This window comes from Balaenoptera acutorostrata, chromosome 5 (assembly GCF_949987535.1).
Source record: "Balaenoptera acutorostrata chromosome 5, mBalAcu1.1, whole genome shotgun sequence".
NCBI lineage: Eukaryota > Metazoa > Chordata > Mammalia > Artiodactyla > Balaenopteridae > Balaenoptera > Balaenoptera acutorostrata.
In genome coordinates this window covers 130,366,518-130,510,696 of record NC_080068.1, presented here as the reverse complement: position 1 = coordinate 130,510,696, position 144,179 = coordinate 130,366,518, and the positions used below count along the sequence as shown (strand labels likewise).

Below are 144,179 nucleotides of genomic sequence, written 5' to 3'. Positions count from 1 at the left end.
CCTCGCACAGAAACGAAGACCCAACACAGCCAAAAATAAATTAAATAAATAAATAAATAAAATACAACAAATTAAAAAAAAAAAAGAATATTAAATTTCTCAGCTTAAATTCTTTCATTAAGTGTCTGCAGTGTTGCTTGCAAAAAAAGCTGGCTGTAATTCCTAAAACCAAGCTGGAGTTCAAGCCTGGTAGGATTTTTGTTTACAGGGACACAAAGGAAGCCAAAGTGAAATAGAGAAATGAGATGAGAAACCAGATTAAAAACTCACTTTCCTAAAAAACAACCAGGGTGACCCCCAAACCACCACAACCCTTGTCTATCAACACCATGGCATTGAAGCCCTTAGACATATAGGCCAGGCCAGGACTCAGACTTTTTGGAAAACCAGACTCACACATGGATCTATAAATTCTTCTGTCCTTAACAAGCATAAAACAACAATCCTCCCAACAGCAGATAACATTAACACAGTATTTTGGTCCTAGTCATCTTCGTTGATGACTATATAATGTTATATGACTAAGGATAATCTCCTTGTAAGGAATAGGTTGATAATAAAAATCTACAAAATGAATTTCTATATATTAGCTTTGAAGTTATGAATGATATTTATTCTAAAATAAGAGGTGGAACTTTTCTGTCCTCTCCCCCATCCCAAAATACTCCCCAAGTTATAAAAAAAAATTATAAGTTGAAAGACCAAAAACGTTTTTAAAATCATAAAGAAATAGCATAATGTATAACTTATAACTACAATACTCAAAACGAGTCACAAGATCAAAAACAATGCTAAGTCCATTAACACCATGCCCCTCTATGTCAAGTATATGACGTTGTTGCTAGTATGTTGAGATTATTTTCCCTGTTAATAATAATGAATTTGCACTGACCCATCCACATACTTTTTAGGGGCCCTTGATGAGCCACAATACACACTTTAAAGGTGGTTGCTAGGGTGGGACCACGAGATGGATGACCTTAGCCAGGTGGAGCAGGAACTGAATCAGTGGCCGTGGCGCCACTAGCCTGAAGCGCTATCAGCTGAGCTCAGCTAGAGCGCTCACCTGTGCTGAGCGATGTGGTGAGCAGGGGTAGAGCAAGCCAGCCGTATCCTGTGCCTGTCAACTCCCTCCTTCAGGCTGCATCAGAGCCCTTGGCATCATTCTTACCTTAACTGGTGTTCCAACATTATTTGTTAGCAGATGATGTTATTTTTCTTTTTTTCTTGAAGCGTAAATGGCATATCCATTGATGGGGTGGGTGAATGGGCTAGTAAACAGAAATGTAAGGACTAAAAATCATTTGTTGTTACAGCTGGAAGGAATCGAGGCCAACATCAATACTCTGCAGATGAGAAAACTGCAGTGTAGAGAGGTTAAGTCCCTTGCCCAAGGTCATGGAGTTATTAAGTGTTGGAGCTGGGACTAGAATTACATCTTCCGTCCTTGAACTGGTCTCCACGGTGAAGGCTTCTGGACTTCACATCGGTATGTGGAGGAAAAGAGTTGCAAGGGTAGAAGAAAGACCCTTTGATCTCCCAAATGATTCAAAACTTCTTTTAAAAAGTGAATTTTGTAGTGGCAAGACGGGAATAAAGACACAGACCTACTAGAGAATGGACTTGAGGATATGGGGAGGGGAAAGGGTAAGCTGTGACAAAGTGAGAGAGTGGCATGGACATATATACACTACCAAACGTGAAATAGATAGCTAGTGGGAAGCAACCGCATAGCACAGGGAGATCAGCTTGGTGCTTTGTGACCACCTAGAGGGGTGGGATAGGGAGGGTGGGAGGGAGACACAAGAGGGAGGAGATATGGGGATATATGTATATGTATAGCTGATTCACTTTGTTATAAAGCAGAAACGGACACACCATTGTAAAGCAATTATACTCCAATAAAGATGTTAAAAAAAAAAAAGTGAATTGTGTTGGTGTGACTGGGAGCGCTGCCCTGGCAAGTCTCCTTTTGTCTGACCTCCTCTGCACAAACCCAGACTGGGGCCAAGGCAGCTCAGCACTGTGGCTGCCTATAGAGGGTCGAGGCAGGCACAGGAAATTTCCTCTGGGCCTCAGGCTACTGGCAGCTGCACATACACCCAGGGCCGCGAGGCTCCAGTGGCCCATCACAGTCGTGGAGGCTTCCACTTCGTGCCGGGCTGTGAATCTCAGGCGGTGATTTACCAACTGGTAGAGGTATCAATATTTAACAATATTTAACAACCAAACAACTGTATCAGCACATATAGCAGTCCTGAAATCAGCCTTGCATATGCCCATCTCAGACAAAATGCTCTTAATGAGATACTCAGCTTATAAGTTTCCCAAGAAGTAAACAATACAATATGCTACTGTATGGAATGTTACCCAAAGTACGGGATGTGCCCAAAGAACCTGAGGCCCAGGGTAAATCACGGTGTGTTGACCCCAAATCCAGCCCAACCTCTCACGTATAGGACCCCTGCCACCACACCACAGTCCCTTACACACACAGAAGGAAAACATCATAAGCAGTTTTGGAAAGGATGTCACAAAAGGACATGAGCCCAGGGGTGTATGTGTATATGAGTGGCTTGCAAGTCCCCTTGTCCTCTTCCCCCCAGCGACCTCCCTCACCCCCCAAATAGGTTTGGGCCCTGGGAATGGCTGTATCTATCAGATCCTCTTTTCATCGAGTCAGGACAAAGCAATGAAGTCAAAGGACATTGTCTGTAAAATGTGCTTTGGCCTGGATTTGTTAGAAGAGCCCTTTGGACTTGCCCAGAACTCACTCAGTTACTGAACCTTCTTTCATTTAGCTTTTGTGTTTGCTAGACAGAACCCAAGAGGAAGATATTATCAGAGTGGGGTTAAACAAGGCCACTCTGGTCTGAGTGAGGGACAGTAACAGCCAGCTCCAGAAAGGTACCTGTTTTTCAGGGGGCGTTTTTCAGGATCATCATGAGGCAAGAATCTTGTAAGCCATCTTTAACAAGGAGGCTAGCAAGACCACAGAAGGCGACACCCAGTTTGCTCAGAGACAAGCTGTTTCCTAATCAAGTTTTCTTATACTCAGAACTATGGAAACATTTTCAAAGGTATTATTCTCGGCAGGTTTCCAGTAATTCAACATTTCCAGACTTATCCAAATGGCTTCTGAAATATTTGCTGTTTGTTGAGAGCAGCTTTCAGGATGAGGTAATTAAAAGAAACCTATCAATTTGAGATTTTTTTTTTCCATGAGTAAATAATGTTGACATACTGTTCAAATAACCCACAATTTACTGCAATCTGTTTTTAGACAAACCCTCCACTTTAACCTCCAAATGGGAAAAACGAAGAGACTTTCCTCTTCTCATTTAATCAAGAACATATGTTCAAAGATAATACCGGAGGCTTATTCTGGGAAACGTTCTTCTCTTCCTCTGACAGCGATGCAGTGAGCTCACGAGGCAGCCTCGACACATAATGAAAGCTAACACCACCATAAATCTCCCATCCCGCAGAGGTCACTTCAGAAAAATCACCTGCTGCTCAAATAAGCACCCGCTATGCCGAGGCGCACCGGAGGGGCAGAAACACCAACTGTGATAGACACCAGCAGGTATGCACCAACCCAGGCAACCGGGAGAGAAAGGAACCGGGGACAAAGCAGGTGTGTGTGCGTGTGTTTACGCACGACCTCACTAGCCTGTGTGCTCTTCCTGAGCAAGAATGAGCAAGTTCACCAGAGTAGCTGCCTTCCCCCTCAGGAGGAGAGCTTGGGAGGCACCAATTTTCATTAAACCTAAAAGTACACAGTGGCAGGAGGCCAAAACAGCCCTCAAAGGTGAGGCTTTTAAAAACATCTGTTAGGGGTTTTGAGATCCTGAGAGAGAGAGAGAGGGAGGGAGAGAGAGAGAGAGAGAGAGAGAGAAGGAGGGAGAGAGGAGAGAGAGAGAGAGAGAGAGAGAGAGAGAGAGAGAGAGAGAGAGAGAGAGAGAGGATTCAGAGTCCAGTGCTTTTCATTTCCAGACTGTGAGTCATAAAAAATAGTGTGTAAATCTGGAGGGCCAGAATACGCTGATCCAAGTCTGGGTTTACTAACACCTGAAGTACATTTCATGGGAATTAAGTTTAAATATCAACCTGATCATGAAGCTTGAAAGGCTTTTCTCCCATCTCAGGATGCCAGGAATCCTCTGGAACCTAGAATGGAGTTTTCTGACAGTAAAGGTTTACTGTAGCTTAAAAGAAATTACAGAGATTTTGCTGCTAGGCATAAGGATGTGATCACTATAGCACCTGTGGGCCCAAGCAGGTTACCCACCAATATCCCTTTGCACACCAAATTATGGGCTATTAGGCCACTGCTTCAAGGCTTCCACAAATGTGAAACCTTGACAAATTTCCAAGTAAAAGCCATAAAACCAATCATTTTTTAAACCTGCATGAGTGACACCAGAAAAATTAGAGCAGTGTGGCAGGTCACTGTGAAATAAAGCTGCCATAAAGAAGCTTATGATGCTGTCATGGGAAAGGCAATTAGAAGGTTACTTTCTCTCAGGTCTAAGACTGGTTCTTGTTCTTTCTCCAGCTCCCTGCCTGCCACCTCCCTGCTGCAAAATGGATCAGTCTATAATAAGTAGTAGTTATATATCATGAGGAAGCAATTCCTTTTAGTTGTTCCACTATAAAAAAGCATCCAGATTTAGAACTTGACAGGAACCAGTATCGCCTGCCCCCAAGAGCCGGCAGAAAGTCTGTGTGTGTCATTCAGCCAGCACGGAGTCTGGGTGTTTTAAAAGCTTTAATTTGAAGGGGATAAAAACCTGGGCGTTAAGCAATTTGGCTGTGGATATTTAATGTATCAGCCACACTACAGAACTGGAGCCCCCTATTTAAAATAAGAAATTGAAAACTTACAGACTCTGTAGGCACGATGCAAGTAAACGTAGGATGGTAAGCAGAAATCAGCTGAGAACCTGCAGAAACACCATTAGAAGGACTAATGACGTGTTCAGAAGTGGCCTTAAATAAATGCTATGTTATCATTTGCAGGTGTGTAAAACAGGTCTGGTTTTTAATTAGCCAGAGCCACGCCTCGCAGCATTTACATAAAGGCACCTAGGAAGCAATGGCCCAGAGAGGTTGAGATTTGCTCCAAGGCACATAACTTCTCAATGGCAGCACCAAGATTGGAACCCAGTCTCCTGATCTCTGACTTCCACTCTAACACACTTGTGGTAGGCAGAATAATGTACCCCAAAGATGTCTCCATCCTAATCCCCAGAACCTATAAATATGGAACCCTACATGCAAAAGAGACTTGGCAGATATGATTAAGTTACAGATTTTGAACAGGGAGATCATCCAGTATTATCCAGGTGGCTCAATATCATCACAAGGGTCCTTACAAGCGAAAGAGGAAGCAGGAGAGTGAGGGCCAGAGTCCGTCAGAGAGATTGGAAGCCACGCTGCTGGCTTTGAGGCTGGAGGAAGAGACCACAGGCTAAGGAATGCAGGGGGCCTCTAAAACCTGGAAAAGGCAAGGAAATAGTTTCTTCCCTAGAGCCTCCAGAAGGAATGCAATTCTGCTGACACCTTTCAGACTTCTAATCTCCAGAATTATAAGAGAATAAATTTACGTTGTTTTAAGCCACTAAGTTTGTGGCAAATTATCACAAACAAATTGTTACAGCAGCAAGAGGAAACCAACATGATGCTCTAGATGGGCATGGCGTTTCCCCTTCATTTTGATCTACCTGAAGTAACACCATTATCTCAGTGGTAGTCAGAGCCTCTATGAAAACCAAAAGGACACCCCCTCCCTTTAGTCTTTAGCACCTTCTACTCTTTCAGATACTGTCCTTTCTCTCTGGCCCCTCACTGGCTCCTTTCTGTATTTTCTTTCCCATGTAAACTATTGCTAAAGGGAAAGCTTTTTTCTAATTGTCAACTGATCCATCTTGATAAATTAGTAGGCAGGAACTTAAAATATTACAGTTCACCAACTATTTCCAATATAGTAGAATACTCTATTTGGGTATGTTTCACCATCTTAACCCTGCTGCCCCTATAAAGCCAACAAGACTCAAAAAAGTTAATCTCTAAATTAATCTCTAAGGGTGGAATTTTGGGTTCCTGGTTTGGATGAACCTTTGCCAGAGTGTCTCAAGTCACACTATAGACGTGGGCTTTGGGGTCAGAGAGACCTTGATTTGACTCCCCGATTCACCATTTATTAGTGATGTGACCTTGGGAAAAGTATTAAGCCTCACTTTCTTTATCTCTAAAATGGAGAACATAACAATGAACTTGCTCCACAGTGAGAAATTGAGATTTTGTATTTAAAGTGTTGAGCACAGTGTAACCCATGCAAGCACTCCGTAAGTAGTGGTGGTAGTGGTAGTAATAAAGATACTTGGTACAGCGATACCTGTGACTCCCAAATTCCAAGGCAGTATAAAGCCCATTTAAATCCTATGGAACCAGAAGTTTCAGATTCCAGTATTGTAGAGACACCTACCCAATATGTAACAGCAGCAAGTACACATTGCCAGCTGTGTACTTTCTTCTTGGATACTGGGAATTATCAGGGGCAAACAAATCACAAGAGAAAATTTACAGCCCTGTCCAAAAGGAGCTCACGGATTAGTAGGGAGCAGATATAAAACCTAATTACTGGCATTTATCCCTCTGTTTTGAAGACTTATGTACAACAAAGGGTGGTAAGAGGACCCAAGAGAACAAAATCTTCCCAAGGGGATCAAAAACAGTCACAGAGATGACTTTTGAGCAGGGTCCTGAAGGATGAGTAGAAGTTTGCTATGTAGAAAATAGAGAAGGAATATACTGCGCAAAGAAAAATGTGCATGAAAAAATGAAGTAAAAGAATCTTCTAAGCATAACTATAACATTGAAACCATTGTAACAAATTAAATCCATGGCCACTTGCTCTGCGTCATCAACAACCTGACTTTCTCTGGATCTGCTGCTACAAAGTGATTTCAGGGTCACACTAAACAATCCGTTCTTCCTTGACTAAAAACGATGCCTTGAGAATTCACTGATGGCCAGAGTGCAATCAATATTAATCAGGTAATATGCACTGGCCCTGAGATAACAAAGCATCCAGAATCCCTATGTATGAATTCATACTTAATCAATACTGCCTTATATGAGGAGAGGATTTTTTTCACATTCCAAATCATTTTAGTAAGATGCTGAGAAAAATCAATAACTTATTAGATGCCAGTTGCCTCATTAAAACAAACTATTAATCACTGTTGTTGCTATCATATTGGGGCCACAGATCTGACTTTATTTCTTGGTGTTGCAAGGATGATAGAATATTTCAGGTGTTGGAAATATTTCAAGAAATTATTGTTATTTTATTAACAAGAAATTATTGTTATTTTATTAACAAAGTCTCTCCTCCTCCTAGCAATTATTTTTCACCAGTTTCAGCTGAAGTTAATAGCGTTCCTTTTTTTTTCCTCTACTGAGATTTTTTTTTTCTTCAGTAATGCATTGGGAGTCCATTTCCTACGGTCGCCCCATCTTTGGCTGCAGTGTGCAGTCGTTCTGTACATCATTTCTTCCAATGAATGGGGTAAACCTGTGAGCATGCACCCCACTACAAAATATATAAAGTTATATTCATCTCTAGTTTTAAGATGGCCCCTTTTTAGCAACTTGAACGTACACATTAATGTACATACGTATTTTGTGAAATGGAAAAGTGAGATCCAATCAACCGTAGTGTTAAGTACATTCCTCAGCAAATGAGGACTTCTGGTCCTATTTCACTGAATTGTTAAGGGGTTTATTTCCCCAGGGATGGTTAACTTTTTAATCTTGTTGAACACAGATTTCAAGTTGCCTCATCCATTGCCATTCTGCCATCATCTTCTCAGAAATAGAGATTTTGAACTACATGCTTATGGATTTATGAACAAGTTACTCCTATTACTAATGGAAATGTCCACTTCTTAAAAAATAAAGTCTTCTTTATATGAGCTAAACTTGAGAAACACTGAGTTAAACAAAATAATCTTACAAAATTACACAAGATACAGGTACTTTCCAGTAATCTTTGAGTAGCATTTCTTAAGAAATTGTGATCATTAAACCCAAATAATAGAAAAATAGCCATTTTATCTGGAGGTGGTTAGTTTTTGCATAAATACTTTTTCAAAGAGCATTCACATGTGTCTTCCCTACATGCTGCATAGTATGGTAGAAAGACACAGATGCTACATTTATTAGTCCTGAATTTGAATGCTGTCTAACCACTCTCAAACTGTCCTTAGACTTAGTCACTGCATGTCTCTAAGTCAGTACTGTCAGAGATTAAATGGGGATAAGTAATGTTTTACCTACCTACCTCACTGAATTATTGTTATGATAAATGGAAATCACATGCATAAAAGAATCTTATAATATCTGGGACCCCAATTAGTCAGTCTTGCTGTGGCATTGCAATAAAAGAAACACACCAAAAAGAAATCCAGCAACTGAAAGTTAAGTTATTCTGAGCAAAATTTTAGAATATTTTCTAAACATCTTTATAACCTCTGGGTAGAGAAATATTTCTTAAATTAGATGCCCAAAGCACAACTATAAAAAAAGATTGATGAATCCATCTGTATTAAAATGTAAAACTTCTCTTCATGAAAAGACATCACTAAGAAAGTGAAAACTTGGACTTCCCCAGTGGTCAAGACTCCGAGCTTCCACTGCAGGGGGCACAGGTTCGATCCCTGGATGGGGAACTAAGATCCCACATGCTGCACGGCACAAGAAACAACCAACAATGACCAAAAAAAAAAAAGTGAAAACTTGAATCACAAATTGAGAGAAGAAATTTACAAACATATAACTTAAGAATTCCAATGAAGAATGCAAAAAGAACTCCTACAAATCAATAAGGAAAAGACAACATAATTAGAAATTGGGCAGGAACATGGATGGCATTTACAGAAGATGAAACTGAAATGACCAATAAATATATGAAAAGATGATTAAACTCACAAATAATAAGAGAAATGAGAACCGTAATCCCAATGAGATAGGCAAAAAAATTTAGGTCTAGCATTACCAAGTGTTGATGAGGATACAGATCAACGAATTCTTTTTTTTTTTTTTTTTTTTTTTTTTATGTAATGTCTGAAACATTTATATTAACATATTTCCATACATATTTCCATACAAATACAAATATAAGATTTTTAGAAATTTCATGTAATGTCTGAAACATTTATATTAACATATTTCCATACAAATAACCCAATGAAAGTTTAGTATTAGTTGTTTTGTTTGTTTTTTTATACTGCAGGTTCTTATTAGGCATCAGTTTTATACACATCAGTGTATACATGTCAATCCCAATCGCCCAATTCAGCACACCACCATCCCCACCTCATCGCAGTTTTCCCCCCTTGGTGTCCATATGTCCATTCTCTACATCTGTGTCTCAACTTCTGCCCTGCAATCTGGCTCATCTGTACCATTTTTCTAGGTTCCACATACATGCATTAATATACGATATTTGTTTTTCTCTTTCTGACTTACTTCACTCTGTATGACAGTCTCTAGATCCATCCACTTCTCAACAAATGGCTCAATTTCGTTCCTTTTTATGGCTGAGTAATATTCCATTGTATATATGTACCACATCTTCTTTAGCCATTCGTCTGTTGATGGGCATTTAGGTTGCTTCCATGACCTGGCTATTGTAAATAGTGCTGCAATGAACATTCGGGTGCACGTGTCTTTTTGAATTACGGTTTTCTCTGGGTATATGCCCAGTAGTGGGATTGCTGGGTCATATGGTAATTCTATTTTTAGTTTTTTAAGGAACCTCCATATTGTTCTCCATAGTGGCTGTATCAATTTACATTCCCACCAACCGTGCAAGAGGGTTCCCTTTTCTCCACACCCTCTCCAGCATTTGTTGTTTGTAGATTTTCTGATGATGCCCATTCTAACAGGAGTGAGGTGATACCTCATTGTAGTTTTGATTTGCATTTCTCTAATAATTAGTGATGTTGAGCATCTTTTCATGTGCTTCGTGGCCGTCTGTATGTCTTCTTTGGAGAAATGTCTATTTAGGTCTTCTGCCCATTTTTGGATTGGGGTGTTTGTTTCTTTGATATTGAGCTGAATGAGCTGTTTATATATTTTGGAGATTAATCCTTTGTCCGTTGATTCATTTGCAAATATTTTCTCCCATTCTGAGGGTTGTCTTTTCGTCTTGTTTATGGTTTCCTTTGCTGTGCAAAAGCTTTGAAGTTTCATTAGGTCCCACTTGTTTATTTCTGTTTTTATTTCCATTACTCTAGGAGGTGGATCGAAAAAGATCTTGCTGTGATTTATGTCAAAGAGTGTTCTTCCTATGTTTTCCTCTAAGAGTTTTATAGTGTCCAGTCTTACATTTAGGTCTCTATTTTGAGTTTATTTTTGTGTATGGTGTTAGGGAGTATTCTAATTTCATTCTTTTACATGTGGCTGTCCAGTTTTCCCAGCACCACTTATTGAAGAGACTGTCTTTTCTCCATTGTATATCTTTGCCTCCTTTGTCATAGATTAGTTGACCATAGGTGCGTGGGTTAATCTCTGGGCTTTCTATCTTGTTCCATTGATCTATGTTTCTGTTTTTGTGCCAGTACCATATTGTCTTGATTACTGTAGCTTTGTAGTATAGTCTGAAGTCAGGGAGTCTGATTCCTCCAGCTCCATTTTTTTGCCTCAAGACTGCTTTGGCTATTCGGGGTCTTTTGTGTCTCCATACAAATTTTAAGATGATTTGTTCTAGCTCCGTAAAAAATGCCATTGGTAATTTGATAGGGATTGCATTGAATCTGTAGATTGCTTTGGGTAGTATACTCATTTTCACAATGTTGATTCTTCCAATCCAAGAACATGGTATATCTCTCCATCTGTTGGTATCATCTTTAATTTCTTTCATCAGTGTCTTATAGTTTTCTGCATACAGGTCTTTTGTCTCCCTAGGTAGGTTTATTCCTAGATATTTTATTCTTTTTGTTGCAATGGTAAATGGGAGTGTTTCCATAATTTCTCTTTCAGATTTTTCATCATTAGTGTATAGGAATGCAAGAGATTTCTGTGCATTAATTTTGTAACCTGCAACTTTACCATATTCATTAATTAGCCCTAGCAGTTTTCTGGTGGCAGTTTTAGGATTCTCTATGTATAGTATCATGTCATCCGCAAACAGTGACAGTTTTACTTCTTCTTTTCCAATTTGTATTCCTTTTATTTCTTTTTCTTCTCTGATTGCCGTGGCTAGGACTTCCAGAACTATGTTGAATAATAGTGGTGAGAGTGGACATCCTTGTCTCGTTCCTGATCTTAGAGGAAATGCTTTCAGTTTTTCACCATTGAGAATGATGTTTGCTGTGGGTTTGTCATATATGGCCTTTATTATGTTGAGGTAGGTTCCCTCTATGCCCACTTTCTGGAGAGTTTTTATCATAAATGGGTGTTGAATTTTGTCAAAAGCTTTTTCTGCATCTATTGAGACGATCATATGGTTTTTCTTCTTCAATTTGTTAATATGGTGTATCACATTGATTGATTTGCGTATATTGAAGAATCCTTGCATCCCTGGGATAAATCCCACTTGATCGTGGTGTATGATCCTTTTAATGTGTTGTTGGATTCTGTTTGCTAGTATTTTGTTGAGGATTTTTGCATCTATATTCATCAGTGATATTGGTCTGTAATTTTCTTTTTTTGTAGTGTCTTTGTCTGGTTTTGGTATCAGGGTGATGGTGGCCTCATAGAATGAGTTTGGGAGAGTTCCTTCCTCTGCAATTTTTTGGAAGAGTTTGAGAAGGATGGGTGTTAGCTCTTCTCTAAATGTTTGCTAGAATTCACCTGTGAAGCCATCTGGTCCTGGACTTTTGTTTGTTGGAAGATTTTTAATCACAGTTTCAATTTCATTACTTGTGATTGGTCTGTTGATATTTTCTGTTTCTTCCTGATTCAGTCTTGGAAGGTTATACCTTTCTAAGAATTTGTCCATTTCTTCCAGGTTGTCCATTTTATTGGCATAAAGTTGCTTGTAGTAGTCTCTTAGGATGTTTTGTATTTCTGCGGTGTCTGTTGTAACTTCTCCTTTTTCATTTCTGATTTTATTGATTTGAGTCCTCTCCCTCTTTTTCTTGATGAGTCTGGCTAATGGCTTATCAATTTTGTTTATCTTCTCAAAGAACCAACTTTTAGTTTTATTGATCTTTGCTATTGTTTTCTTTGTTTCTATTTCATTTATTTCTGCTCTGATCTTTATGATTTCTTTCCTTCTGCTAACTTTGGGTTTTGTTTGTTCTTCTTTCTCTAGTTTCTTTAGGTGTAAGGTTAGATTGTTTACTTGAGATTTTTCTTGTTTCTTTAGGTAGGCTTGTATAGCTATAAACTTCCCTCTTAGAACCGCTTTTGCTGCATCCCATAGGTTTTGGGTCGTCGTGTTTTCATTGTCATTTGTCTCTAGGTATTTTTTTATTTCCTGTTTGATTTCTTCAGTGATCTCTTGGTTATTTAGTAACGTATTGTTTAGCCTCCATGTGTTTGTCTTTTTTACGTTTTTTTCCCTGTAATTCATTTCTAATCTCATAGCGTTGTGGTCAGAAAAGATGCTTGATATGATTTCAATTTTCTTAAATTTACTGAGGCTTGATTTGTGACCCAAGATGTGATCTATCCTGGAGAATGTTCCGTGTGCACTTGAGAAGAACGTGTAATCTGCCGTTTTTGGATGGAATGTCCTATATATATCAATTAAATCTATCTGGTCTATTGTGTCATTTAAAGCTTCTGTTTCCTTATTTATTTTCATTTTGGATGATCTGTCCATTGGCGTAAGTGAGGTGTTAAAGTCCCCCACTATTATTGTGTTACTGTCAATTTCCTCTTTTATAGCTGTTAGCAGTTGCCTTATGTATTGAGGTGCTCCTATGTTGGGTGCATATATATTTATAATTGTTATATCTTCTTCTTGGATTGATCCCTGGATCATTATGTAGTGTCCTTCCTTGTCTCTTGTAACATTCTTTATTTTAAAGTCTATTTTATCTGATATGAGTATAGCTACTCCAGCTTTCTTTTGATTTCCATTTGCATGGAATATCTTTTTCCATCCCCTCACTTTCAGTCTGTATGTGTCCCTAGGTCTGAAGTGGGTCTCTTGTAGACAGCATATATATGGGTCTTGTTTTTGTATCCATTCAGCCAGTCTATGTCTTTTGGTTGGGGCATTTAATCCATTCACGTTTAAGGTAATTATCGATATGTATGTTCCTATGACCATTTTCTTAATTGTTTTGGGTTTGTTTTTGTAGGTCCTTTTCTTCTCTTGTGTTTCCCACTTAGAGAAGTTCCTTTAGCATTTGTTGTAGAGCTGGTTTGGTGGTGCTGAATTCTCTTAGCTTTTGCTTGTCTGTAAAGCTTTTGATTTCTCCATCAAATCTAAATGAGATCCTTGCTGGGTAGAGTAATCTTGGTTGTAGGTTCTTCCCTTTCATCACTTTAAGTATATCATGCCACTCCCTTCTGGCTTGCAGAGTTTCTGCTGAGAAATCAGCTGTTAACCTTATGGGGGTTCCCTTGTATGTTATTTGTCGTTTTTCCCTTGCTGCTTTCAGTAATTTTTCTTTGTCTTTAATTTTTGCCACTTTGATTACTATGTGTCTCGGCGTGTTTCTCCTTGGGTTTATTCTGTATGGGACTCTCTGCGCTTCCTGGACTTGGGTGGCTATTTCCTTTCCCATGTTAGGGAAGTTTTCGACTATAATCTCTTCAAATATTTTCTCTGGTCCTTTCTCTCTCTCTTCTCCTTCTGGGACCCCTATAATGCGAATGTTGTTGCGTTTAATGTTGTCCCAGAGGTCTCTTAGGCTGTCTTCATTTCTTTTCATTCTTTTTTCTTTAGTCTGTTCCGCAGCAGTGAATTCCACCATTCTGTCTTCCAGGTCACTTATCCGTTCTTCTGCCTCAGTTATTCTGCTATTGATTCCTTCTAGTGTAGTTTTCATTTCAGTTATTGTATTGGTCATCTCTGTTTGTTTGTTCTTTAATTCTTCTAGGTCTTTGTTAATCATTTCTTGCATCTTCTCAATCTTTGCCTCCATTCTTATTCCGAGGTCCTGGATCATCTTCACTATCATTATTCTGAATTCTTTTTCTGGAAGGTTGCCTATCTCCACTTCATTTAGTTGTTTTTCTGGGGTTTTTTCTTGTTCCTTCATCTGGTACATAGCCCTCTGCCTTTTCATCTTCTCTGTCTTTCTGTAACTGTGGTTTTTGGTCCACAGGCTGCAGGATTGTAGTTTTTCTTGCTTCTGTTGTCTGCCCTCTGGAGATCAACGAATTCTTAAAGCCTGTTGGAGTGAATGAAAATTGCAACCATCTCTTTGGAACACAACTTGGTTTATCCTACAAAGTTGAAGATGTGCTAACCCTCACATCCAGTAATTCTACTCTTAGGTATGTACCCTAGAGAAATTCTTGCACATGTGCCCCAGGAACCACATACAAGAAAGTTCATAACTCCATTGTTTGTAATAGAAAAACACTGTAAGCAACAGAACATCCTTTAAAAAAAAAGAGAGAATGGTAAACAAATTGTGGTATATTCATGGAATGGGTAATAACAGTGAAAGTGGACTACAGTTGTGCATATCAGTGTATATAAAGACCAGGAACATTGAGTTGAATGAAGAGCAAATCTCAGTAGAATATCTACAGTATGCTATTGATACAAAGATAATTCAAAAGAATATAAAAATTTAAACTACGTTATTTAAGGATATATACATACAGAGTTGAACCATTATGAAGAGCAAAACTCAAACACAAAATTCAGAAAACTGGTTACCTGGGGGAGAGAGAAGGACACAATCAGAAAGGGGCATCCAGGTGGATTGATGGGATTGGTAATGTTGTATTTATTAAAGATGGGTTTTTATTGCTATTTACACCTTATATATGTTTTTATATAGATTTTTTTGTTATGCATGAATGTTTCATGCATACATTCTAAATCTTAATTTAACTTGTTTAATTCAGTATCTCAAAAACATTGCCCATGTAATCCTCTTATCTCCTCACACATACTAAAACCCTGTTGAGTTCAGTTAGGGAAACACTGGTCCAGGTCTTATAACCTCTCTTTTTTGGCAAAGAGACCTCCTCCAGCTAAGTCTCATGGCCATTTATTCCAGCAGGGCCAGGATGCAGCTACAGATGCAGAGCTTTCCCTGGGTTGAAGTGTCCCAGGATATTTTTGCACGTGTCCTTATAAGCAGACATAAACTGTGCATATCGATCTTACCTTGGGTTTAAAAAGTGCTAGTCATAGAAGCAGCAGGTGGTCTGTTGATCTGTACTAAAGTAACTGACATTCAACTGTCCCATGTCCTTGGAGTCCACTTTCCCTCCCCATCCTGTCCAGATACACACGGCAGGAGAAACAACACTCCAAGCCGAGATGCACACTCTCATAAGAATGAAAATTACTCTGAAGAGCTCAGTGTTCTGGGGTTTACAGCAGAAGTACCTAGTTAGGGGCGCCATTTTCAGAGGCAATTCCTCTCCTCAGCGAATGCCTAATAATCTTCAGATATAAATAGCTCCTGCTGGGCTTTTAAGCTCACACCTTGGTGAACTCACTGAGAGATACTTTACAGCTGGTTGCATTGCTGAGAACTCAATGTTTTTCTCCCCCACCTTTGCTGATAAAGGGCTTTTGAAGTGGTGTGATTGTAGCAATATTAAACTCCCAGCCATGACCATTGGACTTTAGTCCCTCATTAGTATCAGGTGTAATGAGGTCGGGCAAAGAGGGGATTGTGTGCTGTTAAACTGAGTTGGCATTGATTGTTACCAACGGTGGAGCAGCCTACTATACTTTAAGCCCCTGGTTCCAAGGGAATATTTCATTTTTGCTGAATTTGCCTTCCATTGTGAAGATTGATTTCATCATAATGATCCATCACCTGAGGAGAGTCACTCTGCTGCTTCTAAACTCATATCTTGCAACCAGACATTTTATATTCTCTAAGTCCCCTAGTTCTCAGCAGCCCTGCTCACTGCGATTGGGCCCACACAGCTCCCCGCTATTTGCTTCAGCACTTGCTTTTTCATTACTCACACCTCCCCTTTTCAGACCTTGCCTTACTCTCTCCTTGCAAGGGATGCCACAGAGATGTTGGGCTCTCACTGCTTTTTCTCCATTTGCTTCTTCTAGAAATCTTCTCACTTACACACAGTTCCTAGCTGAAAAGCAAGTCATCTATCATCATATGAGGTGAAAATGGCACAGGGCATCATGTGCTAAAGCAGAACCAACATGATAATGGCAAATTTGTTTTCACAAAGTGTTAAATTGACTGAGATATCCTCACCACACTGACTTCACGTATGGGTTGGCATTTGAAGGGTTGGCAGCTGATATTTCCCTGATCCCAAGGGCAGGAGTTCAGCTGGGCAGCAGGAAGATACTGGAATCAGAACCTGGAAAGTCATCCAGACTCTCTCCCTGTGTCTCATGTCACAGTTTCTCTCTGCCCATCTTCTCAGTCTTCTCTCTCTTTGCTCACCAGCCTTCTCTGATCCCCAGAGCAGAACTCATGACTGCTCAGGTCTCCTGAGGATACACAGTACAGTCCAACCATATTACTCTCAGTCCTAATTCCAAATTGCAAAGGTTGCAATTTTGTTTCGCCCAGCTTGGGTCAGCTGTCCAATCCACTGCTGCAGGAGATCAGGGGCATGTTCAACCAAATGGTCCTGGGGGCCATTTTCTCCGAATTGGGGAACCCAATTAAGAGACTAATTATGAGCTGAGCAGACATTCCAAAATGTGTCCCCTATAAGCACCTAAGCTTAAAAACATAATAATACTTTAAAAAATCATTATGATGCATTTCTTTATCAGATATTTAATGAACCCATAATTTTTCAGACACTGAGGACTTAGACAGATGAGGTCTAGCCCTCCAATGGAAGAGATGAAAGAACAACCAGCTTGCAAATAAAATAATAATAGTTTGGAATGATTGCTGCATAAAAAATTGAGAGGGTGATGTTATAGAGTATTTGAGAGATGCATGTGAAGGTGTACTTACTTGAGGCCTCTTTGAAGAGATAACATTAAATATCTAAGGAAGGAGGTGATCCCAGCAGAGGGAACCCAGGTGCAAAGTTGGCCCCGAGATGGGAAAGGACTTATGATACAAAAGGAGTTTAGAGAAGTGGACAAGATCCAGTTCACCAAGGGCCTTGTGTGCCCTTTTAAGGGACTGGGATTTTATTCTAAATGCAGTAGGAAGATGTCAATGAAGATTAGGAGGAGAGAAGACATAATCTGATTTATGTTTTTAAAAGCTGACTTTAGGGTGGGATTTTAGGAAAGTGGGAGTGAAAGCAGGGTGGCTATTATGTTAGTTCAGGAGAGAGAGAGTAGATGAACCTTTGGACCAAGGAAGGTGGTGGCTATTGGGATGGACAGAAGAGTCCAGATTCTAGATGTATTTTAAAGTAGGACAATCAGAACTTGCTGATGAGTAGGATTTGAGGAGGGAAGAAAACAGAGGAAGTGCAGATGACTCCTAGCTTAGGTTTGAGTGGCTGGGAGAATGGTGAGCTATTTTCTGGAATGGGGCAGCCTGGAGTGACAGAGCAGGTCTTCATCACAGAAGATGCCAAAGCAAGAACTCTGAGCCCAGACATAGAGGTCCCTGGTTCCTGATCTGGTGAGAGACTCTCATTGGTTCTCTCTGCAGTTCAGGTCCTACCCTTTTAGGACACCATTATAATCCCACCTCAGCTCTGTTGGCCTTCCCACTTTAGTTACCCAACCACCTCCCCTCTTAAAACCCACCTACATTCCAAAGGCTCTCCTCCTCCTTGAGCAGCTGAGAGGAAGAAAGGCTTGGGGTTGAAGCAGTATTAGGAGGCAGTGAATGAATCCAAATATCAATTCTCCCCCTTCTAGCTTTATACATTATTAGGACACATTGCTCTAAGTGCCTTATCTTCTTCCACATCTATAATAAAGGCGAGGAGAAGATACATCATTTTTAAGACTGAAACCAAACTGTACATGTAAAGCTCTTAGCACGGTGTCTAAATTATGGCAGGTGTTTAATATACATTAGATATCATTATTCTTAACATTTCTTCCTTTTACCTGTTTTTCAAAGTTTCAAATGTATTACCAGACACCAATTTGCTGCTTATACAAAGAGCCTGGAAATAAGTTTTGTTTGTCTCTAGCTATACTGACTAGGAATGTTTTGTAGATATAATTATTTAGGCAAAAAATTCCACCACTAGCGGGCTTCCCTGGTGGCTCAGCAGTTAAGAATCCACCTGCCAATGCAGGGGACATGGGTTTGAGCCCTGGTCTGGGAAGATCCCACATGCCACGGAGCAACTAAGCCCATGTACCACAACTACTGAGCCTGCGCTCTAGAGCCCGTGAGCCACAACTACTAAGCCCACGTGCCACGACTACGGAAGCCCACACGCCTAGAGCCCGTGCTCTGCAACGAGAGAAGCCACAGCAATAAGAAGCCTATGCGCTGCAAGGAAGAGTAGCCCCCACTCGCTGCAACTAGAGAAAGCCTGTGTGCAGCAAGGAGGACACAACGCAGCCAAAAATAAATTAATTAAAAATAAATAATTAAAAAATAAAAATAAAAATACTTTAAAAAAAAATTCCACCACTAGGAAGACATATTTGACTACACTTGCTCAAACTGAAATTAAGATGGATTAAGACAGAGGATCTTATTCTGATTTGTGAAGTTATTTATATGAAAAGTCTTACAAGGTAAAAATTAAATTGCACTTAATTATGCATTTAATTAATTCTTTATTGAGGAGAATAAAATTATATGAAATGACAACTCTTCCATAAATTCAGGACATATGGTCATTTTCCAATGGAGATCAATATAATGGGAGTTTACTTGGATTTCCTGTCAAAGAATAGTTTCTTTAGCATATAGATATAACTTAGAGGTTGAAGACAGCAAAAGAAGGTCTCACTGAGGAACATTCTGGTATCTCTTCACCTATAAATCTCCAAGTGTGGGGGAAAGAGATGTGTCCACTAAATAAAGCTTAATAATAATTCTTCTGAGAGTTTAGAACTTGTGCTATCTAATATGATTCCCTCTATTTCCACAACCCCCCTTGCCCACAGTGCATTCTCACTTGGGTGTCATCTCATCAAACAGGAAGATCATAAACTCTCAGGGTTAAGAGGTACCTTAAAGGTCAATGATCTTTATTAACAGCAAAGTCTTCTATTCACATCATCCCACATTCAGTTGCCCTTGCAGGAAAAAGTAATAATCCTGCTCCATTGATGGGCATAGCTTCACCATGTTTATAGAACCAAAGCAATCAGATTCCCATGACAGGCCTTCTCCTAGTCTTAGTGGGTTTTCCATTTGTAGGAAGTCCCCATGAGCCACAGATTTCTAATAAATCCTAATACATAAAAGAAGCTTGGTGTGGTAGGCAAAATAATGACCCCCTCAAAGATGTCCATGTCCTAGTCGCTGATACTTGTCAATACATTATATGACACAATAAGGGAGAAGTAAGGTTATCAATGAGTTAACCTTGAGACGGGGAGATTATCCTATCCTGGATTATCCAGGTAGGCACAGTGTAATCACAGGGTCCTTAGAAGTGGAAGTAGAAGTAAGAAAGTGAAGGTCGGAGTCAGAGAGAGATTGGAAGAAGCTACCCTGATAGTTTTGAAGATGCAGGAAGAGGCCACAAGCTAAGAGATCTGGGGGACCTCTAGAAGCTGAAAAAAGAGAAGGGAATGGGTTCTCCCCAGAGCCTCCAGAAAGGAACACAGCCCTGCCAGCATATTGATTTAACCCCAGTAAGACCCATTTAGGACCTCTGACCCCCAGAACTATAAAAGGATAAATCTGTGTTGTTTTAAACCACTAGGTTTGTGGTAATTTGTTAAAGCAGCAATAGAAAACTAATACACAGGTGGTTAAACATTAGAGGCTATCAAGAGATGTTTCCTCCCAAGGCCTCTTGGAAATCTCACAGGGAGCAAACATCCCAGGGGCAGAGCTGCCTGTCTTTTTGGCCCCCAAAGGTCAGCCTGCTACTACTCAACTACTGAAGGCTTTTTACCATGGCAGAATGATGTGAAAATTTCAGGCTAATTAGACATTCATGCGTAAAACACTTTGGAGGAGAGAGTGAAAGTGGGGAGAAATTAAAGGGCATCATATAATGGGCCGTGTATGGGGTGATGGAGCACAGAAACCAAGCCGCAGAGGTTAAAGAAAAGTCACGACTGTCAGGATTACCCACTGCCTCTGCCACCAAGCCCTAGAGCCACACTAGCCTCCTTCTGTTGCTAGAACTCACCAAGCTCATCCAGGGCTTGGGCCCTTCTGCCTGGAAAGCTCATTCCCCTACTACGAGTGCATGGACGTTTCAGACCTCACCCTAAACAGCACCTCCTGATAATTCTATAGCAGCCACCCAGGCAGTATTATATCACTTGCTTTAATTCTTTTCTTAGCACTTACCAATAATTTTCTGATTTATATGTTTATATACTTGTTTATTATCTATCTTTCCCAGACAGAACATAAATAAGTTCCATGAGAGCAAGGACCTTGTCTGTTTTCTTCACACATATCCTCAGGGCTTAACTCAGTACCTAGCGCTTAGCAGGTGCTCAATAAATATATGTAGCATGAACAAATGACAGAGGGAAGGTCTTAGTTACACATTAGATACAGGTGAGAATGAAAGAATGTGTCACATATGGCTCCAAAGTTTTTAGTGTTAAGTGACTAGGAGATGGTGGTGCCGCCGACACAGACAGGAGAACAGAGGAAAAGGAAGTTTGGGGCATAAAGCCAAGGATGAGTTTGGTTTTTAATGTGTTGGGCATGAAGTAAGAGCAGGAAGTCCTGTAGGCATGTGAACTCAGCAAGTCTAAAGCTCCACTTGGTCTCTCATTATCTTCCTAAACTGGCCCCCATCCTCTCCTCCATCTACCTCATTTGGTGACATCACATTCAGGCAGCTGTCCTCGCTGGAAAGCTCAGAATTCATTCTGGACTCCGTTCTCTCACCCATTCCAACATCCAATCAGGCCAATTTTGGCAATTTTCAAATTGCCAAACTTAAATAAGAGGCATACCTTTTCTTTCACAAAAAGACAAATAGCCTACATTTGCTGCCCTTTTCTTGATGGTGTTAGTACACTACCTCCCAGTTGTTTCTGAAAACAAAAACAAAAGAAAATAAACAAAAAACCACATACTCAGTCCCTTCAAAGTAAAGATAACATTTTGACAAACGAGTGAGAAAGTAACTACTTTTCAAAAGAAACCCCTACTGAAGAGATATTTGAAAATAGAAGTTGGGAAATGTTTCCATCATTTTTGTGGTTTTACTGCCAAAAATGATATAAAGGCATCACGTATACAAACATTTGTATTAGAACAGTTTAAGGACTTGGGATAGATGTAGAATTTACTGACCTGTTTTTAAAATTTTTAAACCGAGGTTTAAAAATTGAAACATTTGTCAACACTATGAAAAACATGTACCCCTGCCAATTAGCTTACAAGAACAACTGATTGATACCAGGGATAAAGGAAACTTACTGACTTGAATTTCAACAAAACAATTACATAATTGCTAGATAGAACTTGAACTGAATCTCTTGACTCAGGAAGTGCATTTCCATTGGGGGGGATATCACTTTATGAGGCCTTATCCACTACATCAGCCATTAAAACCAAAACTGAAATAAACTTAGAGCAAGACCTGCAAATCATAGCATCACAAGAATAAACCAAGATTTTACAAAATAATTAGACAAAATCATGAGGTTTTTAAAATAAGTAAATAAAACTTATTTTAAATGTTTTAATCTCCTATTTATCTTATCCTTTTACAATTTCCATTTTGGAGGATGTTTTTAAACAGGCACAATATATTAGTGCAGCAATAAACATATGTAATTTATTTGAAAAATAACTACGTTGGGAGTATGTGGTTGAGATTTCCTTGCCCACGGGATGCCTAATCACTGCTCTACGAAGCCAGAGGAATCGCCGTAAAATGCACGTGAACCCACAGCATGGAAACCCTTCCCCGGCTTTGCATTCTTTGTGGCCACAGTCCTCTCAGGACCAACGAGACGGGTAATATACACACACGGAGGTGTACTGTCCTCTGGGTGTACTCACATTTGATGAAACCCCCAAATCTTGGTAAGAAGGTAAAGTGCAGAGGCAATCTGTTAATGCCATGCTGCTAGCTTGATGCTTGGACGAGGTGAGCAGGGAGTTATTCTCAAGCCCTGGCTCCTAGCCCGAGCTCTATCCCTTCCTCTCTCTCTGTCTCAAGAAAGCATATGGAATGCCAGTGGGGGAGAGTCACAATGTTATGGGGATAACCTTGAATTGGCTCTAATTTAAGTTTTTTAAGGAGTAAAGCCATCACAAACCCAACACTTTATTATTAGTAACATTATTTGGTTACACCTGGTGAGTCAAAACGCCTATGACCTACAGAATCAAATCTCAGCTCCTTAGCAGAGTTCTCGGCCCTACCTTCCTCTCAGGTCTCACTTCCTACCAACCTCAGTCTCACACTTTACACTCTGTTGCCTGCACATACCATCTACTTCTCACCTTGTTCATACAGTCCCTCTTTGCCCAAAATGTCCTCCATTCCGTATCCCCATCCAGCTAACTTCTATTCTTCCATTAAGACCAGGCTTAAACCCCCTCTTCCAGGAAGTCATCCTTGACCTACTCAGGCTACCTTTGTTGGTAGCTCCATCCTACCGTTTATGTTGCCGTCATACTGTTGCATAGCTCTATCACTGTACCAAAATTATCCATTTATGGGTTGGTCACCCCCACCAGACTGCGAGCTTTATTTTAAGCTGCGGATGGAGTCTTAGTGGTAAGCACAATGCCTGGCATGTAGCAGACATTCCATAGATGTTTGCTGAATGAGTGAGACACTGAGTGAGTGAGTGAATCAGATAGCAGCAGTAAGCCGTTGGATATTTAGGACTGACTGAGTCAAAGGTTAATCTAATGACAAAACATCTACATTTAATTACTGACCCTTCATTGCCTAAGAATATAACTTTAATGAGAAGTTGCCAAAGAATGAGAAATTACAAGGGAAGTAGCACTGGGGGAGGGGGGTCAGTGAAAAGATAGAGAGGAGGAGAGGACCATGGATAGGGACCCTCTCTGCCTACCCTCCCAAACAAGGCTACTTCTCCCCCCCTTCACAGGTATACCCACAGAGCAAAGACCTCTGAAGTAGCTTATGGCTAAAGAGGGTTGGCAGCCCCAGGACTGTCTGACATTAACTCTTTAGTTGCTGTATTGTCCAGAGGTCTAGAGGAACCGGGAAATGTGGACAGTGGAGAGGGGTTCTCAGGCAACCCTGGACTGTGGCTATTTTCCAACAGGTATGAACCTATTTCAATTTTTTTTAACAATCGGTCCAGGCACATCAGTGAATATCAGCTTAATAGCAGCCTGCCTATAGGTAAATCAGGTAATATTGCCTATACCCCTGTACCTCCATGGAGAATAATGACCCTTTTAAAGGCTGAGGATTTTTTCATTGGTTAAGAACCACTTCCCCCTTGACATTTGAGAACACTTTCTTTCTCAGGACTTGGTGGATAGGGCAAGCTCTAAACAAGCACTGAGTGATTTTTTTTTTTCCCACTCCTTTTGTTCCCCTTAAAAACTTGCCTGTAATTGTGTCTGGTAGCTCTGTTCTTCCCCCTTAGTGATGAAATGAAAACTGATTCAGGCCTTACCATGTGGGGGACTTTTAGTCACAAAAAGCAACAGCCTTATAGTTATTTGCATTCTAAGCTTCCTCCTTCATGTAATTGGAAGAGATTTTGATTCAGTTCTTAACCTAGTTTTTACAGAGCCTCCACCAAATGCCTCAGACACAGACACACTTTATCACTCTTGGCTAAATAAATGAAATGGGCTTTCATCAGAAATGATCAGTCTTCCTCCCAGAGAGAGTTTCTATGATTCCAGCAGTTGATGGGTTTTTTTTCCTTCCCACCTAATGGATTTATTTCTCAATTGATTGTCCTTTCCACATCAAGTATAAGCTGCAGCTCTTTCCCATGTGGAGCTCACTCGGTGTTTTCATTTTCCAGGAGTGATTCACTCTCAGAAGGTGAAAGGTGGGGGGCTCTGAAATTACCTAAAATAACTGCAATGTACAAAGCAGCTGATCAAATTATTTTGAAGGGCTGATGAATGCTTTAAAAATCTCTACCCTGAATGTAATTACCAATGTAGGTGAATAAGATTTTTTCCTCTACTCTTCTTGGTTCTTTGGTTGGTCTAATAATCAAATTAACATAGGATGTATTAACAGGAGAAAAACAAATTTAATTACTTATGTACAGGGGCCACATAAGAATATGAGACAAGTAGTTAGGCAATTGAGGCTTATATGCCATTCTGAGCTAAGGAGAAGGGGGTAGGGATCTGGCACTTCAAAGGGGAAAAAAACAATTCACTGGAAGATGGGAAGAGCAAATATTTGGTAACAAACATTTGCACCCTGTGCCATGTAAAGACAATGAGACACAAGGAGGAACTGGATCTCCAGGCCCAGCCACGCTCTCCCCCAACTTACCATACTTAGCCCATATTCTTTGTAGTTATCTATGGTGATCTCTTCCTGGACCAGGCCCTCTACCTAAATTCTTTGAGGCAGTTAAGGGAAAGGTAAAAGCTTTTTTTAATCTGCTGGGTCTGGATTGCCTTCAGCTCAAAACAGTCCACGTGACAAAGTGGCATGTCTGGGAGAGACTTGTTCTGAACCCCTTCACCAATGTTTCTCAAAGTGCACTTTGGGGCCACCTGCATCCCAATCACCCACATGCTTGTTAAACATGCAAAGCCCCAGGTCCCATCAAAGGACCAAACTTTTCATGGTAAGGGCCTGAAAATCTGTACTTTAAAAAAAAGTTTTAATCAGAAGTATAATATACATACAGAAGAGCACACACACCATAAATGGACACCTTGCTGAAGTTTCACAACTAAACTTGTCTGAAAGACCAGCACTCACATCAAGAACCAGAATATCACTGATATGCCAGAGGCTCCCTTCTGCTCCCTTTCATTCACAACCTATTTCCCCACCCCAGGGTTAACCATTATCTTAACTTCTAAGGCCATAGATTAGTTTCATCTGAGGTCTTGATTTTCTTTTTTTTGAAGTCTATAAATGGAATCATACAGTATGCATTCTTTTTTTTTTAATTTTTATTTATTTATTTATGGCTGTGTTGGGTTTTCGTTTCTGTGCGAGGGCTTTCTCTAGTTGCGGCAAGCGGGGGCCACTCTTCATCGCAGTGCACAGGTCTCTCACCATCGTGGCCTCTCTTGCTGCGGAGCACAGGCTCCAGACGCGCAGGCTCAGTAATTGTGGCTCACGGGCCCAGTTGCTCCGCGGCATGTGGGATCCTCCCAGACCAGGGCTCGAACCCGTGTCCCCTGCATTGGCAGGCAGATTCTCAACCACTGCGCCACCAGGGAAGCCCATACAGTATGCATTCCTTTGTCTGGCTTCTTTTATCGATTATATTTGTGAGATTCATCCATATTGTTGCATGTTGTTGTAGTTTGTTCATTCTCTTTGGTTGAATGGTATTCCACTGTGTGATTATACCAAAATTTACTTGTACATTCAATTTAAATTTAAATGATAATGAAATACTGCTATATAACCACCAGAATGGCTAAAATTAAAACAGAATATAGTAAGTGTTGATGAGGATGTGGAACAACAGAAACTCTTACATACTGAGCGAGGGACTATAAATTGGTACAACCACTTTGGAACACTTTTTGGCAGTATTCTACTAACACTGAATATGTGGCTAATTGATGATGCAGAAATTCCACTCCTAGCTATATGCCCCACAGAAATACATACATATGTTCACCACAATGACACAACCTAAAATGTTCACAGCTGTTCATAATAGTCAAAAACGTGATACTACCTAAGTCATCAGCAATTGAGCCAAATCTGCATTTTTAACAAGTACACCAGCTGATTCTTATGCACACAAAACTTTGAGAATCTTTGCATTCAATATTCTGAAGATTTACATTGAGACTAAGCCTGGGAATTTCAGCAACTATCAAACTCCATTAGGTCAATGTGTTTGAATTTGTCAAAGAAAAAAGATATTTTCTCATCATTAAACTTACAAAAGGACTTCAAGTAGGAGTTTATACTTAAGCACCATATACATTTCCCCATTACTTTGAAAGCTGAGTGCTAGAGAAAATTGTTTCACAAAATGTGTTAAAATTTTAATTGTGTTCTCACAGCCATGGACTTAGGGCAGCTGCTGCTATTCCTCAATCACACTATCACTGTTGTGAATGAATATTTCACATACTGCTATTTTCCCATGAAGTTCCTCTGATTAAATAAAAACTTGGATTTATAAGCTCAAGAAATAACTGGGAAAAAACTCAGCTCTTAGAAATTTAGACAAGAAGCAATTGAGCAGACCCCTACTCTGAAGTCAAGTGTGAGAGTTTATTGTATATTGGTGGCAGCTGACAGATTTTGAATAATCACCTGCAAAAAGGACTACCCTTAAGATGAGTGGCCTTAAATAACACACAGATAACTCAATTATCACTCCTAAGGAGGTGGAAAAACACCCATAAGCAAACCACCTTAAAGATGAACAAAGAGGGACTTCCCTGGTGGCGCAGTGGTTTAAGAATCCACCTGCCAATGCAAGGGATATGGGTTCGATGCCTGGTCCGGGAAGATCCCACATGCCGCAGAGCAACCAAGCCTGTGCGCCACAACTACTGAGCCTGCACTCTAGAGCCTAAGAGCCACAACTACTGAAGCCTGCGTGCCTAGAGCCCGTGCTCAGCAACAAGAGAAGCCACTGCAATGAGAAGCCCACGCACTGCGATGAAGAGTAGCCCCCGCTCGCTGCAACTAGAGAAAGCCCGCGGGCAGCAACGAAGACCCAACCCAGCCAAGAATAAATAAATTTATATATTAAAAAAAAGATGAACAAAGAAACAGCCATTCTTATGCCTCAGGATTTCCACAGACTAAAAACAATCCAAACAAACCCCAAATGCAAACTATTTGGAATCAAAATATTTAGAACTGAAAAAGACCTTAAAGAACATCTACAAAGACGAAAGGAGACTCTTAACGTGGATATAATGAAATAAGCAAAATTATACATGGCTATGATTTTAAAATAATGCCCTGTAGCCAGATTCTTAGGCACTCAATAAACCGACTTTAGACTCTGAGACATCTCAGCAGTTACTTAAAAAGCACAACAAACTTAAGGAAAATTTAGCATCTCCAGCTGTAAGCCATGAACCTGTCCTTCTTCTAAAACTAGTATTATCGCATATATTGCTCTTTTTGTTGTATTTATAATGGACTATTCAGAGGTAACCTACCAAATTACAAGGTGAAAGCTTACTTGCAGGCACCAATATCTCATACCTAAGGTTCAGAAGGGCACAATGGTATTAATACTTAGGACAACTCTGCACTTAAGGGGACATGTGTGTCAGCCTTAGCAGGTAAAATGAAAGAGTGTTGTCCCTGGGCCTTGGGAAACAAATGCCTTCTATGCGCAAGTGACTGTGATATAACAAATATGGAGGAAGAACTCTGTCGCAGCAGGAAGTTCAATGGCTGAGGAGAGAGGGAAAAAAATCACCCCACCTTTCATCATTAATCTGCTCAGTCTCAAGAGAGATGGCAAATACTTAGAATATCAAGAGGCTTGGTCACTTACAAAAAGCAGCCCATCTGGGAATACACATCTAATCCGCCCTAAATTCCAGAACATCACTTCACTTGGTCCTTAAGATCAAGTTTAACTTGCCAGGCAGTGAAGTTACAAGGAGAGGGAGGGAGGGAGGTGGAGGAGGTGATAATAGTTGGTCTGTGCACAAGAAAAGGGAGTGCTGGCAAGTCTAGGCTTTGGAATGTCCTGTCTTTGTGACCTCTGAGGACTCCACCACCCTGTCATTCATGCTCCCTAGAATGGTAGCCTCAAAGGGTATTGTCAAGTGAAGGACTCTCTTTGTGTTGGTAGTTTTTCGTAAAGAAAAGAGCTTGACTCTTTAGGACAATGAAATGATTCTAAATATGGTGATTTTTTTTTTTTTTTTAAGTTAGATGCTAGCCTGGTATTTAGCAGTTCTTTTAGACAAAAGCTTTATCCTCATAATTTAGTTTACTTGGACTGCACAGGCGTTTTCTAATCAAAAATGGTCTCTAACAGTGTTACTAGTGAACTCCCTGTAATTTCAGGTCTAACATACAGCTTTGTCCACAGACAGCAAAGACAAACCAAGGACAACTTTGGCCCGCTGAGGCCCTCCTCCTCCATGTGGGAAATAGTTGCTGGCACACTTGGGTTGTTCTGTGCTCCTGAGCTCTAATTAAGTTCACCTAGACTTCTTAAACAGGGCTGCTGCAGCTGCCAGCAGGGTGAGGCCATGCGTCTGTGCCAAGCAGACCTGTTGTTCTGCTGCTTGTACCCCATTCTTAAGGCTATCCTGGTACTACCCTGGCCCAGGCTCTATCTCACCTTCTCCTTTATGGGTCAACCAAGCAATCCCCGTTGGGAATCCCTTACATTTCTGACAAATAGGGGAAACTTGTGCAATGACTGGATAATACCCATTGAGGCCACCCTGGTACAGACCTGATTCCCTCATATTTGTGTCGTATAGGGGAGTGGACAAAGGTATACATGGGCCAGACACATAGGACATAAGCTCCATGATAGCAGGTGTTTGTGTGTGCTTTATTCAGGTCTACCTCCCCAGGGCCTAGAAGAGTGCCCGGCATATAAACAGGAGCTAGATAAATGTTTGGTGGCTGTAATGCTGACGAAGAGAAGATGAGAGCATGAGTTAGAAGGAACCAGGGCCCAGCAACGTGGACCTGGTTCTTTTTTTAAATTTATTTTATTTTAAAATTTATTTTATTTATTTGGTTGCGCCAGGCCTTAGTTGTGACAGGCGGGCTCTTAGTTGTGGAATGTGTGCTCCTTAGTTGCAGCAGGCAAGCTCCTTAGTTGCGACTCACTGGCTCCTTAGTTGAGGCATGTGAACTCTTAGTTGCGGCACGCATGTGGGATCTACTTCCCCAAGCAGGGATCGAACCCAGGCCCCCTGTACTGGGAGCGTGGAGTCTTAACCACTGTGCCACCAGGAAAGTCCCAGTGGACCTGGTACTTAAGAGCTAAAAATAAGAGAAAGGCATCTGCACCTGGTAGAACTCAACACCCATTGCAGACTTTAAAAAAACTAGATCATCAAGATAAATCCTCCATCATTAGTGTTTTATTCATTAATTTGGCAAATGTTTATTGCGTACCCACATTGTACTAAGCAACGTCTAGGTGTCAGGCATACCAAAATGAAAAGACAAAATCCATGTTCTCATGAAGTTTACATTCTATTAGGGAAGACAGACAATAAACACACAGGTATTTTGGAGAGTTTTAAGAGCTAAGAAGAAAATTAAATAATCATTAAAACAGGACAAAGTGACGGGGGAAGAGCAGTGCTATTGCTTCTGCTAGGATAGTCCAAGAAGGTCTCAGTGAGGACCACATATTTGATCTGAGACCTGAATGTTGAGAAGAAAGCAGCCAGGGGAACTTCTGGGAGAAGAACATTCCAGCCGGGAAGAGCAAAGGCCCATAGACATGGGTGCCTTGGGAATGTTGAGGGACAGAATGTGTAGATAGAGACAGAGGCTGAGAGGGAGAATGGGTAGAGGAAGGTTGAGGTGTGGGTCCTTGCAACCCTTGGTGAGGAGCTTACATTCTATTTCAAAGTGAAAAGAAACCATAAAATAAATTTCACTGTGAGAGTAGATTGATCTTTACCCATTAAGAAGACCTCTCCAGCTGCTGTTTAAAGAATGGCTATGGGGAGGAAGCAGAGAGACCAGTTAGGAGGCTAGTGGCTGCTAGTTGCAGTTGCTTGGTTGGGCTGTAGCAGTGGAGGTGTTGAGAAGTGGTCAGCTTTGGATACTGCGTGCAGCTGCAGGACCTGATGATGGATGACAGGTGAGGTATGAAATCAAGTGACAGATGGGTGTCTCCTAGCATTTTCACTAAGCAATTGAGTAGATAGTGGTACTACTTACTGATATGGGGAGGTTGAGAGAGGAGCAACCGAATGGGGTGGATATGGAATCAAGAGTATCTTTTAGCCATGTTGCATTTGAAGTTGACTGTCCAAGGGTCTCATGATGTTAAGCAATAGTTGGATATACAGATCTAAAGGTATGAGCAAAAATAGGGCTAGAGATAGTGACTCAGGGGTCATCAGCACATTCATGGTGTGTAAAGTTCTGGGCCTGGATGAGACCACCTCGGCAGAGCAGCCTCCCATCAGTAGCATCTTCTGCAGAGATAACTAGCTCTGGGGTTAATGGAGAGCGCCCCAGCATCCTGCTAGCTCATAGCAAGATTTATTTCAGACCCATGTGTGTTGCCTTTGTTAACGTAATGTGAAAAAATGAGGGGAAATTATAGGGACAAAATGTCTGATCAACATGAAACTGCAAGGATGATGAAAGTTCCTTTTAAACAAGATAATCAAGAGGGAAAAGCAGCAAAATGTAAAAGCAAAACACAAATAATCATTCTTCTCTAACTTGGTTTCAAGCCTGTTTTCCTGGTAATGCCATGTGAAAGACTGGGGGTGGAGGTAGGAAAGAGCCTCCAAACATTCCTTTTTAATGACATCATTGATTCTAACCAAAGAATCAAGGGCTCTGGGACAGCAGGACTTAGGAGATAAGGAAAAGGGCAAACCATTAGCTTTTAGGTAACATAAATACAGAACCTTTTTGGTTTTTACACTTTTAAAATATTTCATTCTGAAACCTAGGATGCTTCATTCCAAATATATTTGACTTTCATTTTAAATTGTAAGGTCTCATATTTACTGCAATAAGCTTCAAAGGTACATCTGTAATTACAAGAAGAAAACTAAAGCTTAAAGTTCTTTGACAAATAGACCTAGTTTTCTATTTTGCTACTGGGAACCTAGGCAGACTACACATTGTATTTTATAACCAAATCCCCCAGAGTCCTTACACAAAACCTAAGCCATATACACATCTCTACTTTGAAACAGTGGAATCTTGGGGTGCAGCCAACCTTCACAAAACAAGTCAAGGAATTTCCCATGATGCCAAGGACACTAGTCAGAGTTTGTAGTATATGGGGCACCACTTTCCCCTTTTACCCAGTTCAAATATTTTTTAAGAAAGGAAGGAAGAAAAGAAGGAAGAAGGGAAGGAAGGAAGGAAGGAAAGAATCTCTGATAGATAGATAGATAGATAGTTCTTTCATGCTTCTACACCTTTGTACACATTCTACCCTCTCTTATCACACTTATTTGTTTTGCATGCCTATGTCTCCCATTCATATCTTTCACATTCATATCCTGGTCTTTCATCACACCTAAAGGAAGAGGTCACAAGTAGAATATTTTTAAAATTCCTCCCAGTTTAGGTCCTTTGGTCGGCTGACTGTATTCATGGCCCCAGTTCCTCACTTGTGCCATGTATGTGGCAGTGCCCTCATGCACTGGGTTGAGTATTCTGCCCCACCCCTGACTCTGGGTTCAGAGAGGGGACTTGCTTCGGCCAAAGGGGTGTTAGCAAACAATTCAAGCAGAGGCTGTAAAAGTGCTTGCACATTTCCACTTGTACTCATGTGCCTCTACCACTTCTGTGAGAACATGTTCAGGCGAACCTGCTGGCTAGTTATGTAGCACAGTGGTCCCCAACCTTTGTTGCACCAGGGACCGGTTTCATGGAAGACAATTTTTCCATGGACGAGGAAGGGGGCGCAGATGGGATGGTTCAGGTGGCAATGCGAGGGATGGGGGACGATGGGGAGCGGCAGATGAAGCTTCACTTGCTCGCTCACCTGCCGCTCACCTTCTGCTGTGCGGCCCGGTTCCTAACAGACAGGGGGATTGGGGACTCCTGATGTAGCAGAACCAAGTTGCCATAGTTGCCACACAGCCAAGGCTATCCTAGAGCAGCTCACCAATCCTCAGACAAGTAAATGAACCCAACCTACATCAGCAGAGCTGCCAAGCCAACTCACAGCTCATTATAGATTCATAAACAAGTGCAGCCCAGAGAAACCAAGCCCAATGCAGAGCAGAGTCATGAGCTAAATCAGGGGTCAGCCTACTATGGCCCATGGGCCAAATCTGGCCCACCACCTGTTTTTACATAGCCCATGGAGAAAAGTAATCACAGGCCATTCAATTTCACGGTTGAAAAAAATAAAAATAACATTTCATAACACATGAAATAATATTTTATAACAAAAATTATATGAAATTCAAATTTCAGTTCCATTAAAGTTTTATTGGAACACAGACACATTCATTTGTTTATATATTGTCTATGGCTGCCTTTGCACTACAAAGGCAGAGCTGAGTGTTTGTGACATGGCCTGAGAAGCCTAAAATATTTACTTTCTGGCCCCTTAAGGATAAAGATTGCTACCCCCTGAACTAAGTGAATGTTTATTGCTGTATGCCCCTGGGGCTCAACGGTATTTTGTTACAATGCATCACTGAAGCAAAAGTTCACTGACACAACTTCTCATCTGAAAGCTAATTCCTTTCTCTACTCCCCCATTAGAGAGTGCTGGTGAAGCATTAGGGGCTCAGGGTCAGAACAAAACCAGCCCCTCCTCACCACCACAGGGCTGAACTTCACCACCAAGGCTCCAAGGATGAATGCCAGTACATCAAAGAATGTCACCTTCTTCAATGGTTCCCAGTCCGGGGAACAGATCATATCGACCTCTCTGCCACAGTGAGTGACAAGTGAGGATCCAAAAGGCCCCTTATCCTGATGACAGCGCCACAAAACCTATGAGCCAGGGATTCCATACATTGCCAGCTGTATACCCAGAGATCAACTTGCATAAGAGCAGAGGTAGGGAGAAGAAATATGGAAGAGGAAATGAAACTGAGTGTTTACCTAGATCATTATATTGGACTAAGCTTACCAAATTGGACTAAAATTTAATTCCCACCTTGGAACCCAGTGATGGAAACATGGAGGAACATTATTTCAGTTAATAAAGAAAAATTAACAAGTTACATGTTCTTTTCCTCTTTCACTATAATATGAGCTAATTTTACAAACCTGATAGGAATTTTTGTGGAATAAATAAATAGATTAATGAACAAATGAATGGTAAACTTTCCACCATACTGCTGTGTACTCTTACCAACACCTCCTGGCATTTCTATCCAGTCAAGTTATTAGTCCGGAAATAACCCATTCTTCCTCTTGAACTGCCTTCCAACTTCCAGAAGCAAGCAGTAACTTTTAGGTCCAGGACCCCTCATTCAGAAATGCCTAAACACCCTCCCTCTGATCCTTTGGTTCAGGAATCTAAATAGGTGGTCTCAAAGACTTAGATAAATTTACATGAAACAGGCATCTCCTGGGTTAGAGGAACTTGGATCTTTCAGTAGACTTTGGCCTTAAACCTGTACTGAATATCTTCTGAGATTGTAACGAGGCAATGTTTTCCCCAAGAGGAGAAAAAGTCAGATTCCCACATCTGGAGTTTGACCTTTGTGCATGTTGTCATTTCACCCACCATAGGAAACCTTTCTGGGATGGGCTGAAATGTGTAACTTCTCAACAGTGAGGCTGGTAGCAATCCTCCCCAGCTGTGTGGAACGGGAAGTGACAGGGTAATTAATATTCTGTTAAAATTTCAGGGGGCTACACTAAAGCTGGCCAGATTTCAGGGCTGACTCATCATGTTAAAACCAAACATGGTATTATCTGTCCACTCTGCTGACTCACTTGTCATCCCTAAGAAATATGTACCAGGCAGAGCTGCAAGGTCTTGGATCTGCCTTTCTAGGGTGTTACCCTCCAGCACCAGCCATGCCAGTTCACTCTGTGAAGAAGCTTCTATAATAAGCCACGGATGGTTTTCAAATGTGTGAGGGACTGTTTTGTGAAGGGAGATGACCAGCCTTTTTCCTGCATTGCTTTATATGAAAAAACCCAGCATGGATAGCCAACACAACTGACATTTGAGAAGAACCATAGCATTTCCAAGCTGGAAGCGAGGCTTAGAGATCAAGCTAAAAGTACTTTCCTAAGAGGGTGGGAGGATATAGAGCATAGTGGGTAAGAGCTTTGAGTCAGGCATCCTGAATTCATGTCCCATCTCTGCCACTCATAGTGGAATTATAAGTAGGAGGATAATATAGCTATTAAGTAACTTTAAGCAAATTGCTCAGACTCCCTGAGCTTCGATTTCCTTATCTGTAAAATGAGGAATAATTACAGTACCCATCTCATTGGGCTATTGTGAGGATTAAAGGGGATAAAGTATAAAAAGAGTACAGTGCTTTGCACAAAGTGCTCAAATAGCAGCTATTATTAAGGCTGATGGGGCAATCCATGGAAACCTCTTTCCTGGAAACAGGATAGATCCCCATGTGTTTGGTATTAGATGGGTAAAGGGTAGAAGAATATCATTGCAAGCTGGGTATTGATGGGGGTGGGGCAGGCAAAAGAGGAAAAGTTGCCCAGAGAAAGGATGGGTCCTCAGTGTCTTCAGGGGCTGTGCCTTGGGACCTCAAGTAGGGAAGGACCCATCTTTCGGTCTCAGTTTTAGGTCTGCTGAAGATAGTCATTCATTTTCAAAAAAAGACCTCTCTGATTATAAGTCTTTGAAGGCTCTGCTCAGATTTCCCTTTAAGGGCCTTAAATGCACACACAAGCGAGCACGGACCAGTTTAAAAAAAAAAAAAAAAAAAAAAAGCCTGGCCAGTAATGGCACACAGAAACTGATACTTACATGATACTGTTAAGTGCACTCTTTTTAAACCACTAATTCTTATTCCACAAAAAGTGGTCTTTATGGCAAAGTCCTTAAGAGATCCAACAGCTTGTATAACCAGCAAACCTCATGGTTGGTTAGCAGCTTCAGGACTTGGATTCCCAGTGATAAACAAAAGAATTCCAAAGGCCACAATCCATAAACTCTCCATAGAAACATATGGAACTACTTAAGTCGGTTGGCTCAGAGCTGTTGTTTTGAAAACAAGTATCCTCAGCCAGAATCTCCACCGAGTGCTATTTATTGAATGGTTAGAAGGGCAAGACCCCATGGGTCCTGTAGGGCAGCTCTTCAGCAGTCTCAAACATTCTGAAGATATCTCTCTGAGCCTCCTGATACCCAGGAAAGGATATAGGAAGTCTGTACATTTGTACCCATTCCACCAAAGGCATTGAGGACACTCATTGAGGAGTGTGCACTCCTCAAATATCCTTCTACAAATCTCTGATCGCAAGATCGTATGCCTCCAACTCTCTCCTTTCTTACTCTCATTTCTTTTTTGATTATCACCCCACCATCAAGATTCAACTCTCCACTCTGTCCTTTGTACCTTGACAATAGTCCATGAAAGCATATAATAACTGATTCCAAACCCATCTCCTACTACTGAACTGTAAGTTCCCTGAGAGCAGCAACTTTTATCTGCTTCTCTTCCATATCTCCAGGATTTGACTTAGTAGGTGCTTCACAATTCTTTTCTTGTTGTATTAATAAAATCTAATTAATTAAGATTATAAATTACTGAATAGATAATTAGGTCCTGACTATCCTGAACTTTTCAGTCAGTGGTAGAGCCAATGACTAGAACTCAAAATTCTGATACTCACTATTACAAGTTACTTCACAAGGACTTACTTAGTAAACCCATCATGTAATTGCTCACACTCTCTGATAGAAATTATGTGGCCACTAAGATGCAGATGTAGGATAGCTTTGGGATCTATTGGTCATCATACCTCAAAACACGGACATAGCCAACTTTTCTGGCTTGTGCTCTGTGAGTAATTTGTCCTGGTCCCCGATCAACACAGATTGTCATTCTCTTTTTAAAACAAATAATGGGAATTATTTTTCCCTCATTATTAAAGTATTACTCAAGACTTTCTGTTCTAGCAAAATGCAGACTAAGATAAATCTCACTATAAAAACCTAGAAATGCTGGATAAAATATGTTTTAAATGTTTTAAATTCATAGCCAAGCTCTCAAGAAAGAAAGAGAAATCCTCAGGCACCAGAAACAGAGAGGTAATTGAAAACAGAACAAAGTTTCAAAGTGTCTGCTCATGATATAGCTGCATTATAGTGATGGAGAGTTTATTATTGATCTATTCACCTAAGTGCTTGGAATTTCATGCTCATGTGGGGACATAAGGTGGGCATTGGCCCATATGTACAGAGATGGAACTGAGGACACTGCATAAAAGTTACAGCCCTTAAAGGACTGCACCCTATGTGAAGGGGCTAAGTAAAAATCCATCCATTAGTGTAGGCAGATATCAAGGAAATTAAAAATGTAAATGGATGGGTTACAGAGCAATTCGATACAGCAAGAAAAGTCATAAACTGGAAAACAGATTTGAGGAAATTATCCAGAAGTCACAAGCACATAAAAGTCTGGAAAATATGAAAGATTAAGAGACATGGAAGATGGAATGAGGAAGTATAACATATATTTAATTCCAAAAGTGGAAAATAGAGAAAATAGGACACTTTAAAATTTTTTTTAAGATAATGGCTGAATTTTTACATAAATGACTAAAAGACTTGAATCCTGAAGTTCAATAATAATAAAAAGTTCTGAAAAGAATAAATTAAACTAAACCCAGAGCTTGTCATAACATAATAAAACTTTAGCAATTCAAAGACAAAGAAGAGATCTCAAAGTGCCATGCAAAAATAATCATGAATGTAGAATTCAATGCCCAGCTAAACTCTCATTAAAAAGTGAAGGTAAAATAAACATATATTTTTGGGGGGCTTCCCTGGTGGCACAGTGGTTGAGAATCCTCCAGCCAATGCAGGGGACATGGGTTCGAGCCCTGGTCCGGGAAGATCCCACATACCGCAGAGCAACTAAGCCCGTGCACCGCAACTACTGAGCCTGTGCTCTAGAGCCTAAGAGCCACAACTACTGAAGCCACACGACTAGAGCCCATGCTCCACAGCAAAGAGAAGCCACTGCAATGAGAAGCCCAAGCACTGCGACAAAGAGTAGCCCCCGCTCAACACAACTAAAAAAAAAGAAAGCCCGCGCACAGCAACAAAGACCGAATGCAGCCAAAAAAAAAAAAAAAGAAATTAAAAAAAAAAAAAGTGATGAGATACCTCAGTTTGGTCAGGGGTGTCCTCATTTAAAAATAATAAATAAATAAATATATATATATATATATATATATATATATATATATATATATATATATTTTTTTTTTTTTTAAAGACCAAGAAAGTTTACTGCTCACAGATGATGAAATTAGCACCTCCATAACTGACCAAGCTTTATGCTATGATTTCTAAAAGTTAAAAATTGAACTGGAAAAAATACTCTAATGTTCTACTCCTTGAACAACAATCATGACCCCTTTATAGACCTTCAATGCTATATTCCTCTATTTTTTCAGAACAAAGAACCCCCTTCTTTTAAAAGGCATATTTGAATCTCTTTATGTATATATATTTGAAATCTTTCAGCCTTCTTGTTTTGAAAATGTATAGTTGATTCTCTTTTGAAATTTGTTTATTTGTGAGTACTAGCCCTCCCTTCCTTGTGGATCCTAAAGTAATTCTTGGAACGGGTACATGTTTGCAAGGGGGTGGAGAGGAACCTTGCATTCACATTTAAAAGAGAACTTACAAAATGTATGTACAAAGAAATGAGTTGTGATATGTAGTTCTGGCCTCTGGTTGCCAGTCTTTTCATTTCTTCCTGCATAAAGATCTTAAATAAATGACAAAAAGGCACATTTTAAAATTCTAAATCTGTAGGTTTTCCAAAACACAGACGATTATTGAAAGAAATACTAAAGATATACTCACAAAGAAGAAAATTTTAACCAAAACAGTAAAGTGGAATGCAAAGAGCAAGGGTGCTCAGAGTAATTAATAAATGTGGGTAAATTTAAACAAACATGTATTGGGAATTCCCTGGTGGTCCAGTGGTAAGGACTCAGTGCTTTCACTGTCAGGGCCTGGGTTCAATCCCTGGTCAGGGAACTAAGAAGATCCCAGAGGGCACGGCCCCCCCCCCAAAAAAACAAACACGTATTAGTCAGAGTTCTCCAGAGAAACAGAACCAATGGGATATATACAGAGAGAGAGACAGAAGAAGAAATTTATTACAGAAGTCTCATGATCTGCCATCTGCAAGCTGGAGAACCAGGAAAGCCAGTGGTATAATTCAAAGTTCGAAGACCTGAGAGTGGGAGATTGACAGTATAAAGTCCTGGTCAGAGTCCGAAGGCCCAAAAACCAGGACCACTGATGTCTGAGGGCAAAAGAAGATCCATGTCTCAGCTCAAGCATAAAGAGAGAATTTACGCTTCTTTCACCTTTTTATTCTAGTCAGGCCCTCAATGGATTGGATGATACCCACACACATTGTGAGAATGATCTCTTTTACTCAGTCTAACTGATTGAAATGATAATCTCTTCCAGAGACAACCCCACAGACACACCCAGAAATAATGTTTTATCAGCTATCTGGGCATCCTGTAGCCCAGTCAAGTTGGACACATAAAATTAACTATCACAATGGAGAAAAGGGAACCCTCCTACATTGTTGGTGGGAGCGTAAATTGGTGCAGCCACTATGGAAAACAATATGGTGGTTCCTTAAAAAACTAAAAATAGAGTTACCATATGATCCAGCAATCCTTTACTCCTTGGGCACCTAGAACACCAACTCTCCTGAAGCTCCACTGGCCCCTTATACCCAGTGGGCAGGGACTTGCCCTGCTGTACCTGCTTAAGTACACCTCTAGGTAGGACAGCATGTTGGCCATGCAAAGTGCATATGGCAGAGCAGTCACTGCTCCATGTTGCTTATTGTGCTCAGCGCCTCCAGAGACCATGGGGCTCCCTGTCAAACCTTGTCCTGCTCGAGCCTCCCTCCAAGGAATCTTGGCTGTGGCTTCTAGCAGCCTGGGTCTCCAGTCAGGCCCTGCCAGGCTGTCCTGAGGACCAAGGGGATCAATATCTGTAACTGATGCTTGGCATTCCAGCATACCTGGCACATTTGTTAGCAGCTTTGAATTAAGTCAAGCTTCTTGTGTTGCTTAAATTTTCTAAATTCTTACTAACTTTTTATTTGCTTGATCATCCCTTTCCCATCTTTTGTCCTTTATTACATATTTAATTCTATTCTTTTGAAACCTTAAGTTAGTCATTATTGTGCTAATCAGCTGCCTTTCCTCTCAGAATCCTTAAGATCTACTCTTTTAGCAAATTTCAAGTATACAATACAGGTATTATTAACTATAGTCAACACTATGTAAATTAGATCCTCAGAACTTATTCATCTTATAACTGAAGGCTTGTACACTTTGACCAGCATCTCCCTTTTTCGCCCATCCCTTAGCCTGTTACACGATAGCACAGATGTCAGGAGGCCAAAGCAGAACCTGCCAAGTCCTTTTAGAGAATAGGCCTGGAAATGGTATAGCATAACTCTTCCCTACTCAACTGGTTGAAGAAGTCACAGGCCAGCCCATATTCAATGAAAGGAGAAATAGACCCCACCTCTCAATGGGAAGAGTGTCAAAGAATTCATAGCAATCTTTAATCCACTACCAATGCCTTTGTCTGTTTGTGACTGAGGCGCACTTGAGTGAACACCAAGCTAGAGGTAAGTAACTGCTCTACCAATTCATTTGCATAATGAATTTTAAACCATTCACTATGTGAACGTTTGTTTGGATTTGTCTTTTGTCTAAGTCAGGGTTCAATCCTTGAAGCAGAACCACTAGGAGATCAGCTACCTAGCTAGCTGGATAGATAAATAGATAGCTGGATAAATTTATTGATAGACAGATACATACATACATATATACATAGATGATAGATTTGTTATAGGTTTGACCTTATACAAGGCTAGCTAAGCAGTCTCTATAAGGCTGTTATTTTTTTATCTAATGGTGGATATGAAGCCCACAAAGTAGACAAAATAGATATAAATGACGAACAGCAAAGTCAAGTTAGAACCCACCAGCATGAGCTAGAATAAGAAATTTCAACATTACATTGGTCCATGTAATAAAGAGCTTTAGATGCTTTCAAAGTAATTTCAACTGAATTGTTTCTTAAATGTCTTAAATATTTTTTGTCATTTATTTGGGCAAAGTTTTTCACTTTTTTTTTTTAAACCACCAATTTGGAGAGATTAGAAGGGATCATTATTAATAAGTCTTGATCAGAAAGGGTATATAGTCATTTCTAATATAAAACTTGATATAAGAAGGTTATGTTTATGAAAGAAAACAAGTTTCTCATATAAAATTTTGAAAATGCTTTAACTAGGCTTATAAAATGTAATAGTTAATGTCTTATCTAATGTTTCATATTTTTTATAATTATATAGAATAAAGGATGTTTAATAAACATTTTGCTAAACCCTATAAAAATTTTCAAATCAATTTCATCATATGCTACTGTGTTATACAATATTATAATTTTCTGTATGTGTCATGGCATTAAAAGGATTGAAATCACTGATATAAATTGATATATATAGATTTTTCTACCTAACAAAAAAAGTCACATTATGCTTAGGTGCACATTATACATTTGCAGAAACTGACCACATTTTAGGGAACAAAGCACATCTCAACATACCGCAAAGAATTAATATCATATATACCAAGCTCTTTAACCACAATTCAATTAAGTTATAAATCAATGATATAAATCAAATAAAGCAAAAAGAACTCCACATATTTGGCGATTTTAAAACATGCATTTCGCCCACTCTCACCTCTTCTATTCAACATAGTATTGAAAGTCTCAACCACAGCAATCAGACAAAAAAAAGAAATAAAAGGTATCCAAATTAGAAGGGAAGAGGTAAAATTGTCATTATATGCAGATAATATGATACTATATATAGAAAACCCTAAAGACTCCACACAAAAACTACTAGAACTGATAAATGAATTCACCAAGGTAGCAGGATACAAGATTAAAATACAGAAATCAGTTACATTTCTTTACACCAACAATGAAATATCAGAGAGGGAATGTAAAAAAAAATACCATTTAAAATCAGAAACCCCAAAATAAAATACTTAGGAATAAACCTCACCAAGGAGATGAAAGACTTATACACTGAGAACTATAAAACATTAATAAAGGAAACTGAAGATGATTCAAAGAAATGGAAAGATATCCCATGCTCTTGGATTGGAAGAATTAATATTGTTAAAATGGCCATACTACCCAAAGCAATCTATAGATTTAATGCAATCCCTATCAAATTACCCATGACATTTTTCACAGAACTAGAACAAATAATCCTAAAATTCAAATGGAACCATAAAAACCCAGAATTACCAAAGCAATCCTGAAGAAAAATAACAAAGCAGGAGGCATAACCTTCCCAGACTTCAGACAATACTACAAAGCTATGGTAATCAAAACAGCATGGTATTGGCACAAAAACAGACATATGGATCAATGGAACAGAATAGAGAGCCCAGAAATAAACCCACACACCTACAGTCAATTAATCTTCAACAAAAGAGGCAAGAATATACAATAGGAAAAAGACAGTCTCTTCAGCAAGTGGTGTTGGGGAAGTTGAACAGCTGCATATAAATCAATGAAGTTAGAACACACCCTCTCACCATACACAAAAATACACTCAAAGTGGCTTAAAGATTTAAACATATGGCATGACACCATAAAACTCCTAGAAGAGAACATAGGCAAAACATTCTCTGACATAAATTGTATCAATGTTTTCTTAGGTCAGTCTCCCAAGGCAATAGAAATAAAAACAAAAATAAATAAATGGGACCTAATTAAACTTACAAGCTTCTGCATAGCAAAGGAAACAATAAACAGAACAAAAAGACAACCTACAGAATGGGAGAAAATATTTCCAAATGATGTAACCAACAAGGGCTTTATTTCCAAAATATACAACTCAATATCAATCAATCAATCAATCAATCAATGGACAGAAGACCCAAATAGACATTTCTCCAAAGAAAACATACACATGGCCAATAGGCACATGAAAAGATGCTCAACATCACTAATTATTAGAGAAATGCAAATCAAAACTACAATGAGCTACCACCTCATAGCAGTCAGAATGGCCATAATTAAAAAGTCTACAAATAACAAATGCTGGAGGGGGTGTGGAGAAAATGGAACCCTCAAACACTGTTGGTGGCAATGTAAATTGGTGCAGCCACTATGGAGAACAGTATGGAGGTTCCTCATAAAACTAAAAACAGAATTACCATATGATCCAGCAATCCCACTCCTGGGCATATATCCACACAAACTATAATTCAAAAAGATACATGCACCCCTATGTTCATAGCTTCACTATTCACAATAGTGAAGACATGGAAACAACCTAAATGTCCATCGACAGATGAATGGATAAAGATGATGTGGTACATATATACAATGCAATACTAATCAGCCATAAAAAAGAACAAATAATGCCATTTGCAGCAACATGGATGCAACTAGGGATTATCATACTAAGTGAAGTAAGTCAGAAAGAGAAAGACAAATACCACATGATATCACTTGTATGTGGAATCTAAATTATGACAGAAATGAACCGATCTATGAAACAGAGAGTCACAGACATATAGAACAGACTGGTAGTTGCCAAGGGGGAGGGGGCTGGGGGAGGGATGGAGTGGGAGGTTGGGGTTAGCAGATGTAAGCTTTTATATGTAGAATGGATAAACAACAAAGTCCTATTGTATAGCACAGAGAACTATATTCTATACATATCCTGTGACAAACCATAATGGAAAAGAATATATTAAAAAAAAGAATGTGTATATGTGTATAACTGAACCACTTTGCTGTACAGCAGTAATTAACACAACATTGTAAATCAACTATACTTCAATAAAAAATAAATAAATAAAATAAATAAAACATGCTTTTCCTCTAGGCAAATTCTTAATCAACTTCTAGTTTCAGCCTATTATCCGGAAGAAACTGTCTGAATACCTTTATGACAGGATGTTTTTGAAATGCCTTTATGTACGTTATGGATCAAAGAAGAAATAAATAACACTGGGAATTAGAAAATACTTGGTACTGAGTTATAATTAAAACTATAAAAATATGTGAGGAGCAGCTAAAGCTACATTTAGAGGGAAATCTATTGCCTAAATACATGTGTTGACACAAAAGACTGAAAATTAATGAGCTAAATAAACAACTCACTAAATTTTTTAAAAAGACAAATTGACTAGTGTAAAGAAAATGATAAAGATAAGACTGAAAATTAATGAACTAAAAGCAATGAAACAATAGAGTTACAAAACCCAAAACTGATTGGAAAACAAACTTCTAACAAGACTGAATAAAAGAGAGAACAAGAATAAAAGATTTCATGAACAAAAGGAGACATAGTTTAAAATATGGTTGATACTTAATAATCATAAAAGAATGTTTTGAACAACTATATTACAAATTAATTAGAAAATATGTGAAAAAGACAGTTTTTTGAAACAAATGTAAAACCAAAACTGACTCCCCCCACCACCTCCCTTAAAAAAGGAAATCTGAATAAACCACTGAACAACTGAAGAAACTGAATCAGTAATTAAAATGTACCCAGAACAAAATTTAAAAACATAGGCCCAAATAATTTTCAAGGGCGGTTCTACCATACTTTCAAGGAATAGACAATTCCAGAATCATCCAGAAAATAGAAAAGAAATGAAAAGAAAGGAATCTACAAGCAACTATATTTATTTCATGAGGCAGATATAACTTGATCCCAAAACCAGACACAAAACTGAAAAGTCAATTGCATTTCTGAGCAAAGACCCAAATATTCTAAATAAAATATTACCAAATGGATTTCAGCAATGCATTTAAATATATATGAATATATATTAATATTTTATTACTTTTAAAATCTTCACAATTATATATTAAAAAAGAAATATATATATACATTTCAATACATGCAAAAAATATTTTACAGAATTCAATCATCTTTTCATGATTAAACTGATAGCTAACTTCCTTAACCTGATAAAAAGTACTTATCAAAAATATACAGAAAATATTATATTTAATGATGAAATTCAGAAACACTCTTGTTTAAATGCCAAGCAAAAGAAGAATACCCATTATAATCACTTCTAGTTAATTTTGTTCTGGAGGATATAAACAGCACAATAAGACAAGAAATAAAATGAGTAAAGGATTGGGAAGGAAGAAACAGAACTATAATTATTTGTAGATGATGTAAGGGACTTCAGCAAGGCTGATGGATTAAAATATCAACATATATATACATAAATAGCATTCTTATACATCAGCCACGACTAGAAAAATGTAATTTTAAGACAGATTCCATTTACAACAGGAACAACAAAAAGGAAAAAAAGAAAAGACCTGGGAATAAATTTAACAAAATGTGTAAGACTTTATGAAGAAAAAAATTATAAGTATGTACTGACAGACTAAAATAAAAACTAAATAAATGGAGATATATATTTATTCATGGGTTGGAAAATTCAAAATCATAAATATCTCAGTTATCCTCAAATTAAGCTATAAATTGAATGCAATTCCAGTCAACAGGGTTTTAAATAGAATTTGGTAAGTTAATTCTAATGCATATGGAAAAATAAAATGTCAAGAATACACAAAAATATTTCTGAAAGACGTAAGAGTTGACTTGAACAAATGGAAAGACATCTTCTGTTCTTGGAAAGGACAGCTCAACATCGTGAACACATCAGTTCCTCCTAAGTTCATTTATATATTTATGGCAATCTTGATGAAAATACCAACAAATGTCTTCATGAATTTAGACAAGTTGATATTAAAATTTATATTAAAAAACATGAAATGATAGTCACGAAAACACCAAAAAAATGGGGAATTCACTGGTGGTCCAGTGGTTAGGACTCAGTGCTTTCCCTGTTGTGGCCCAGGTTCAATATCTGGTTGGGGAACTAAGATCCCACAAGCCACCTGGAGTGGCCAAAAAACACCCAAGAAACAAAACACAAACAATGAATAGAGGGAAAAGGAGTGTAGTCCTACCACATTAAACATATTATGAAGCCTCTACGATTAAAACAGTGTGAAACTAGCACAAGAGTAGACAAATAGATCAATGGACTAGAATAGAAAGCTCAACAGTAGACACAAATTCATATGGAATTTTAATATGTTATAAACGTGGCATCTCATATCATTGTTACAGATGTGGATTTTATAATAAATGGTGCTCAAACAACTGGACATTCATTGAGAAAAAGGTAAATTAGATCTATAACTTACACCATACACACAAAAAAATTCAAATGGACCAGAAATCTAAATGGAGAAAAATGAAACCATACAAGTACTGGAAGAAAGCATGGGGAATTCCTCTTCAGCCCTTGGTATGGGAAAGACTCTATGACTCAAAATCCAGAAGCAATAAAAGACTGACAAATTTGACCACATAAAAAACATTTTATTTATTTATTTTTTATTTTAAAAAATATTTTATTTATTTATTTTTTATTTATTTTATTTTTGGCTGCATTGGGTCTTCATTGCTGCACGTGGGCTTTCTCTAGTTGTGGCAAGCAGGGGCTACTCTTCATTGCGGTGTGTAGGCTTCTCATTGCAGTGGCTTCTCTTGTTGTGGAACGTGGGCTCTATGTGCATGGGCATGTAGTTGTGGCACACGGACTCAGGAGTTGTGGCTCGCGGGCTCGAGAGCACAGGCTTGGCAGTTGTGGCACATGGGCTTAGTTGCTCCGCGGCATGTGGGATCTTCCCGGACGAGGGATCAAACTTCTGTCCCCTGCATTGGCAGGTGGATTCTTAACCACTGTGCCACCAGGGAAGTCCCATAAAAAACATTTTAAATTGCATTACAAAGTGGCACTATAAATAAAGTCAAAGGGCAACTGACAAACTGGGAGAAAATATTTGCAACATATACAACCAAATACTAATAACCCTAACATATGACAAACTCTTTTAAATAAATGAGGGACAAAGGAACAAAACCCCATAGAAAAATGGGAAACATACATGAACAAACAATTCACCAAAAGTAGATATAAAAAAAAATCTTCAAATTCACTCCTAATTAGAGAAATAATCTTAAGATAATACTATGATACCATGTTGTACCTCTTATATTAGAAAAAATTAAAAAGTATGAGAACACCATCTGTTGGTGAGCCTATCAGGAAAAGACACTTTCATGCAATGCTGGTGGTAATGCAAACTGGTGCAGTGTTCTGGAGGAAAGTTTGACAATAACTAACAAAACTACATATGCACTTACCTTTTAACCCAGTAATCTCACTTCTAGAAATCTACTCTGCAGATACACTTCCAATAACAGTCAGAAAAAAAATGTATGCCCAAGGTTAGTCATTTGCAGCATTGTTTGTAATTACAAAAAGTTGGAAACACAGAAAGAGAAATTAAGGAAACAACCCCTTTTACCATTGCATCAAAAAGAATAAAATACCTAGGAATAAACCTACCTAAGGAGGTACAAAAGACCTGTACTCCAAAAACTATAATATGTTGATGAAAGAAATCAAAGACCACAAAAACAGATGGAAAGATATACCATGATCTTGGATTGGAAGAATCAATATTGTTAAAATGACCATACTACCCAAGGCAATCTACAGACTCAATGCAATCCCTATCAAATTACCAACGGCATTTTTCACAGAACAAAAAATTTTTAAATTTGTATAGAAACACAAAAGACTCTGAATAGCCAACACAATCTTGAGAAAGAAAAATGGAACTGGAGGAATCATGCTTCCTCACTTCAGGCTGTACTACAAAGCTACAGCCATCAAAACAGTATGGGACTGGCACAAATACACACACATAGATCAATGGAACAAGATAGGCAACCCAGAAATAAACCCACACACTTATGGTCAATTAATCTACGAAAAGGGAGGCAAGAATATACAATAGAGAAAAGATAGTCTCTTCAATAAGTGGTGCTGGGAAAACTGGACAGCTACACGTAAAAGAATGAAATTAGAACATTCTCTAGCACCATATACAAAAATAAGCTCAAAATGGATTAAAGACCTAAATGTGAGACTGGATACTATGAAATTCGTAGAGGAAAACATAGGTGGAACACTCTTTGAAATAAACAGCAGCAATATCTTTTTGGATCCATCTCCTAGAGTAATGGAAACAAAAGCAAAAATAAACAAATGGGACCTAATTAAACTTAAAAGCTTTTTCACAGCAAAGGAAACCATAAACAAAATGAAAAGACAACCTATGGAGTAGGAGAGAATATTTTCAAACAATGAGACCGACAAGGGATTAATCTCCAAAATATACAAGCAGCTTATACAGCTCAATATCAAAAAACAAACAACCCAATCAAAAAATGGGCAAAAGACCTTAATAGACATTTCTCCAAAGAAGACATGCAGATGACCAACAAACACATGAAAAGACGCTCAACTTCTCTAATTATTAGAGAAATGCAAATCAAAACTACAATGACATGTCACCTCACACTGGTCAGATGGCCATCACCAAAAAGTCTACAAATAATAAATGCTGGAGAGGGTGTGGAGAAAAGGGAACCCTCTTGCACTGTTGGTGGGAATGTAAATTGATACAGCTACTGTGGAGAACAGTATGAATGTTCCTTAAAAACTAAAAATAGAATTACCATATGACCCAGCAATCCCACTCCTGGGCATATATCCAAAAAAGATGAAAACTCTAATTTGAAAAGATACATGCACCCCAATATTCATAGCAGCACTATTTACAATAGCCAAGACATGGAAGCAACCGAAATGTCCATCAACAGATGACTGGATAAAGAAGATGTGATATATATATATATATATGGAATACTACTCAGCCATAAAAAAAGAATGAAATAATGCCATTTGCAGCAACATGGATGGACCTAGAGATTATCATACTAAGTGAAGTAAGTCATACAGAGAAAGACAAATATCATATGATATTGTTTGTACGTGGAATCTAAAAAATGATACAAATGAACTTATTTACAAAACAGACATAGACTCACAGACATAGAAAACAAACTTATGGTTACCAAAGGGGAAAGGGGGTGGGGGGGATAAATTAGGAGTTTGGGATTAGCAGGTACAAACTGCTATATATAAAATAGATAAACAACAAGGACCTACTGTATAGCACAGAAAACTATATTCAATACTTTGTAATAACCTATAATGGAAAGAATATGAAAAAGAATATATATAGAATATATATACAGTAAGTCCCCTACATACGAACCTACAAGTTGTGAACTTTCAAAGATGTGAACGTGCATTTGCATGTCCCATCACATAAGTTAATTCACATGTCTGGTGTACGTCGTCATGTGCTTGCATCCTCTGCAAGTAGTTGTGTTTTGTGTACTTTACTGTACTGTGTTTGTTTGTTTATTTATGTATTATTTGTGTGAAAAGTAGTATAAACCTACACAGTACTATATAGGCGATTGTGTTAGTTGGGTACCTAAGCTAACTTTGTTGGAACTTACAAACAAGTTGGACTTACGAACACACTCTTGGAACGGAACTCGTTCGTATGTAGGGGACTTACTGTATATGTATAATTGAATCACTTTTCTGTACACCTGAAACATTGTAAAGCAATTATACTTCAATTTAAAAATATGTAAAACAAACAAAAAAGTTGGAAACAACAGAAGTTCTCATATATAGGGGAACAGTTGAATAAACTATGGTACATTCATATAATGGAGCACTATGCAGCAGTAAAAAAAAAAAGTGAGATCTCTAGGATTTCCAACATATGCTAGTAACAGATTTTTAAAAAGCAAAGTACAGGGCTTCCCTGGTGGGGCAGTGGTTAAGAATCCACCTGCCAATGCAGGGGACACGGGTTCGAGCCCTGGTCCGCGAAGATCCCACATGCCGCGGAGCAACTAAGCCTGTGCACCACAACTACTGAGCCTGCGCTCTAGAGCCCGTGAGCCACAACTACTGAAGCCTGCACGCCTGGAGCCCGTGCTCCACAACAATAGAAGCCACCGCAGTGAAGAGTAGCCCCCACTCGCCGCAACTAGAGAAAGCCCACGCACAGCAACAAAGACCCAACGCAGCCAAAAATAAATAAATAAATAAATTTATTTTTTGAAAAAAGCAAAGTACAAGAGTATCTATAGTACCACTTTACATGTAAAAAAGAAGAAATATGAGAAAATACACATGTATCTGCTCATTTGTGCACATGTAAACGATATATAGGAAGATTAACCAGAAGCTAATTGAGATTGGTTACCTAGCAGAGGTAGGTGAGAACAGAATGGATAGAATGGAAAATAAAAATGGGGATGAGTGAGGAAGCCAAACTTCTTTGCGTAAGCCATGCTTCTTTGCATTGTTCTGATTCTTAGAACCATAGTATGATGGTTAATTTTATGTGTCAACTTGACTGCCCACAGTGTCTCTAGATTAAACATTTCTGAGTGAAGATGTTTCCAGATGACATTAACGTTTGAAGCAGTGGACTCAGTAAAGTAGATTGCCCTCCCCAATGTGGGTGGGTATCATCCAATTCACTGAGAGCCTGAATAGAACAAAAGGCAGAGGAAGGAGAAACTCACCCCTGTTTTCCTTCTTTAACATTGAGCTGGGACATCACGTGTCATCTTTTTCTGCCCTCCAGCTGGGATTTAAACCATCAGCTCTCCTGATTCTCAGGCTTTGGACATGGACTGAATTATACCACTGGCTTCCCTGGGTCTCCAGCTTGCAGGTAGCAGATCATGGGACTTCTCAGCCTCCATAATAGTGTGAGCCAATTCCTCATTATACATACACACACACACACACACACACACAATCTCCTATTGGCTCTGTTTCTCCGGAGAACACTGATTAATACACATGGTAATATTTCACATCAAATAAATAAATACATACATACATACATACATACATATCAACCAGAATGTGATGGGGACCTCAAATGGAATACAAATAGTAACAAATGAACCTAACTGTATTACAAATGACTAAAAACCAAACTCAAGGGGGTGGCAAAGAATAAACTGAGTATTTTTGGAAAAGAGTATTTTGACTGGACATTGTAAGCCTAAAAAAAAAAACTGTACACAAAATTCTATACTCTGTGTTAGTATGGGTTGATAATTCTGAAACTACTTTATATGTATACTAAGATTTTTAAAATTAAGTAAATATATTGTGGATAATAAGAGCTAGGTTTCTTGCTGTAAACAACAAAAAAAGCTACAAATAAGGAGAGGAGAAAAGCTAGAATGAAACTTGTGGTACTGAGTAAGGTAAGAACACATGGTTTTTAATATGTATACATATGAACAGACACAGAAATAAATATGAATATATAAATTTCTTAGTTCTATTGACTGAGTTTCTATTGTTCTATAGAAACAATGACATCCTGGAGCAATAAGCATACCTGGTGCCCAGATCTTGGTTCAAAATACCATTTCTTAACAAAAGGAATCAGGGCTATTGAATTAACCCCAGAAAAATGGTTGAGTCCAGGGATAGGGTAAGGAAAATTGAAGATGGTCTGGAATCACCTATTCTTCCAAGTAAGAACATGCTCAAAAATAAAATTGGGGGCATGTTGAAAGGGCAGAGAAGCAACTTGAAAGAGCTCCCAAAGACCAAAGGTGGTTCAATTTAAGCAACAAAATAAATAATGATGGTATCAAATTATGATCCCTGTGTCCATACTAATATAAAGCAAAAATTAAATAAATAAACAGGAGAGAAGGGACAGCTCTTTCTTGCAATGGATGTCGATTAATAAATTTAAAAGAAATTATGGGAAATAGAAAGATCACCAGTAGACAAACACCCAGTGATAAATGTTGCAGGCAAGAACCATACATGGATGCTAAAATTAGTGGGCAAAAGTATGACATGAAATGGGATATATGCATAGTCTCCAAGTATCTCCCCAGAAGATACTTACTGACTGCAAAGGGAAAAATAATGTCTCACAGTTGAGAAATCTAACAGACATCATCTTAGCCAAGTGATAAAGGCTAACATCAACACTAATGAATCATATTGGCACATGTGGCCCCTGATATGATGTGTTAATATCACTTCAGTGGCATCCTTGACAAAAAGACAGAATCTCAATGAAAGAACGAAAAAACAAAGACCATTCCAAATTAGGGAGCATTCTATAAGTAACTGACCAGTTGTCTTCAAAAGTGTTGAGGCCATGAAAGACAAAAAAAAGACTGAAGATATGTCACAGATTAGAGAAGACTAAGGAGAAGTGACAACTTTTCTCATCTATAAAAAAAATATGTTGAGGCTTCCCTGGTGGTGCAGTGGTTGAGAGTCTGCCTGCCAATGCAGGGGACGCGGGTTCGCGCCCTGGTCTGGGAGGATCCCGTATGCCGCAGAGCAACTGGGCCCGTGAGCCACAACTACTGAGTCTGAGCGTCTGGAGCCTGTGCCCCGCAACAAGAGAGGCCGCGACGGTGAAAGGCCCGCGCACCGCGATGAAGAGTGGCCCCGCTTGCCTCAACTAGAGAAAGCCCTCGCACAGAAACGAAGACCCAACACAGCCAAAAATAAATAAATAAATAAAATGCTGGCTTAACTCCTAGAGAGTTTCATTTAAAAAAAAAAAAAAAAAATATATATATATATATATATATATATATACATTTTAGGTTTGTTGCAGAAATAACAATAATGTGTATAGCGCACATGGCCCCTGGCACCCAAAACTTGGTAGTTGTCACCTTCTTCAAAATAAAACCTAAGACTTGTTAAAAGATTTTCCACTCTCTTTATCTAATTTGATACACTCTACAGCCCTGATGAGGTAGGTAGGGCAAGTGTTAAGGCCTCCCTTTTACAGATGGCTTAGTGAAAATTCATAACTCCCCAGGACCAGAGAGCTGGCAAGTGAAAAAACAGAGACTTGAATACAGGGCTTATGAACACTGGTCAATTTGCATTTTTCACCAGATAGCCTCTCATTTCATCAAAGTCCAGAGAGTGCACTCATGGATTAGGAAAAAAACTGCAACCAAGAAGTTGAAAAATTATGGAGAGAAGGATCCTGATTAACGCTCAGTTCAAGAGAAAAAAACTGTTCCATTAAAATTCCTCAAATATTGTATATGAACACATATATGTGGAATCTAGAAAAATGGTACAGATGGACTGGCTTGCAAGACAGAAATAGAGACACAGATGTAGAGAACAAGGTTATGGACACCAAGAGGGGAAGGTGGGGGGGTGAGGGGTGATGAATTGGGAGACTGGGATTGACATGTATACACTAATATGTATAAAATAGATAACTAACAAAAAAAATAAAATTCCCTTTCCCTGATCATTCCTGATTTGAGATTTTTATAGTTCTTTGAAATACCACAAGATCAACAAAACGCACACACATATAGCTCCATGAGATAATGGAAATAGTGGTACTTTCCAGGGTAGAGGAAGAGAAATTCATTACATTAGACAATCCCAGAAGAATGACATGAGAGGCCAGGATGCAATGCAAATAAATGTAGAAAAGGAGGGAGGAAGAGGGGGAGAGAGGGAGGGAATTATTTCTGGCACACCTAATTACTACAGAAACTTACCTGCTAATCCCCAGGGTAATTCACACTTTTATAGATCAGTATGACAAATTACTTTTTCAGATTTTATTAAAACAATCCTGAAAGTTTCAGATTTAGATTGTGAACAAACTTTTGTTAGATGCAATGGCAGTTCTAAATAAAAGTTAGTTGCTAAATCTAAGTTTTCAAAGTTTCCCTTTTATATAAAATAAAGAAGTTTTTAATTATTGTACATATTTACCTTCTCATGATTTGAATAACCAAAACATTAAAACCACAGCCATATCCTAGTATAGAAAACCCCAGAGGGGCAAAACTTCCACTTCCTGAGAATTCTGTTTGGCACCTGGAACATTGTGAATACACAATACAAACTACGCAGTGCTCCCTGTTCATTCTTGTCGGCAGCCTTGACAGGAAGATCCAGGTCAGATGAGATGAAGTACACAGGTCTCTCATCGAACTGCTCCAGGGCCTCAGGTTCCCTGACAACATGACCTCTAAGGTCTCACCTAGAGCTAAATTTCTAAGCTCTCTAAACTTTCTCTCTGAACCACTGCTTCAAATCAAGTGTAATGAAGATATGAGATGACTGAACTGCCTCATAAGTGCAGTCAATGTTCATTAAGCCCTGCATATCTTGTATGACCCCAAAGCCTAGAGTGACCATAGTCTCAGGGTTAGGAGCTTGAGCTTTGGCATTTATGAGCTGTGTGACCCTAGGAAAGTAACCTAATCTCTCTGTGTTTTAATTTACTCAACCATAAAATGGGATAATACCTACCTCATAGTATTGTCGGGAGGATTAAATGAGTTAATGAGTTTAATATACATTAAATGAATGCTTATAAGAATGTCTACAACACTGTAAGCTCTCAATAATTGTTAGCTGCACTTATTATCTTATTTCAACTAAGCAACATTCTTTAATATGTGCAAGCACAAAGTCTATGGAAACACCTGCCACCAGGGAGAAAAGATGAAGTCAAATGTTCATAAAGATCAAGGACAGGAAAGTATGACACAATGCATTGCTTGCTGCAGGCTGCATCTGTTCAGCTGGGCTGAGATGAGCCTCATGTAGTTCCACGGTTGGCCTGCACCACCAGCCTCTGCTGGCAGACTGAATGGCAGAGTGTGGGTGGACCAGGAGAAATCCATCCCTACCACTGGTCAGAGAGCCTGGCCCTGCATTCTCTGCCGTCCCACATTAGAGTACAATGGATGCGAAACACTGCTAACAGGCTTTAAGAGTTGGGAGGCGGGCTTCCCTGGTGGCGCAGTGGTTGAGAATCTGCCTGCCAACGCAGGGGACACGGGTTCGAGCCCTGGTCTGGGAAGATCCCACATGCCACGGAGCAACTGGGCCCGTGAGCCACAATTACTGAGCCTGCGCGTCTGGAGCCTGTGCTCCGCAACAAGAGAGGCCGCGATGGTGAGAGGCCCGCGCACCGCGATGAAGAGTGGTCCCCACTTGCCGCAACTAGAGAAAGCCCTCGCACAGAAACGAAGACTCAACACAGTCATAAATAAATAAAAGAACGTGAATTTCTTTAAAAAAAAAAGAGTTGGGAGGCTGGGAAAAAGAACTAAGGGCATAATGGAAGAGCCGGCATTCAGGGTATCTCTGTGAAGTGTTCTCAAGCTGCTTTTTGAGGGCAGGTGAGAGGAGAGCTTGGGGAGAAGTGAGCAGAGCTTTCCAGATGGGAGGAGTAGGATGTGTGTGCCCCTGAGCATGAAGTTTGGGGAAGCCCACGTGGAAGAAGACCAATATTGTTGCCAGGAAGAGAGAGCATGAAATAAAGTGTAGCAGCAGGTACAGTCAGTAATAGCCAGGGAAGATTTTTGCCTATTTTGCCAATTTCCAGAGAAAATCTCTGCAACTGGGTGTGCTTTGTTATCAGGTGAACTGCCTTTTAGGATTATATTTAGACTTTCTTTTTCCTTTCTTAGAAAACCTCAAATGATTGCAACTTCCACAGAATGTTTAAATAGGTCACAATAACCAAGGAATGCCTTTTTTCCTTTCAAACAGACCCTCGAAACTCTAGATTCCAGAGAACTAGATTCCTCATTCTCCTGGGGGGACAGAGTGGCAAATTCAACCTGCCCCTCTCCCATCTCCCTTCATTCTATTTAAGGGCTCTCAGTTCACTGTTGAGTAAAAGGAAGGAGCATTTTCTCAGAATGAAAACCAGTTCTCCAGCAAAAGAAAGCTAGGTGAGGATTTCTAAAGGTTAGAGACTTCTCACGCAAGTCAGGGCATTTTATATCACTTGAGAGAGATAACCAAGGGGATTGCAGGGATATTACTATAGAGAAAAACAATAACGTTTAAAACTGCAAACCCCACTGGCTTCCTTATATGGCAACCAATAGTGATGTTCAATACCTGCTGTCATGGCACAATAGTTAGATGTGAACCTCAACTCAATCACAGAACTCTTTCATCCATGCTGCTCATACAGAAGAGAGAAAAATAATGGAAAATCTTCTAGGAAGAATTTTTCTTTTTTAAAGTTCATCGTGGGGTTCAGGGAGAACTTGGAAACATATTCTAATTAGGAAAAAAGTTATCCTCACTGGGACAGGCACTTCCTACCATCCCTTTTCACAAGCTATCAACACATGCTTTACACATTTTGAAGTCATGGCTTCCCAGAATCTTCATCTGATTCTCAATTCCTTTTCCAATCAGGGAAAATGTTGCCAGAGATTTTCACTGAATGTCACTTTCACCAAAAAGACCCTGATTAAGAATTTTGGAATCTTGCACTGGAAAACTTTCCAGGATAGTTATTGTAATCCAGAGCTTCAAAGGAGTAAAAATTGAGAGTAAGAGAGAGAATTACAGAAGATAATCTGTGAGGTGGCTGCTATTAGTTACCCGTCCGCCTGAATTCTGGCTTTGCTCCTTCCCAGTGAACTTACTGTTGAGATTCTGTTAGCATTCCAGCCAGGGTCAAGGGATTTATGACAGCATAATATAGAGAATGAAGGAGAAAAGAAGATGATTCCAAGGCTCCAAGCCCAAGAAAAAAGAGAATGGGGTAGATGATACAGGCAAGAGTTTGATTTTTGAAGGGAAGAGAATGACGATAGGCTGAAAGGCAGTTAGAAATATGAGACTGGAGGGCTTCCCTGGTGGCGCAGTGGTTGAGAGTCTGCCTGCTAATGCAGGGGACACGGGTTCGAGCCCTGGTCTGGGAAGATCCCACATGCCACGGAGCAGCTGGGCCCGTGAGCCACAATTGCTGAGCCTGCGCGTCTGGAGCCTGTGCCCCGCAACGGGAGGGGCCGCGATGGAGAGAGGCCCGTGCACCGCGATGAAGAGCGGTCCCCGCACCGCGATGAAGGGTGGCCCCCGCTTGCCGCAACTGGAGAAAGCCCTCGCACGAACCGAAGACCCAACACAGCAAAAATAAATAAATAAATAAAGGATAGTCTTCTAATTTAAAAAAAAAAAAAAAAAAAAAAGTCCGTAAGAAATATGAGACTGGAGAGAAGGTGTGAAATCTAGCTTCAAAGATAGGGTCACAGCTAAAGCCATGAGATAAACTCTCCTACAATAAAAGTAAGTAGCAGCACATACATGTTAGCATGTGCACCCAGGTACACAAACACACAAGGCCTGGGTTTCAGTGTAATCAGGAGGAGGAGGGGGAGAAAAAAGGAAAAAGAGAAAGACACAGTGAAGATAGGTTGGAAAAGCAGGAGAAAAAACTCTAAGATATTCCAAAAGCAAAGAGAATATTTTACTCTGGGGCAAACACTAACCAAAAAAAAAAAAAACAAAGAAAGAAAAAATTGGTGTTACAGTATTCGTATCATACAAAGTAGATTTAAATTCATCATTTAAAATTCATCATTTCAGGTAAGAGATCACTATATAATGATAAAAGTCAACTTACAAGAAAGAACAGTTCTCAAGTTGTATTGCAATGAATAACACAGTCTCAAAATGAATAAAGCAATAATTGAGAGAACTTCAAGGGAAATAAACACTCTACCATCATCGTGGGAGCTTTTTATACCCTTTTACTCAGTAAATGATTATCCTAAAAATCAGTAATATCATAAAAATATTGCTAATGATTTTTAGCTATCAAATTCCAAATTCTTTAATAATGGTCTTTAATATTCTTACCTCACTTATCTTCCTCCTACTTGAAACTCTCCAACTTGAAATGTGAACTCTGGTCAAGCCAGTTCACCAAACATACCTTCTTGGTTTCACTTCTATTCCTATCTTCAGGCTATGTCCCATAGCTGGGATGTTCTTTCCCCTCCATAGATTTTTTTTCCTTGCAATTGTGAAGGAGGTTGAAGCAGGGCTGGCAGAAGCAGACTTCTGGATCACAATGATGGAGGAGACAAAAAGGTAGGTGGGTCCCAAATACAATGCCATTCCTCAACTTCCACTGGAGAGTTGTATTTGTTTCTAAATCTCCCTTCTGGTTAGGGGCCATTCATTTCAAGCATTATCCAAGCACTCAGCTTGGATCAAGTTTGGGGGTGACAATATGTGGAATATGGAGAACAAGAAGGATCAGGGGTAACTTGTGTCCTCTCTTTCAGGAGAAAGACAGTGGTCCAGGAAGGTAACAGGTGGTCCTGAGGCTGGGTGGATGAAGCAGAGTAGGAACAGAGTACCTGTGATGTCAAGCTAAAATGTGACAGACAAGGGAGGAGCCAGAAAATAACCTGAAGGTACCAGTGATTGAATGAGGAACACGAGATTGATAAGCCAAGATACAAGTTGAGTCTGATGTGGACCAAGTATAATCAGTTATATTGTGAAGTTTGGGGACTGGTCTCTTGATCCCTTCAAGGAGCCATGGAATGACTCAATATTTTGGGATGGGCCCTTGACATTCTGCCTCTTCTGACAGGTAAGCCTTTATCAGAATTTAGGCACACTTTGATCCCAAGGCACAAGGAAAGAGGTGTATTGCTTCCCTTTCTCCCTCCCGTAGTTGTAATGCACCTGTAAGTAGTCAGTATATAGAAAGTGACAAGTCATAATAAAGGTAATGCTGTCTGCAACTTTCCCTAAGGGCAAGAAAAGCAGAAGAGTCAATCACCTTCCTGAACCAGACTGTGGTCCTGGTCCTGTTATAATTGTCAGCACTTTATGAAAAAATATAAATAATTCAAAGCTAAGTGTCAGATGATAGTTTTAATAAACTAACAATTTTACAGCATGAAAGCCATGTTGTTTGCTCATATTACTTGCTGTCTAAAATGAAAACAACAACAATAATATACCCAGATGTAAGATACACCCTTAAATAGAAATTACAAAACCCATATAACGTCAAAAAAGGCCCTCTTCCGAATAACCAGAAAGCCATGAAAATCAATAAGCCCCAGGCTATCTTTACCCTGGGGATACCATCTAAGAATCAGATGTTTAATAAATCACTAACATCTCTATGCTAATCATAGATGGTCCTGCCCCTTTCATAGCCTCAGAAAAGCCAGAAGAGGCAACGAAGACAAATTCACTCAGGTGTAGGTTGAGGCTGCTGTCAGCACAGGCAACTGGAAGAGGCCTATCGAAAGGGGTTTTAACTCCTTCACATGGGTCTCGGCAACGATTTTGTGGATTTGACACCAAAATTAAGGGCAACAAAAGCAAAAATAAACAAGAAGGACTACATCAAATTAGAAAGCTTCTGCACAGCAAAGGAAATCAATGAAACTAAAGGGCAACCTGCTGAAAGGGAGAAAATATTTGCAAATCACTTACCTGATAAGGGGTTAATATCCAAAATATATAAAGAACTCATACAACCCAATAGAAAAAAAAAAGTCCAATTTTAAAATGAGCAGAGGATCTGAATACACATTTTTCCATAGAAGACATAAAAATGGCAAACAAGTACATGAAGAGTATTCAACATCACTAATCGTCAGGGCAATGCAAGTCAAAACTACAATGAGGGGTATCACTTCAAATCTGTTAGAATGGCTATTAACAAAAAGACAAGAAATGACAAATATTGGCAAGGATGTGGAGAAAGGGAACAGTTGTGCACTCTTGGTGGGAAAGTAAATGGGTGCAGCCGCTATGGAAAACAGTACAAAGGTTTCTCTAAAAATTAAAAATAGAACTACCATACAATCCAGCAATCCTACTTCTGGGTATATAGCCAAAGAAAATAAAAACACTAATTTGAAAAGCTATATGCACCCCTATGTTGACGGCAGCATTATTCACAATAGCCAAGACATGGAAACAACCTATGTGGCCATCAATGGATAAATCCATAAAGAAGATGTGGTATATATATACAATGGAATATGATTCAGCCATGAGAAAGAAGAAAAACTGCCATTTGTGACAACATGGACGGACTTTGAGGTGAAAAGTGAAATATGCTTTCACTTATACTAAGTGAAATAAGTCAGACAGAAAAAGGCAAATACTGCCTGGTATCACTTATGCATAACATCTTAAGAAAAAAAAGTCAAACTCATAGAAACAGAGAGTATAAAAGTGGTTGCCGGAAAAGTGGCTGGGTGGGTGGGTGTGTTTGAAACAGGGAGAGGCTGGCAAAAGCGTATAAACTTTCAGCTATAAGATGAATAATGTCTGAGGATCTAATATAAAACGTGGTGATTAAAGTTGCTAATATACTGTATTCTATTTGCTAAGAAAGTAAACTTAAATGTTCTCACCAAAAACAAAAAAAAAAGATGAATATGTAAGGTGATGGATGTGCTAATTAACTCAATGGTAGGAATCCCTTCACGAGGTCTATGTATATCAAATCATCATGACGTGCACTTTACATAGCTTATCATTTTATTTGTCAGTTGTACACCTGTGAAGCTGAAAAAAAGAAAAAGAAAAAGAAAAGAGGTTTAAGCTCTCTAGGGAACCTTCTAAGGCTGAGTCTCTACTTTTTGGAGTACTATGAAAGCTCAGCTGAAAAGAAACAAACACAACAACGTCAAGTAGTGGTGATATCAATAACATTGGGGATAACAGCAGCTGCTGAAGGAGGGGTTTTCCCACACTGTGACTGACCAGGGGGGATCACAGTGCTATTGAGGAAACAGAGGATATGGCCCAACAGTTAGTACAATGATCTTCGCTTGGGTTCCACCTGAGAATAAGACTTAGCACCAAACTCCACATTATAAAGGATTTCCTAGTCTGTCAGTGTTCCCATGTAACTCAAAGAAACAATTCTGTTGCAACACTTAAATGGTTCCCAAGGTCTTAGACTGAGGTCCAGGTTTTTTCTTGGTTTAATGCCAGGTTTCCGCTTTCTTTATGCCAGGCTCTGTGTTGTTTTGTAAGTTACACAATAAAATGCTGTCTGTTCAAAGGGGAAGATCATTAGAGGGTTTGCAGGAGCCCCTCAAATACTCCATTCATTTTTAATGGGGCACTTGACATCCTGCAAAGTTCACACGCATGACGAAGAGATTGCACAGCATGAACTGGAAAAAAATCCACTATTCCTCCAGGAGAATGCTGATAACATGAGGTGACTAGTACACGACATGTTTTATAGGACAGCTCTGTAAATGGTCGTGCCCTTCAGCACAAAACGAATGAAACCATAATCATAAACCCAGTACCACTGTTACCACTGGGTGGCATTCTTTGTGATTAAATATATATCACATTGTTTCCAGGCCTGCTAGGGTGAAAACTGCTGAATTCAGATTGGCAATTTACTTTAAGTTTTGAAAATAAAAGTGATGTTCCAAAAAAATTGTTTTTGTTTTTGTTTTTTTTAATTAATTTATTTATTTTATTTTTGGCTGTGTTGGGTCTTCGTTTCTGTGAGAGGGCTTTCTCTAGTTGTGGCAAGCGGGGGCCACTCTTCATCGCGGTGCGCAGGCCTCTCACTATCGCGGCCTCTCTTGTTGCGGAGCACAGGCTCCAGATGCGCAGGCTCAGTAGTTGTGGCTCACGGGCCTAGTTGCTCCGCAGCATGTGGGATCTTCCCAGACCAGGGCTCAAACCCGTGTCCCCTGCATTGGCAGGCAGATTCTCAACCACTGCGCCACCAGGGAAGCCCACTGCGCCACCAGGGAAGCCCTGTTTTTTAATTAAGACTTTATTTTCAGTTACAAATCAAGTCATTATGACAAACGTTGAGGAGGTGTCCAAAGATCTTCCCAACACTATAGTTTCATGGTGTTGAATATTGTTCAAAATAAATAGGACATTTGGTAAATATTTTTAAATCTATTCTTTATGGTTTCAATTTACTGTCAAAAAATCTAAGATATGAAAAGTCAGATTTATAGAAAAGATAAATTGGAGAAAGGATGTTATTTACATTTTCTTCAAGATTCAGCACAGGATTCCTTTATAGTAAGCCCCTGTGATAAAATGACAACTCTCAGGTGGGTTCCTGCTACTGTGCACTTTGGGTGATTTTCTTCTGTCAACATTTGGAGGGATCAAAGAGAAGGGTTTTATTTCTCTTTCAAAGAGCGAACCATTCCCAGTCTCCTCTCTCTGCCAAGCTCCACATTTAAGATCACATCCAAGAGTCTGATGCAAGTCGGCTACCAATCTTTGCACCCTGTTTGAGGAAGGGTGCCCATTGTTATTTCTCCACAACTTTAATTCTTCCTTTCTCAGCCTTATGTAAAAACCATTCACCAGCATTCGGGTACCCTATGGCAAGGCTCTCTCATGGTCCTGGGCACCTAGACCTCATGGAAAGAAAATGGGTACTGGTGTCTGGATCCCAATTCTGACCCCACCACTTAACAGCCAAGTGACTGCAATATTCTGAAGCTTGTTTTCCCATCAATAATGGGGATTCAAATGCCCAATTCATTGGAGAGTGGGAGGTTAAGTTAAATGTTGATAAAGCATCCAGGCCTGGGCATGTCACATAACAGGTGCTTAAGAAATGGGAGCTTTCATGATGACAGCTATTATCCTGGGTGTTTTCTCTTTTCTTTCTCTTGTCTGTTTTTTTTTTCCCCCCTGTCTGTTTTTAATGTTCTTCCAGTAGGTTCTCAGTTGATCCAGAGCTTCTTCCCCTTGACCTCCTTATCTCTGTTACTAACCTCCTTATCTCTTACTCTCCCTCCTCACCAGCAAGCTCAGTGGATCAGCATTCCCATCCCTCCCAACAGGAACTATCACGCCTTTCTCCTTAACCCCATCCGGAGTCAGACACTATTTCCATAGAACAGTGATGCACCTGCATGTCATCGTAGTTCAGTTCCTCTGGCCCCAGTCACATTAAACAGGATGCCAAACCCACAGTAACTTTTAGGGAATAGAGACTCTGTCAAAAAGCTCCTCTGTATACTTAAAATAGAATTTGATTTATAACACTTCAGTGTACAGGCAACTTTCACGTTCAAGTCTGTGGTTCTTGAGAAGTGAGGTTCACAGGTTTAAAAAGGAGTTCTATGCAGTATTTGTCTCTATATTGAGCCTGGATAGGAAAGGAGACAGGAATAAAGGTACCTAAAATGTATTGGGCTTCCCTGGTGGCACAGTGGTTAAGAATCCGCCTGCCAAAGCAGGGGACACGGGTTCGAGCCCTGGTCCGGGAAGATCCCGCAAGCCGTGGAGCAACTAAGCCTGTGTGCCACAACTACTGAGGCTGTGCTCTAGAGTCCGCAAGCCACAACTACTGAAGCCCGTGCGCCTAGCGCCCGTGCTCCGCAACAAGAGAAGCCACCACAACAAGAAGCCCGCACACCGCAACGAAGAATAGTCTCCGCTCGCCACAACTAGAGAAAGCCTGCACGCAGCAACGAAGAAGACCCAATGCAGCCAAAAATAAATAAATATATTTTTAAAAATGTATTGAGTGTCTACTTGTGCAAGGCACTGTGCTAAGTGTTTCACAATCATTATGTTATTTAATCTTCATAACTACCTATATGCTGTGTTCTGTTTGTGGTGCTGGGGATAAACCAGTGAACAAAATGACAAACAAAAAGACCTCAGCCTTTCTGATAAATAAATACTAAAAATTACTTAAAGGCATCTCATGCCAGCATGTGGCCAACTAAGCTAATACAGAACCCCTTTATCTTACAGACTAAAAATGACTGACATAATTTAACAAGCAATGTTTTTAACATAGTTGAGATTCAAAGAAAGGATACTCCAGGCAACATAAATGAAAAAGAAACATAAAATTGAAGTAGTAACAGTGGCCCAGGGAGAGGACTGGACTAAAAACGAGAGACCTTAGTCCACTAAGTGCTATGGTATTAGTTGTGATGGGTGTCAAGAGATATGGCCTTGGGCTCATATGAGACAGGAAGCTAGGACTGAAATTGAAACAGGAGGGAAGGGGGCAGGGCACAACCTTTGAAAGAATGACATAGTCCAAGGACATGACATAAACTGATTAGAACCAAATGGGTCCAAGATGGCGGAGAAGTCAACTTCCACCAGACCTTGAGCCTCAGTATATGCTCACTGTAACACATCAGCAAGCTAAATGATACAACCACAGGCACCATGACAGTTCCAAGACCAACCATAAGGATCAGAAAGTGGGCAGTGGCCCAATTCCTGGAAATCCCCACCCCTTCCTGAAATAGCTGGAATACTCCTCCCACTCATTAGCCTATAGAATTACCCACCCCTATAAAAACTGACAACCCCATACCCTGGGGCCTTTCTCACCTTCTGAGATGGCCCACACTCTGTCTGTGGAGTATGTTTCTCTCAAGGCCGCTCTCGCCTTCTGGGATGGCCCACACTCTGCCTGTGGAGTGTTTTTCTCTCTAAATAAATCCACTTCTTACCTATCACTTTGTCTCACACTGAATTCTTTCTGCAATGACACATCAAGAACCTGAGCTTCATAAGTCCTGAAACCACGTGTGTGATCTCAGTTGGAAGACTGTGGGTTTTGGCTGGTTTTGAGTCCTGGGCACGTGGGTTCAAGTCCCAATCAGGGTTTTGGCCAGGTTTGAGTCCCGGACGCATGGGTTCAAGTCCCAATCTGGGTTTAGGCTGGGTTCGAGTCCTGGGACATGGGTTCAAGTCCCAATATGAGATGCACGGTTTCAAAATCCTTAAATAAAGCTGGTACTCACAAAGTTTAATGCCCAGAGTGAAAGGGAAGTGACAAAGACACAAGGGAGGGTGTCTCTTCCCAGAGTATTTGGATGAAAAATAAAAAACACAGTTCTGTGCCATGTCTAGTTTAGGAGTTCTCATTTACATTGAGAAAATGAACATAAAAACTGGTCCCAGACTGGCATGTGACAAAAGCAAATCTAAACCATCCTCTGTGACACATAAGACCTTATAGAAAAAACCATTCCAACTGAAGATGAGCTCACAAAGCATATACAAAGCATATACAGAAACAATCTACCTTGAGAGAGAGTGAACACACACAAAAGTTATGGAGGATTAGCACCCCCAAATAGTTGAGGTAGTAAAATCATCTGGAATAGCCTATTTTAAAAAGAATGTCTAAAAAGACTAAAAAGAAAAATGAGTTGAAACTGTAAGAAAAGAACTAGATACTATGGGAAAAAATTAAGAATATCTGTTGATGTACCACATTACTAACCCACTATGAATACCACAGTATTTACCAAAGTATTAAGCCACCTTGAGTGCCCTGGTTCTAACTAACTCTGCTTCCATTTTATGATTCTATAATTCTTTATCACATTCAGATAACAAGCATTCACCAACACGAGGAGCAGAATTGAGAGAATTATTTTACTAATGTTTCAAGGACTTCTCAATTCTACGTACCCATCTTTCCTTTGAATAATGGGGGACACTAAGGAACAAAGACGTCAACTGAGTTTACCTACTGTATTAGTCAGGATTAAGGCTAAGTTTTTGTAACAAAGAGCTCCCAAAATACAGAAGTTTAAAGAAGATAGACATTTATGTCTCTCCCAAGTAACTGGCAGAGCATCTCTGCTCCACCAGGTCATTTAAGGACTCAGCTTCCTTTTATCTTATTTCTCCACCATCTTATAGGGCTGAAGGAGAGCAGATTTTGCCACTCCAAAATATGACTCCTTGGCATATTGATTATTTTAAGCTGGTTATTTTTAAAAAGCCACAGAGAGAAGCTCTGAAAATTGAGTAGATGTTAGCCTTTTGTAAAAAAACATTTACATTTACAAGGGAAATCTCCATTTGTAAGGGTGTCTGCCTCTCTGCACCAGGAAGAGGATGATTCTAATCATAAGAAACTCTTATCAATAGAGAAGGCAAGGACTTAAATCTGCATAACAACCTTACCTTTGTTTTTTTACTGTGCTTGTCCTAGTAACCTCCCATAACTGATTTCCCACTCCCCAAATCTTCTTTTGTCTTTAACTGAAGAGATGGTATTTAAGGTGATGACTTCAACCACTTCAGAGGCTTACTCAGTTTTCCTGGTCACCTCCCGTGTTTACAGGAAGTATACATGTTCTCAAACCTTATTTTTTGTTCTTCTCCTATTAATCTGTCTTATATCTATTTAATTATTAGACCAGAACCTAGAACCAAAGAACCTAGAAGGGAAGAAGGGAAAATTTCTCCACCTGTATAGGGCATTTTACTTAATCTGCATGGTCAAATCTGAGTCATAAAATAGTCCTGTTTCACGTCAGGGGCCAGGGGCCAGACCAAATGGGAGCATTGGCGTATTATTTTAAGGCCAAGTTCTGGAAATGGCACACATCATTTCCACTCTCATCACTTGGCATGACTTCAGTGACTTGGTCTCAGCCAACTGCAAGGGTACCTAGGAAATATAGTTTCTAGCCAAGTGACCATGTATCCAGCTAAAACTCTATCACTCTGAAGAAGGGGGCCATCTAGCAGTGTGTCATAGTGGAACAGGGAAGAGCAAAATCTGACTCCATGTGGGATCTGTTTCTTTTACTTTAACCTTTGCTTTTCATTGCTTTTGTTATTATAATCACTAAAAGGATTATAATAGCTGTAAGCATACATAATAGCCTGCCTCAGGGAACCCTGCCCCTCTGCCTGAATGTTAAACTAAAGTGCCTTTGTTCAGCTCACATGAAGACAATCTGACCCTCCCCACCTGTGAATGGCTGCAGAAAAGAAGAAATTAACACACTCCCTCCCCGATGCTGGCCAGGCCAGGAGATATTTTGCAAGACTTACGGCCTTTTTACTTTACTTCCTCACCTCCTCCCCCTCTCTGTTCTATAAAGGAAACTGGCTTCCAGACCCTGATAAGATGGTACTCTGGGACATTAGTCCACCGGCTTCTCAAATGCCTGGCTTTCCGAATAAAGTTGCTATTCCTTGCCTCAACACTTCACCTCTGGATTATTGGCCTGTCCTGCAGCAAGTAGACTGAGCTTGGATTCGGTAACAATAGCTGTAATTCTCGCAAACACTGGGGGGTGAGGTGATCAGCTAAACTTTTTCATTTTCATTTTCATTTATTTATTTATTTTTGGCCTTGCAGCATGGCTTGTGGAATCTTAGTTCCCCAAGCAGGGATGGAACCCGGGCCTTGGCAGTGAAAGCACCAAGTCCTAACCATTGGACCACCAGGGAATTCTTACTTTCTTCATTTTTAAAATATGTTTCAGCCTGTCAGCCAATGGCAACTATTTGTCAAAGTCCTGCTATTAGTTCACAATTGCAGGTAGCAGAAAAAAAAGAATAAAAAATGATGTGGCAATTGAAGTGTAGCAGAATATGCCACCCCCAAATATTCCTCTTTGGCTTAAGGATTATTTTGAGCTGATTAGTTTTTAGAAAAAGTGTACACAGGAGAATTTCTGAACATGGAGTAAAATTTACTCTTTTGTAAGGGAAATTTACATTTGTAAGGGAAATCTCCACTTGTAAGCTTATCTCCCTCTCTGTACCAGGAAGAAAAGGATGACTCTAGGTCACAAGAAACACTTATCAATGGAGAAGGACAGTTGACTCCGTATAACAACCTTACCCTTGTTTATCTTACTTTTCCTGATAACCTCCCATAACTGACCTCCCCACCCCTTAACAGTTTTTTTTTGTCTTTAGCTGAAAATGGTATGTCAGGTGGTGACCTGGCCCATTTCAGAGAGCTTTACTCTGTTTTCCTGGGCATCTCCCATGTATTCATGAGGGATACATGTTATTAAACTTCTGTTTGGTTTTCTCTTGTTAATCTGTCTTTTATTACAGCGAGGTCTCAGTCAAAAATAATGAACGGTAAAGGGAAAATTATCTGAAAGTCACCACTCACCACTGTTGTTCTCTCTCTGCCCCCATAAAAGGCTGCCATCCATTTCTGTCGGTTCTACCAACAAATACTTACTCATCTCCCTTCTTGCCTCTTTTCTAGCTCAGTTTCTCATCAACATTTCTTGCAAGGATTATTGCATGGATCTTAAGAGTTTCCTTTCTTTCTTGCCTTGGAACTATCCTTTATATTGCTTCCTGAGTGTTCTTTCTAAAACACAGATCTGGGACTTCCCTGGTGGTCCAGTGGGTAAGACTCTGTGCTCCCAATTCAGGGGGCCCAAGTTCAATCCCTGGTTGGGGAACTAGATCCTGCATGCATGCCACAACTAAGAGTCTGCATGCTGCAACTAAGAAGTCCACATGTCACAACTAAGAAGCCCACATGCTGAAACTAAATGATCCCATCTGCCCCAACTAAGACCTGGCACAGCCAAAATAAGTAAATAAATATTTTTTACAAAAAAATCAAAAATAAAATAAAATAAAACACAGATCTATCTATCTACCTACCTATCTACCTATGTATCTTATCTATCTATCTGGTGTCTACTTTGTGGCAGGCACTGTCCTAAGTGTTTGGGATTCAACAGCGAACAAATAGAGAAGACCTCATGATGTGTACATTTTCACAGAGGGAGACAAAGCATAAATGATAAACACAATAATGAGTATGTTATAAAGTATTTTAGAAGGTGACAAATACCAAAGAAAAAAGAAAAAGTAGAGCAGAGTAAGAGCGACTGAGAGTGTTGAAGGTGGGAGTAGGATGGTTGGCCAGGACTCAAGACGATTGAGAAGGATGTTCATAAAATGAGAAGGTAACATTTAAACCAGTACTGAAGAAGGTGAGGGAGTTAGCTGTGAAGATCCAAGCAAAGAGAATTTCAAGAAGAGGGACAGCTGAATTGTAAAGACCTATGGTGGGAGCCCTCCTGGCATGCTCAAGGAACAGAAAAGAGGCCAGTGAGTCTGGAGAAAAATGAGTGAGCATAGACAGAGATGGGATCAGAGAGGGTAGTAAGGATTTTGGCTTTCAATTAGAATCATATCAGAAGGCACTGGAGACCTTTGAGCAGAAGAATGACATGATCTGACTTAAGTTTTTTTATAATGTTTATAGCAACTTTATTATTTTTATTTTTTAATTTTTTTTAATTTTATTTTTTATACAGCAGGTTCTTATTAGTTATCTATTTTATACATATTAGTGTATACATGTCAGTTCCCACCTCCCAATTCATCCCACCACCACCACCACCACCTCCAACTTTTCCCCCTTGGTGTCCATACATTTGTTCTCTACATCTGTGTCTCTATTTCTGCCCTGCAAACCAGTTCATCTGTACCATATTTCTAGGTTCCACATATATACATTAATATATGATATTTTTTTCTTTTTCTGACTTACTTCACTCTGTATGACAGTCTCTAGATCCATCCACGTATCTACAAATGACCCAATTTCGTTCCTTTTTATGGTTGAGTAATAGTCCATTGTATATATGTACCACAACTTCTTTATCCATTTGTCTGTCAGTGGGCATTTAGGTCGCTTCCATGACCTGGTTATTGTAAATAGTGCTGCAATGAACATTGGGGTGCATGTGTCTTTTTGAATTATGGTTTTCTCTGGGTATATGCCCAGTAGTGGGATTGCTGGGTCATATGGTAATTCTATTTTTAGGTTTTTGAGGAACCTCCACAGTGTTCTCCACAGTGGCTGTATCACTTTACATTCCCACTAACAGTGCAAGAGGGTTCCCTTTTCTCCACACCCTCTCCAGCATTTGTTGTTTGTAGTTTCTGATGATGCACATTCTAACTGGTGTGAGGTGATATCTCATTGTAGTTTTGATTTGCATTTCTCTAATAATTAGTGATGTTGAGCAGCTTTTCATGTGCCTCTTGGCCATCTGTATATCTTCTCTGGAGAAATATCTATTTAGGTCTTCTGCCATTTTTTGATTGGGTTGTTTGTTTTTGTAATATTGAGCTGCATGAGCTGTTTATATATTTTGGAGATTAATGCTTTGTCTGTTGATTTGTTTGCAAATATTTTCTCCCATACTGAGGGTTGTCTTTTCATCTTGTTTGTAGTTTCCTTTGCTTTGCAAAAGCTTTTAAGTTTCATTAGGTCCCATTTGTTTATTTTTCTTTTTATTTCCATTACTCTAGGAGGTGGACCAAAAAAGATCTTGCTGTGATTTATGTCAAAGAGTGTTCTTCCTATGTTTTCCTCTAAGACTTTTATAGTGTCCAGTCTTACATTTAGGTCTCTAATCCATTTTGAGTTTATTTTTGTGTATGGAGTTAGGGAGTGTTCTAATTTCATTCTTTTACATGTAGCTGTACAGTTTTCCCAGCACCACTTATTGAAGAGACTGTCTTTTCTCCATTGTATATCCTTGCCTCCTTTGTCATAGAGTAGTTGACTATAGGTGTGTGGGTTTACCTCTGGGTTTTCTATCCTGTTCCATTGATCTATATTTCTGTTTTTGTGCCAGTACCATGTTGTCTTGATTACTGTAGCTTTGTAGTATAGTATGAAGTCAGGGAGTCTGATTCCTTTGGCTCCATTTTTTTCCCTCAAGACTGCTTTGGCTATACAGGGTCCTTTGTGTCTCCATACAAATTTAAAGATTTTTTTGTTCTAGTTCTGTAAAAAATGCCACTGGTAATTTGAAAGGGATTGCGCTGAATCTGTAGATTGCTTTGGGTAGTATAGTCATCTTCACAATATTGATTCTTCCAATCAAAGAACATGGTATATCTCTCCATCTGTTTGTGTCATCTTTGATTTCTTTCATCAGTGTCTTATAGTTTTCTGAGTACAGGTCTTTTACCTCCTTATGTAGGTTTATTCCTGGGTATTGTATTCTTTTTGTTGCAATGGTGAATAGGATTGTTTCCTTAATTTCTCTTTCTGATCTTTTGTTGTTAGTGTATAGGAATGCAAGAGATTTCTGTGCATTAATTTTGTATCCTGCAACTTTACCGAATTCATTGATTAGCTCTAGTACTTTTCTGGTGGCATCTTTAGGATTCTCTATGTATAATATCATGTCATCTACAAACAGTGACATGTTTACTTCTTCTTTTCCAATTTGGATTCCTTTTATTTATTTTCCTTCTCTGACTGCCGTGGCTAGGACTTCCAAAACTATGTTGAATAATAGTGGTGAGAGTGGACATCCTTGTCTTGTTCCTGATCTTAGTGGAAATGCTTTCAGTTTTTCACCATTGAGAATGATGTTTGCTGTGGGTTTGTCATATATGGCCTTTATTATGTTGAGGTAGTTTCCCTCTATGCCCACTTTCTGGAGAGTTTTTATCATAAATGGGTGTTGAATTTTGTCAAAAGCTTTTTCTGCATCCATTGAGATGATCATATGGTTTTTCTCCTTCAGTTTGTTAATATGGTGAATCACATTGATTGATTTGTGTATATTGAAGAATCCTTGCATCCCTCAGATAAATCCCACCTGATCATGGTATTATGATCCTTTTAATGTGTTGTTGGATTCTGTTTGCTAGTATTTTGTTGAGGACTTTTACATCTATATTCATCAGTGATATTGGTCTGTAATTTTCTTTTTTTGTAGTATCTTTGTCTGGTTTTGGTATCAGGGTGATGGTGGCCTCAAAGAATGAGTTTGGGAGCGTTCTTTCCTCTGCAATTTTTTGGAAGAGGTTGAGAAGGATGGATGTTAGCTTTTCTCTAAATGTTTGATAGAATTCACCTGTGAAGCCATCTGATCCTGGACTTTTATTTGTTGGAAGATTTTTAATCACAGTTTCAATTTCATTATTTGTGGTTGGTCTGTTCATATTTTCTATTTCTTCCTGGTTCAGTCTTGGAAGCTCATACCTCTCTATGAATTTGTCCATTTCTTCCAGGTTGTCCATTTTATTGGCATAGAGTTGCTTGTAGTAGTCTCTTATGATGCTTTGTATTTCTGTGGTGTCCGTTGTAACTTCTCCTTTTTCATGTCTAATTTCACTGATTTGAATCCTCTGCCTCTTTTTCTTGATGAGTCTGGCTAAAGGTTTATCAATTTTGTTTATCTTCTCAAAGAACCAGCTTTTAGTTTTATTGATCTATACTATTGTTTTCTTTGTTTCTGTTTCATTTATTTCTGCTCTGATCTTTATGGTACTTTCCTTCTGCTAACTTTGGGTTTTGTTTGTTCTTCTTTCTCTAGTTCCTTTAGGTGTAAGGTTAGATTGTTTACTTGAGATTTTTCTTGTTTCTTGAGGTAGGATTGTATTGCTATAAACTTCCTTCTTAGAACTGATTTTGCTGCATCCCATAGGTTTTGGATCATCGTGTTTTCATTGTAATTTGTCTCTAGGTATTTTTTGATCTCCTCTTTGATTTCTTCAGTGATCTCTTGGTTATTTAGTAACTTACTGTTTAGCCTCCATGTGTTTTTGTTTTTTACGTTTTTTTCCCTGTAATTGATTTCTAATCTCATAGTGCTGTGGTCAGAAAAGATGCTTGATATGATTTCAATTTTACTTAAATTTACCAAGGCTTGATTTCTGACCCAAGATGTGATCTATCCTGGAGAATGTTCTGTGTGCACTTGAGAAGAAAGTGTAATCTGCTGTTATCGGATGGAATGTCCTATAAATATCAATTAAATCTATCTGGTCTATTGTGTCATTTAAAGCTTGTTTTCCATATTAGTTTTCTGTCTGGATGATCCGCCCATTGGTGTAAGTGAGGTGTTAAAGTCCCCCACTATTACTGTGTTATGTTTGATTTCTTCTTTTATAGCTGTTAGCATTTGCCTTATGTACTGAGGTGCTCCTATGCTGGGTTCATATATATTTATAATTGTTATATCTTCTTCTTGGATTGATCCCTTGATCATTATGTAGTGTCCTTCCTTGTCTCTTGTAACATTCTTTATTTTAAAGTCTATTTTGTCTGATATGAGAATTGCTACTCCAACTTTCTTTTGATTTCCATTTGCATGGAATATCTTTTTCCATCCCCTCACTTTCAGTCTGTATGTGTCCCTAGGTTTGAAGTGGGTCTCTTGTAGACAGCACATATATGGGTCTTGTTTTTATATCCATTCAGTGAGCCTATGTCTTTTGGTTGGAGCATTTAATCCATTCACGTTTAAGGTAATTAGCGATATGTATGTTCCTATGACCATTTTCTTAATTGTTTTGGGTTTGTTTTTGTAGGGCCTTTTCTTCTCTTCTGTTTCCCACTTACAGACGTTCCTTTAGCATTTGTTGTAGTGCTGGTGTGGTGGTGCTGAATTCTCGTAGCTTTTGCTTGTCTGTAAAGCTTTTGATTTCTCCATTGAATCTGAATGAGATCTTTGCCGTGTAGAGTAATCTTGGTTGTAGGTTCTTCCCTTTCATCACTTTAAATATATCGTGCCACTTCCTTCTGACTTGTAGAGTTTCTGCTGAGAAATCAGCTGTTAACCTTACGGGAGTTCCCTTGTATTTTTTTTTCGTTTTTTCCTTACTGCTTTCAATAAGTTTTCTTTGTCTTTAATTTTTGTCAGTTTGATTACTATGTGTCTCAGTGTGTTTCTCCTTGGGTTTATCCTGCCTGGGACTCTGCAGTTCCTGGACTTGGGTGGTTATTTCCTTTCCCATGTTAGGGAAGTTGTTGACTATAATCTCTTCAAATATTTTCTCTGGTCCTTTCTCTCTCTCTTCTCCTTCTGGGACCCCTATTATGCGAATGTTGTTGCGTTTAATGTTGTCCCAAAGGTGTCTTGGGCTGTCTTCATTTCTTTTCATTCTGCTTTCTTTATTCTGTTCCGCAGCAGTGAATCCCACCATTCTGTCTTCCAGATCACTTATCCATTCTTCTGCCTCAGTTATTCTGCTATTGATCCCTTCTAGTGTATTTTTCATTTCATTTATTGTATTGTTCATCTCTGTTTGTTTGTTCTTTAATTCTTCTAGGTGTTTGTTCTTTAATTCTTCAAAGTCTTTGTTAAACATTTCTTGCACCTTCTCGATCTTTGCCTCCATTCTTTTTCCGAGGTCCTGGATCATCTTCACTATCATTATTCTGAATTCTTTTTCTGGAAGGTTTCCTATCTTCACTTCATTTCATTGTTTTTCTGGGGTTTTATCTTGTTCCTTCATCTGGTACAAAGTCCTCTGACTTTTTATTTTGTCTATCTTTTTGTGAATGTGGTTTTCCTTCCACAGGCTGCAGAATTGTAGCTCCTGACTTAAGTTTTTTAAAAGATCACTCTGGTTGTTGTATTGAGAGTAGACTGTTGGGTGAGGGTTGGGGCGGGAAGAGTGGAAGCAGGAAGACCAGTTAGAAAGCTATTGTAATATGGCAGGTGAGAGAGGATCGAGGTTTCTACACGAGTAATAATGGTGAAAGGCACTGGATATATTTTGAAAGCAGAGCCAACAGGATATGATATAAGATATGGAAGCAAGAGAGTAGTCAAGGATGCGATCATGGCATTTGAGGCTAAGCAAATGGAAGGATGGAGATGCCATTAACTGAGATGAGGAAGACTGAGGGAGGGGTTGTGTGATGTTTGGGGGGGTAGTTCAGGAATTTGGTTTTAGAATAATAAACTTGTGATGTCTATTTGACATCTAAGTGAGGATGCCAAGTAAGCAACTGGAGGTATAAGCCTGGAGTTCAGGTAAGAGGTCTGGCCTGGAGATACAATAATAAAGCCAATAGGTGTATATGTACACACACTGTTATAAGCATTTTACACTTGGTAACTCATTTAATCCTCACAACAACCCCAAGAGGTAGCAGGAAATATTATCCTTGTTACTGAACTCAGGTCTGGCTGCTCACCACTCAAAAATCAATACCTGAGACACAGTTGTTGGTAGAAAGGAAAGTTACTTTTAATCAGAATGCCAGCAATCTGGGGAGATGGTGGACTCACTGTGCCCCCAAAACCACCTCCAAAGATTCTGCTCAGCCATGAAAGTTTTTAAAGGGAAGTAATCTCAGTTAATCACTGAGATAGGAGGTCAGAGTCATTGCCATCCCCCACTGCACGCAGGTTTGTCGACTCCTTGTGATCTTTCCTTAGATGCTATCTTGTTCACACAGTTTGTTCCAGAGATTATTGAAGGGAAGCTAGGGAAGAGATCTGGTCATCTGCTAATTATTTATTCTTCATTTCTACTTTGATCTATGGAAAGAACCAATAGGTTGGCAAGGTATTGTGTGATCAAAAGATTTGAAATGTGTGCAGGGCCAGAGATGAGTAGAGCATGGAGGTGTCTGGTTTAAGGTTAGTGACAAGACAAAAGGGGCCTCCTGCAGAGAGCTCTTTCCTACCGAAAGCTGCTTACAAATCCCCACTTCTCAGAACATCATTCCACTTCTATGGGATCATGGGTGAAGGACCGCCTTCTATAACTTCTTCATGCTGACATAGAGTGCCATATTCTTAGAGTGGAAGATGTTGACATGGGTCTGTGGCATCTCTTTGCTGACAGTTGCTCCCGTTTACATATATGGGCAGAACAAGCTACAATTATTCTGATGCCTGCAGATATAGATGATTATGAGCTACAGTGTTAATCCCATTCTCTTAAGGCCAGTTCTTGGAATTGTGCTAGCCATAGATTTAGTACTGCTCAAGATGTAGCAGCTTGTGTCATGGCTGCACTCCTGTCATCATGCGTTAGCTTTTTCCCTCTGGTGGCAGTTATAGTATCTGTAAAGCAACTCAGGAATGTGCATCAGACACATTCTGAATGTGATTCTATTGTTCTAATCCTTAGCTGCTTGAGCCTGCTCTTTCGTGACTCAGGGAAGCCTGGGAGACTTCAGCTTTTCTACAAACAAGAGGCAGGGGAAATGGAGGAGCCTGCAGGGTTCTGCTCGGTTCCATCATCTCTTATTTCACGGACTGGATAGCTGAGGTGCACAGCAATTAAGTAACTGAGGTCACAAAGGTAATTTGTGGAAGAGCCATGATTTTAATCCAGGCACATAAGTATCACAACCCATGCTTTGAGCCACAACGATGTAGTTCAGGTAATAAATTTGAGTCTTCAGCATATGAAGGAAATTTAAAGCTATGAGTCCAGGTGAGATCACCAAGAGAATATGATATCAAAAAGATGGTCTGAGAATTTGGTTAAAAATAAAATGGGGTGGGATGGAGGAAGGTGGGTAGGAACATAGATGGAAGAAAATTAGACCTGAGTAGAAAAATTATGAAGCTGCATAATGGGCACATGGAGGTTCATTATACATTGCTATATTTTATATGACTAAAATTTTCCATGATAAAACGTGAAAATAATGGTAGAGAGATGAGGAGGAATTATCAAAGGAGACCAAGAAAAAGTGACAGTGAGGCAGGAAGAAAACCAGGAGTATGGTATCCTGGAAATCAAATGTTCCAACTGCCTATTGCTGCATAAAAACCACCCCAAAACTTCATGGCTTAACCAAACAACAATCATTTAATTTGCTCAGAATCTGCAATTTGGGCAGGGCTCAGTGGGGACCTGTCATCTCTGCCCCAGTGGTGTCAGCTGTCAGCTGGGGCGACTCTCCTGGGCCCGAGGACCCATCTCTGAGTTGGCTCACTCACATGGCTGGCAAGTTGCTATGTCAGCTGGGAGCTCAGCCAGCACAGTCCTATCTTCATCTAGGGTCAATCCCAGATTTACTAAAGATAAGTAGTGCAAACAAGAATTACTTGAGACTTCTTTAAGCATGTGCCTTACTCTCAACTGACAAATGACCCTTCAGATGTCATTGAGGAAGATTCCACTGATGCTGGGATTGTTTTCTTGATAACCGTTACAGGAAACAAGGAGAACACATTTGTTATCTAGGTCTTTGTAAATGCCGGGAGAGCCCCTGGACTTTACAGTAAGAGATATCTGAATTTTGTGCATACCCTTTGGCACAGCTCCTCCTTGGAACTTCTCCTTTGTAAAATACTTCAAATAGGCATTTCCCTGGTAGTCCAGTGGTTAAGAATCCATCTTGCAATGCAGGGGACGCTGGTTCAATCCCTGGTCAGGGAACTAAGATCCACATGCCGTGGGGCAATTGAGCCCTTGCTCCACAACTAGAGAGAAGCCTGCACACTGCAACAAAAGATCCTGCGTGCCGCAACTAAGACCCGATGAAGCCAATAAATAAATAAAAACTTTAAAAAAATTAAATTAAATTAAAAATATAATAAAATACTTTAAATAGCTGCAAGAAGATAGGGAGAGGCTAAAAAGATAAGTACAAATCCTTGTGTCTCTAACAAATAATAGGCACATAGCAAAAACTAATTTTTCCCTAATCTTCTTATTTATAATTCAAAATAGTTCTGCTCGTGGGTTTAAAGAAGGTTTTTACCATGGGGGGGTCAAGTGGTTGTTCCTCATCAGCATTCTAAGGTACTGACTGCCATTAAAATCCATCAGAGTTCACTTGAGAGTTTTTAACACCGAGACCTGATTTCTAAAATGCTTTGACACTTCAAATCAGGCGAGAGGTTGGAGTGCCAGTGCTGCATCTCTCCCCATGTACACCTGGAAAATATAGAAGGGTAGGGGGCAGCCAATCCTGAGATAAGTGGGTCACCTCACCTGCCACTGAACATACACAACTGGACTGCTGGGCTGCTGTAGAGGAACCAAGGAGGATACAATTTTAAAAACGCATGGGGGGCTTCCCTGGTGGCGCAGTGGTTGAGAATCTGCCTGCTAATGCAGGGGACACGGGTTCGAGCCCTGGTCTGGGAAGATCCCACATGCCACGGAGCAGCTGGGCCCGTGAGCCACAATTGCTGAGCCTGCGCGTCTGGAGCCTGTGCCCCGCAACGGGAGGGGCCGCGATGGAGAAAGGCCCGCGCACCGCGATGAAGAGCGGTCCCCGCACCGCGATGAAGAGTGGCCCCCGCTTGCCGCAACTGGAGAAAGCCCTCGCACGAACCGAAGACCCAATACAGACAAAAATTAATTAATTAATTAATTAAAAAGAAAATCCTTAAAAAAAAAAAAAAAAAAAAAAACGCATGGGGAGAACTGAAAGGCAAGTTTTGTTTTTACTTCCTCATTTCTCCTAACTTGAAAATACAAGGGCTATCTGAGACTATCAGATGTGAATTAGTACACATTTTGATCATGATGTAGTATTTCTGCAAGTTGTATCTTTGCTTGTGTTTTATTATCTGAGAACAGATTTAAACAAGCCAGTTTTCCTCTGTGGTGAAGTCTCCAAGGGCATCATTCTCAACAACAGGCACCCGTCATTGACCCATGTCACTGGCCAAGAGTTGAAGTATTGGTACTTCTCAAACACTCAAAGAATTGAAATAAGTCTCAGGAGCAGGTATAATCCCTTTCAACCTCTGCCTTCTACTAGTGTAACTTAATTAAATCACAGTAAGGGAGTTCCCTGGTGGTGCAGTGGTTGGGAGTCCGCCTGCCAATGCAGGGGACACGAGTTCGAGCCCTGGTCTGGGAAGATCCCATCCCACATGCCGCAGAGCAACTAAGCCTGTGCACCACAACTACTAAGCCCGTGTGTTGCAACTACTGAAGCCTGTGCACCTAGACCCCATGCTCCACAACAAGAGAGGCCACCGCAGTGAGAAACCTGCGAACTGCAGCAAAGAGTAGCCCCCACTTGCTGCAACTAGAGAAAGCTGGCATGCAGCAATGAAGACCCAAAGCAGCCAAAAATAAATAAATTAATTAATTAATTAATTTTAAAAACTCACAGTAAGTTAATGAGGCATTTGGAAAGCAAACTACTTCATTCTCAATACAAACACATTTTGAGTTCTTTTCTTCCTTCACCTCTCCCCATCACCTGTTAGTTCTCACCATCCTCTCCTTGGTTTCTAGGAGGTCCTCATCTCCTGATTTTCCTCTACCTTCCTTACTCTGATTCTGCACCCAACCCCAATGTGTGGTTTTTTCCCCACACCATGCAACTCTGTGACACCAGCTGGGTGTCTTACAATTCAACTCAATTCTGAACTATCTACCTGGATGTAGCCTCAGATCCCACAAGTTAAGGACTCAGTCCTACAGTAAGACTGCCCCCTGCTCCAAACTTCAGAGGCCAATTGCAAGTCCAAGTTGTCACCTGTGCTTCTTACCCATCAGCTACAGATCAGATGTTCCAACATCCCCCTCCTTGGGTTCAATTAATTTGCTAGAAAGGCTCACCGAACTCAGAGAAACATTTTACTTACTAGATTATCAGTTTATTATAAAAGGGTATAACTCAAGAATGTCAGACAAAAGAGACCCATATGACAAGGTATGGGGAAAGGACAGGGAGCTTCCTGGTTCTCTGAGAGCACCACTCTCCCTGAACCTCCAGATGTTCATTAACCTGCAGCTCTTCCAACCCAATCCTTTTGGGGTTTCATGGAGCTTTCGTTACAGAGGCATGATTGATTAAATCATTGGTCATTGGTGACTGAACTCAATCTTCGACCCCCTCTCTCTTCCTTGGAGGCTGAGGGGTTGGAGGTGGGACTGAAAGTTCCAACCCTCTAATCACATGATTTGTTCTCCTAGCAAGCAGCACCCCCTCCTCAGGTTACCCAGGAACTTTCTAAAAGTCACTTATTAACATAACAAGACACTTTTATTGCTCTCATCACTTAGGAAATTCCAAGGGTTTTAGGAGCTCTGAGTCAGAAACAGGACAAAAACAGAATATATATCTCTTATTATACATCACAGCATCACACTTACACTTCTCAGACTCTTCTTCAGCTTCTCACACCTTCTCCCCATCATCCTTACTATTCCTGTGGGAGTAGCGGCAGTGGTAATAGCAGTAGGTAGAGAAACAGCACCAATGGCAGTGGTAGTAATAAGAGCAGTAAGTGACGGCATGGCAGTGTTGTTAACTTCAATTATTGTAGTAGCTTTCTAAAACTTTTCCCTAGCCTCAATCTTGCCCCTTATTACATCCTTCACATTACCACTAATAGAATTTTTCCAAAATAAAAAGTCAATCATATCATGCCCTTTCAATCTTCTAATGTCTCCCATGACCTTGGGGATAAAATATAAATTCTTAGTATGGTATAAAAGTTCTGTCACCACCCAGCCCTGTCTATCTCAGCCCCTACATGTGCCCTTTGCCACTGCCATCCCAAACAACTTGCATTTTGCCACATACGGCATGCTATTTCTCACCTCTCTTCCTAGAATGCCCTTTGCCTTATCTCCTGCTGGACTACCAACCCAACTGATTCCCATGTATCCTTCCAAAAACAGCTGCAGTAAAGTTTCCTCTCTAGGAAGATAATCCCAAGTCTCCAGGCCACATCAAACACCACATGAAAAAGATTATTATTTTGCTCTTTGTTAATTTATTTGAATCCCTCTTTCCTGCGTGCCCAGTAGTCAACTGCAAGCATGTTAGAGATACTCCAGAAAAGGGTGAATGAATGAATGAGTGAATTATAGCTCAATTATAGATTAATACATACACTGCTTTTCTCTCTCCAGTTACAACTTGCCCTGTCTCCTCAGGTTGCTCATAGTCTAGCAAGGGAGACAGAAATGTAAGTATTATAATAATTTTAGAGGATTCATGGACCCTCTTAGGCTCACTCAGGAATCCCACGTTAACAACCAATTAAATAATGATGAAATGGACAGGATAAAAGAGATCACACATCATTTAGTGACATATAGTGTCAGAGACTTGTCAGAGCATTTGCTTTATAAAATAAAGAACAGGGTCACGCCTGTCCTCCAGGCTGACAGTAATCCACTAGGCAGCACCTCTGGAAAAAGGTCACTCAACCAGTTTTGAATCCACCTAGTTGAGGGCACAGTGAAGTACCTGATAAAATGCTTTGTCATAATTCTTTGTTTTTCTCAGGTCTACTAACCTCATAAACTTTATTTTTAACAAATACTTACTAGCTTTTTGTTCCTCTGGACTTTATCCACATGAAGCCTCAAGAGTGTCTTCCTGGGTCCTCTGAGCTCTGGCCATTTTCCATGGAAAGTTTCCATTCTGGTTCTCTGATCTTGCCTCACTCAATGGTTTCTTTTCTACTTTCCTCAGCCCTACTTTCAGCAATCTAATTCACAGGGTGTGACTGCTCATCTCAGCACCTGCCCTAAGCTCTGTTCACCACTTTCCTTAATCACAAGCCTTTTCTTCCACACCAAGCTTTCTTTTCTCATCACTCCTTCCTCTACCCTAGACCAGGATGGTATTTTCTGCCTTCCTCTTTTTTTTTTTTTTTAATCAATTAATTTATTTATTTATTTTTGGCTGTGTTGGGTCTTCGTTTCTGTGCGAGGGCTTTCTCTAGTTGCGGCGAGCGGGGGCCACTCTTCATCGCGGTGCGCGGGCCTCTCACTGTCGCGGCCTCTCTTGTTGCGGAGCACAGGCTCCAGACGCGCAGGCTCAGTAGTTGTGGCTCACGGGCCTAGTTGCTCCGCGGCATGTGGGATCTTCACAGACCAGGGCTCGAACCCGTGTCCCCTGCATTGGCAGGCAGATTCTCAACCACTGCGCCACCAGGGAAGCCCCCGCCTTCCTCTTTATCAGCGTTTCATCTAGTCTTGGCCAGGCAGCAGCCTCTAGTTCACCCTGAAATGTAATCTCCAAAGTCCACATGTATTTGCATCTAAATATATCCTTTGTCAATACAGTGGTCCCTTGGTATCCACCAGGGTCAGTTCCAGGGCCCTCACAGATACTAAAATCCTGGAGGCTCAAGTTCCTCATATAAAAATGGCATAGTATTTGCATATAACCTACGCACATCATCCCGTGTACTTTAAATAATCTCTAGGTTACTTATAATACCTAATACAATGTCAATGCTGTGTAAATTGTTGTAAATACAATGTAAAAGCTATGTAAATAGTTGCTGGTACACAGCAAATTCAAGTTTTGCTTTTTGGAACTTTCTAGGATTTTTTTTTTTTTCGAATATTTACGATCCATGGTTGATTGAATCCATGGATGCAGTACCTGCAGATACGGAGGGCCAACTGTAGTCAGAAAGAGTATTACACAGCATCATACAGCACTGGGATCCAGGTTTCTACATCCCAGTTCTTTTTGCCATTGGCATCACCCTGTGTGAGCTAACTGGCTCAACTGTTTAGAGCTGTCTTTCAAGTTTTTATGAGCTACAGCACCCCTTATTCAAATAAAATCTTAGTGCTAGAAAGTAACATTTAAAACTGACTTGCTCTGGCTGATGTGGGTGTGAAATCCTGAGCCCCCTTTGCCTCTCAGTCCCATCACCCCTGCGGGCTCTGCAGAGCCTCAAGGTTGAAAAAACACTGGGTTAGGGCACATTCTAATGAAGCTCAAGTGGTAAACTCCACACCTTTGTTCCAGGTTTTGCCACGGGCCCTGCAGTATCCATGAAAGCAGCATAACAGTGGTCATGTGGGCCAACTCTGGAGAAGGACTGCCAGGGTCCAGAGCCCCAGTCCCTTCGCCACTAGCTGAGGCTCTTTGGGCAATTGACTTAACCTCTCTGTACCTCCACTTTCTCGTCATAAGACAAAGATCATAATGGTTCCTGACTCTTTGCTTGTGAAAAGGATTAAATGAGTTCATAGGTGGAGAGAGCTTAGAAGAATGCCTGGCTGACCCAGAGAGGTGGTAAATAAATATTTGGTATTATTATCTTCCAAAGTCATACTGTATTTGTAAAGAAGACCTGGGGGCAAAGTGTAAGTGACTCAGCACAGCCCTCCTGTCACAGAACACAGCCTGTGTCAGCAGTCAGGACTGTCCCCCTACATAAAGAACCACAGGCTGTCCCTTTGCAAACTACGCCTTGCAATGCAGGAAGTGGTAACTCAGGGCCTTAAAAGGGGACACTGGCTTCATCCAACAGAGTGACCAGCTCCACAAAGGAGTTTGCTTCCCAGGGTTTACTAGAGATTTAGGTCAGGTGAAAGGTTACACACAGTGCACAGCTTTTGAACGGAAACAGACTGGGCCATTTGATTAGACTTGTAAATCTAAGGTTAATTGGGTGTTGAGCATTGCAGATATAGGAAATAGGGTACTTGGCACATTTGTATATTTCTGAATCTGTCCCCTGTTTATAGCTACAAACATATGCCATTAATTTATGATTTTCCTTATATTGGCTTCACCAGAGCAACACAAATAGAGATTAGTCATTAAACCCAGGAGGAATTTGAGAACAGGACATAAAACTTAAAGAAGGTTATACACTGAGAGAAAAAAAAAATGATGTAAGAAGTAAAGGCAACAGAAAATTAGCTGCTAAATCTTCAGGATAATGCATTTTTACAGGTTGTTTTTAATAATACTCACTACATTGTACTTTAATCTGTGGTCCTCCAAGCTAAGCTAAGTGACTCCCAAGAGAAGGGGAGAGGTTTTTCTAAGTAGTGTAAATAAGTCTTTCAAATGAAAAAAAATTTAAAAAAAGAACTGAATCTTGTCTTTCCTGAGTTTGTATTTTCTTTATTACTTTTTGTCCACCAGACCCGCAGGGAATGTGGAGTGTGTAGGGATCGACTCTATTTCCTGACTGCCTGCTTTCCCAACTAAAACCTGGAACGAGACTGAGGTTCTTCAGGCTCAGCCCACGTCAGACCCCTTCCTGGCCAGGGGAGAAAATGTAGGAATAGCTTTGTCAGCCCCTTCACACACATCCCTCTGATTAGAGTGGAAGGAGTTGGTGATGATACAGTTCACATTCCCCATCCTCAATTCCAAAATCCAAAAAGCCCTGCAACCAAAAGTTTTTCCCATAAATTTGGCACAAAAATTCGTTTGGTGGCAAAATCTGACCTTCTTAACGTGTAGCTGAGGACAGTCATTCTTTGTCTCACTTAGCGTGATGATACATACATTTCTGTGGTGGAAATATGATAATATTTGTTTATGGGGTGCTGATCCAGACCCCACTGGAAATATTATACAACGTATGAGATATATACCATTTTACCTTTCTAAAATCTATAAAATTTTGAATTTCTAAACATACCTGGTCCCTTGTGTTTAGATAAAAGATGGTGGGCCTGTCCTAAATGTTCTGAGGTGGTAAGAGATCTGAAAGAAAAGCGGACACATTCTGGCTCTGCAGAAGGTAACGTGAACTGCACATCTAGAAGTGCTTCAGATGGATGGGAACTCAAAGTGAGCTGTCGGTATCATCTGTCTCAGCTTGAGGAGCAGGAAAGCAGTGCAGTGAGTGACAAAAATCAGCCAGCAGCCACATTCCTTGACCCACTATGCATCACTGCCCACCAGTCTAGGCTGAGGCCCAGCTGAGCACACAACAGAAGGTATTGCCACGCCTACCTCCTAGAATCCTTATCTCGGAACCCACTGCAGGTGCTTTTGCCAGCATCTTCATTTTTTCACTCTCTTTCACCATCTCTCTACACTAAACAATTCCTCTTCTATTCTTACAAGTTCAATATTAATCAGCACGCAGACTTCACTGGTGGTGATAGTAAGTTTAGGGAATCTAAAAAGAACAATATTAGTTTCATTCTGGTTATATTTGTTTTACTTTTTTATTCTGGATTCACACTGGCTGGGTTCAAATTATGGCTCCGGTCACCTATGTGACTGTAGATGAATAATTTAATCTCCTTGTGCCTCAGTTTTCTCATTTATAAAATAGGGATAATAGTACCGATCTCACCCAGTTGTTGAGAGGGTTAAATGAGCTAATACCACATGAAGCACTTACAAGAGTGCTTGGCAAATTGTGAGTGCTCCGTAAATGTAAGCTACTATTATTTCTGTGGCTGTCTGCAACTGTCTTCTAAATGAGCTCCACATACTGGTAATTTTTTTTCCTTATAGAATTCCTTATATCAAATTTCCTAAGGTGGTACCATAAGCACATTTGCTGGTCAATAATTATTTGCTAGGTATGAAGATAAAGGAGAAGAAAACAGCAACAACAAAAAATTGATGCACAATCAAAACCTCAGTATGAAATTACAAGCTTTCATCACACTGCCGACTATAACATTCTTGTGTTTTGCAGTTTCTCCCCCTCCTCTTTCCTCCTCTTGCTAATTTGTTTTAAAAGCAAGAAATAAAATAAAAAGAGGATAACAAAAGACTTGATGTACAAATTTCAAAATAAAACCATCAGGCAGGAACAAATCTTTGAGGAAGTCCTTCATAGTATATACACATTTTTGTTTTCAGATTACCCATCCCTTAAATTAATGTAAATAATATTAATCAAATTGTCCAGCTAAGAATGTACTAAGGACAATTAATTCTGCATTAAATTGAACCCCAATTACTTAAACATTGTAACTAGGAAAGAAATCTTTCCAACGATATATCCTTCCCTGATATCTTACAAAGCTCTTCCATTCAGAGTTAGACCTTGGAGAAGATACTCCTTGACCTTCCCCAAGACATCAAAAGCAACACCTGTTCAAACTGGCATGTGGGCCATCTCCACCAATGGGTTCATAATTTTCAGGTTCATTTTCAGTGCTCTCTACCCTGTGTCCGTCATTGTAGAAGAGAAACTGGGAACCCCATATACTCACTATTCCTCTCTCACCTCCTGCTCTGACTATGGAATTAAGGTTGGGGCACCTGTGACTTTTTTCTAGGGTCAGCCCTAATTGGACCAACTCATATTTGTTTTAGTTGAATTCACCTCCACCCTATTTTATTTATCAAAAAAGTACACACCAAAAAGAATGCCCAACTTAAGGTGGAAAAAGAAAAAAAAAAATCACAGCTAAATGTAGGTTTAAAGCTGAAGAGACTTGAGATTGAAAAACTGCCAGTTCTCACTGCTCACTTACTCACATGAGGGTTTACAGCTCCTGAAATCATGCCAGGACTTTGAAAATGAAAGCTTGCAGTTAGAAAACGATGGCTCATGACAGCAAAGATCAGTCATGTGATAGGCCAAGCATTTTCCGTCATTGCCTTCTTCAATCAGACAGAGCTCAGAAACAGAGGTTAATCGGTCAGATAGCATCCACAGAGGCTGAGGGCAGCAGAATCCGGCTGCAGCAATTAATCATTTAATTGCTTTCTGATTCACTTTAAATGTCTTTTAAAAAGATATTAAAGAAAAACATTATTGAAAGAACATTTTAGACTATTTAATAAAGATCCAACATACCCTTTGTGAACCAGAAAATAAATGGATCTCTGGCCCAACTCTGTTCAATGTTTTCTTGGGCAACATTTACTTATACAGAGGAAGGAATGACAGAGTCTCTGCAGCAGGCAGAAGAAAAAGCATGTATAAAAGCACTTAGGAAAGAAAGTATGGGTGTAAATAAAAATAGGCTTTTTGTTTCTTTGGCTGTTCGGTTTTTTTGGCTAAATTGTAGAGTGTGTGACAGGAGTTGACGGGACAGCCGAGAAACATAGTAAACTAGATTTTAGAGAGCCTTGAATGCTGAGATAAAAGAGCCTGGACTTTGAAAGATAAAAAAAAAAAGAGAGAGAGAGAGCCTGGACTTGATTTACTAATTAGTCAATGGGAGCCACTGAAGATTTCTGAGCAGAGAAAGCAGCACGAGTTGGGTATAGCATGAACCGTGGGGTCCATCAGCCCTAGGTTATAATTCTAGCTATCCCTCAGAGCTGGTGTGAGCACATTAGGACCTTTCTGGAGCCTCTCAAGCTGAACAACGGAAGTAATAATACCATTGCCAGGGTTACTGAAACATTAGAAATAACATACATAACATCCACACCCCAGGGCTTGGCACAGAAAAAGCACCTAGCAAATGGTGTTAGCTGTCCTCCTGCTGTGCTCTGGGTAGGAAGATCAAAGGGGAAGAGATGGGAGGAGGGAGGCCAGAGAGGTCCAGGCAGGAGGTAGAGAGCCCAGACAAGACAAAGTACAGGCAAGGAGAGTTGCAAAGAGAAAACGGGACAGACTATGAGGGACACAACAAAGGTAGAACCCAAGGAAATGGAGACTAAGAAAGATTTAACTTGCTCAGAGCCATTTGACAATGACTGGACATGACTGAGGGAAGAGGAGAAGCCAGAGAGACTCCAAGAATCTGGCTGAGATAAGCATCACACAGGTCGGAGAGACGCAAACGTCTATGAGGTCCAAAATAAATAATAAACGTAAATAAATGCCAAACACTGAGCTTGCATTTCTAGAATGACTACAGAAATAACCAGAAACATATTTCTTTCTGCAATGATCCCATCTGAATTCCTGAGCTGCCCTGAGAACAATTTTTAAATCCACAGGGCCAGATGATTTTGGTCATGACATTACTCCGCGTCATACACCAGGCAGGGTCCTCCTTCACCACACTCCCCTCTTCACGTCACCTCCACCACAGACATCCCACCGTTTCCTCAGGCACTTCCTCCTGGCTTCATTGTCGTCACTCACTTTATGATCCTCTCAGCTCAAATAACTGCTGATGCTCTCCTCAGGCTGGAACTGCCTTCCCCACAAGACCCAGCTGCTTGGATAACAGGTAGAGAGATACCTGGCACTTCAGAACAGCGGGGCAGCACCTAATAACTCATTGCACCTGACATTTTCATTACACACTGCATTAGAAGTTTCTTCAGGAAGCAGCCTTAATAATTTTGCACCACTCTGCTCAGTGGGGATTAATCTTAATTACTTACACATAGGGGCGGAAGCCACTCTTTCAGGACCAGCTTCTCTCCTCATCTGGGTCACTGTGGGTTTCAGCTGCGTCAGCTCCATATAATTCACAAAGGAATCAACCCATAGACACTTCCCAGCCACGCATGTGCCTGCAGGACACACAGGGGAAACTTTATAGTGTATATAGATGGGCTTTAATATCACAGTATACATTTTGGGATGTATGTCTAATTTGTTAGACATACTGAAAAGCTGACGAGCCACTTTGAGCCTTTTTGGAGACCTCTGCTTCACACCGGCAGCCCTAGAGAAGCACAGGATTGCACTGCTTCTCACTCACCGCCCTCTCGCTCTCCCTGCAGGAGCATCTCCACCTAAGCTTGCTCTGGAGCATTTAGAAGTTCTAGTGAGACTATGGGGTTTTTGTGTGTGTGTGTCCCTGAATAGTTTTTCTCTTCTTCCACTGAAGTTGTTTTTCTTGAGTATCTCTGAGAAAACACTGCATATGGTTTAACTTTATTTTATCCTTAACTTCAGGACAAATGCTATGCTGATTTATTTCCAGTTAACGATGTTGTACTTCCCATGCAACCTGACCGCCTCCAGAATGACAAAACTCCATACACATACAGGGTTTTACAGGTAAAAATGTTTTATGCTTTACAAAGAGAAGTGGGACTTGGGAAGGGGGTTGGTGACAATGTGAGGCCGAGGGTTGTTTAGAAGTCATCTCATCACAGATAGGAAAGTGTTCCTTCTGGATTCTTCACAATATTCTTAATCCAGGAGCACTTGGCATCGGCACTAAATGGGCTATTTGCACAGCTGATCCTCTGATGGTGTGCAAGTGCTTTTCTTTTCAAGTTACTCCTGGTTCTGAGGAGTGGAGACCGATATGTATGGTTAAGAGTTCTACGTTTTTTGTTTTTCTTTTTTTTAATCTCTGTGTATCAGAGTAATATTAGTGCTGAACATCTACTACCCATTTAGTGCTACTATTCCTATTTTAATCCTGTGCCACCACTCTGTGAAATAAGGTATTATTATTACTCCTATTTTTCAGATGAAGAAACTGAGCCTTACAGAGTTTAGATAACTTCCTCAAGGCCAGACAGCAGTAACTGGGAAAACCAGAACTCAAATCCAGGTCTCTTTTATACCAGAGTCAGAGTGAAAAGTCATAATAACTCACTGGAACAATAGCATCCACAAATGGGCATTTACTAGAAAATTCTGGCTTGCCATCCACAATAAAGGGAAAAAAGCCTCAGTACTCACCACTATCAGTTTGATTCCACGTACACCTCTGAGCACATAATGACCTTAACTGTTTCAGGAAAAGGTACATCAACTCTGGGACATTTATTGACTTCTTACTCTATACAAGGCACGCAGCTAATTAATCACTAAATGGAGGAGGTTGGGTCTCAAGAAGAGTAAGATGTCCGTTTCTCAAGGTACCTACAATCCAGCTGGGTAGACAAGCCCTAAATATGTGCAATGTATTGACTGCATGTAATGATACATGTAATGATATCAGGAAAGGCATTGCAAATCTTGATGAGATTCATTACCAACTTAACAATACAGAGCAAAAGTGCTAAGGTGAGTCAGGTGAGGGAGACTTCTCTCCAAGCAGGAGTCAGAGAAGACTAGATTGGAGGCATGGGACTTGAGGTGGGAACTGAGAGAGGGGTAGCACTTGGTGAGGTTGGAGATTGCTGGAAAGTGGAAGCGGCATCCAGGAGAAGTGAGAAGGTACCCCTGGAGTGGGTACGAGGTCTCCACAGTCCTGTGCCATTTACACGGTGCTTGACTGGAATGCAGCATGAGCCCACAGTCAACAGTGACACACTATTATAGACTGAAGTGTGTCCCCTGAAATTCATGAACTGAACCTCTAACCTCCAGTGTCAGTATATTTAGAGGTAGGGCCTTAAAAGAAGTAACTCAGGTTAAATGAGGTCATATGGGTGGGACCTTAATCCAATGTCCTTACAAGAAAGAGACACCAGAGATGCTCAAGCACAGAGGAAAGACCATGTGAGGACATGACAAAAAGGCAGCAATCTGCAAGCCAAGGAGAGAGGCCTCAGGAGAAACCAAACCTGCCAACACTTTTATCTTGGACTTCCAGCCTCCAGAACTGTGAGAGAATACATTTCTGTTGTTTAAGCCACCCAGGCTGTGGTATTTTGTTCTGGCGGCCCTAGTAGACTAATTACACACACCTTCATCTATTTCACGTATAACTTCTCTGCCCTGGCAGGATCTGCCACCCCTCCCCTACGCTACTTTGGATCCTAACTATCTTAGAGGGCTTGAAACCTGGAGTAGCAGGTTTCCAAACCTGTGGGCTCTTCCATTTGGTTAAGACCTGTGTTGGAATGCTTGAACAAGCTAAGGATGATCTAAGGCAGTGCATTTCAAATTCCCTATGGTGAAGAACCACCATCCCCCCATTCCTTGGCTGACAGATACACCATCTTACTGTGCTTGCTGAGTAGGCAGTAGCAGCCACAAGCAACTCACTGTGTAAATTTAACAATATTCTATTCAACAGTGTCCCCTGATCAGGTGTGTGGATATGGCAGCTAGGCAGTGGTGTGCTGGCAATAAGCAGCACCCAAGGTGGTGGGGTGGGATGTAGGAGGAGTCCTGATTTGTACCATTTGCCCATTTGCAAGATAAAAATACCTCCTGCCATGACTGATTTCAAGCTACCGACTTGAAGTCACTGAGCCACAGAGATGGGAAGAAACGCCCACAATCGTCTCTCCCCAGCCGGTGTCACCCACCTCCAGCCCATCACGGTGGCAACGCACAATGACTAAAAAGTTTCTAAGTACTTACTTGGCATTTTTGTACTTAACTCCTTGCAGAAGGCAGGTCACACTTTGCATAACACTGACCTAAATTTTTTAAGTGTAGGTGTCCCCAAAGAGGTTCCCTAAAGTCCATTAGCTCACTATTTTATCAGGATAAATTCTGGACCCACAAGGTTCTAAAAAAGCATCTTCAGAAAGGGCCTGTTTCCCCAAAATTAGCTATGAAAAAAATGGCAGAAGCTCAGCTCTTGTCTTCTCTCCCTCTTTTTTCTTCCCTTCATCTAGAAATATTATCTCAAAGACCTTCTCCCCATCTCTTACTTTTCCCCTTCCCTTGTCCTCCCTTTCCTAAAGGATCGTTCTTCCATTTCCTTTGCTCTCTTCCACATCACAGTTAAGCACAACCTTGCGAATGGTCTACTCTCTTTCTCCTACAACTTGGTTCTATCGTGGGGATGGGATCCCAGGCTTTGTTATAAGAAACAATGAAGGGATAAACCCACTCAGGCAACTCAAGGGTAAAACCCAAAGCAGCAAGCAGATTTAAAGGGCCTACAGGATTAAAGGCAGAAAATGGAGAGTTATATTAGCCCTCTTTATCCTTGCTTTTCCAGAACCAATTTGTCTTTGTTCTTTTTTCTTTTTTTTCAAACACGAAGCCAGCCATTAGTAGCATAGTGGAAGCTTATGGCATACAGAGCAGTGATTGGAGTGGGAGTGACACCGGCACTGATGCCCAGACAAGAGGTAATTAGGGCTGACCTTGGGAGGTGGCCATGAGAATAGAAACAAAAACACAGATACAAGCCATAAAGCCATATTCTGAAGTAAAATCAACAAGATTGGACCACTGATTAGAGATAGAATAGGGAAGGGAATAGGCAAGGCAAGAAGATGGTGCAAGGTTTTGAACACTGACGGCAGCCAGATGAGTCATCCTGGAGCTCGGCTCCGAATGAGTTACTCAAATGAGAAAAACCCTTGGATGGCTCCAAGCCCACTGCACACAGAATAAAGTCTAAATTCCTGTATAAGAACTGCCACAGTTCTGCACTGAGTTATCAGCAAGCTTGGACTCATTCATTCATTCAACAGACATTTATTGAACAGCTATTATGTATTATGCTGGATCAGGGAATCAAAAATGGGGAAAAGGCACAGTTCCTGACTTTGATGAATTCATAGCCTAAAGGGGGTAACCTTCAAATAAATCAATACACATATGCTCAAGCCCTGTTCACAATGTTCTCTTCATCTGAAATCCATTTGTTTATTGAGTGCTCACTCTATGCCAGAGACTGCTCTTGGCCCTAGAGACCCAGTCAAGTTAATTCTATTCGTTTCCCAACCAGACCTGTGCCTTATTGATTTGGGATTGTCTGCATAGAGAGCTGAGGCCAAAGGGAACCTCAAAGGGGAAAGACTGAAGAAGAAGAGGAAGAGAACCAGCACCAGACTCTTGGAGTAATGCCTACAGTTCAAGGATTAGAAAAAAGGGAGAAGAGCCAAAAGTGGCCAGAGGAGTAACCAGAGAGGGACAAACAAGTCAGAGAAGCTGCATGTGGAGAGTTTCAAGAATAAAGAAGAATCTGAACTGTGGTCAGTGCTGCTGAAAGGCTAAGGGAGAGAAGACTGAGAAAGGAATCCATACAGCCACTCACTTCAGGTGATAGATGGAAAGAAGTTTGTGGTGAGGGGCAGATCAAAGATGCATCACAGAGCAAGGGGGTGCTTTATAAAGACTCTGGAGCAGGAACTGGGAGGGTACAGAATTCGTGGACACAAGTGAAAAGGCTGACCTTAGAGAGAGGAGAGGCAATTCTTTCCCCAAGACCAGAAAGAAGGAAAGGACAGAAGAATATGCAGAGACACAGGGTAAAAGGAGGTCATAGAGGCCCCAGGAGTGTTTGAAGTCAGACAATCCCATGTTTGGATCTCAGCTCTTCCACTTACTTTCTGCATCATATCAGGCAAGTTGCTCAAGCTCTCTGATCCTTAGTTTCTTCATCTATAAGATGCATATAATAATGCCTTTCTCATACGGTTGTTGTGAGAACACATGGAGAAAATATATGTGCCACCAGTTTCCCCCTTGCCTTATCAGCTAAGGTACATATGGGGGTCACATAAATAAATTCTACTGGTGCTTGTCCCTCCCTATCTGCTCATACAGCACCATGGCACTCTGCAAAGTCCTCTTGAAAAAGTGCTCACAAGTGAGCCCACCTCACTAAGTTCCAGGGGGTCAGCTAAGCCTCTGCTGTCTCCACACTGCTGCAGGTGAGGTCCTGGAACAAACAAGATGGCAAATCCAAACATGCTGCCTGCTACTACAGAGTATTGCTGAAGCAGCCTTTTCAGAAATTACTTCAAGCTTTTCCCTGACCCAGCCTCCACCAGTCTCAGCCTGGACCTGGATAGAAACCCGAGTGAAAAGCACAATGCTATACCTCACATTGTCCCTCCTCTCTCACGACCAGGTTTGAGTCAGGCTCTGGAAGTCTCTCTATTCTTCATCTGAACACACTTTTGGCAGGTCCACCTCTTTAATGTGCTAAACGCCTCCTGATATGTATCCATCCCAATCTAGGTTACAGTAGACCCTGGCACACAGCATGGGCTCAATGAAAGTTAGCTCCATTTCTCCCTTACCTCAGCACCACGGTTTCATTCATACTTCGGATTTGCCATGTCCCTTTTCCCATCCTTGGTTACATCTGGGTTTGACCCAGGTGCACAAAGACTTGGTTATACTGTATACTGAGCTTGTAAATGTTTAGCGACCAGCTCTCTGGGAGAAAAAGCCTGATTTTGTAAGTGTTTGCCAATTTTCGTGGTGTAAACACTCCCACCACGGCTGCTTTCAATTTACCAACATGACATCAACCACCTTGCAAAATCCCTGAAAATTTAACAATCAGTTCTCCCAAGCTGGTAGAAGCTTACCACTCAACTGGTTACCTGGAAGTCTTGGCTAGTAGTATACTGAAGCAGCTTTGAAGTTTCTGCCCATTTAATAAAGTCCCATGCATATCCGGCTACTGCTTTGTGAAGACAACATCCCACCCCAAGTGCATCGCAATGGGGATGAATTGCAAAGGCACCAAGTCTCATTTAGGGATCTTCGCTATTTTCATGTGGTTTGGGAAATGATTGTGTTTAAATGGCATTTTGAGGGAAACAGACACACCCTGATGGGTGAAATCTCAGGGATGATCAGTGAACAAAAACACTGTCACCAAGTAAGTAAACAGTGACAAGTTTATAAGATGCTTTTGGCAGTAGCTGGATTTCTCAGTGCTGAACACTTGAGTTGGGCATGGTGGGAGCGGCTGGTTAGCCATTTGTCAGGCAAAGTCAAAACAGCCCTGCAGCTACAGCACAGACGGCAGCCTGCAGCTCGTCAGCATTTTATTTATGACTCTTAATTAGCAAGCAGAAAAGGAGGGAAGAAGTTTCCAGCTCGGGATATACATACTTATACATATATATTTCCCAGAAATTATCTTTGTCAAAATAATTTAAATCCCCACAACTCTGAGAGGTAGATATAATTTACGTTTTATAGAGAGGAAACTCCATCCTGGAAGGTAAATATAACTACCCTAATCTCACCAATGAAGGTTCAGAGAGGCAAAGTGACTTTTCCAAGGTAACACAGCTAGAACGTGACAGAACCGGGACTGACAATCTTCAGACTCTAATACAAAGACTCTTTCAATCACACCATGGTTGGCTTTTATCTTGCACGTCATAGTAATAGTCCATTGACTTGGATTAAAAGAGAGCTGAATACCAAACTCATTACATTGGTGAATAAACTTATCGTACTTACAGTTAGAATTAATTCTTTGGAGGGAGGGGAGTTATTGAGTGAGTGGGGAACATCGGACAACTAAGTGAGTAGGTCAGCTCCCTGCCTGCTTTTGAAAAACCTGGGGTCTTGCTTTGCAACCAGCAGAGTCGAATCAGGCACAGGGCAGAACTAAAGAGTGGATCTTCACAGCCCATGAGTTCAAAGTGACTGTGCTCTGTGGAGGAGTCTTTGAGCTGTTGGGCCTTCAAGTGATTGTGAGGTATAGAAGCATCAGAAACAAAAATAGGCCTGGCAACTATAAACACATAGGATTGCATACCTCAAACCTCTATTTACAGATGGCATTCGAAAGGGATTGCACTGATTACTTCTGATCACTGATTTGACCCCCCAAAAAATCCTGATACTTACATAATAAATTTTTAAAAATCATTGATATAAATCACCTTTCTTATGGGTTTATTTTGATTTTTAATTCCTGTGAAACCCAAAAAACAAAGCGTTTCTACTTATTCTCAAGGGTTCCATGCCTCGCTAAAGAATGAACCGGAAGGCGGTAACTTGCAAGCTCTCTGAAGAGGTGTGGAGGTCATTGTGGAGGTCGCCAGTATTTCTGGCTCTCTTCTCTTGCGGGGACAAGGAAGGACTGCACTTCTCCATCCCCTTGAAGATAAGCATGGCCACGCGACATACTTTGGCCAAGGAAATATGATCAGGTGTAAAGTGTGTCACCTTTGGGTGGGAGACTTAGTTAAGAGCTAGTGCACAGTTACCCATACTCGCTCCCCCTGCTGCAGTGATTCTCCAGCAGACAGTCTGGGATGACGGACTATCTGCCATTAGGTCCCAGAGTCACTCTGACAGGCAGAATCTTTCCTGAGTTTTGGAAGCTATCCTTACCACAGCATAACTTCACCTATCCTACTAGGAGAGGAGAATTGTTCGGTGAAAGAGGAAGTTAACTAAGAGGAAAATGAAAAAGGAATAAGTCAAAAGCTGAAGACTCCTGGACATTTTTAACCCCATTGGAGGCCGAGGACTCTGAGTGCTGGAAAACTCAGTATCTAGGGTGCTCTTCTTCCTGAGGTGATCAAGAGAAGGTGGAAGTTGGAACGTTGGTCAGAATGAATCTGTACCTCCAGGTTTCCAAACGACTAACTGGAAAGGATTTAGACTCCTTGGAACCTAATAAGAAATCTCCTGAGCTGAACATGGAATTGAGATTGAGTCAAAACAACTTAACGAGTATCTATTAAGTGCCCACTCCTTGTATAAGACTATGTTTGACATTGCAGGAGATGCTTTTACAAGTATGGAGATCCCTTCTTTCTTTCAAGGAACTTAACCTAGTTAGTGATATAGTTAATATACTCCCATCAGTACTTATAGCTGAGACTGACTGCAACTGAAAGAGACGGAGGGGATGTCGAGGCTCTCAAGGCACACAGCAGAAGAAGAAAGAGCTCCTCAAGTTCTCGGTGGCTCAAACGGAAGTAACCAAAAGCAGACAAGCTGCCTCATGGGGCCTGCCTCGCTTTGGCTCATGCCCTCAGTGTAACAGTGAAGGACTAGAGGCCAGTAAACTGCAGCAGCTATCGGCCATCATATCCTGTGTGCCCACCCCTCACCCCTGCTCCAGATGGCTTGGCTGTAACAACCAGGGGTGCTGCCAACTCACTGGGCAACAGGTAAGTTGCTCATTGCTGCATACGTTATGGCACCTAGAGGTGGCACTTGAGGTCTTTGGATTAAAATATGTCAGACCTTATTAAGGAAAACTTGATTATAACAAGGAGGCTGGTACCTCATCCAACCACTCCCCTCCCCCCAGCCTGGCCCAAACAAACCTGTGCTGTACATAATTGCATGACATCATGGTTCAAATATAGGTCCTGTTCCCCTTTCTCCAAGTCTCTGAAATCATTGAAGGTTGAGTGTAAAAGTACCACCCTTAAGATCATTCTTCAAGCTGCATGACTGAATTCCTGCAAAGAAGAAAAGAGGTGAAGAGTTCATCTTTTACCAGAGTTTGAGCAATCCACCAGGGCAGCGGTACCCTGACCCCAGGACATCCAGTGTTACTGAGCCTGAGTGAACAATGTTGCCCCTTCCTTCGTGTGGAGAAAGGGGCAAAATATCAGTCAGCGCCTTTCACATGCACAGCCCTCCTGAAAGGAACACCTGTGCCCACGGTCCAGGCTGGGAAGCACCCTGAGCACGTCTTTAAGTCTCTAATAAAGGTGACTCAAGGACTGCCAGTCACAGTCTGGCTCATTTGCTGGGAGGTGGCTAGGCCTCCAAAGCTCAATCCAGACAGGGACTATGGAATTATGGAATTAAGCCAATGAGACTCTCTTTCTCCCTCCTTCTCTCTCTCCCTCCTTCTCTCTCCCTCCCTCCCTCCCTCTCTCCCTCCCTACCTTTCTCCTTTTGGAAATGATTGGGAAATACAGGGAAGATGGTCATTGAGTTGTCGGTGGGAACAGAAGCTGAAAAGATGTATACGGAGAACACATGTCATGTAGGAAAGCTATGGGACAGAGGGTATGAGAGTGCCAAAATTGAGACTAAACTAAGGAATGAGCTACTGAAAAGATGTGCAGAGCTGAAAGCTAGGCCAAGTCGGTGGTTCCAGTTGTGGTGAATACAGAAGCCAAGTCCCTATGATAGAAAGAGTAGGGATGGGCTTCCTTGGTGGAGCAGTGGTTGGGAATCCTCCTGCCAATGCAGGGGACACGGGTTCAAGCCCTGGTCCGGGAAGATCCCACATGCCGCGGAGCAACTAGGCCCGTGAGCCACAACTACTGAGCCTGCGCTCTAGAGCCCGCGAGCCACAACTACTGAGCCCACGTGCCACAACTACTGAAGCCCGCGTGCCTAGAGCCCATGCTCCGCAACAAGAGAAGCCACTACAAGAGAAGCCCATGCACTGCAACGGAGAGTAGCCCCTGCTCGCCGCAACTAGAGAAAGCCTGTGCCCATCAACGAAGACCCAACACAGCCAAAAAATAAATAAATAAAATAAATAAATTTATAAATAAGTAATAAATTAAAAAAAAAAAAAAAAAAGAAAGAGTAGGGATAGGAACTCCCATGGCTGAGCTGGGCTGGACTCCCCAGTTTCATCTTCCCTGTGGACTCCTGAAGACTAGTTTCCCATGAGAGCCCTGTCTCCTGTATCCTGCCAACAAATCCCATCAGCAAAGTGCCCCCAGTGCGTCCCAGCTCTTGCCCTCAAACTAACACACATGCAGAGGGCCAGGTTCTACAGATACCTGGACATTGGTCAGTCTAGACCAGCCCTGATGCTCTCTTACCCATGTCACCTGATGCTTTTCATCCCAGGCATTTGACACTTAGCATGTCAGGCTATATTGTTACTCATTTGTGCAGGTTTTCACGCTATCTCAATAGCTATTTGTTCCATGGAGTATTTTTAGCATGAGATGAGGGAGCTGGCTGGGAGAACGGGTGGGGAAGAAGAGAAGTGTTCTAGCCGGGGACAGTGTCACATTCTCAATGCTGTGTTAAGTGCCGTGCACAAACACATGCTCCAAAAAATGATTGTTGATGATCCGTCTTAATCCCACCTTCCTGTGTTTATGAAGACAAGTACAGGCAATTGAAAATGAGGTCTCAGGGGATCCCTGACAATTGAAACTCTTCCTCCTTCAGGGAGCAAACCAGGAAACCCCTAAGTGCACCCATGTGGTCTTCATAGAAAGATATCACATAGGGCCGAAGATTTCAGGAAAAAAAAAAAAAAAAAGAAAAGGAAAACGTTTTCAAATCCATTTAAAACAATCCGTGCAGCTGTTTCCTCAACTCTCCGGAAGAACTGAGACGCAAAATGCTATATATCCCCTCCATCCTCCCCTCACCCCAACCCTGCAAACTGGCTTTCAGGTGACGCAATCATGAGACCTCTGCGGTGAGCTCTGTCTGGAGGGATGCAACGGCCAACAGCGCATGGGGTGCTGCCACCTCTTGGATGTTCATAGCCAAAGCAAGTCTCTGTCCCAGAAAGGATGTATTTCAGTGATATTATGAAATGTTAACGGGCAATCTGTTCTGAAATAATTGCTCAGTGTGTTGGCCTCCTTTTCCATTTTAGAATTTCAAAGGCATTGCAGGCCAAAAGCAGTGCCAGCCTATTAGTGGTACCTACACTGATTAAATCTAGCCCATACAACCATGGCTACACAAAAGCTCTTTTTCTCAATTAATAAAATGTGATTAATGGTATCATTGAAAAACTCCTGCCACTTCAATTTAGAGCCAGTTAGAGCTTCAATTTAGAGCTGTGTGCAAATTTTAGGATATGCTTTTTTTTTTTTTACCTGACACAATTAACAGTACCTAATTTATGGGATACGCCCAAATTTCTGTAGGGAAAAAAGAATGTTTACCAGAAACATACACAGTAATGACAGCTTCCTTCCCCTTCCTTCCCTACACACACACACACACACACACACACACACACACACACAGGCTCACACACTTGCACCCTAGTTCAATTCCAGTTATTCAGTGACCACACTGTCTCTCTTGCCAGTGGGAAACGTCATATGTCCACCTTGGAATTATCAGTCCAGTTCCTGAGAAGAAATACGTTGTTTCTCTTACTCTCCCATGTATAGGTCATTTGAGCAGTTGGGTTGTCATTTTTTTAACCTCCACATTTCCCTAAGGATAGTGAGAGGATGATTTAAACAGCAACATTAGCTGCTTTAGGCTAGATTTTCAAAGCCACACCAGGGGAGTTAAGAGCGTAAATCCTGTTATTGTTACAGGATTAATGCACAGAAGTCCCAGAATACCACTTTGGAAATATAGTCAAAGAATAATATTTTAATGTACTGTATGTTATTTTTAGACTCAGCTGTAGCCCGATTATCAACTAGCATATCAAAAATGAGACAAGACAGATAGCTTTCTTTAATCCAAAACTCTAATGAAGTTTTTGGTGTTTGTGGTTTTTTGACACTTAGAAATCTGGATATTTGGAGGAAAAAAGTAAAAGAAACTATAGCAGCTACCTCCTACCTGCTCTGTTGCTATAGAGGCTGCTACTCAGAATACTGGTTCTACAGAATATTTTAGCATTGTTTTTTTCTAAGAGAGGCAGGTGGTAGGAAAAAGAGGTACTGAATCATGGCGACCTCTTGACCGCACCATAAAAAGCTGCAAATCAACCACAGCATACTAATGATTTCAAGGCACAAGTCAGGGTTCCTGCCATCAGTCATTTCTATTTCTGCTTTTACACATCTTAGATTGTTGTTCAAAAATAGCTATCTACAAAAGGTCTTCCAGTTGGCATAACTTTGCTTTCAAGTTGCCCTGTGGGCATCAACCAACGTTTATTGATTCTGTAGATGCCTGCTGTTGAGTTTTATTAAACTGGGCTTGTCTTTCCTTTTAGCCTCAGAGTAACTACATAGATTGGAGATGACCATATCACTGTCTCTAGGCTACATCTAGTCTGCCAAATGATAGCTCCCCGAAGAACTCCTACCTTTTTGTTAGTCAAGGAATACTCTACACCAGTAGTTCCTCTCACTGACTTTCAAATCCCAGAGTATCTTCCGTTGTCTCAGAAGGCATTGTATCTTTCTAAAAAGGAAAAGCATGCTTGCACTGATCTGTTTCTGTGTGGGGCAAGGTGATGGGGCTCAACCCCACTTCCATAAACTCTAGGATTTCACTATGTCAATACGGATGGTTTCACTTGTAGCTCTTCCTCTCGGGTCACCAAAGACTCACACACTCCAGAGCCGAACCCCTTTTGGACCACCGGTGACCCCCAGCTCTGAATTTGCTTTTCACAGTAGTGGTGACGAGGATTAAATGAGTAACATTCTAAGAAGCAATTCACACAGTGCTTGGCACATTGTAGGCTCCCTGAGTTAAGGTAGCAGCAGCACTAACAATTTTAAAGATTCATCTCTTATGTTTATAGGCATTTTTCAATTTATAAAATTATTTCTGTACTTTATCTCACCAGCGATACAGTGATGAGCCTTGGGGTGGATATTCACGCATTTAATGTGGAGCTAACTCAAGTTACATGCCGGTTTTTCCCATGTAGTTTGTACCTTGAGGTTGGCTATAAATAAGCCCTGGAATGAAATTCTCCATTTCAGTTTCTGGGGCGTTGTTCGTATCATAACCACTACTCATCTGTGTTTCAACTCTGAAATGGGAATGATTGGGTCCTAGACACTCAAAAACCAGAAAAGTGCTCCCAGTTATATATTTGAAAAAAACTTTTAATAGATTAATAATTCTTTAGAATATCTACTACTGCTATAACTCAATATATTAGGCACTATGATATACACTACGAACAGTTCCTCTCCTTAAGGAACAGTTGTTTAAGAACTATTAGAATGCTCGTACACACCTATATTCTACCAAGAATACAAACGTACCAGCACCTAGCACAGTAGCACACCTAATATCTTTTAATTCTACATATTCATGAAATAAATACATAAATGAGTAAACACTATGAGTCACTAAAGATGAATTTCAATGTCAGTAGGTGCAAGCAGGAGAGACTGAGAACTTGATGCCTCTTCTATAAAACGGGGGGACCAGCAATGCACTGGAGAATTATTATGAGGATAAAGTGAGACAAGGTATGTGAAGGACTGCGGTACTCAGCCTTCTCAAACAGCTTGCAATGACCCTCACCCCCCAGGTTTTAATGCCCTGTGTAATCCCCCATCCTTAAGCATGAATTGGTGGTTTAACAGAACTACTAGAATAAGAGGTGATGGGACATCACTTCTGTGATTAGGTTACAAAGGGCTGACTTCCATCTTCCTAGCACTCTCTCTCTTGCTGGCACCTTCCTCACCCCCTCGCCTGTGAGACGCTCATGTGTAGAGGGACTGAGGTAAACCTTCGACCAAGAGCTTGTGGGGAACTAAGGCCTTAGTCCAACAGCCCACGAGGAACTGAATCCTGCCAAAAACCACACAAATGAAAGTAATTCTCCCCTCGTCAAGCCTTGATTTGACCACAGCCCTGGGTAACACCTTGACTTCAGCTTTGTGAGAGACCCTAAAGCTGAGGACCCAGTCAAGCCACGCCAGGACTCCTGATCCACAGAAACTGGGAGATAACAAATGTTTTAAGGCACTCCATTTTGGGTAATTTGTCAGGCTGCAGCAATAGGTAACGGATACAAGGACCTATTGCACCATGGCCATTTTAAAGTATGCAATATATAGAAGCCATTTTTTTTTTAATATAGTGGGGTTGTAAATTAAAGGGGCCTTATTTACAGGACTAGTTTTTAAAACGAGCAAAGAAAATCAGAGAGTTGCCCTTGCTAAGGAGAAGAACTAACTAGTCGGTAGAAAGGAATGACTAGCATCCATTCTGCTCGTAATCTCCTCAGCAAATACCAGGAGCTAGTCCTGTATGGCAACCAGCACCAAACAGCAGTGATGAAGAAATGTCTTCAGTTACACAACTGGTGGGCAAAGATGCAATTAAATTCATCACTGCCGAGCAGGGGTTGAAATGGCAGTGGTCTCCTAGAACCACTTCCATAAAACATTGGGAAACATGCTTGTTTAGCATGAACCCTGGCCTTGCAGAAATTAAATGATTCCCTCAGCAGTCCTATTTTGAACTGTTCTCATCGCCTGCTGAAGACAGTTGGCTCTTAATGCATTTTATCGAAGCATTTTCTGTTCCTTGGATAAAAGGAAGTACATAAATTTCAAGTGCCATATTACCATACATGCATGGTTCTGTTTGGGCACAAGCACGTTGTACTTGTCATAAATTCTGACTCAGAATGGGAACTCAGGATTTACCATCTCACTCTTTATAGTTACAAGATCGACTAAAGTGATTACAAGAAGAAATATGTAAGCTTTGAAACTGTTCACACCAGTGATGTGGTTCAGTAGCTTGTAAAAGTTGCAAATAACAGCAAGCCGAAAGAAGGAAATTTCAGGAAAGATATATTCTTAAAAACAGGGTTGGTTTCAGAATCCAGGAGCAGCTGGTTCTCTTTGGAGCCAGAATATCCTCTCCACTGCCTATTGTTGGACTGTGGTCCTTGGAAACTTGGGTTTACTGCCCTGTAGCACACCCTCCATCACACCAGAGTTTCTGGGACCCCTCTCCAAAGGGTGGCACCCCCAGGAAGTGAGGGGCAGTCATTCTGAGGAATAAAATTTTCTCCAATCCTTTAAATCTTCAGCTACAAATTGTGTGTGTGTGTGTGTGTGTGTGTGTGCGCGCGCGCGTGCGCACATGTGTGTGTGTGTGTGTGTGTATTGGTTTGGCTGTTTTAGCCTGTCAAGAGGAATCTAGAGCACCATTATAGGCTTTTTTGCCCTTGTCCTGGACTTTAGGCAGGATAGCACAGCCACTAAAATGAAAGGCGATGCAGATAGAGCACTAGGGTGTGAACCTCAGCCTCACTCTTTACTAGCTGTGAGGTCTTGAACAAATTATCTAAATCCTCTAAGACTCAGTTTCCTCATATGAAAAAAATAGAATGATATTACCTCCCTTATATGGTTAAGGTGAAGATTAAATGTGATAATCCATATAAAGCACTTAGCATTGTGCCTGATACACAGTAAATACAGTGTAAACTTAATGCTTATAGTATTAACTGTTTTTTATGTTATTCATCCTATTTTCATGTGTCAAACTGTTAGCTCTTTGAGGACAAAGAATGTTGGGATTTGGGGCATGGATTTTTACATACAGTTGTCCCTTAGTAAACCAATCCCCCAGATACCAAAATCCACAGATGCTCAAGTCCCTTATATAAAATGGCACACATATAACCTATGCACATCCTCCTGTATACTTTCTCTAGAATACTTATAATACCTAATACAATGTAAATGCTATGTAAATAGTTGTAAATACAATGTAAATGCCATGTAAATAGTTGCCGGTGTGCAGCAAATTCAAGTTTTGCTTTTTGGAACTTTCTAGAATTTTTTTTCAAATATGTGAATCTATGAATGTGGAACTCTCAAATACTGAAGGCAGATTGTAGTTGGAAATTTTTGAGCCATTTTTCAGTGAGATTACCTAGGCTGAAAAATCCCTGCCAAGCAGTCCTGAGAATGTCCTCTTTCTACTCAATCTACATTCCCTCCCTTGATGATTTCATCCCCTACTGATTTTAAATGCTATATGCTTGCCACCAACTCCCAAATTTATATCTCCAGCCTAGATCTCTTCTTGAACTCCAGATTCTGTGTCTAACTGCCTTTTTGACATCTTCATTAGGAAGTCTTACAAGTATCTCAAACTCAATATATCCAAAGTGGGATCCTCTCAAGAATACACGTTGGGACATCCTTGGTGGTGCGGTGGTTAAGAACCCGCCCGCCAATGTAGGGGACACGGGTTTGAGCCCTGGTTGGGGAAGATGCCACATGCATGGCGCAACTAAGCCCACGTGCCACAACCTCTGAGCCTCCTCTCTAGAGCCCGCGAGCCACAACGACTGAAGCCCATGTGCTTAGAGCCCGTGTTCCACAGCAAGAGAAGCCACCGGAATGAGAAGCCTGTGCACTGCAACGAAGAATAGCGCCCACTCACCGCAACGAAGAATAGCCCCTGCTCGCCGCAACTAGAGATAGCTCAGGCGCAGCAACAAAGACCCAAGGCAGCCAAAAATAAATAAATAAATAAATAAACAAACAAATATTTTTAAAAAAAGAATATATGTTGTACTTAGCCGTTATGACTCTTTAGATTCTTTGATCTGGAAAAATTCCTCAGTCTTTCCCCATTTTTCATGTACTAGACACTCTGTAAGATGTGTTGCATTTTGGAGGATGACCTCTGTCTTAGTCCATTCAGGCTGCTATAACAAAATACCACCGACTGGGTACCTTAAAAACAGCAAACATTTATTTCTCACAGTTCTGGAGGCTGGGAAGTCCAAGGTCAAGGCACCAGGATGGTCATGTTTTGGTGAGGGCCCTCTACTTGTTCATAGTTCACACCTTCTCACTGTGTCCTCATGGAGGAAGGGTGCTAGGGAATCTCTCTGGAGCCTCTCTTTTAAGGCACTAATCCCATTCAGGAGGATTTCACCTTTATGACATGAGCACCTCCCAAAGGTCCCACCTCCTAACAATATCACATTGGGCGTTGAGATTCCAGCATGTGAATTTTGGAGGAACACAAACATTCAGCCCATAGCAACCTCCAACATGGAACATCTGATGTTTCCTCATGATCTGGCTCCGGAGGTTCATTCTTAGAAAGAATTCCACAGAAACAATGCCACGCTCTTCTCAGTGTATCACATTAAAAAATACATAACATCAATCCATACAACATTGGTGATGTTAACCTTGGTCACATAGTCATGTTGATATCTGCCAGGTTTCTCCACTTAAATTCACCATTTTTTTCCTTTGTAATTGATTAATATTTTATGGAGAGCTATTCCTACATTATATCAAAATACCCTGTTCCTTGTGAATCTTCACCCTTCAGCCTTAGCTGATTGCCCATTTCAGCCAAAATCAACCACATCTGTGCAGGCTGCCAAATGGCAAGTCTCTGTTTACATTATTCATGCTACATTTATTAGTTGGCATTCTACAGGAAAGACAAGCTTTCCCTTTTATTTATTTAGATATATGGATTCATGGATTCACGATTTATTCAATGAGTTGTAATCCATTCTTCTTCTTTTTTTAATGCTAAGATTGTCTCTGATTTGGCCAGTGGGAGCCCCTGTGTCCTTTTGAAATGTCCCCATCATTCACTGAGTATTTCCTTATTTTCTAACATAAGAAGATGTTCCAGGCCATGCCCCCACCTTGGAATCAGCCATTGGCCATTTCTCCAACGACCCCTAGCTTCTTTTAGTGCAGAATGGTATTTAGAAACCAATATCTGGATGCTCGTCATATTCATTGTTTCCAGGATGCCATTGCTTCTAAGCCCTCTCAGTTGACAGAGCTAGGAGATATGTATACGTGTATTCATGGACACACACACTTACATATCAATACTGAGAGAGAGACCAACCTTTCAGAGTTCTTTCTAGCCTTTCCCCTTTCTGTTTTCGTTAATTCCTTCTCCAGCAGTGAGAAACTCAGCTTCCATTATCCTCATTATATTCACTTACATGCACAATTAATTTACTAATTTGCTCAATATAATCGACCCACCCCCACCGTGCCGGCCATCTCTTCTGCCTACCACCTACACACCACTCCCTCTCTGCAATATTCTCAGCTGCTGGCCCACCAGCCTGTACCTCCCCAACCCCAGCCCTTGCCTCTGCATGGTTCTCCAAGCCCCCTCTCTGCCCCACGTTTTCAACTGTCATGCTGTCTCCTCCATGTGGAAGGGAAAAGGATGGAGACAGGGTTGCAATAGCACCCTTGACCCCCAAAGTTTATTCTCACTCAAAAGCCAGAGTGATTCTGAGAAAATATAAGTCTAATCATGTCCATTCTGTACACAATACCCTCTGTGACTCTCCATTTCATTCAGAGTGAAAACCAAAGCTCTGACAATGGCCTAGAAGGTCCAACATGATCTGGGACTTTACTTCTTTGACTTTACCTCCTACCATTTTCCCTCTCACTCACTCTGCTTCAGCAACAGTGTCCTTGCTGTTCCTCAAACATGCCCGACATGCTCATACCTAACAGCCTTTGTTCTTGCTCTCCTCTCTATCTAGAATAATTTCCCCCATATAGCTGCATGGCTAACTGCTTATCTCCTTCAAGTCTTTGTTCTAATGTTACCTCAATGAGGTCCACCCTAACTATCCTTTAAAAAAGCCATTTCTTCCAAACACATGTGATCCTCCTTTTCCTTTATTTTCCAACTCTATATTTTCCGTTGCATTAACCATCTTTCAACATGCTGTAGAATTTACTTAAGCATTATGTTTATCGTTTATTATCTGTCCCCCTCCTTCTCACCATCCCCACTATATCATAACGTCCTTTCGGGCAGGGATTTATTTTTTACTGATGCACCCCAAGGACGTAGTAGAGTATCTGGCACATAGAAAAAACTCAATAGATAATTGTTGAATAACTGAATTAATTAACGGATTAATATGAGATTATCTCCGTTTTACTTCTGAGGAAACTGTATCTCAGAAAAGGCAAAAAAGTTTTTCTAGGACTCATAAAGGTTAAAATAAATTGCCCAGGGTCACATAATATTAAGTCATTCCTGAAATTCTATCCCCAAATTGTTTAATTTTTAAACCATTTGGCATTTTAATAAATATTCATTAATTTGATTGACTGAGAATGGGCACCTCCAAGGCACCTAACTTAGAACCAAAAAACATTTTAAGAACTATGATAAGGTGACTTATTGTGTATTAGATATTGGTATTTCCTCAAAAAGAAAATCTTAGTTTTGTCACATGTTAAGGAGCAGAATCAGAAAGAGGTTCTTGAGAAGTTGCTGATATCTCAGAGTCACTGAGATCCTCAACATGATTATTTCTATACTTTCTAATTCTACTTCCTTTATTGGTCCAGGCCCCTCATAAAGAAAGAAAATCCCAGGGTAAATGGGTTTTATACACAAAGATGTTCATGATGGCATCGTTTATTATAGTAAAATAGTAAAAACAACCAAATGTCTACCATATGGGAATGGTTGAGCAAACTGTGGTATATGCTTTTGTCAGTAATTGAGTTTGTACTTGTTGCCCTCCAGTCAAACTCAATGACAGATTTACCCAGATTAAACTATAATGACAAATCACATATATTGAGCGGTTACTACATGCCAGGCAATGTTTCGAATAATTTATATGTATTATCTCTTTTAACCCTCATGAAATCCCTATGAGACAGGTACTATTATTAACACTATTTTACAGATGAGGAATCTGGGGCTCAGGAAGGCTAACAGTCAAGGAGTAGACTAATGAGGGAAATGGCCTTTCCATCATTCTAGAAAGGTAGAGACGGAGACACCTGGGCTCTCACTCTGCTTCCTCCCCTTTATCAGTCTGGGTCTAATAAGGAGAAAGAAGACACATAGTGATTTGAACAGGAATGTTTAATATAAAGAACTACTAACTATATCAGGAGATTGGAGTAAAAAGGAATTGGCTACTAAGAACTAAAGGGAACTCTAAAGGATATGGAATTAAGGAGCAGCTACTACCCCCAGGGATGAGATACGGTACCCAAGGAATGACCCCAGCCTCTCCTCAAACGGGACTGAAATCCAGACTTCACTGGAGAGAACACAGACACACAATGAATGGCAGAGAAATAGTTATGGTGCCATGCTGACCAAACACGCTGGAAATCTGCTTTCTGGAACTTTCTGGTAATCCATTCTCTAGGGTACTGGGAAAGCTGTTCATAGGGAGATGTCTCACTAGAGGCATTCCACTACAAAACCACCCAAGAAGAGATGAAAGAGTAACCTGCTGGTCACTGGGTATGGCTGGCTACCATGCGTGGTAGGTGCTGGTCAGAGCCAGGTGCTGGAAAAGCCACGTGCACTCCAGGAGCCTGCCTAGGGGGCAGAGGCCAGACTAGAAAGCAAAATTCTTTCCCCCTGCAATGTCTCTCGAGCACTGTCTACTGACAAAGCTTAACATGGTACCATCTGGCAAAGAAAAAATACTTAAAGGGCCCATATCCATTCTCTCAGAGCAGGCAATGAAAGGCAAATTTGTAACTGTGAGGCAATAAACTGATAACTGACACATCTTCCAAGGCAGGAACATCACTTATGCTTGCTGAGTTTGGTTCCAGGAAAGTTCAGTGTTATAATAATTATCTTCAACAAAAGTGTATAGTTTGTTGGTGTCAATGCTTCCAAGAATACAAAAGAGTGGTGAAAGGGTTGTGAAGCCTTCCAGATCCAGAGACCTACTATGGACAGTATCTGCTGAAGTCATGTGCCTCGTCTGGTTCGGTGTAGAGCAAGAAAAGCTATGCTGAGATATGCTACAACTGCTCCCACCCTCTGAGGACAACTTGATATCCCTAAGATTTTACATCCCTGCCTTACCAATTTGGGAACGTAATCAAAGCTGACTCTCTGTGTATGTTGCAGTCTCCTCCACCAAGTTATGTCCTTTCTGAAATGCCATTGCACTCCATGGAATGTTATGCAACCATCAAAAATGTTATTAAAAAGAGTTCATGGTAAAAATGGAAAAATGCTTATGTTATAATTCACATGAAAAAAGTAGGGTGCAATATTGTAATATGTGAAACAAGCAAAGCTTCGTAAGAAAGAAAGAATAGAAGGAAATACCCTCCAAATCAGTCATTGTCTCTGGGTAGAATCAGGGTAATTTTTCTCTTTTTCCTATTATTTTTCTATATTTTACAAATTTTACTATACTGAACACGTACTGGTTATAACTTTGGGACAAAATAATTTATATACCAATAACAACAAGTATATTATATATATATATATATATATATATATATATATATATATATATATATGAGTCGTAAACTGAGCCAAAGTTTGGGATCTAGAATTTGACAAATAGAGTTCTCTATAGAGTATCTGAAACAGTTCTCTAAAGTTTACCCAAGCTGACTGGAACTTGATAGCGGTTTGAACAACTGAGATTAGACAGGTTGTCTACTCTGGATGAGATAGAAGAGGGCAGTATATTTACAAAATAAAATGGACTCCACTTCCTGAAACTTGAGTTATTGAGACTTATACATATATCTGATAAGATATAAGAGAAAACCCAGTATAAAGAATTAACCAGACAAAGACTGAAATTCAGCCACATCTAAGTAAAACCAGCAGGATTTGAAATGTCAGCAACTTTCTCGTTGAAGACTAGGCAAGCCAGTCTCCTTTTAGTTCTAACAGCAATTTGGAGGAATCCCCTAAACCCTGAACTCTCAGTTTAGGCCTCTCTTCCTGGAAATTTTTATTTAAATGTCCCAATACAAAGCAGTAATTTCCCCCAAATCATGGTTGATGCTAAATAATAAAGAGTTCTGCAATTCTAAACTCTAGGACACCCTCACAATTCCCCTGCATAAACCTGGGCAGCCACACCTCTCTTCCAATCCCATAATAACTTCTAAGAGGAAAAAAAAAACAAAACTGGATAAGATGTAAGAAATTCACATAGCAAATAGTAAGGATTATAAAGTGATAGGAATAGCATTGTTCATTATCTGTGGATGTCCCTGCACAGCCTGTCACTGGGAAAAGACAAACTCAACGGACCATCTGAATGAAATCTGCTGGGAGGCAAAGGATCACTTCATGACATCTGAGGACCCCTTCCAGTTCTGGGACTCCATTATTTGGGAGAGATCTGGTATACAAGGAACATGTTAGAAAGACGCATTCATCCTACAACAGAATGAAGAGAGGAAGAAAAGTTGAGGCTATGAAGGAAGAGGAATACTAACTAGGGTGATCACAGTTTGCCAAGGAATGTCCTGATTTTCGCACTGGAAGTTCCACATCCCCACATTCATGGGCAAACCAGAATGGCTGGTTACCCTACTACTTGGATATGGCAAAGATTAGCTTCTTTGGGTTTCCATGCAAATTAAAAGCTCTAATTAACTAAGCCTCATGAACCCCTTGCCAGGGAGATAACTAATTGCCTCACTTTCAACCAATGACACTGATTTCTGCCCCTTCTGACCAGCTCCATTTAAGCCTATTCTCACCATCACCCATGCAAGAGCGGGCCTCTATGAGTCCTTCCAATTGGAGATAAAGGAGCAGCTGGTGTGTGGCTAAATCCTGGGACCTGCTGGAAATGTTTAGGAAAAAAAAGCTTATTCTTTCCTTTACTAACTATAAAATGGCAAGCCCTCCCAGAGAAAGAGGACTCGTCTTTGGTGGTCAGTTCTCTGACTATGTAAGAAATGTGTTACTGAAATCCTAAAAAACTCAGAGGCCCACATGGTTAAGTTTTTGATGAGCACTCCCTTCAGAAAGCACAATACAACAACCCAAATTATTTAATAATCCATTATATTATTTACTTGCTTCATTTTTAAAGGCAACAAAGAGTATCCACATATGTGATCTGCACAGTACTTCCCTTTTTTCCATGCTTTCTCTCACCTACTTCCTTCTGATGTTTAATTCTCTCCACCACCCTCTGTGATCCCCAGAAAAACCTCCTCCTCCGTCCCCAGCCTGTGTGGTTTTCTTTCCATTTTCTCCTCCCTCTACTCTTAGCATATTAGCTTATCTCCCCTAAAGACAGAGCTTTTTCATAAAGAGGTGGGAGGAGGGGAGAAATTAGGTGGGTTATTACAGGATTCTCTTTGGCAGCCTAGGAAAGACAGGAAGTTTGAGAATATTCCCATGTTAATTATTTTTGTTCCATGGCACTCCTAATGCTGGTAAGTATCTGACATAGATCCCATAGCATGCTGGTGCTGAAAAGGACTGTAGAATTCATGAGCCCAATCCCCAAATTTTAACAAATGAGAAAACTAACAGCGCTATTAAATAACTTGTACAAGGTCTCTAAGTGTCCTTTTCATTGCTTTATGCTGTACGTGCTTAAATCCTGTGACTTGTGGTTATCAAAAGGAATAATGTCAATGCCCTTCAGCCAGAGACCACCAGAAATGCAGTTATAGTTGATTATGTTGGGATTATGGCATGCTGCAGCAAGGAAAAACACACACGGTGAGGAACCACAGGGCGTCTCATAAAAAAGTGTTAAAAAGGACTTATTATAGAATTTGGGCTCTGTTAGATGATCTGGGGGAGGGATTAAGGAAGCAGGCTTTGCTCTGGATTGGATGCTATCAGAAAGTGGGGGTACTTCTATGACTATCATAATAAATCTTATCTAGAAAGAGGGAAGACTAGAGCCAGGCTAAGGCTGTAATTGCTAAAGAATCCACAGTCACTCGTATCAGCCAGAATAAAGAAATGTTTTGTCATGCTTGTGAATTGGACAATGTCCATATTTCATCTGTGTTCAAACATGGTTACACAGTGGTCTCGTTTGTTTGTTTGTTTGTTTGTCTCCTTAATCTTCCATGGTCACAGAGTGGCCTTGTCTGCTGTTGATGTTTTGTGAAATTGTTTACGTTCAACAGGAAAGCACCAAGACTCAGTGTCTGTCCCCTGGAAGTTGAGGACTGCTTTTCTCTTTCACATCATAATAAAACTACCTTCCAGTGAGTGCTTTTAATGTGCCAGGAAAGTTTTCATCTTCATCACCAATCCAGGAGGTAGGTATAATTCTAATTTTCAGACGAAGAAAGAAAGGCTTGGTGAGGTTTTTCATTTGCCAATGTCACAGAGCTAGTAAATGGTAGGGCTGGGCCTCAAAACTAGGCAGTCTTTCTCCAGGGCCTGTACACTGATCTGCTCTGTGGTACTGCCAAGTGTACACCAGAATATTGTTGGGGGGTGGGGGGCACTTAATCTGTGGCGATGTGGGACATTGTTGCAGTAAATACAATGGGGGGAATAAAGTGTCAGGAATTGCAGGCTGCACTGAACGATTGGATCATGAGACACTCAGGCTGGAAGAAGAGAAAATGTGGAAAAAACCAGCTGTGACATTTTGACCATAAAACGTTCTTTGGGAATAGTCTAATAAAAGGAAAGCTGACTTATTGTTCCATAACTGAAGAATGAGTTTCATGATCTAGAATATTATTTTAAACTTTACTCTGTTTTCAGTATGAATTTAAATCGACCGACAGAAGAAGGAAAAAAAATCAGCAGCAACTCCTCTGGCATAGTCAGTCAGAGGATCTCAGTGAAGTCAAATGGTAAAGCAAAATTGTTCAGGGCTTTGTGATGGAAGCTGCAGGCACCTGGCAGTACCAGCGACTTAATCATAATGATTAGGGGAGAAATATGGTTACTAATAGCCTTATAAATGCATTCATTTTTCAGAATCACCTTACAGATTGAAATGACAGAATGAAGCTCAAATTAACAGACAAAAGCCCCCATTCCATGGTTCCCCCACACATCTCCAGCTCCTCCTGACTTCAGTGGGTGTTCTGGGCACACAGAAAGAACAGGAGCAGGATATCGATCTATTTCTAGTATTCAAAAAAATTCTTCTCTCTGTAAATTTCAAGGCAGCCAAGATCCTAACGTTACAGCAGCACTACATTCTGTGCTCACCTTAACAGATCCAAGTAACAGCACTGAGATACAATATGCACTCCTTTCCCAAACTAAATGAAAACAGAGTTCTTTCAGGTGTGGGGTGGGAGGTGCTAGGGAGGTGGTTTGATAAAAAGAAAGAAAACTAGGAATGGAAAAGCTTACTCTTCAGCTATCACAGCCTTTTCACCAGTCTGTTCTCATTACACATTCACTCTTCCAGGTAGCATTCAACAACCTGCCATGCCTCTACTTGTGACAGGCATTGTGCTAGGCTCTAGGGATGAAAAGTCAGTTAAGGCTCGATCCCTGCTCCCCCAAAATTCTGCTTAGATTGTGCATTAGATTTCCTTTCCAACATACCTTGCATAGTATTTGATAGATATTTCTTACTGATTACGATTACAAGGATGATATTGGCAATGATGACAAATGAAAAGCATAGCTGACAAGTGTAAGTGGCAAATATGAAAAGATCCTGTCTCAAAGAAACTTTTATTCCAAAAAGTATTTATCGAGCAATAATTTTGTGGTTAAGATGTTGCCCGGGGCTCTGTGAGAGGCGCAGAAAAGGTTTCCACTCCCAGGAAGGTCTGGTGATCCTATAAGCTCAGTCCAGAGCTTTGGTCTCTCCAGGTCTCCAAATGACTGGTGGTCAGTGGAGATTTGGCCTTGGTGCTTCAGTTTCCATCACACCTCTAGGATGCATTGAAAATTGGCCCAGGGAAGTAGTATATGGGACAAATAACAACAAGGTAGAGTAAATTTACTCATTCTATGGGCAACAATACCAGAGAAAGCACTGTACATCCCACATTTTCAAGGCTGTGCATTCAAGGCACGGCTACTCCTGTGCCTGCATCAGGATAGCAGCACATGAAAACCACATGAGCTCGTGTCTGCAGCTTATCTTCTCCAGCACAAGGCCTTAAGAAAGATGTGTCCGTATGGGAAGTCACTTGACTATGCCATTCACTGAAGCAACCAGTTTCATTTCAAAGTGTCAGTGAGCATTGTGTGGACACAGAGCTACAAGGTTAAGCGACAAGAACACGGATAATTTCCCAGATATTTTCTAGGAGCAAGTAACAGTCACTGGCTGCGGGATGGATTCTTTGCAGGTGCACGTATCTGCCTCTGCCCCAATAAGAAGGACCACACCTCTGCTTGCCTCCCTGCCTCTGTCCCCTCCATCCCCAACTGGCACATTCTTGCAAAGACATCTGCTTTTCTGGATTCCCAGATGGTCCACCTCATCCAAACTTCCCAGGACCCTTAGCCAAGCCCCTGGATTCTACATTTGCTCCACTTTTCCCCATTCCAGATGACCACTATATCTTCACATTTGCTACTGTGATCATTGTTGAACCACAATGATGAGGATGGGTGAGGATAAAGATACACTTCTCTGCACAGCCTACAGAAGGGAAGGGATGGTCCTGGGTTAAATCAGAGGTTCTTAGCCCCAATAATTTTAAAAAGGCAGATGAATCTCTGCTGATTGGGATCAGAACCTCAAGACTCTCCTTAGCAAGCCTCTTCTATCAATCAAAAACAGCCCACAGGGAAAGCAATTTACTTGTATTGAGTATTTACTATTTGCCTGGCCCTCGGTTAGGTGCCTAATACTATCTATTTATCTGCATATTAGTCTGGCAAGCTTGGTATTATTATATTCAGTAATTTCTACAAAACATTCCAGAGCCTGAAAAAAGTTAAAGGACTTGCCCAAGGTCATCCAATTATTAAGTAAAAGAACTGAGCTTGGAGCCCAAGTCTATCTGATGCCACAGCTTTCACTACACTCCTTAGGTGTTCATTCTGAAAACGTACAACAGAGGGTCACGGGGGTGAGAGACCTTCCTTCAGGGTCGTAGACCATAAAGTCAACAAATCATACTTACCTGTCCTATAAACTTGACACGGGAGCAAATGGATTCTAACCCCTTAGATTATCTAAATACATTTGTGATTTTTGTTAAAGCAAAATAGCAATTACGTACTTGAAATATTTATAAAATAAGTCAAATACATTTGAGGAAAAATGTAAAAGCATTGCAATTAAACAGATCTGCACACACTGCAGGGTGTTTTTCTAACAAAAGGAATAAGGAATAATGCTGCTAATAAAAACAATGATGATCTTGTTTAAATGTCCTAATAACTCATTTAGCACTGTTCTGAGTGGAACTATATATTAGTAATTTCAAAAGAAGTCTTTGATGAAAGATTAAATATATCTTCTGCTCATTCCCCTCTGCAAAGCTGGTGATTGAAGTAGGCTTATTTGTTCCCTTTCTTCTAGTAAAATGTTTTAAGTGATCTATAAATGTTTCTTCCTTCTATTCATACTGTAAGAGGAACCAAGTGAGTAATAATGAATAAGAATGAGTTACACTGATGTATTGCAAAGTAATGGGTGCCCTCACCATCACCATCTCACACACACACACACACACACACACACACACTTTAAATTCTCACTTGGGTTTCTATTAATAATAAGAACCAGGCAGATCTCACATTGCAAAATAAATATTCATTCAGAAAACTACATTAAATAGGAACTAATCTAAAACAATTTCCTGTTCACCTTTGGAAAGATTATCATGCTAATTAATAAAAAGCAGGGTTTAGTTTAGTTTTGTTTTCAGAAAGGGGGGATCTAAAAGTATACAGTATAATATATACTTAGCTCTTCCAGCAGAAATAAAGACCGGTTGATTAAATTCCAAACTGAAAAATTTCTCTTTGACACTTCAAATTTAACAATGTACAATATCTGTAGTACTTCTAAGCTACCAGTGTGGGAAACACAGGCCAACCCGTTGTAGTCTCTTTTGAGATGTAGGACACTTAGTGATAGATCAAAATAATCACATGCTGTGAAATGGTCCACCTAAATGAACAAACGTACACTTAGCAAACATATCAGATTGGTCATTCTTTTAGACTCCTATTTAGAGGACAATATTGGATATAAAGACCTTTGGCTGCAGAGCTATGCTGAAACTCTCTAATGCAAAGCAAAATGGCTATAGTACTAATCACACTTTCTATAGGTAATTCACTGCCTCTACAGCTGCTACGGGCTTGCTCTTTGAGAAAGACAATATCTTATTCTTTCTTATTGTCTCAGTGCCTAGTATTAGGCATTCAGTAAATATTAGTTGAATGGAATGAATGAATCCATCAATTAACATTTGGTCTGAAGTAATTTCTACATGAGTATGCATATTTTGAATGTTTTCTTCATCAGACGTTATCTGAAAAACATTCTAATTTTCAATAAAACAGGTCAAGTCTTATTTCTGCAACCCACAAAGCCAGTTACAACCTAAAACATGTTGATTCAGGCCCCCCAAAAAATGAGCATCAAGGGAGGTCACATTTTCCTCTGTGGAGAAGATTCAAGCTTGTTAAAGACAAGCCTTGGGGCTCTGCCCAATTCCATTCCAGCCCAGGGACGCAAAATCCCTGAGGAAACTACAATGAAAAGAAGCACGAGGATACTGAGTAATCTATTTGCTCCAAGTTAAGGTAGAATGTAAAACCGAACTCGAAAAGGAGGCACAATAGCTGAGATGTCAAAGAAGTCTGCATAAAAGAGCCATCTCTCTTCCTGCATAAACAAATCAACTAAAAACCCCAGCCCTTCAAGAGCAAAAATGGTCTTCTTTAGGGATGACATTATAGGTGTAAATTTAGGCTGATTCCTGATAAAAAGGGACTGATTTATTTCAGTCAGTTTTTGAAACTATTAGATCAGGACTTTTCTTCTACCCTCAGGCTGAGGATCTCCTTGCTTCCCAAGCCTACCTGTTCTAGGACATGGCTTAGCCTCTTTCTACCTGCCAGCCTTTCCTCTGTAGCCACTTAGCCTGAGTCCTGACCGCAACCCCAGTACTGAATCCCGCACCTTCATCTAAGTCAGACCAGAGTCCCAGTCCATTTTAGAGCCACAGACCTGACCCTCATTCCTCAGCCCAGGAAAGACACGTCGCCGAAGACAGGCTTGAGAGAAGGTGCCGTGTGGTTGATACATGAGCAGAACAGAAATAGAAAGTATTTTGATATTTCCTCCAGGAGCTTATGAAACCCGTGAACACCTGGATTTGCAATTTTACATCCATCACTGTAGTTTTATATTTTAGGTTGAAAACGTTTCAGCATATTGGATAGAAGTAGAAGAAAGAACAAGCAAGGGGCTATCATGTCAGACACACACACACACACACACACACACACACTGCTTTAAAATGAGACCTGTGATCACGTGATTTAAGCCTTGTCTGAAACCTGTCAGTCTCTTTCAATGTTTCCCTCAGGTCTCTGTGACTTTAATACTGTATGAAGCTGTCATGCAGTATAATAATCAGGTACCATGGAATATTATCTTTTAATTTAAGGGTGATTGAGTATCACTTTTTATAAGTTCGTTGAGGTTAGAATAAAAAGAAATCAGTTCATCAGAGAAACAGAGAATAGAGAGGTGGTTTCCTCGTGCTGGGTGGTGGGGGAAATGGGGAGATAATGGTCAAAGGGTACAAACTTCCAGTTATAAGAGTAACAAGTTCTGGGGATCTAATGTACAGCATGGTGATTACAGCTAATAATATTGTATTATGTATCTGAAAGATGCTAAGACAGTAGATCTTAAATATTATCACTACATAAAAGAAGTGGTAATTATGTGATGAGGTGGAGGTGTTAGCTAATAGCTAATGCTATGGCGGTAATCAGTTTGCAGTATATAAGTGTATCAAACCAACATGTTGTACACCTTAAACTTAATATTATTTGTCCATTATATCTCAATAAAGCTAGGGTTTGGGGGGGAAGAAATTGGTTTATATTATAGCAAGAGGGATTTAGGTTACTTATAAAAATTTCCCAATGGTGAGAACTTGCACCAGCAGCATGTGGTGCATGTGGAAGGGAGAGGGTCCTGGATCTGAGAAACTGGGTTGTCTTTATCATATATTAGCTGTGACTTTAATCAAGCTATTGGACCTCTCTGAATTCAAGTTGGCATGAGGTTTATTTATTTATTTATTTATTTATTTATTTAGGCTGCGCCAGGTCTTAGTTGCAGCAGGCAGGATCTTTAGTTGTGGCATGAGGACTTCTTAGTTGTGGGATGCAGACTCTTAGTTGCATCATGAGGACTGCTTAGTTGCGGCGTGCAGACTTCTTAATTGTGGCATGCGAACTCTTAGTTGCAGCATGCATGAGGAATATAGTTCCCTGACCAGGGATCAAACCCAGGTCCCCTGCATTGGGAACGTGGAGTCTTACCCACTGGACCACCAGGGAAGTCCCTGGTGTGAGGTTTAAATGAGATAATATAGGAAAAATACTTTGTATATCAAAAAGTGTTTTTTAAAATAGTGTTATTATTGTCATAGTATGAATCCAGTAAGGTAACCCAAGTTTCTCATTACTGGCACACAATTGGCCTGAGCCTTCACTTTCACCAGGAACGAACTGCAGCGTGGGATGAGGGACGGCTACAGTTCTGTTTAGACAAGAAGAATAAGGAAAGGAAGGCCTAGCCCCAGGAATATGCCGCAGTGTCAACAGATGATAGAAGATGGTAACAGCAGGTGGCTGTAGTCTCGTCCCCATTAAAGATGGCTTCAAGTGTGAAAGGCCAGACAAAAACTTCAGGAGGAAATAGGAAGACTGGGTGAGGAGATATTGAAAAATCATAGAGTTAACTTTAACTCAAAACTCTAAGCTAGACATATTGTAATAAAAGGTAGTAAAAGGACTTCTAGGTTTGAGCTCAGAACCTTTAAGGAACCATATTTTGTAGGAGGGAGGCCAGAATACTGTCCCAATTTTCAAAGAGGGGCCTTTTTCAGAAATAATGATCAACTGAGCTTAACATAAATCCTCAGAAAATCTTAAGTGGATCACTTTAAATGACTTTTGAGAATAATTATGTTATAGAACAGAGTGTAAATATTATCAACCTTGACACTCTGAAAGCAAAATTACAGCTGAGAGGAGTGAGAGGGTAAATAAAAGGATGTATTTTCATTTTTTATTTCTTATTTTTTTAAATCTTTATTTATTTGGCTACACCAGGTCTTAATTGCAGCATGCGGGATCTTCGTTGCGGCATGCAGGATCTTTAGTTGCAGCATGTGGGATCTTTAGTTGCAGCATGCAAACTCTTAGTTGCGGCATGCATGTGGGATCTAGTTCCCTGACCAGGGATCGAACCCAGGCCCCCTGCATTGGGAGTGCAGAGTCTTAGCCACTGGACCACCAGGGAAGTTCCAAGAAGGTATTTTTAAAAAGGCAGGGAGGTATGGATATCAATATCCTCATCTTAGAAAGTAAATGGTCAAGAAATTAAGTCAGTAGTTGATTGACCAAGAAAAAGATTTAAGTACATTATCTTGAATTAAAAAAGTAACCTTTAGAAGAACTAAAAATAGTGATATAATTACAACACAAAAAGGAAGAAAGATGGGGGTGATGAATGAACTAAATTCTCACCTACCATAGCAGGATGTCGTTATAAAATGCCTGCAGCAAATGAATCAAGAAACACGTAGTAAGTGTGCTTTTAGAGATTTGGGAGTAACAGAAAACGAAATAAAGTAGAAATAGTTAAAGGTGCGGACTTCTGAGAAGTGAGGAGTGGGATGGAATAATGATACTTCTCAGTATTAACTCTTCCACACTGTTTAATATTTTTTACCTTAAACCATGTTCATGGTTTACTTACATTTTTTAAAAACGGTTTTTAAAATGATACATGGGCAGTTTAGAAAAAGCTACTAATCTCTAGGACATCCTATAAGCTCACCAAGAACAACTTATCCCACACCAGCCTGGATAGGATAGGAGATTGGTAGGAAAAGATCCTATTTATTTCTTTCCACCTCACACAGTACCCAGAATATAATATGCATTCAACAACTCTTTCTTGAATGAATGAATGAATGAATGACATCTCAGGTTTCAGCCATTAAGTCTCAGATGAAGTCTTTGTGTGTACAATGAAGGAATTCAGGTGGGCTAGAGTACAATGGATGATTTGTTTGAGTGGATGTAGCTGAATCTTTCCAATCCAAAGGCCCTACATTGGGCACTGGCATAATTCCAGATCTCTCCTAGGGATCACCAGCAGCCTCTGAATCACTGCTACCAAGACTTGCCAGTAACCACGCTCAGCACTGGCTACAGGGACTTCACCTCTCCCATGCCCAGTTATGACTCTAGCTCCACAAGAGTATCCAAACACCGAGGGGAAATTTTCCCTCTGTACCTGTTAGGTGTATTTAGCTGCAACTCCACCTTCAAAAGGAGGCTTGGAGTGAGTCTTTTAATAGCATGAAAACATTATTTTGTGTTGAACTTGATTTTAAATACTGTGGCTCACTGTTTGTAATTTAATAATTAATCTGGCTTTGAGTTCCTCTGCTACCAAAACATTTTGAAGGTAGGTCTCCACAGCTGAAATGGACCATTCAGACAGCTAGGTCGAGAGATAAAACACTGCATACAAATTCAGAGCCGGGTGAATTAATTTTCCAGGTCTAGCTGGCTCTTGAATACATACATTTGCTTAAGAAAATTCCCCAGCATCTGGCTCTTTTTCTTTCTGTGTAAGGACAAGCACAGGGAGAGGAAAGTACGCCATCTGTCCTGAATGTAACTAATTCATTCCTCTTAATGCTAGGTGGAAACCACAATTTTACAAGTCAGAGAAGAAAACTTTAGAAATAATCAATGAAGTAACCTTAAATATACCTTCGTGTGATACCAGTCAAGGTGTTCACTTTCAACTTCAAGTTTTTCTTACTCCTAAATATAATACCTTCAGTTTGAATGTAATATGCTAGTATATGCTTGAAAGAAAACGTAAGACCTGTGTTTCCATGGAGGAAGTCACTCTTGAAATGGATTTTGAGAGATGGATAAGATTTCACCAGGTAAAGTCTGGAATGGAAAATCATTCCAGGAAAAGAAGAATCTGGAGGCTTAAAAATAAATAAATAAAAAGTAATTTCTGACAGTTATGTCAGAATGTCACTTCTGAAGCAAAAGTGAGTTACCACAAACGACTCTGCTCAAATAGCTCTTTATTTCCTCTCCTGTAATCTCCCTTACATCCTCCCGCCACTGTCCTCTCCCTGCTGCCCCCACTCCATATAGCAAGCGTACCACATCAAACTGGAAAACTGTGACTCCAAGATAGAAAGCCCAGCTTGACAGGAGCAAAGCTGAATAGCTCTCTAAATCCAGACTCAACAGCTCTGCCATTGAGTCTTAATGTCATTTAATGATAAATGATCCTTTCCCCACAATTTGCCACTGTTGTTAAACAGTGGTCTTAACAGGGCTCTCCCACCTGCACTCTACCTTTGTAATTAGTACATCTGGTCTCTGTGCATATATTTCATGGGTGACTCATATATAAGCTAAGTGATAGGTAACCAAATTACAAGGCTATAAATACATCAAGTGTTGCCTGGGAAAAAAGCCTGAGTGGTTTATGAAGTCAGCAATATTCTGACAACTGATCCTTACAACAGAGCTTAGTTTTCTTTCCCTCCCTCCTCCTCCCCACTTAAGTAATTTGATATTATGTATGTCTCTAAGCATAAATCACAAGTGAATTATTGGAAAAAGGTAACTTGGGTCTGAAAGATTTTAATTATAGCAACATTTTTTATTCATGAGAAGTCTCAGCTGGACCATCTCCAAGTAGTCTGCATCTACCCAGAACATTTGGAAACAGGCAAGAACTTGTGGTATATAAAGCAAATCTGGCCATGCACCAATTGACTTCTTCCCTTCGTATCATCATTTTGTTTTTTCTGTCCAAGTGGTTGTTACCTACTGAATCCTAGAAAGAAATCCATTGGGTAGGATTTCCCAAAGTGTGGAATACCAGGTTTCACAAGTCAAAAGGACCAAAATCGGCAGGAGATATCATAACAATGAAGACAACCAACACTGAATAGAAATTTAGAGTTAATACTTTGCCAGTTCTATGCTCTCTCCATACCAATATCAGAGCTATTTTTATTTAAATTTTAAAAATTGTCCTTCTCCTGCCTAAAAAACTTCTGTTAGCATGAAGACTAAGCATTTAATCTGAACTCCTCTTATAGAGTTGTAAGTCATGATGTAGTTCTGACTCCTCACTGAAAGAAAGAATGATGTTTTCCCCATCTTTGTACCCCAAGCACCTATTGCAGAGCCTAACATAAAATTGGTGCTTACCAAATGTTTGTGCTGAACTATAAACTAAACCTAATTAAACAAGTCTTGAATCCATGTGGGGTGTGTGTATGTGTGTATGTGTGTGTGTGTATTATCTGTCTAAAGCTTTTGTGAGTTTTCTGCTGTTTACAGCTTAAAATCTAACCTCCTCAGTGTGACATAGGGGATCTAGCTCAATCTGACTCCAATCTTCCTTTCTGGCATAATCCCCTGATGCTCCACCTCAGCATAATATCTGTGCTCAGCTTCTCTGATGTCAGGGCAAAGATGTGCTCTCCTCCTAGGCACATTGCCTAGACATTTTTGGAACGATGATCTCACCTAATGGAAGTTGAGTCTTGAGACATTCTCATAAAGGTCAGAAGCAAAGACAAGAGTGGGTCATGTAGTGCATGGAACAAAAGCTAGAAAACAAAGACACTGTAAAAGAATGAGAGAAGAAATTCAAGCTTAAATATTTTTTTTCTAAAAACTAGACCATGACTATAGGTAATGTTTACCTATTCATGGGAAAAGGGGAAGAAGGATGGATTTTGTTCTGGGAGTTAAAGAATTAGAGAGTCGGTCCCAAGTTTACTGTAACAGCTGAAGCAGAACGAGTTTTACAAATATATGCACAGTCCCCCATGCGGTATGTCACGAAGTAAGCTATTTTACTGATTATGATGAGTCAGCACAAAGTCAACAGGTTTTTCCCATTCGCCATGTTTGCTTTCGCCATTGTCACAAAGAGCTCGATCTCAGTTGAGCCCATCATCAGACAGGACAAGAACCGTGGAGAGGATCTGTGTTGCTTCAGTCAACAGCAGCCTTCCGACCTGGAGCAGGCTCTCTGCACACCCAGACCCCCACACTGCTGGAATCGGCTCAGATTACCACATGGGTCAGAAAGTGCTGCTCAACCAGTAGGAGCCAGGGCTGCAGGACCCCTGGCAGGCTTACAGACAGATGAGATGCTGAGAACTTCCTAACTTCCTCAGGATGCTCTCACTTCCTGAGACTGAACGAGATCATCAGAAGTCAGTATTTGCAGAGAGCTGTACAGGTGATTCTTCAGGCCTTACCATAGCAACCTCACGAAAGAAACAGAAGCCTAAAATGGCCAAATGTTTTACGGGGAACAAGTGACAAATCAGCAGGAAAAAGGCATTTCCCTCAGCCAGTTTCGTGCTTCATCCTCTGAACCATCTTGTCTCTCCTTTTAAACTTGTCCTGGGTCTGTGGATTAAAAATTTTTCTTAGAAACATGGAATAGTGCACTTCCTAATTGAAGAACTGTCTCCATTTCTCTGGGTTGCCCTCTCTCAAATCTTTTCCTGTGCAAGTTATAATGAACCTTTCTTTATAACTAAGTAGGATTGGCCCAATGAGATTAGCTGCCCCAAGGGAACTGTCTCTGCTTATAACAGAGACCCTCCTGTAGAACAGCAATTTTCTCCTACAGGGGAAATGGAATCAAGACCAAAAGAAGAACTAGATGCAAAACCAAGTCCAGATTTCTTCTGAGCAGAATTGCATTTCTTTCTCTAGCTGCATCCAAGAATTGCAGGGGTGGGGAGGGGAATGGCATAAATCTATCCATAGTATCAGAATTTTTTAGCTAAATGAAGAAACTGAGGCCCAGAGAGGTGACTGACTTGCCTGAGATAACACAGCAAGGCTCTGACTGGAACTCAGAGTCCTATCACCTGATTTATTGCAAGAGGGAGGCAGAACAGAGTGTAGTCTCTGAAGCCAGACTCCTGGTCTGAATGCTGGTTCTGTGGTTGACCAGCTGTGTGACCTTGGGTAAGTTTCTTAAAGTCTATACTCTGTTTCCACATCTGTATAAGAGGGGTGATTAATCCTTCCATGGAGGTTTTGTAAGGTATAAATGAGTGAGTATATGATCAGTGTTTAGAATGACAACTATTGGGATTTAGAAAGCAATTATCGTTAGCCTCATTTTAGCTGAGGATCCTTTCCAAACTTATCAAACAGCAAACCAAAAAGCTGACTGTGGGAGGGGGGAAAACACCACAGAGCTGGGAAACAAGTTCTTCATATAAAGCCCTTGCCATTCCAGTCTCCTTAATACCTTGTGATCCTTTAAGGCAAGCAAGCTACAGTATCGTTCCGTGTCTAGTTCCTTTGCCAACTAGAGCTAAACACTTCTTTTTTTAACTTTTTAAAATTATGATCCTAGGATGCATCCTCTCAGCGACAGCATTACTGGTCATGCCAGTCTGTACAAAATTATCTTTTACCCAGTATGGCGCGGAATCATCCAATGAAGTCGTAGAGTTCCTCTCCCTCATGTCACCAAGCCTGTCCACCTCAGGGTGTGACAAAACTTGAGTTCAGTTGAACACCCTGATCTTACTTTGGGCTAGGAAAGGAAACAGGGAGCCACTCCATGAGAGACTGCGAACAAATGAGGGTAAGTCACCCTCCCCTCATTGCATTAGGAGCCCGGAAAAGACACAGCATGCACAAACAAGGTCCTAGAAAGAGAGACAGCGAATTCCTGCAGTGACCTCAGGAAGGAAGTGTCTGGGTATTTCTAACATTGTGCATTAGAGAGTTGGGGTGGTACGGATAGGAATTTGAGAAATGCTAAAGAGTAACTGAAAGAAATAGCAGGAGATGAGGAGGCAAAATGAACAAAATGCCAGATACGCCCAGGTGCCAATGAGGAAGACGTGAGGAGGTGAGGTGTGAGGAGAAGTCTGTCACAGTGGCCAATAATCCACGAGGGCCAAATGTTTGGCTTGAATAACTCAGAATCTGTTCCCTGCCTGCAGCAGGGCTTGGCAGTGAGTCAGCAAATCCAGCAACAGAATTTCTTTTTCAGGAGCCATAGACATTCCATTTACATACACACACACACATGCACACATACACATGCACGTGCACATACACTGTCTCTTGTAGATATGCCCTTTATCAGCAAGGAGAAAAATATATGGCATTTCTTATTAGGTTTCTAAAATCATGTATATCTTCGAAGATTATCAGGACCCATTTGCCAAGAAATCAAAAGATTTATTTAAGCATCATTTTGAATATTCTACTAAGAATATGCCACATGTCTTATGGCAATTTCTTCGAACTCCTCCTTTTGTATAAAGCAAAACAGAAACACAAGGGCATAACCAAAATGTTAACAGTGGCTGTATCTGAGTTATAAGATTATAAGTTAATTTTTATTTTCCTTTTCTTTGTTGTTTATTTGTATTTTCTAATTTGTCATCAATAAAATTGTATTATTTTTCTAATATTTAAAATATATGTCAAGGGTAACAAGAGAGTGAGCAAAAGCAAAAAATTTCCAATGAGCAGCCTTGCTGTACTATGATGATCCCTCAAATGACACCTCATTGAACCAGCAAGTATCAACTACAGTACCCTCTAGAAAGGGCAAGACCACCAGGGAAGGGCAAAGGGAATTCAGAATACAGGGTAATCGCAGAGTTGATTTCACGGTCTTACAGGAATGCTGAAGCCTGTGTGGCGACTGTGCAAGATACACTTTAACACATGGACGAAGCTCAGCAGGACATTGGTAACCACCAGGCACATGAGCAGCAGAAGCCCCCAAACTACTGCTGGTCCCAAGTAAGCCCTCTGCAGCTCAGCTGGAATTTTCCCTCTGCAAAGGTACTTGCAGCTGTCATATCACACATGAGTTTACGTGCTAATTAATTGGGCGTGGATAGAGGAGAAGTCCATGCAACTGAAGCAAGAGCTGTCTGATAATATCAAAGGCCATTTGGTTCTAGGTGTCAAGCAGACTACAAGACAGCTGTGCACTCCAAAATCTCTTCTGCTTCATTAATGGTAAAATATACTTAACAGGACCATTGGAGAGGCTCACTTGGGTTTCAAGTAACATCTTCCTCACCTCCACCTGATGCCCTTAATATTAAGGAAACCACAACACCAGAAGCCCTGACCCTTCCTTTAAAAGTACAATTGTTGCCCAACAAACCTTGCCAGGGTTGGCTCTGACTACTGGCATTCAATTCAGAATCATCAGTTCCCACACACTACAAGTATTTTACATAGACCGGAGATCACACCAGCCTCAGTTGCCATGTCACAGAATCTTTAGTGGGCCAGAGGTGACAGGCAACATCGTGTTGTCCAGTCACTTCAACAGACATGCCCCCAGCACAAGGCAGCTGGGGCTAAGCAGAAGAAGCAGGGATTCAGGCAGAAGTACTGATCCCAAAGGAAGGAATGGGGGTTGGGGTGGGAGACCACAGTCCAATGAACAGTATTTGAAATGAAAAAGGCACATTTGGGCTCCCATCAGGTGTCATATCTCAGGAATCAGGTGTCATGAACAGAGAGGAGACAACAGCTGGGCATGGGTAGAGGTTTACCTGTGATCAAGCCCGTAGCTGGATCTCTATCTGAATCACCTACCTAGTATTCAAGTTTATCTAAGCCCTTAACTGTCTCCACAGAGTTTATCGTTAAAATCCTGACTCCCAGTCCTGAAGTAGAGGCCCCGCCTCCAGCCAGCAGCCCTCTTATTATGCTGCATGCCAGCTTTTCCCTTGCCTCTCAGCATTTCTCCCAGACTCCCATATAATGGCACCATTACATACGGCAACAGGGTGAAGAAGAGGCATCTACACCTGTGCTTGAGCCCCAAATACCAGCTGGGCGACCTTGGGCAAGTTACTTTTATAAACTTCAGTTTTCTTATCCAAAAAATGGCAACAATAAGCGTTTCTTCATCCTAGGATGTTGTGTGGATTAAATGAGATAATGAATGTAAAACAGAGTACCAGTCACATGGTCAGTGCTCGATACATCTTAGGGATGATGATGAAAAAGGATGAGGAAAACAGGATGAAAGATGAATCTTCTTAACTGGCCACATGCCTGGGATTCAGCCATACTTCAGTGGTTCTCAATCCGGGGTTATTTTGCCTCCAGGGGACACTTGGCAATGTCTAGAGACTTTATTGGTTGCGTTAACTGGGAGCAAAGGGGAGGCATGGGGCGTGCTGCTGACATCTAGTGGGTAGAAGCCAGGGGTGGTGCTAATCGTCTTAAAACGCACAGCACAGTTCTCCTGCCCGCAACAGAGAATTATCTGGTCCAAAAATGTCAACAGTGCCAAGGTTGAGAAACGCTGCCTGCCAGTACAGGCATCTCCCGACGTCCTTCAGCCCCTTCTGTCAGTGTGCCCCTAGCTGGTGTCTGTGGCTGATCTCTAAGACCTGGCCCATCCCGCTGTCTACTGAGCTCCTATTCCATGGGATTTTTTTGTCAAATGGCCACCAGGCTTCATTGGCCCGAGCTGAGACCATAACAGCAGGGATGGGGAGAATGACCAGGCCTTCCCTCTGACCAGCAACAGGCGAGAAACTGCTTCCTGCAGGGCCGTGGCAGAGAGCCACGTGAAAACAAGCTCAGCAGCTAGTAGAGCGTTCCACCCAAACTGGCGCCTCACCAGGCCCAGACCATGAGTCACCGCCACATGCTACCGCCTCTTGCCGTGACCTTTCTTTATCCCGTCATTAGCTGTAAATCTTCAGGAGCAAAACAGCAGAGAACAGACTGGGAAGGCCCTGGCAGAATATTGTACCTGGCAAACGCCCAAATCAAAATTCAGAGTTAAGTACCCAGGCGCTGAACGAACGCCAATCCCGGCGAACCAAGGCTGCCGGGAGCCATCCCTGTGCACCAGAGAAGTGGACAAATGGAACCCTCTATCTTGACATAATTTAAATCGTGTGGCAGCACTGGAGCATCCTCTGCAGGAGAAGGAACAGATGTGTTTAGCAATACCCAGATGGCTGGGGACAAATTGAAGGACCTGTGTAATGTCTGCCCATACTTCATGTTTGCACCAAACCACATTGCACCCCTAAAGAAATCTTCCTTGTGTCCCTGATTCCTCTTGTGTCAAATGCAATTAATATTGTCTTCCATGCAGTGTTGTGAGAAACAATTAACAAATAGCATAGGTTATTAAATAGTGCTTTGGATCAAAATAAAGCAAAACTGGATTTTTTTGTTTCTGCCTTTCCAAAAGCAAACCATCATGCTGGGGAAAATGTCTATGGACAGGGCAGCTGCCTTCTGCACGGGAGTTTACTCTGCCCAGTCTCACTAGAGCCGTCTTTCTCAAAGTCTAGTCTAAACACCTGCATCAGAAGCACCCAGAGAAACAAAATAAGCTGATTCCCGGGCTACATTGACAACCTACTGAATTTCTGTGGGTGAGACTTTGGAAGATGTCCTTTAAACAAGTTCCATATTTGAGTTTTACACCCACTACAGTTTGAGAATTTTGTAAGAGTGAATAAACCCCAGGACAGCACAGCCACCGTCACTATTTCCAGGAGTAAGAAGAAAGACTGGGTCCTTTACCTTCTTTTCTCTGCTGATGTCACCCCATCTTATGCAAGTGGAATTCCTGGATGAGACAGGGACACATCCAGAATGATTCATCTGAACTAAAGTGTCCACACTCACACTCATAATACTGACAGCAACAAATTGCCATTTGCCCTTCTGAGTTTTGTAATTTCTCTCAGCATTCTTGAAGTTTAAAAGGGCTGAGCGTTTCCCCTTTGCTGTCGAATGCCTGCTGCCCTGAGCAAATCCCCGTCTCCAATCACTTGTTACCAGGGAACCAATCATAAAAATCCTGACCCACAATCAATCAATCCCTCCTCTCCTCCCCCTCGACAACTGTTGTGAATATTTGGTATGTGTCCCAAACATTCATATTCATTGTCCTTGCACAGTCTTGTGAGAAGTTATCTCCGTGGTACAGATAAGGGAACCAAGCCACTAAAAGGCTACATAAATAATAGAACTGGTATTTGACTAGGCTGTCTGACTCCAACCCCAATGCTCTTAAGAGCTCAAATTGAACAAACTCAATGCTCTAAGCCACTCTGCCTCCTACCGTCCCTAGGAAATTATAACTCTAAGTAGCTACCAATTGAGTATAGTGTTTAGAGTTCAAAATCTCCTAACCATCTCATTAGCAAGCACGTATGTACACACCAACCAAAGTGGAATTATTTGACGACCACTAGACCATTCGGTTTCATCCATTAAAGGTAACTTCATGAGCTTCTGAGCTAATGACAACAGCTAACATTTGTTAAGCACTTGCTGCTGCAGAGAACTGTTCTAAGTGCTTTAAGTACTCTAGCTCGATAAATCCTCCCAACCTTCCTCTGAGGTTGGTACTATCACTGTTCTCTCTTCACAGCTGTGAAAATTGCAGCACTGAAACGTTTAGTATGGGGTCTAAGGTCACTCAGCGAGTAAATGGCTAGGCTGGGAAATATACCCAGATAATAAGGCTCCAGAACTAATACCTTAACTAACCTACTTTACTGTGTATGCCAGTATTAACACAATGAGAGCCACATCAACGCAGACAATGTGGGTGGTGGTTGGTGGAGGGAGAAGCCGCTTTTCCTAAAGATCTTTCTAGCACCCTAGAGAATTCATATTGTTTTGAACTGGTTTCTGAAATGCTACAGAAAACGGAGACCCATAAAATGCCGTGCAACCTGGAAGATGAAAGCTCTAAAATAGTGTGGGATTCTGTCATAAATAAAGTCTCAGAAAGAGATCAGGTCTGCAGTGTGCTTTCAGGTAAGGACAGGGGGGAGCTTTGTTATGATTATTACAATCTAATTTAAAGCTAAAGCCAGGCTGGAGAAAAACAAAAAATTGAAAATAAACTCTCTCCTAAAGCTGTCAGCCTGGTTGTGGTCTCCAACTGTTTCAGTCACTAAAACGCCGTGTTTAATGGTCACTTTTATAACAAACACTAAAGAAATATAAAGCTCTAAATCAGAATTTATTTCTAAAGAATGGAAAGAAATGTGTTGCAGTGCTAAGGAAGGCCACAGAGAGAGAGGGCCACGTGCTGCCCTTCCTGGTGTTGATTCTGAAGCAAGCACCAAGACCTCCAGTTTCAAGCTGGGCTCCAACAACCTTACTCCTGCTTGAAGGGAATCCCCACTGTATGTGCTGAGGCCACGTCGTTCCCAACACCCCCGGAAACAGCAACTTCTGTCCATTTGGCCCCGGCCTGGAGCTCCACGTTCATGCTTCCGAATGGCCATCTTTCCCGGTCAGCATATATTTTACACGGTGTTACTGCCACAGGAAGTAAATACTGGGTGGCCCAAGTGAAAGTCTCCCATAATCGTCATTAACAAAGTCCCAGAGCATTTATCTGCTAAGCCCCAAGGATGTGGTTTGTCTCTGACTATGTATGACATATTTTAAATTCTTTAGCTCAGAAGAACATTCCAGGGATTCTACTCTGGTCTATCACTAACTGCAAAACCAAAAGACCAAATGCTAAGACCATATTTGGCCAGACAATGTTTTCTAATATTAATAAGGTATTAACTAAAATCAGGTAAATATAATCCCAGCAAACGAGCAAATGCCTCCTTATCCTTAAATCCCAACTCTGGTGTTCCCTCCTCTCTGACTCTCTCAAGTTAGTCTCTCCCTCTTCTGGGTTCCCAAGACATTCTGTTTATACCTCAGTTATGGCACTGAACACCTTGTTTCTGATTATCCTTCTTACATCGGTCTCCCTATCTCTACTATAGCCCCTGGAGAGCAGGAGCCAGTGCCCTATCATCTTAATGTTCTCAGCACTTAGAAGAATTGACAAGTTGGCATTCAATAAATATTCATTGAAGAAAAGAATGTGAGGGGAAAAAACATCAGTTCAATTCAAAATGATCATATTAATTAATTAACCCCATGGTACTGAGTCAATATTTCTGTGGCTCAATTTTCTGACTTGGCCTAGCTCTCGTTCTGGTTCTCTTCTACTGTGATCCTTACATCAGAGTCTGGATTAGGTACCCTGAAGTTGGCATAACAGATACATAAGCATATAGGTTTACAATAAATTGACATACTATTTACTGGATTTATCAGAGCAAGAAGACAACTAGTGTATGGATGCCTCCATTTTCCATTAGCAAAGTGGGTACAATGAATCTAAGACTGTGTCCTTTCTGCTTACTCCACAGAGAGGGAGGCAAGCCCACAGTCCACAGGAAACCAAGAATAGGACAGATCATTTGCCCACTGTCATTATCCCCTTACTCTGCACCAATACCTTCCATTCCATTCAACATAAGGGCATCATGACTCTACTCCCAAGTTACAGATGTCATAAAGTCCTTATCATGGGGCAAGGGAAGGCTTGGCAAAGGCAGGACCAGAAGAACCAAGTCCTGACCTTTGCCCCAACATGCCTGAGTATATTCCTGAGCTACAGCCACATTCCAAAGTTCTCTCCTCTTCTACCACACATTAATCACCCTTTATTTCCTAGATGATAGAGGAGATTTATTAACCTGTAAGAATTCCCCAACCCACCTGCAAGCAGAAGAATTGTCTTTGTCAGCCTAGTTCATAAATCTTTTATGATACAGAATCAGAGAATGAGTAGCGGGAAAAGTCCAGAGAGGCATGAGAAAAAAGGGAAACTCCAATCAGAGAGGCTTGGTCAGTCTACATGATAAAGAGCTGGGAGGTGAGTGTTAGAGGGGGCAAATCTAGTTGTCAGTGGATATGTTGAGAGGTAGCAAGTGAAAGAGAATTGGAAAGGAAAAGAAGCAAGATTTTATGATATGTGGCTGACAGATAAGAACAAGTTCCCTTTCATGTCCTTTGAAAGACCTAAGTAAAGATTGAAATCACTTTTAAATTATTTTTGGTCTAGGCTGGGCTTACTTATAGGGAATTCCATGCAGAGATTGGACCATTTGGGCTCTCAGCTTGCTTTAGAGTTATACCTACTCCTACCTAATGCAGTAACATCTTTCCAGTTTGGGAAACTTGTCTGTGGTAAAAATCACTTTTCCATGCCCTTTCTAATATATTCCACAAGTGACCAACTTGGATCCACAAAGGATGATTAGACTGTTTACAAGGATATATAAAACTAACTTTTATGTTAGGTACCTACTATTGGTCAGGCACTGTGAAAACTGCTTTAAATATGTTTGCTTCTTTATTTAGTGACGATGTTTTTTTATCCTGTCTCATTTCAGAAAGGCTAAAAAAGCAGCTTAGAGGAGTACTTAGAACACAATAACAGGCGAGGCCTTCAGGATGGTGGAGGAGTAAGACGTGGAGATCACCTTCCTCTCCACAAATACATCAGAAATACATCTACATGTGGAACAACTCCTACAGAACACCTACTGAACGCTGGCAGAAGACCTTGGACTTACCAAAAAGCAAGAAACTCCCCCACGTACCTGGGTAGGGCAAAAGAAAAAAGAAAAAACAGAGACAAAAGAATAGGGACAGGACCTGCACCAGTGGGAGGGAGCTGTAAAAGAGGAAAAGTTTCCACACACTAGGAAGCCCCTTCACTGGCAGAGACAGGGGATGGGCGGGGGAAACTTCGGAGCCACGGAGGAGAGCACAGCAACAGGGGTGCAGAGGGCAAAGCAGAGAGATTCCCACACAGAGGATAGGTGCTGACCAGCTCTCACCAACCTGAGAGTCTTGTCTGCTTGACCGCCAGGGCGGGCAGGGGCTGGGAGCTGAGGCTCGGGCTTCGGAGGTCAGATCCCAGGAAGAGGACTGGGGTTGGCTGTGTGAACACAGCCTGAAGGGGGCTAGTGCACCACAGCTAGCTGGGAGGGAGTCCAGGAAAAAGTCTGGACCTGCCTAAGAGGCAAGAGACCATTGTTTCGGGTGCGGAAGGAGAGGGGATTCAGAGTACCACTTAAACGAGCTCCAGAGACAGGCGTGAGCTGCAGCTATCAGCGTGGACACCAGAGACGGGCATGAAACATTAAAGCTGCTGCTGCAGCCACCAAGAAGCCTGGGTGCAAGCACAGGTCACTATCCACACCTCCCCTCCCAGGAGCCTGTGCAGCCCACCACTGCTAGGGTTCCGTGATCCAGGGACAACTTCCCCAGGAGAACACACCGCACGCCTCAGGCTGTTGCAACATCATGCTGGCCTCTGCTGCCGCAGGCTCGCCCCACATCCGTATCCCTCCCTACCCCTGGCCTGAGTGAGCCAGAGCCCCCTAATCAGCTGCTACTTTAACCCCATCCTCTCTGAGCAAAGAACAGACGCCCTCAGGCAACCTACATGCAGAGGCGGGGCCAAATCCAAAGCTGAACCCCAGGAGCTATGCAAACAAAGAAGAGAAAGGGAAATTTCTCCCAGCAGCCTCAGGAGCAGCGGATTAAATCTCCACAATCAACTTGATGTACCCTGCATCTCTGGAATACCTGAATAGACAGCGAATCATCACCAAATTGAGGCAGTGGACTTTGGGAGCAACTGTAGACTCGGGGTTTGCTTTCTGCATCTAATTTCTTTCTGGTTTTATGTTTATCTTAGTTTAGTATTTAGAGTTTATTATCATTGGTAGATTTGTTTATTGATTTGGTTGCTCTCTTCCTTTTTTTTTTAATATATAGATATATATATTTTTCCTTTTTCTGTTTTTGTGAGTATGTATGGGTATGCGTCTTTGTGTGATTTTGCCTGTATAGCTTTGCTTTTACCATTTGTCCTAGAGTTCTGTCTGTCCGTTTTTGTTTTGTTTTGTTTTGTTTTTTTAGTATAGTTTTCAGCACTTGTTATCATTGGTGGATTTGTCTTTTGGTTTGGTTGCTCTCTTCTTTCCTTCTTTTTTATTACTTTTTAATATTTTTATTTTAATAATTTTTTATTTTAATAACTTTATTTTATTTTATTTTTTCTTTCTTTTTTTTCTCCCTTTTCTTCTGAGCTGTGTGGTTGACAGGGTCTTGGTGCTCTGGCCGGGTGTCAGCCTGTGTCTCTGAGGTGGGAAAGCCGAGTTCAGGACATTGGTCCACCAGAGACCTCCCAGCTCCAAATAATATCAAATGGTGAGAGCTATTCCAGAGATCTCCATCTCAATGCTAAGACCCAGTTCCACTCAACGACCAGCAAGCTACAGTGCGGGACACCCTATGCCAAACAACTAGCAAGACAGGAACACAACCCCACCTATTAGCAGAGAGGCTGCCTAAAATCATAATAAGGTCACAGACATCCCAAAACACACTACTGGATGCAGTCCTGCCCACCAGAAAGACAAGATCCAGCCTCATCCACCAGAACACAGGCACCAGTCCCCTCCACCAGGAAGCCTACACAACACACTGAACCAAGCTTAGCCACTGGGGGCAGACACCAAAAACAACGGGAACTACAAACCTGCAGCCTGCGAAAAGGAGACCCCAAACACAGTAAGTTAAGCAAAGAGAAGACAGAGAAACACACAGCAGATGAAGGAGCAAGGTTAAAACCCACCAGACCAAACAAATGAAGACAAAATAGGCAGTCTACAGAAAAAGAATTCAGAGTAATGATAGTAAGGATGATCCAAAATCTTGGAAATACAATGGAGAATATACAGGAGATGTTTAACAAGGACCTAGAAAAACTAAAGAGCAAACAAACAATGATGAACAACACAATAAATGAAATCTAAAATTCTCTAGAAGGAATCAATAGCAAAATAACTGAGACAGAAGAAAGGATAAGTGACCTGGAAGATAAAATAGTGGAAATAACTACCACAGAGCAGAATAAAGAAAAAAGAATGAAAAGAATTGAGGACAGTCTCAGAGACCTCTGGGACAACATTAAACACAGCAACATTCGAATTATAGGGATCCCAGAAGAAGAAGAGAAAAAGAAAGGGACTGAGGAAATATCTGAAGAGATTATAGTTGAAAACTTCCATAATATGGGAAAGGAAATAGTCAGTCAAGTCCAGGTAGCACAGAGAGTCCCATACAGGATAAATCCAAGGAGAAACACATCAAGACACATATTAATCAAACTATCGAAAACTAAATACAAAGAACAAATATTAAAAGCAGCAAGGGAAAAACAACAAATAACATATAAGGGAATCCCCATAAGGTTAACAGCTGATCTTTCAGCAGAAACTCTGCAAGCCAGAAGGGAGTGGCAGGACATATTTAAAGTGATGAAAGGGAAAACCTACAACCAAGATTACTGTACCCAGCAAGGATCTCATTCAGATTCAACAGAGAAATTAAAACCTTTACAGACAAGCAAAAGCTAAGAGCATTCAGCACCACCAAACCAGCTTTACACCAAATGCTAAAGGAGCTTCTCTAGGCAGGAAACACAAGAGAAGGAAAAGACCTACAATAACAAACCCAAAACAATTAAGAAAATGGAAATAGGAACATACATATCGATAACTACCTTAAATGTAAATGGATTAAATGCTCCAACCAAAAGACATAGACTGGCTGAATGGATACAAAAACAAGACCTGTATATATGCTGTCTACAAGGGACCCACTTCAGACCTAGGGACACGTACAGACTGAAAGTGAGGGGAAGGAAAAAGATATTCCATGCAAATGGAAATCAAAAGAAAGCTGGAGTAGCAATTCTCATATCAGACAAAATAGACTTTAAAATAAAGACTATTACAAGACACAAAGAAGGACACTGCATAATGATTAAGAGATCAATCCAAGTAGAAGATATAACAGTTGTAAATACTTATGCACCCAACATAGGAGCACCTCAATACATAAGGCAAATGCTAACAGCCATAAAAGGGGAAATCGACAGTAACACAATAATAGTAGGGGACTTTAACACCCCACTTTCACCAATGGACAGATCATCCAAAATGAAAATAAATAAGGAAACACAAGTTTTAAATAATACATTAAACAAGATGGACTTAATTGATATTTATAGGACATTCCATCCAAAAACAACAGAATACACTTTCTTCTCAAGTGCTCATGGAACATTCTCCAGGATAGATCATATCCTGGGTCACAAATCAAGCTTTGGTAAATTTCAGAAAATGAAGTCGTATCAAGTATCTTTTCTGACTACAACACTATGAGACTAGATATCACTTACAGGAAAAAATCTGTAAAAAATACAAACACATGGAAGCTAAACAATACACTGCTAAGTAACCAAGAGATCACTGAGGAAATAAAAGAGGAAATCAAAAAATACCTAGAAACAAATGACAATGAAAACACAACGACCCAAAACCTATGGGATGCAGCAAAAGCAGTTCTAAGAGGGAAGTTTATAGTAATACAATCCTACCTCAAGAAACAAGAAATATCTCAAAAAAACAACCTAACCTTATACCTAAAGCAATTAGAGAAAGAAGAACAAAAAACCCCCAAAGTTAGCAGAAGGAAAGAAATCATAAAGATCAGATCAGAAATAAATGAAAAAGAAATGAAGGAAACAACAGCAAACATCAATAAAACTAAAAGCTGGTTCTTTGAGAAGATAAACAAAATTGATAAACCATCAGCCAGACTCATCAAGAAAAAAAGGGAGAAGACTCAAATGAATAGAATTAGAAATGATAAAGGAGAAGTTACAACTGACACTGCAGAAATACAAAGGATCATGAGAGATTACTACAAGGAACAATATGCCAATAAAAGGGACAACCTGGAAGAAATGGACAAATTCTTAGAAAAGCATAACCTTCTGAGACTGAACCAGGAAGAAACAGAAAATACAAACATAACAGTCACAAACACTGAAATTGAGACTGTGATTAAATATCTTCCAAGAAACAAAAGCCCAGGACCAGATGACTTCACAGGCGAATTCTATCAAATATTTAGAGAAGAGCTAAAACCTGTCCTTCTCAAAGTCTTCCAAAATATAGCAGAGGGAGGAACAGTCCCAAACTCACTCTATGAGGCCACCATCACCCTGATACCAAAACCAGACAAAGATGTCACAAAGAAAGAAAACCACAGGTCAATATCACTGATGAACATAGATGCTAAAATCCCCAACAAAATACTAGCAAACAGAATCCAACAGCACATTAAAAGGGTCATACACCATGATCAAGTGGAGTTTATCCCAGGAATGCAAGAATTCTTCAACATACACAAATCAATGTGATAAATCATATTAACAAATTGAAGGAGAAAAACCATATGATCATCTCAATAGATGCAGAAAAAGCTTTCAACAAAATTCAACACTGATTTATGATAAAAACCCTACAGAAAGTAGGCATAGAGGGAACTTACCTCAACATAATAAAGGCCATATATGACAAACCCACAGCCAACATCATTCTCAATGGTGAAAATCTGAAACCATTTCCTCTAAGATCAGGAACAACACAAGGTTGTCCACTCTCACCACTATTATTCAACATAGTTTTGGAAGTTTTAGCCACAGCAATCAGAGAAGAAAAAGAAATAAAAGGAATCCAAATCGGAAAAGAAGAAGGAAATCTGTCACTGTTTGCAGATGACATGATACTATACATAGAGAATCCTAAAGATGCTACCAGAAAACTACTAATCAATGAATTTGGTAAAGTAGCAGGATACAAAATTAATGCACAGAAATCTCTGGCATTCCTATACACTAATGATGAAAAATATGAAAGAGAAATTAAGGAAACACTCCCATTTACCACTGCAACAAAAAGAATAAAATACCTAGGTATAAACCTACCTAAGGAGACAAAAGATCTGTATGCAGAAAACTATTAGACACTTATGAAAGAAATTAAAGATGATACAAACTGACGGAGAGATATACCATGTTCTTGGATTGGAAGAATCAACATTGTGAAAATGACTATACTACCCAAAGCAATCTACAGATTCAATGCAATCGCTATCAAGCTACCAATGGCATTTTTCACAGAACCAGAAGAAAAACTTTCACAATTTGTATGGAAACACAAAAGACCCCAAATAGCCAAAGCAATCTTGAGAAAGAAAATCAGAGCTGGAGGAATCAGGCTCCCGGTCTTCAGACTACACTATAAAGCTACAGTAATCGAGACATTATGGTACTGGCACAAAAACAGAAATACAGATCAATGGAACAGGATAGAAAGCCCAGAGATAAACCCACGCACATACGGACACCTTATTTTTGATAAAGGAGGCAAGAATATACAATGGAGAAAAGACAGCCTCTTCAATAAATGGTGCTGGGAAAACTGGACAGCTACATGTAAAAGAATAAAATTAGAACACTCCCTAACACCATACAAAAAAATAAACTCCAAATGGATTAAATACCTAAATATAAGGCCAGACACTATAAAACTCTTAGAGGAAAACATAGGTTTTATGTTCTATGTTCTAGACATAGAACACTCTATGACATAAATCACAGCAAGATCCGTTTTGACCCACCTCCTAGAGAAATGGAATTAAAAACAAAAATAAACAAATGGGACCTAATGAAACTTAATAGCTTTTTGCACAGCAAAGGAAAACATAAACAAGATGAAAAGACAACCCTCAGAATGAGAGAAAATATTTGCAAATGAAGCAACTGAAAAAGGATTAATCTCCAAAATTTACAAGCAGCTCATGCAGCTCAATATCAAAAACACAAACAACCCAATCCAAAAATGTGCAGAAGACCTAAATAGACATTCCTCCAAAGAAGATATACAGATTGTCAACAAACACATGAAAGGATGTTCAACATCACTAATCATTAGAGAAATGCAAATCAAAACTACAATGAGGTATCACCTCACACCAGTCAGAATGGCCATCATCAAAAATCTACAAACAATAAATGGTGGAGAGGGTGTGGAGAAAAGGGAACCCTCTTGCACTGTTGAAACTGATACAGCCATTACGGAGAACAGTATGGAGGATCCTTAAAAAACTAAAAATAGAACTATCATACGACCCAGCAATCCCACTACTGGGCATATACCCTGAGAAAACCATAATTCAAAAAGAGTCATGTACCACAATGTTCATTGTAGCTCTATTTACAATAGCCAGAACATGGAAGCAACCTAAGTGTCCATCGACAGTTGAATGGATAAAGAAGATGTGGCACATATATACAATGGAATATTACTCAGCCATAAGAGGAAACGAAATTGAGTTATTTGTAGTGACCTGGATGGACCTAGAGTCTGTCATACAGAGTGAAGTAAGTCAGAAAGAGAAAAACAAATACCGTATGCTAACACATATATATGGAATCTAAAAAAAAAAAAAAAATCATCTGAACAACCTAGGGGCAGGACAGGAATAAAGACGCAGATGTAGAGAATGGACTTGAGGAAACAGGGAGGGGGAAGGGTAAGCGGGGACGAAGTGAGAGAGTGGCATGGATATATATACACTACCAAATGTAAAATAGATAACTAGTGGGAAACAGCCGCATAGCACAGGGAGATCAGCTCGGTGCTTTGTGACCACCTAGAGGGGTGGGATAGGGAGGGTGGGAGGGAGATGCAAGAGGGAGGAGATATGGGGATATATGTATATGTATAGCTGAGTCACTTTGTTATAAAGCAGAAACTAACACACCATTGTAAAGCAATTATACTCCAATAAAGATGTTAAAAAAAAAGCAATTATAGGTAATCATAATGAAAAACACTCATTAATAATTCTTCCCTTAACTCTAACCCTTGTTAAAATTATGCCAATATCCTTCCAGAATATAATACACATATATTTAAATTCCATTTTAAAAAGTATCATATCTCATATACCATGTTGAACTTGATTTTTGTACTTAATGTATTTTGGATATATTGCTGTGTCAATAAGCATTTTCTATAAAACCATTCTCAAGAGCAGTACAGTAAAAAGAAAACCAACACAATAACATAAATAAAAAGTGAGAGCAAATCTGAAAAACAGAACGAAACAATGACAGTGTAAAAATGGAGCCAGGTATGAGGCCAAAACTGCACACCATAATGATGTGTCCACACTTGAAACTGATGGACCACACATTTGGCTCTAGGCTTTCTAGCAGCTAGTTCAAAGAAGCAAAACCATTCAGTTAAACAAATCATCAAATCCTTAAGATTAAAGCACAGCAGGAGAAGTGAAACTGTTCTTGGTATTAAGACCAAATGAGAATTTCTTCAATGGAGAGGAACACTGCATGATGGACAAAACAACTTCCTCTACAACATCCTTAAAATAGAATTTCAAATACAAGTGTCAAACTCTATTTCTTATAGTGACATTTGAATATAAGCTGAGGACTTTATAACTAACTAAAAGAAAGTGTGCACAGAGCTGTGTTATTTCATAACTCTCTGAAGTTGTTGGGAAAGAAGAAAATTTTTCTCTACCCTTCTAGGTTCTTTTGGCTGGTCTAATAATTAAATTGACATGAGACCAATTAACAGGAGAAAATCAAATTTAATTTTGTATGTACAGGAATCCCATGTACATAAGAGGGTCAGAGACAGAAAGGTTAAATGAGGTATACATGCCATCCTGAGCTAAAGAATGGGATAGGGGCCTGAATTTGGTAATTAGATGTTCGTTCTGCCTATAGATGCGTCCACTTAGAAAAAATTTATATTCAGTAATAACTCTTTTCTGGGATAAATCCCCAATTTAAATTCTTCTAGGTAGTTAAGGGAGGGGCAGTAGTTTCTCTTGAACCTACAGCCTCAATTGCCCTTAACTCAAAATAATCCTCATGCAAAAGTGCAACATTTGGGGGAGGCTTGTTTTTATTTATTTATTTATTTATTGGCTGTGTCAGGTCTTAGTTGCAGCACGTGGGATCTTTCATTGCGGTGCACAGGCTTCTTTCTAGTTGTGGTGCGCGGGCTTCAGAGCACATGGGCTCTGTAGTTGCAGCACTCGGGCTCTTTAGTTGTGGCCTGCAGGCTTAGTTGCCCTGCGGTATGTGGGATCTTAGTTCCCCGAGCAGGGATGGAACCTGCATCCCCTGCATTGCAAGACGGATTCCTAATCACTGGACCACCAGGGAAATCCCAGAGGATGCTTGTTCTGAACCCTTACAAAGTCAACATTATTCTCCAGCCTTGTAGATGAGGAAATTAAGACTCAAAGAGGTTAACTGATTTGGTCACAAACACACCAAATGAGGTACACACTAAGGTTAGGGGGTTTGTACAGGGCCATTTGCCTCCAAGGCCCAAGCTGTTTGTACTACCTGTACTACTCTAGCAATGCCAAACCATATGACCAAAGGACTCATCTTTATCAAAAGTTATTTTCCTCCATAACAGGACATAGGAAGCATAATTTTTTACAATTATTATTATTATTAATCTTTGTCAACCCAATGGGTGAAAATAACATCTCATTTAACTGTTTCATTAATTATGAATGAGGTTCAACATTATTAAATATGTATAAAAATTGGTTTTTTAATTGATGCATAATTTCTTATTTTATATTAAGGTTAATTGTTTTTCTGCCATATATTTTTCAAATAAATTTTTCCAGTTTAAAAAAAAAAGTTATTCTCCTCCAAAGTCGACGTGATACATATGTATTTCCTTCTCAAAAACATAGAAAACAGATTTTCTCAGGAGACCATGTTAGAAGCCTCTGTTCTAAGCAAAGGGCTCTCATTAACTTTAGAGTGGTCTCTATTCCAGCATCAGTGTGTATGTAAGTATCCGTTTAAGTGTAACTGAAGTAGGTGGCATCCATCAATGATGGCCCTGAACACCAGACTTCAGAAGAGGCTGACCCCCTGTGGGTGGTAACCAAGATCTTGTTATGTTGTGTCTTCCCAGGTGTCCTCCCTGGACCAGCAGATGAAGGCATCTCTGGGAACATTTCCCTCTCCTATAGGATGGGATGACAGCAAGAGATGCTCATGAGAAGAGGAACAGGAAGAGGAGAGTGAGAGGGAGGCTTGGTCATATTGAAGGGATCTCGGTGGCATGCTCAAGAAAAAGGAATGTGTTGCCCAGACTCAAGCAGCTGAGGGACCCACAGGCCCCAAAGTCCAGAGCAACAAGATGAAATAGCTATGTACAGGGCAGGAACAACTGGACAGCAGCCCTCAAATCAGAATAACACAAGAGTTTTCTGGAATCACATTCCCAGCCCTACCCCAGACTACTGAATGAGAATCCCAGGGCCAGCTGACCATGGGTGATTCTAATAGGCAGAAAAGTTAAGAACCTTTGAGCTAGGACTTGAAGTGAAGATCAGGTTTTTAAACTCACAAATATTTATTAAGGGCCTTGTATGTGCCAGAATTTAAGCCAGACACAGGAAAAGAGGGATGAGCAAAAAGACAAGACCCGGTCCTCAGAGCTTACAGCTCAGTGGAGGAAACAGACATTAGACAAACAAACATATACTTCCAAACCTACACTTCTCTCCCCTCGAATCAAGTCTATTGACCCACAGCTGAATATACTGAATTTCCCAAGACCCAGGAAACTTACCTCTAAGAAGTCTGAAGAGCTGCATTTCAAAAAGGCATAACCTGAAAGGAGGAAAGCACCCTCTTGTGGCCCTGGAGGTGGTGGTACCTGAAAGAACCCCCAGTTCTAAGAGGTAGGAGGTTGCCCTGGGCAGGCAACCTACGTAGGCAGGCAACCTACGTAGGCAGCCCTAAAGCAGCCAGGAGTGTCAGCAGGCTCTGTTTTGCTTCAGTCATAAATCTCTCTTCGATGTCAAATCAGCCACTTCATGAGAAGACGTTTTCCCTTGTGTCCACTGCTAAGCGGTTTTACTTCTGACCACCTGGGTTCTCTGGTGTGGAGTCAAGTGACACATTCTACATTCAAGGCAGTAATCCCAGTCCATTTCCACTCTCCCCACAGCTCTAACACACAGCAGGGTCTGGAACAGGGAGGCATTCAATAAATATGCAGTGAATAAATAAATGAAGTGCATTATTCCATCCAGCCAAACATTGCCTGCTTTGTGGGATCTTGGGAAGACTGGACAAATAATCACAGTGGTTGAGTCCTTGAATTCTCTGAAAATAAATGACTTCTTAAAATATAAAATACAATCTATGTCCCTCCTAAGAGTCTCTATGAAAAGGATAATAGTCACAAGGGATATACTTTGTGCTTGGAGCTAAGCCTGGTATGGCTTAATTTGCAGTAGAGCAACATGTAAATTTATGATAATAAATTATATTATTTAAATGAATTATAAAAATAAGAGTCGCTCACTTATATTCAACTTTCATGAATGCCGACACTTCTTGAAGAACATGGAGGTCTGATTTGTATTCAGGCCTGAATACCAGCGTGAACCACAAGTGCCCAGGGACTGCTGGTTTCAAGTATGTAGATCAGAAGCCTGGTCAAACACCAGCACAGTATATTTAGCATTTCCAGCACGTCTCCACTCAAGAAGCTGTGAGGAAATCAGCTCAGTACAGGGCTCTGGGTTACGAGATGGTGCTGACAAAATCACTCAACACCATTTCTCAGAGGTCACCAGGAAAGAAGGCCAGAACAAGGAGGAGAAAGGAGTACATTAGAGGGTATGACAGAAGAATTAGAAGGGCAAAGAGAGAGAGAAAAGCACAGAATAAAAAACAAATTTGTTTTTAGAATTATTTGTTACAGTACTTAATCCACAGAATCCAGAAGTAAACAAACCAGTCCGTAGCCTCTGAAGGAGGGAATTGATTTTGAGACATGTTGATTATGCCTCTAACCCTGAAGCTCATGAAATACTCTATTAAGAAATGCCAGAGGCTAAAAAGTACTTCTGGCCAAAGAGTTAATCCATCTGTGTTGAAGAGACCACAGCACACAGGAGAAAAGATGGTTGGCTAAATAGTCCATCACTGCACTGCCATAGTCTCTCACTGGATCCCACTTCTGGAGCTGAGAGTCTCCTCTGTCCACCACATCTGGCTAAACCCAGGGCATCAGCTTTAACACCTGCACCTGTGAACTGTTTGCAAGGGAGCTAATGATGACAAAAGAGACAGCTTAGTCACTTCCAGGTAAGTCACATCAAATCCTCAATATTCATGATTTTGGAACCCTATCACTGAGGTTTGCTGCATACGATAATCCTATATTACTCCCAACCAACATCCTCATAAAATATATGGAAGGAACGGTCAAAAATAGCTTTGGAGTCAGAGACTCAAGGGTTTGAACTCTGGGTTTGTCAATTAGTAGCTGTGCAAACTTGGGCAAGTTTTCTTACCTCTCTGAACTTTCATTTCAAAATGCAGATTATAATAGTATCTACCTCATAGGATTATAGTAAGAACGAAATGACATGACATATGTAAATCTCTTAGCAAATGCATGGAAAATAATAATCTTTCAATAATTTTTAAAAATTTTCTTACCTGAGTCCAAAGATACCAAATGACTTCCCTGAAGTGACACAGAGGCAACCCAGCACCATTTGCTCTTCATTATCATGAATGGGTTTCAATTACTACTTGTAAATATTATTTATTCCCTCACCTAGTCTATTAGTAAATGTGCTAAATTTTGAAAGAGCCCTTGTTTCATCCCTCCCAAACATTTCAACCTCTTTGGAGAAATAGTTATTAATCATCATTCTCTGTTCATAAACATTCAGTTAGGCTCACAACCAAATGTCAAGTGTTCAGACCTGTAAATGTTGAAATAATTTTGCCAGTAAAATTTCATGAGTTTCCTCATAAAGCATTTCAACTAACTCCACTTTGCGATCTTAATCCTTAAAACAGCAATTAATCTTTGCTCGTGGTGTTCTGGTTTTCCCTTTAATGAAAATTAAAATATCCTTGAGGACAGGATTGTGGCTCCCACTCCCTTCATATCCTACCCAATATTGGGCAATATTAATATCTGTCTGATCAGGTACATCCTTGGTATCACTGAACACAGCTATAATAGCCTCTAGTTCAGGAAAAGAAACAAACTGAGTCTCTTTCTCAAACTAAAGACTAGGACTACAAAGTCATAAGAAAATTTTGAGAAAGTTGTTTCAACCAAAGCTACCGCTTTGAGGCCACGGTGGCAACTTCAGACTACACAGAGAGAGTGAAATAGCCTCCTTGAGTTCCCAGACCCAACATTCTCACCAGTCCATCTATATAGCCAGAAGGAGAGAACCTTCATACTGTTAAAAACAATTAGAGTAATAAAAACCATACAATCTAAATTTCATCAGCCTGTGGGTACACATGAGAGATATCGTTGATGATAGTATCTCCCCGTTCCCTCATGGATTTAAATAGTGAAGGACCTCAACACCACCACCCTCCCCCAGCCTTTCTATTATAGTTACAGGGTAGCTGCCACTTGTGTGATCATGGACAGTCCTCCTATGACCCTTACTCTATACTTCAAACCACAGAATACAGTCCCTTCCTTGCCAGTCTATGGAAATCCTAAGTTTTTGTCTAGGATTCTGGGCCTAATGTTCACAAACCTGTAACCCACCAGACCCCAGAAAGGTAGCGTGTTTCCTTCAGGGCTCTCTTTTTTTTTTTTTTTTTTTAATTAATTAATTTATTTATTTATTTTTAGCTGTGTTGGATCTTCGTTTCTGTGTGAGGGCTTTCTCTAGTTGCGGCAAGTGGGGGCCTCTCTTCATCGCGGTGCGCGGGCCTTTCACTATCGCGGCCTCTCTTGTTGCGGAGCACAGACTCCAGACGCACAGGCTCAGTAGTTGTGGCTCACGGGCCTAGTTGCTCCGCGACATGTGGGATCTTCCCAGACCAGGGCTCGAACCCGTGTCCCCTGCATTGGCAGGCAGATTCTCAACAACTGCGCCACCAGGTAAGCCCCCTTTCAGGGCTCTCTTGATCACAGA

General features: G+C 40.6%; 1 long non-coding RNA gene across 1 annotated transcript; it reads right to left on the bottom strand.

Annotated features, from left to right (window-relative positions):
• Positions 1 to 45,753: 45,753 nt before the first annotated feature.
• LOC103007733 (uncharacterized) lies at positions 45,754 to 140,921 on the bottom strand. The gene is made up of 4 exons (XR_450169.2): positions 140,834 to 140,921; positions 95,084 to 95,221; positions 86,609 to 86,740; positions 45,754 to 46,049 (listed from the first exon to the last, which is right to left on the bottom strand). It is a non-coding gene; the product is annotated as an uncharacterized LOC103007733 (long non-coding RNA).
• Between the last annotated feature and the right edge of the window lie 3,258 nt (positions 140,922 to 144,179).